General features: G+C 34.7%; 7 protein-coding genes across 9 annotated transcripts; 3 read left to right on the top strand and 4 right to left on the bottom strand.

The window, feature by feature from the left end:
• The first annotated feature begins 1959 nt into the window (after positions 1–1959).
• Positions 1960–30557, top strand: LOC123717364 (homeobox protein DBX1). Its single transcript, XM_045673310.1, has 5 exons — positions 1960–2693; positions 18423–18548; positions 19574–19645; positions 20917–21062; positions 30179–30557. The coding sequence occupies exons 1-5, from the start codon at positions 2012–2014 to the stop codon at positions 30515–30517; spliced, it is 1365 nt and encodes a 454-aa protein (XP_045529266.1). The 5' UTR covers positions 1960–2011; the 3' UTR covers positions 30518–30557.
• Positions 30558–44862: 14305 nt separating this feature from the next.
• On the bottom strand, positions 44863–52137 carry LOC123717133 (D-arabinitol dehydrogenase 1-like). Its single transcript, XM_045672960.1, has 10 exons — positions 52027–52137; positions 50879–51059; positions 50206–50330; positions 49305–49471; positions 48489–48590; positions 46435–46530; positions 45748–45825; positions 45416–45509; positions 45195–45302; positions 44863–45002 (listed from the first exon to the last, which is right to left on the bottom strand). Exons 2-10 carry the CDS (start codon positions 51020–51022, stop codon positions 44891–44893), a joined length of 1026 nt encoding a protein of 341 aa, XP_045528916.1. The 5' UTR covers positions 51023–51059; positions 52027–52137; the 3' UTR covers positions 44863–44890.
• Positions 52138–54269: 2132 nt separating this feature from the next.
• On the top strand, positions 54270–64420 carry LOC123717560 (lachesin). Its single transcript, XM_045673622.1, has 10 exons — positions 54270–54498; positions 55129–55247; positions 56801–56923; positions 57290–57446; positions 57661–57760; positions 58568–58724; positions 59671–59777; positions 61064–61203; positions 61627–61750; positions 62420–64420. The coding sequence occupies exons 1-10, from the start codon at positions 54444–54446 to the stop codon at positions 62439–62441; spliced, it is 1104 nt and encodes a 367-aa protein (XP_045529578.1). The 5' UTR covers positions 54270–54443; the 3' UTR covers positions 62442–64420.
• Positions 64421–64646: 226 nt separating this feature from the next.
• LOC123717557 (esterase FE4-like) lies at positions 64647–69348 on the bottom strand. Its single transcript, XM_045673618.1, has 4 exons — positions 69081–69348; positions 68840–68976; positions 66226–67490; positions 64647–65878 (listed from the first exon to the last, which is right to left on the bottom strand). Exons 1-4 carry the CDS (start codon positions 69145–69147, stop codon positions 65710–65712), a joined length of 1638 nt encoding a protein of 545 aa, XP_045529574.1. The 5' UTR covers positions 69148–69348; the 3' UTR covers positions 64647–65709.
• A 9026-nt stretch (positions 69349–78374) lies between these two features.
• Positions 78375–83383, bottom strand: LOC123717559 (juvenile hormone esterase-like). 3 transcript variants are annotated; one of them, XM_045673620.1, is made up of 4 exons: positions 83043–83383; positions 81966–82102; positions 80438–81717; positions 78375–79558 (listed from the first exon to the last, which is right to left on the bottom strand). In XM_045673620.1, the coding sequence occupies exons 2-4, from the start codon at positions 82095–82097 to the stop codon at positions 79396–79398; spliced, it is 1575 nt and encodes a 524-aa protein (XP_045529576.1). In that variant the 5' UTR covers positions 82098–82102; positions 83043–83383; the 3' UTR covers positions 78375–79395. The 3 variants fall into 3 exon arrangements, with proteins under 3 accessions (XP_045529576.1, XP_045529575.1, XP_045529577.1); XM_045673619.1 differs by lacking the exon at positions 83043–83383 and adding an exon at positions 82934–83036; XM_045673621.1 differs by lacking the exon at positions 83043–83383 and adding an exon at positions 82175–82522.
• Positions 83384–84721: 1338 nt separating this feature from the next.
• Positions 84722–104545, top strand: LOC123717071 (protein PAT1 homolog 1). The gene is made up of 17 exons (XM_045672857.1): positions 84722–84848; positions 85882–85963; positions 86259–86354; positions 87814–87917; positions 89296–89397; positions 90151–90798; positions 91321–91589; positions 92863–93013; positions 94374–94464; positions 95560–95684; positions 96344–96460; positions 96711–96833; positions 97255–97407; positions 99135–99278; positions 99911–100053; positions 101498–101600; positions 101835–104545. Exons 1-17 carry the CDS (start codon positions 84810–84812, stop codon positions 102138–102140), a joined length of 2796 nt encoding a protein of 931 aa, XP_045528813.1. The 5' UTR covers positions 84722–84809; the 3' UTR covers positions 102141–104545.
• Positions 104546–106695: 2150 nt separating this feature from the next.
• LOC123717372 (P protein-like) lies at positions 106696–129267 on the bottom strand. Its single transcript, XM_045673324.1, has 17 exons — positions 129085–129267; positions 123530–123718; positions 121531–121651; positions 120816–120855; positions 120236–120371; positions 118837–118979; positions 118030–118263; positions 116263–116466; positions 115849–115964; positions 114603–114741; positions 113611–113746; positions 112203–112405; positions 110989–111082; positions 110652–110794; positions 109752–109862; positions 107971–108118; positions 106696–106944 (listed from the first exon to the last, which is right to left on the bottom strand). Exons 2-17 carry the CDS (start codon positions 123705–123707, stop codon positions 106766–106768), a joined length of 2325 nt encoding a protein of 774 aa, XP_045529280.1. The 5' UTR covers positions 123708–123718; positions 129085–129267; the 3' UTR covers positions 106696–106765.
• Between the last annotated feature and the right edge of the window lie 2551 nt (positions 129268–131818).

The raw sequence follows: 131818 nt of genomic DNA, 5'->3' as shown, positions 1-131818 counted from the left end.
ATTGGTTACGGACAGTTGCGAAGGGTTAACGTCAAAACACTACTTAAAGGGTGAAATGTATTTTTAATAGGTATAATAAGGTTAGAATTGAGGTTTGTCAAAGAGTAATGGATGTGTACTAAATATAAACAAAATAGATTTAGATTAGGGTTATAATTATCTTGCCTACGCCTACTAAAGGCGTAGTATACAAAGCTACAGGTGTGTCAAAAATCGATGGAACGATGATAGGGAAGAAAAGAAGAGACAAAGTAAAGAATATAGCCTTAAGAAAAATAACTAAAGTAACATATGTTACGAAGTGGAAATGGGCGGGGCACGTGGCAAGAGGATCAGAAAAGTGGAGCAAGAAAGTATTAAACTGGTGGCCAAGGTACAGTAAAGGAAAAAGAGGGAGGCAACTTAGAAGTTGGATAGACTAGATTAAAGAAACATCATCTGGTGGAGGGAGTGGCACAGCGCAGAGAGAAATGGAGGGATTTAGAGGAGGCCTTTGCTAAAAAAGGGCACACTGATACATTAGAAGAGGATTGAAATGTGTTTAAATGTATATGTCCTCTACATTACAAGTTTTTTTTTTAAATTTTTATACGTAAGTACGTTATATTGGGCAAACGGGCAGAAGGCCAACCTGATGTTAAGTGACACGACTGGACACTCAATGTCTGGGCTCGCGAACTGAGGGCTATTTAAGAATTGATACGCGCTTTTTATTAATCAACAAAATATCAGAAGCTAGTGTAACAGTTGTATTCTTGGGCTCTTGGCCATTTATATATATTTTTAAGGTAAGTAGAACCTGAAAAAATGAAATAAACAAAGTATTACACTTATAACATTGACTTCAAATACGATAACAATAAACAAGTCATAAGCTTAAACAATTTTCTCTAGACTACGAACCATTAATCTCCTTCAAATACAGACGTATAAAATTCATACAATTACCCACTTTTTTTTAAGCTATTAAAAACTAATAATAAACTTTAAAACCTCGTGGTAAAAGCTAAAATAAAACACACGATTGGGAGTAGTTACAGCGTTTGGAGGTGAACACTGCCGCCAATAACAATAGGTGGGTGTGGCTAATTTCAAAATTGGAACGCTTTTTCTTCGAAGACTGTTTTTCAGTCAGTCTTAGTTTGGACTCTGTAGGTTGTGGTAATTAATTAATGTAATTATTAAAATCTTGTATAATTAACAGGTACAATTTGTCGGTAATTAAATGTACTTATGTAGGGAGAAGAAAATTATCAGTAGATATAAAAAATATAGTACAGGATACTGAAAGCAATTTTTTTAAACAAGAAATATATATTTTTTAATTATAAGGTCATAGGTACTTTAACTAGATATAATAAATAAAGTACAGGATACTCAAAACATTTTTTTTAAAATAAATATATATTTTTTATTATATGGATGACCTTATAATTTAAAAAAAATATACCTTTGAAGGTAATTTAACTTTAACTATGCTAAGGTAAGCCTATTCATATTCAATTATTTCATGACTAAAAGCGTCACAAGCACAATATAATAATATATAAATGAAAAATCTATCATATTAAAGTTCCTCCCTTAAAAGCTGTAGTCAATAAAAATCATGAGCCTTCCACTAACATCTCTGTCTTTATTTAACTTATGAATACGGCTAAAAATATTAAATCCATTATTACCATCAAACTCTTATTAACAAAGCAATAAAGTCGATATTGCAATATTTTTACGATACCTTAAAATGGCGTTCTTATCTCGTGAACCATTTTATGTGACCCCTATTATCGTTCTTATTTTCTTTTCTCAACCTCAACATTTATAGAGAGAGAAGGGATAGAAAGTTCATGTTACATTGGTTGCATTCACAAAAGCTAAAAAGCCACCCCTACCCGCCCCTTTTACCAACCACTCCCTATCAAGTCAGTTCAAATCCAACCTTCGTAGGGAACGCACGTATCACGTCGCACTTGAATTTCGAACGTATAGACAATGACAGTTAAGTGAGTAGCTCATGTGTATAATGTACCCAACGGAAAATATAAAACATGGACTAAAAATAAATCCGTTTATAAAGGAAAATATGTTGAAAACTATTCAGAATCTGTGCTATAATAACACAAATGTAAACAATTTTAACATGTCATCGCCGTTTTTGGTTGACAATATTTTGCATCAACAAAAATCGGTGATACATAATCAATATTTGAACCAATTGGAGTTCCTACAACGTTCCAATTTCGAAAGATCCAGAGAGAATTCACCAGATATAGAGGAGAGTAAAATGCCTGAACCAGACGACGACAGGAACGAGGAAACCGTAGACAAAGTAGACGACGACGATTCTAAAAGCGATGAAGGTTTTGTCAAGCACGAGGTGTATTACAACGATTATTATCGTAATGAAGATCGCGAGAAAGAGGTTTTGAATATTCCAAATTTGAATCGCCGCTGTCATTGTGGTTCATTCGACTGCCCGCCGTTTTCCTGTAAAAAATCTGGCATCAGGCGTTTAGAAGAGCTAGAAAAAAGGTTCAATTTAAATAATTATCAAGATAACTCCGACGAGGACGTTAGAGAAAAGACTGAGGACATGGTAAAAAGTTGTGATGATTATAATGAACAGAAAAAACCGCTTTTGAAGTTTAGTGTCAGTGCCATACTTGGGGAAGACACGATGAAAACTAATGTCAATGGTAAGTTCTTTCTTCTTTTTCTTGCTCGAAACGTTACCAGCTGGATTGTCTCAAGGTCCACCTAGATGGGATTGATAAACGCTATTCACATACTAACAATTTCATCGACCAAAGAGTACATAAATTGACCGGATTTAAGTTCAAGCCACGAATTAAGTTCGGTGCAGTTGTTGTGTCAATAAGTTCAGATATATATTAAATGAAACACTTTGTTTGAGGCTAGGTAACGAATGGCTTTAATTGTTTAATATATAAGCATGACTAAGATGACATTAGGGGTAGTGGAGTTGCGACGCTGGTTTAACAAAAAACTAACTTGACTTATTGAAGAGTTCGTGAATCTAAGTGACTCTTATGTTATTGGACATTATCGGAAACGTGTGCGATTATTGTTTACATTTTGTTTCATTTTGTTGCTTTTATTATCAACTATAATATACATGTTACTTTTGTAACTAATGTTAGGTTACAACATATGCTAAAAGACAACATTCCAAAAACAAATTTAAAATGTTCACGGTATACGGCGTCGTATAGTTGCAGCCAAGTAAGACAAAATAAATAAATTTAAATACCCTCCAAATCCCTCTAAATTATCGACACTGCAGAGGGTAGTAGGTATGTGTAACCCGCAATGTTCGTGGGTGTTATCACTTAAAGTTGTATTGACAGTCCCAACTTAACATGTGATTTGTTACACTTTTAAAAGCCCTCGTTTTTATAATATATATAAAAACGAGTAATATATATTTATAATCAGAAAACAAAGTATATATCGATTCTTAACCTGCATAGTAAGAATAATTAAAATGGATAAATAGAAAATTAAAACAAATTTTCAAGGTTTAGTCCCTGTGGCAGTGTGTTTGATGCTGGTATTTTCTCGCTGTATTGCGATACGTACTCGTTAAGCGAGGAGAGCTGGTTCACCAGTACTATCTACCACTTTAATCTTGAATACCTTATATATGTATGAGTTCTATAATCGGCCAACAAATTGTTATGTATAGATCAATGATCAGATCTTCCGCGTTCAATAGTTTTTGACTTATGAATCTTATAAGTATGAGATATTCTAATAGAGTTAAGAAAATATTCAGAAACGAGACTTCTAATTCGGACTTCTGTATGTCCAAAATATATCCAAACTTGACACACGGAGTCAGTCACAATTGGACAATTCAATCGTTACCGCAATATCTTTGACAGCTTTCCGACTGGAGTAGAACATACTTGTTAATGTTATGATTATATTAAGCTTTTGTGTTGTTGTCTGATAGAGTAACTTTAAAGACACGTAACGTTATCGGATGTGGTGATATATAATTGCTTCCTGTCATTATTAAATTCGAAAATATTGTATTAAAATATATTTAATGACAATACAATATTCTTCACCTATATAGTATAATAATGTATAATGGATAAATAGGAAACTAAAATAAATTTATAAAGTTTTGGTCCCTGTGTCTGTGTGTTTATTGCTGGTATTAGATATTTTACAAAGTAGTTTTACATATTCTTTATGACGTAAGGATATTGTTGTATCTGTGTATTACCCGGTGATAACAGAAATACAATTTGTAACATGCATAATCCAGAAAACAATGTTGGGTTTTTGTTCTATTGTTAGTCTGAGCACAGATTATAATGCACTACACTAACTTACCTTTCTTGTCATGTTGACAACTGTACACATTATAGTGTGACAGTTGATACTTAAACGAAAAAAAGAAAATAATTTATGACAGCCGGCTTTACTTTAAAAGTTCGATAACAATCTAATAGTTATATATAGCCGTTAATTATTGTAACGAATAATTTCACTAATATGGTTTATTTATTAAGACGTTACAGACATACATAAATACAATTAAAATAATTAAATGAAAAGGAGGGATACAAAAATAGATAAGGTGAGGGCACGAAATTCAAAACTACATAAGAAATATTAAGAAAACACTTTTTTAAACGGATTGAAGCTATGTATTATTATTAGAGGACACCGTGAGTCATTTCTGCAAAAACCCGTCATTTAGTCGATATCAACTCCGGGGAAATAAATACAGATAACACAACTTTCTCTACAGCTGTGATACTTTTGACATTCAACACCTTTTGTCTTAGTCCCCGTGACCACGCACGCTGTAAAGCACGCGAAACGTCGGAAAATTTTAAATTATTTAAATAATTATAAGTTTATAATAATAATACATAGCTTCAATCCGTTTAAAAAAGTGTTTTCTTAATGTGTAAAACCTATGTTAACTAATCCAAAACTATGTACATAAGAAATAGTTATTTAAATATAACTAATGGATCTAAGCAAAGCAATTAAAGCATGTAAACCGTGAAGGTTATCCATGAGTTATGAGTAACATAGACTATTATTTACAAAATATCCAGACGCTTCAGGCCGCTAGTGTAAAATGTGGTCTTTTTCATTTTCCATTATATTTTTAAAATACATTAAAAAAGATTTTATATTCCTAATAACTATTATGAAAACCTATGTAATTGACTAAATTTTTGTGAATTTTGAAAAAAAAGCCATCTAAATGCTAGATGCATGTAATGTTGTAATTATATAGAGTTTTTTAGCAACAACTACATGTTGTCGCTAAAAGATTATTGTTTAATAATGAATCAATCGCTTTGATACACTTATTCTAATCAGACATTATCGTCATTTAATACATATTCGTATATGTAGTCATCCTGAGAATTCTCGACAAGAACAGGTTTATTGCATCGGCTATCTATGGCGCGTCAATGCTTCAATTGGTTTGTGACGTTTTACGTGCAATTTTAATGGTTTGATTGTTATAATGTTATAGTTTATATAGGCCTTAGTATATATGTTAATGATTTAAATATGTTCGACGTCCCGGTGGACAGAAAAACTGTGTACAGTTTGTGTTTCCACCACACCAACTTCCTTTATATTAAGATCATTTATATAATAAATGAAATAAATGAAAATATTACATGACAAAAAAACTACGGCGCACCTTTTGATCTGATATCTGTCGGTACTATTTATTATATGCGTAATAAATATAACTAATGTACAGTATGTACAATTTTCTTAACCTTCATAGTAATAATAAAAAGAATTTAAAATTAATAAAAACAAAATTGAAAGAGTTTCGTATCTTTAGTAGTGTACCTTTAACGCTGGCAACATTTTGTCGCTGTATTGCGATACTTATTCGTTGAGCGAGAAAAGCACCAGCTCTGGAGTCAACTTTTTACTAAGCGCCTGTGCTCTTGAATCCCACGGCCCAAGAGTCTCTACTCCAAAGGGAAATTTAAGTTGGAGGAAAGACTCTTATATTTGCTCCGCTTAGGCTAAACTTTCCAATATGGACCGTCGATTTAAATGGCCATATTTTTTTTGTAGATAGTACTCACTAAAAGAAAGAGTTTTGCAAAGTTTTAGGTTGCGCAAACTTACGGTTTATGAGATACATTCTTTAAACTTTTCATACAAATTGGTAAATAACACGCCATTACAAAATATATTTGACAAATAATTGATGTCAAACGATTGTAGGGTTCCGATTATTTTGAAAATATCGATAATAAACCAGGTATTGACAATAAACTTTCTAATATGGATCATCGATTTGAATGCCCATATTTTTTTTTGAAGAATTTTAATAAATCATTTGGATGCAAACGAAGAACTACTAACTGCGATTAAATATGTATATAATATATAATAAATTAATTTCATTGTTTGTAACTTTCTGTATTATCTAAATCTTACTACAATTAAGTGTTTACTTACTTATTTAATATCCAAACAGTACCCAAAACCGAATCAGAGCACCCAACTATCCACGTGGTATTGTCTGCCCTACCCCTAGAGTGTATATAAAGCGGAAGCGCGCAGGAAGAGCAGCCCTCACCCGCTGTAACAAAGCACAGACATGGACCAGCCTTAGCCGCTACGGCTTGCATACAATGCCTGTCCTTTGGTACGTAAGGGTGGAGGGGCTGCATTTCCCGTAGCGCCGGAGCAGTCCAAAAACCAATTATTATCTATTGTTCGGTTAGGTTAGGTTAGTATATTAATATTTTTTTAATAACTGTTTTTAGCGCGTGAAAATGGTTGGGGGTTATTATTCTAAAACTTTAAAGTTCAAAAATTAGAAAATAATCGGTAGAAAAAGACGATTTTTCATGCTAAAAATAATCGATTTATTAAAAAAAACGATTTTTTATGCAGAATGTCACATCTCTTATAACCAATAAAAAAGTAGAAGATGTACGGTTTGTTTACGAATTTGAATACATTACACAAAATTTTTAATCATTTTTTTTAATACTTAGACGCAACTCTGTCAGCAATAATCACTTGGAAATGTTCCAATCAAGGTAAAGAGTCTATCAGTATCATAGAATTTAGGCCACGGTTTCTAAACCGTTACCATTCTAACCTCAAAACTTTAACCATGAATATCTCCATAACCATGGGGCTCCGCAGGTTGGGGATGGCATAGGATTATAGGGTAGCCCTCAAAAGGTTTTACTTCACCGTACTAGCGAGTAATAGCACATTGTAAGTCCATTGGTACGCAGCCAGGTACGAATCTACGTTGACTAAGCAAATAATCCGCTCCAACAGACTTGATAATTCTACTACATCAACTCGAATCACTTATAAACGTGAATATTAAAATATTTCAAAATTTTCAATTACTATCAGTTCCCAAATCGGTGTTAGAGCGAAGAAGAACTCAAGCGGAAAGAAACTCTTACCCACTCTTTTTAGCCAAGTTCGGGGGCTGTTAGGGGCTGCAACTTCACATTGTTTATTATTGTGAACCATGCTCTACTGGACATACTGAAACAATAATAAAATAAACGCTAAGCATCATCTCGCAGTAGTATCAGTAAAAAGCCAACCCGGCTTAAAGCCTTCCATCGTATTTTAAAAACAATTGCTCCCATAAAATTAAAATCACAATAAAAAGAGGACTATAGGAAGCTATTTGAATTTTTCAAAATTATACCTATACACGTGAAAGTGCAACTAGGATTATTAAATGAAAACTACTTTACAGAAAATTACCTCAAAACAATTAAAACTCACTATCACTATTCAACACGTAGAAAATTAAAAAACGAATTTCTATTACCCAAATACAATAACTTATATGGGAAAAAAACATTAGATTACATTATTAAAATTTAATAAACTCGCTACCAGCTACACTTCTTACTAATATAACAAGAAACAATATTAAATTTAAATTTAAAAAATATTACATAAATTATGCATAACAAATATATACGTAATTTAATACATATTCGTATATCATAACTCATCCTGAGAATTCTCGACAAGAACAGGTTTTTTGCATCGGCTATCTATGGCGCGTCAGTGTTTAGATTTGTTTATGACGTTTTACGTGCAATTTTAAATCGTTTGAATGGTTATAAATTTACAGCTTATATGTCACTGGCCTTAGTATATATATATATATATATATGTTAATGATTTTAATATTTTCCACGTCCTGGTGGATAGAAAAACTGTGTACAGTTTGTGTTTCCATCACATCAACTTCCTTTATATTAAGAACACTTATACAATAAATAAATAAAAATAATAATCTATGACTTCAAGAAAAGAGCGCAACAATTCTAACAAACACAAAGCAGTTGTCAGCCACATGGCAGTATCACTTAACATCAGGTGAATCTCCTGGTCGTTGTAAAAAGAGAAGAAAATGAGTGGTATTAAAGTCAAAATAACTGTGTATCAAAAGATTATTATATCCGCAATTAACACTCCCGCTAAGATGCAGATTCCTAGCAGAACATCTTATAGAACCATTGCTGGACTGTTGGCCGCTGGCCTCCCTATAGGCCTCAGGGTCTCGTGCCTTCCATTCTTACAAATAACAATACTAATAGATTTTTGATTGTTTGTAACTCTATACTGGGTGGTATGAAAACTTTTTTCTCATTTAGAATGAATTTCTGAGTGACAAATGGAGATTGGTAGTTTTTTTTTAATATTCTGTAATTAAATAAAGCCTGTAAGAGACAAGTATCTCATGAATAGAAGTTCTCAGTAGGAACAATTTCTTATTGTGGCCTATACCGCCTTTTTCATAGTTTTTTTTTAATAAAACAAATTATCGAGACCAAATAGACGCTACAGCTATTCCGACATCTTAATTCACTGAAACTTGCAATATGGCGTTGACTTTTTCAATAAAACGCAACATCTGGACGGACACTTAAGGTTGGGGGCGTGAAAGAGACGGCGTTACGATATAGCGATAGGTTAGAGAGAGACGGGTGTATGTGGGGGGTTCGGCGAAATTAATATGTCTTTTCTGTACATTTTCGTTCGCTTTATTATTTTATTATTGATGTTGGGATTTCTCTATTAATATGTTGGGGCTATTACGTCTTAGTGATGCTTATGTAATGTTGCGATTTTTAGAGGGTAGATAAAGAAATTATGAAATAAACCAAACATTTAAAAATTACAACGTTTTAAATGCTTAACAGTGTTATTAGTACATAGGACCTAACCGTGTTATTTATCGTAATTTTGATAATTTTATATACCTACATTAAAAAATAATGCTCGACTATAACTAAATGATGGCACTTGCCACATTTTTTTACCTGATTAAGGCACAGACACTTAGTGTATTACTTTTATACTGAAAAAATACCCTACTTTTTTAGTAAGCGAAGGACCCCTTACTACAAAAAGTTCTGAAGCTTCAATCACCACAAAATACTCCCAGGAATCAATCGAACAGTCGTCAAGATATGCAATGAAAACCACCTGCTAAAACAATCAACCTACCCTCTTTTATTTTACTCCATCGAAAACTTTCCTAAACGATCCGTTATTACCGATAAAATAACGGGTATAACGCTCCAGTAAGGTTCAAATTGGAATTCGAACGTTCCAAATACGAATTCAAGTTCAAAATAACGACTATAACGCCCCCGTAAGGTTGAAATTGGAATTCGAAATTCGAATTCGCCAATATGGCGCCCAATGACATGTTAATATGCGAGTCCGGAGCCGAAATGCATAATAAACTTGAATTTCTGTTATTTTCTTTTCTTATCGATGGGGTGGGGGTTTTTGTTATTCTGACAGTGGCAATTTAAGTAGCATAAGTACGTTACAGTGTGATATAAGTATTTAAATGTTTATATTAGATTATAGGTATTAATTGCATGGGAGCAGTGTTCCTAGTACCAAGGTGGCACTCATCCCTGAGATCCTATGTCCGAACTCTGGCTGTGCAACAATAGACTTTCTATGTGCGCATTTAACACTAATAAAAACTAAAATTTAAAATATTGAGAGGAAACCGGATAATCTAAAAATACGAAAGCGCAGACAGGTGGAGGAGGCGAATCTTGGACATTAGAAAAAACAAATATAAGCGGCCAATACCAAGGGTTGTAGGCCATTGTTTTTTATAAATGAAATAATTTTATTGTTTTATCTGTGTTTCTAAAAATTTCTTTTTTTCAAAGATTTCGCTTGTTATATAAAAAAAAATATACATATATTTCTTTTAATGTAAGATGAAAACGTTCGACCGTTTTGAGGGACACTAATGCACTGAAGCACCGATATAAACACACGTTCGAATTTCGAAACAGTAAACTGTAACACCGTTTAACACAACCGCAGACATGTTCTGAATTTAAACGATCCAATGAGCGTGCGGTCGCGATAAACGGCCGATTTTCGAATTTCGAATCATTTATGAATTTAATATTTGGCGTACGCGTAGCTTAGTGTCTAGTGATTTTAATAACTATGTATTATTAGTAAAACTTTTCGTTAGGAGAAATTAATTTTGGACTACAATTTTGCTTAGTTCCGCGCACCTGATGGCTTAGGCCACGATTTTTTATATATATTAGGAAGCAAACGAGGAGGCTCATCTGATGTTAAGATACCACCGCTCATGCACACTCTCATTGGCAGAAGGCTCGCAAGTGCGTTGCCGGCCTTTTAAGATTTGGTTTCGTACGCTGTTTTCTAGAAGAACCCTCTATATAAATTCTATAGATATATATTCTTTATTACAAATAATCTACAATTTATTAATCTACGTAGTAATTATAAAAATAATTAAAAAAATTACAAATCCTTCTAAATTCGCTTTTAATTAATTTTTAATTATTTTACTTATTACTATGTATGTTAAAAAAATATTAACAAAAAAAACGTCATATTAATGTTTATATACCTAACTATACGTGTTTAATTCTGATTAAACAGATTAACGTTTAACATTAATGTAGTGTTCACACGGCGTGAAACATAATAATGTCACAATGTCGTGAACACAAATGTTTGGTTACGAATATAGGTGGTTAAAATTACGATTTAGGTAACAAAAGTTCCCTCAGCCGGGCTTAGTGTGGTATATCGACTATACAGATCAAGCCCAGGTGCAATTTCAACCAAATTATTGGATTGTAAAACATATCTTGGATATGACAGTTGTAGAGGCAAGGGCGGTAACATAAATGTTACAATTAATTAAAATTACTAGCAGCGGATTATGTATCAGATAGACAATTAACAATGCTTTTTAAACATTGCCCAAAGCGTATTAAGATGGATAAATAGTATTCTTTTATCTTCACAACATCATCACAAGTTCGCCTCCACTGTCTTCGTCAAGCCTTTGCACCTGGGTGATGGTGGGACCCGTAATGGCCTTCATCGGTCCAGCGAGTAGTGGATCGGCCTTGAAGTGTGGGTTCCTCTGCCTATCACGATGAGTTTTTCTAGGCTTTCTAGATCTCTGCGTGTGACATGTCCAAAAAACTCAGGATGCTTCGGTAACAAAGTGTCGAAAGACGATTTTTTACTTGTAACCGTCTTAGTATGAGCACATTTTTTTCTTAGCTGTCCAGAGAATCCTTGAACAACAAAGACACATGCTTGTTCTGTTCGCGAAGAATTCGAAAGAGACTCACCTGAACAAGGTTGGTTTTAAATTGGAAAATTCTGCTGTGACCCTTGGGAATTAATAAGGGACGATAATGTTAACGGGTATTTGTCCACTTAGCATTTTGTTTAAGAAAGTAACTCCGGCTAGAGATCTTCGATTGTACGATGACATCACTTTAAATTTATTATTATATCGTAAATTTATGATGTCATGTACTGGGACCGTAGATTTACAATGTACTGTACTGGGATCGGTTCCTCGATTAAGTGACCCATAACTATAACTTTCAATAATTCCTTTTATAATCCTTCTAACTTATTTTTTGGTTTGTTTTTTATTTTGTAGTTCCTTGTTTTTTTCTCTTGTATATGTGTAAAATTTCAAAGTCATATTTTCTTGTATCGTTGCATACACGATGTTTTAGAACGTGTATGCATATATTATAAATTAATTTAGATCCGCCGCCGGTGTCTACTAATGGAACTCTTTAATCTTGAAAGCCTCAAGTCGTATTGGTTTGATAATACCTCTTCAGTTAAGCGGCGGAAAGCAAAAAGCTTGCCTTCCGAGTTACTGGAGCTGTGGACCCATTCTGAAAACTACTGCGATGTTTTTTACTACATGGACTTTGATGCAGTATTAGCGTACGACAGTGGTGTGATTTTTTCGTTTCATTATATAGCTATATATGTAAGTTAGAATAAACTAATAGTAGCTTTCAATCCCAGCTTTGTGCACCTACATTTTAATAAATACGTAATGGTATCGAAGTCTTTTATAAAACTGTAGTACATCTTGCTCTATTGTCAATAGTTTCCACAGCATACGCGACAGAATATTTGTGTTATTTTTACACACATTGAGGTCTATTAACAAGTTTTTCAAACGTTTCCCTAATTTATTTGAGTTTTCTATAGCCTAAGATAGATTCTTTATAGATGTTATAATTAAACATAATTAATTAATTAAGTTGGGCTTCTTAATTGACACTTGGTTTTACTTACTTCAAATAGTGAAATAATTTTCAAATCCAGTTCCAGTAGTTCTGAAGTCTTCAATGTATACAAACAAACAATCAAATCTTACCTAGTAGTAGATGAACCTAAAGTCGTTAAAAACGCGTCGGGAAATACTGATTCTATTTGGAATAATATTTGTGTATTTTGCTAACGTAACAACCATAATAATAAAGCCTTTTTACATGATCTATCTTGCTGTTAGACCATTATCTAACCCCTTCCAAAGTTCTCTTGCTTGTACGTTGCAATAGTCACAAGTCTCAAATCTCATACGATGTCTAATTAGTGAAATACAGTTTCCTTACCTTAACTAAACCTACCCATGGATATTGTTTTCCCTAATAAACGTGGACGTGAAAATAATTCCCCACAAAGGACCGTTTAAAAGTGAATTTTCCGATCACCGTCCCCTGCGAATCAATTATTTTCACACTTTCCCCGTAAACGCCAACAGTCTATGGTTTAACGGTTCATTAAATACCGGTTTTACTGTCGTTAGTGTTATAAATAATTGTAATAATTGCGATCTTTGATAATTGTGATTTTTTTATGTGACGTACAATTAAGAGCAGTGTTGGCCTAGTGGCTTTAGCGTGCGACTCTCATTAAATAGATCGTAGGTTCGATTCCAGCTGACCACCAATGGACTATCTTTCTGTGTCATTTAATATACGCTCGAACGGCGAAGGAAACCGAACAGACCGAAAACATTGACAGCGTATCAGGCACAGAAGGCTGATCACCTTCTTGTCTATTAGATTGACAAATGAATACAGATACATAAATCTGAAGGATTATTTATTATTAAGAGAATATTTTTACAGTTTAAATTAATAAATTTAATGACAAATACACTCCGTACATGTTACTTTGCATAAGTAAAACAAATATCTAATAACAGACCGTTAATACATAATAATAATTAGATGTATAATCTATTAATATAACAATAAAACGGCAATATTTTTCTATAATCCACAAAAAAACACACGCCATAGAATAATATTTTATTAATTCACATTTAATCTACGATAAAAGCAGGCTATAAACAGCTCACATCCCGCCCACAGATAAAAATAGCTACCAATTCACACCATAGATACTTTTTAATAACAAAGCTAATCCTCACAGCTATCATAACAGCTAATAAAATGTCCGAACAATAAATTTATAGACGGGGGTCGTAAAAAAACTATTATGTTGAGGGATTTTTGCATTGTTTGTTGAATGTTTAATATTTTATTGATCCCATTGTTGCAAAAAGGGATTGCAGTCTTGTTTTCTCAAGTGTCTTTTGCTCTTTTTAATCTGTTATTGCGTTTGTATTATCTATGGTTTTTTTAACGAGTCCATTGTGTCTTCGCGGTTTGATTTGTATTGGGTGGATGTATTTGTGGTTTTTGTGTGTTTTAAGAATGGATAATTTCACACATATAAATTGCTTTTGGAGAAATGTGTGTTATTAAGATTAACGCGGCAATAGAACTGTAAGGTATTAAGTTTATCCAAGTTTATTTGGCCGTCACGAGTTTATGTGTATAGTTTTTCTTTAATTAACTATTTAAACCAGTTTACCCAAGATTTTTACCCTTTCTTAAAAATATCTTAAATATCTTAAATTGAATTGCTCACTTAAGAAACTAAATGATAGGTTTAGGAATAAATTACTTGGAAATTAAAACGTAATGAAAAATAATACATTTTCTAATAGCCCCTATTTATTTATTAACTATCAAATTGCCCCTCTGTGGGCTCCACGTTGAGAAACACTGATTTAACCATCCCAAAATTAGTGTGCTTACAAAACGCAAGATCTATTTTACTCTTTCAAAGTAAACGTTTAAGTTACAGTGACGGAAGTACATTCACACATATAAATGAGTTTTTAGCTGTCCCTTCTAAATGTGCTCAGCCACTGCTCCATCATCACCAATACACCCAATCATACAATTTAATCACACCGGTTTCCTCGCGGTAGATAAGCTTCCTTTTTTTTAAGACCGCGGGGTTTAGTTAGTAATAATCTAGCTGTATCCTAATATGTTTTTTTTAGGGTAAACGGGCAGTAGGATCACCTGAAGTTAAGTGATACAGCCGCCCATGGACACTCTCAATGCCTGTAGGCTCCTGACTGCGTTGGTTGCGTTTAAATAATTAGTACGCAATGTCAATATGATACTCTGGGTTCGACGTCTGATTAATAACTACCTTAATTATCAATGACAAGTTGATCTAGTGGGTTTAGCTTGCGACTCTCATCCCTGAGGTCGTTGGTTCTATCCTGGCTGTGCTTAACGGTACCTTAGACCCAAAAAATCGACGGCTTGTGTCGTGTGTGTGTAATCATTCGTCAATGTATAAGGCTTGACCTACTTGGCAATTAGAATGACACATGATCAAGAAATACAAACAGAAAACTCAGTTTGTAATGCCACTGATTTGTTTATACCTAATATTCCGCTTTCAATATAACATCCATTTTAATATGTATTAACCAATTTTATGGTAAGAATAATAAAAACTTACTGAAGCAAAATTAAGATTTGGAGGGCGGGCGGGGGCGTTGACGTGGAAGTTTTACCCCGAGGCTTGTTGTTTTAATTATTAATACGCTATTAAGGATTTAGGGGTAATCTCTGTAAGAAAAATACTGTTTTCTTTATAGATGTTATAATTAAACATAATTAATTAATTAAGTTGGGCTTCTTAATTGACACTTGGTTTTACTTACTTTAAAGAGGCATACTTAATACCATACAATACTTATAAACTACAATCAGTTGTATCTTACCTACTGTCATATACGGCTACCGAACGTGGATATACAACACAATATATTAACTAATAAAAGCAATGAACGCTTCTTGCGTTGATTGAGAGTAAACTGAAAAGATAAGACGAAAACCAAGCAGAGATGCACAGGTAAAAGAAGACAACTATATGGACCAAGGGCAAGAAGGAGAGGACATAAGAAAAGCCGGATAGAAGATATAGAAACGTTAGGTCGAATGGAGAAAGCTTTTACCCGTGAAAAGCTTCCCATCAATACGTTATTATTAACAAAAAAAAAAGATCAATGGCGCTACAACCTTTTTAGGTCTGGTCCTCCGATTTCTGTATCTGTTTTATGATAATTTATTAATCGAATAGGCAAGTAGGTGATCAGCCTTCTGTGCCTGACACGCCGTAGACTTTTTGGGTCTAAGGCAAGCCGGTTTCCGCACGATGTTTTCCTTCACCGTTCGAGCCAATGCTAAATGCGCACATCGAACCTACAACCTCAGGGTTGAGAGTCGCACGCTGAAGCCATTAGGCGAACACTGCACAATGAGTTATTATTAACACTCGAACATTCGCGTTTATAAACGCGTGAACACATTTTCTCCAAGCGCCGAAGCGATCACATATAGGTTTAAATTAATATGAAGTCAAAAACAAAACACTTTGATTAATGGCATTACAAAGGAGGTACAATATATTAGGGGCGGCGTGGCATTGACAGAAGGGTGGTAAGAAAACGTGGGGTGATGCGGGTGAGGCGGGAGGTAGAAGCGGTAGCGATTTAAATATTAAATATATTGATCTGTGCCGTCAATATCACTTTACTGTTCATCAATTGGATTTCATAAACTCACCATACCATGAATTACAATTTTAACCTTTAATTGACGATGTTTCAATTTCAGATTCAAACATTGAAAAGTATTAATTATGTACGCAGTATAATAAACAGTGCTTCCGTAAAACTATACATGATTTGCAGAAGCCCTGATCAAATCGGCTGTCGACTTTTTAGTTATAAGATTTTCCCATACGAGCGAATGTTAAATACTCATATAGTACTGTCGATTGGTACTTAGCCGGGGATGTAGAAAGGGATGAGAGTTATACGATGAAAAGACTAGGCCTACACAGTTGTACCTACCATCTTTCTTTACCTCTTTTTATAACCTCCCGCGGTGTGACTATCTTGTGGGGGGTTAGTGGGGCTAGCTACTGTGTAGACCCACAAAATCCCTACTACCCAATAATCGGCCGAGGCAAAACACTATAAAACAGACCTATATGTATTGTTATTACTCAAAACAAATTGGGCTTTGTTTATGAATAAGGTAGACGAAAAATTAAATTTTCGACTCCCGTTTAAGTAAACGCTATCAGCTTATGACTTGACAAATGATGATGGAGATTTGAGATTCGCTTGTATTTGTAATGGTTTCGCGATTACGCCGTTTAACGATTAGCGCATTGAGACGTCTTGACTTAATTGGATGGTGGAAAAATGTTTATTGAATTAATAGGCCTATTGTGAATATAATACGTTATTTGAACCAAAATTGCTTCAATTGTACAGGTATTTATTTACACTTCGTAAATACATAAATATACGAAAGAGAGGCTGATGAACGATGGGAGGAAACTTTTTTATCGGCGTTTGAAATTTTACCGTCACATTTTTCGGTTACGCGTCACATTTTTCTGTTACGCGCTATCTTTTTCTTGTCCAAACCACGGTTGAGTCGAAGAGATTCGAAGCCATATAACAACGATAACAATGATAGTTCTATTACAAGTCATGAAATTCTGTTATAATCTACAGTATTAAGGTAAAATGAAATAATTTAATAATAATAAAAAGTTAATAATTAAACTTTATCTAATTTTATTTTAGTTAACCAATTTCTGTAAAGTTGCATATAGTTGATCATTTAAAAAAAAAAGATGGTCATAAAGATGTTTCACTTACGTAAGTATACAATTGATACACGCACAACAATTATGTTACCTACATATTTATATTAATATAATTAAAAATTAATAAAAAGAAAATTAAAATAAATTTAAAAAGTTTGGCCTCTGTGCCCGTGTAGGTACCTAACGCTGGCAGCATTTCCTCCCGTTGTATTGCCTAACTAATATAACTCAGAACTAACTTTATATTTAGCCAGTAAGTTAAACAGAATTAAAGGCTATTTATTTAATTTATTAATACAGAAGTTAAAAAATAATTAACAACAACAACTCTTAACGATACTAGGTACTTGCTTTGGTCTATTTCCCCACGGGATATAGAGGACATCCAGCGTAGATAACCAGGATCTGATCGGTCCTGGACAGCTTTCGTTACACTCCACGTCATTACAGCTTCGTTGCCGATCTGTTTTCTGTTAGCTTGAGGATTCCAGTCAAGGGCATCCTTCGCAATGTAACCCAGACATTTCCATAATTTAATAGACCGGTCAGTTGTCAAACCATGCGTGGGTAACTCAGGTACTAGCCAAAAAAATATGAAAATATGTATCATATTTTTAATGATTTAGACAAGTTTTGTTTACGTTGTCTATCAGTTCTCATAAGGCAAGAACTGTCAGACATCTCTCTCGTCAGTCGTCAAAATCTATTCAATACCTTTCTGCCCCTTCGTCAGCATAAACACAATTTCCCAGAAAGAGGCAAAAACAGCAGCTTTAAGCTGTATTTTATAGATTTTTTATGAATAAAGTACAGTAGGACTTTTTTACGATGAGTACAAGTGTTCTATATAACAGTACAAATTCGAATATTCAAACTTCGAATGAAAGTACACTTATAAAGGGCCGTCAATCGTGAATCATATCGAATAAATAAAACATAGGTTGAAGTACGCACCGCAATCGTGCGGCAATTATGCATCACGTGATAATTATACTATTATTTTGCATGTAAGGACAAGATATTCAAATTATTACATTTTTTTACAGATTACAGACAAACGATGGTGGGAAACCCATGGCCGATAGCAAAACCCATTGCCAGCCGCCCAATTCCAGTACAGCATCAGCACTTGCAGCATCTACTTGCGCACTGTCATCATCCATATTTAGCAGGTAAGAAGCTGCCTAATTTTGTATTATATCACATTATTCATCTGGTATTATCGATAAAAAGGCCCAAAGCCTTCGGCAACTTGATATGGTTTCCTTCACCGATAAATGGATACTTAATTATAATTAAGGCTTAAGGTTGGTGGACTCCTGGCTAATTTAGCCAGCCTAGCTCCTTCCAGAATCACAGAAGTCACCTGGGCACTTCACAGGCTTCGCAGAGCGACCTCACTGTTCCGAGGATATCTGCACGTTGTTTAGCCACAGCCTCGCATTCCAGGACTACGTGGGTGAATGTTTCCTCTGCGCTGAAACAGCCTCTGCACATGGGGCTGTCTGTCGCGCCTAGGACCAGATGTTTATTAAGAAGGCAATGGCCCGTAATTGTCCCTATCATTGTTTTAAGATTAGTTCTATTTAAGCTGCTTCTAGCTTTGTCAATTGCGGGTTCACTGCTGGCAGAGCCATTTTGGACTGTTTGCAGTCGCTGATCTCTGGTGAATCCTGGTTCGCACTAGCGAGAAGGTCAAGGGGACGGAAACTGCACGGAGCCTCTTCACGCAAACTCGTTAAATTATAGTTAATAATATAGTATATTATTTTTTTATACTTTAAAACGGGCTACTCCGACGAAGACGAGTACACGTGATCCAAAAGTTGGTAGATGAATCTCTCTAGCTAGATAGCTCATACCTGAGTACGTGGTCAGGTTCAGGTTTGAGGACGAGGAGTGTTCGACCTAGTCAGTCCGTCTGGTTGGCGAACGGCTTATCAAGATGAGCTGCTCTATTTCACATTTATTTACTGATATAGATGATAAGATATTTTACATAGAAAATTAGTTTTACAGGATTGAAACATCTTTAATACATTTAAAATATTTGGAGTTTTAATTGTAGAATTATTTTCCTTTTCCATGACATTTGTGGAGGTCGGAGCTGGAACGCACTACTTCCAAGTTTGGAGACCCACGTAATGAATGGAAATTAGTTTTTTTTTTTACTATAGCTTAATTTCAATTGTTTCAGTGAGGCCTTCGCAAGCTCATACCCAGGTCTTCCCGCTTCCGGGTGGATTTCCATGGGCACATAGTTCTAGAGGTAATAATGAAAAATATTAAAACAGATATTGTCAACAAAGTTTTCTTAACATTGGCAATATACTAGTAAAAACATCAAAATGTCCAAACTATATTATAAATGTATGAATTCAAAGTTGGTCTTGTAGCTTCAGCGTATAACTCTTACTCCTGAGGTAATAAGTTCAAATCCCGGCTGTGCAATGATCTTTCCATGTGCGCACTTGATACTCGCTCGGAGATAACCTTATCAGGAAATCAGATTTAGACATGGAAAGTGGACGGCGTGTCACGCACAGGAGGACCTTGCGTTTGTATTATATAGAGTATAACGCCGGGTTTTTAAAAAAAAATCTTTGAGACCCTATTGAACGGTTATTAATTAAAGTTCACCACAACAGATATAATGCTAAATATACAATATATGTTACAAAGCTATCTTGTCTAATATGCATGACAATTATGGAATTTGAAATCTTACAAAAATTAATTGTTACACAGAATATTTATTTATTTACTTTGCACACCAGCTCACCCTAATGCGACAAGTGTTTACAATTCTCTACAAAATATACACAAGATAACAATTATTAAAATCAACTATTTGAATTTGTGAATTAGAATGAGTTACATGTTAGTCTTAAGTGTTTAACAGTGGTAAGTAAAAACCAAATAGTACACAAGAACAGATTGTCTTTTCCTTAATAGTGTAAGTAGTGTTATTGGACACTTTATGTTAAATATCCTTTTAAGTAAACTAGGTTAGTATAAAATTAATAGTCTTTTTATAAAAGTTATACTAGATCGCAATGTTAAATTGTGTTTATGCAGAGGCAAATTATCGTAAAAAATGAATTTAGATTAGCTTGACCGTATTGAACGAACAACGATTCCTTGGTGTTGCCTAGAGGGTCTACATCTTCTACATTAATACCTGCAGCCGAGTTTCATCATCAGACGTGGAGGCAGAATACGAAATTCCACCCGTATCACCTAGACTTTTTTGACATAGCTAAGCGGTTTTTTATGCCGCTATGTGGAACCAGCTGCCCACTAAAGATTTCCGAACCAATTCTTAAAAGGCTGGCAACGATCTAGCATTGAGAATGCCCATGGGCGGTAACACTTATCATCAGGTGAGCCTCCTGTAACGGACAGGAGGAGGCCCTCTGTTCTATAAAAAAAACCTATCTCTAGCACCATAAAGCAATTTTATTTGGTGTCAACTATTCAGCCATCGTTCTAATATATAAATCTTTTACTACTGTGTTATCGATATAACGATTTTTTTAGGAAAACCCCGCCGTGGGATGATGCGACGTGCGGTATTTTCTGATCTCCAAAGAAAAGGGCTGGAGAAGAGGTTTCAAGTCCAAAAGTACATATCCAAACCGGACAGGAAGAAATTGGCCGAAAAACTCGGATTGAAGGATAGTCAGGTGAGATTACTTGAAACTACCCTCTATTTTACGCGGGTAGAAGTATAAATTCGTAATGCACTACCTACTTTAGTGCATATAGAAATTTATGTCAGATACACATATTAAATTAAATTACTTCTATTATTATTATGTAGATAAACAGACTAGCCGCTTAATAAGCTGATGCAGTGTTGGCCTAGTGGCTTCAGCGTGCTCATTCCTGAGATCGTAGGTCGATCTGCTCCTATGGACTGTCTCTGTGCGCATTTAACATTCGCTGGAACGGTCAGGAAAAACGTCGTGAGGAAACCGACTTCCCTTAGACACAAGAAGTCGAGAGTGTCGGGCACCTACTTGCCTGTTAGATTGACAAACGTCCATGAAACAGATAAATCTGAGGCCCAGGCGTGAAAAGGTTGTAGCGCCACTGATTTTTAAGATTCATATACCCAATACATTCGTAATAATTGTTGCATTGCTACGATACATCACCTGTATCATTTTAACATAAATAAAATCAAATCAATGATTAACTTTTTAAATCAACCGCAAGAGGCAAAAAGCTCTTTAATCTAACCCAAATGTAGAAATGCAAATATCGAGTTAGCATCAAGTAATTGTTTAGGCCCGGGGCGGACGGCTGCGGATGACAGACCCCTCCCATTACCCTTGGGGTAGCAATTTTTTTGTAACACCCTGTGTTACTCCCCTAAGTTGTGGGGTTACCAGTTATTTTAATAAAATGGGATACAATATTAATGTATTGACTTCATCTGCACAGTAGCTGAAGAAGAATTCTAAGAGTTAGTGTATCCTCTTAGAACGCCTGACTATAATATAAAGAGATTTCTGCATCTGTATCATGATATTTTGACAATCTAATAGGCAAGCAGGTTATTCAACTTCTTGGGTCCAAGGCAAGTCGGTTTCCTTCACCGTTTGAGTGAAGGTTAAGTTCACACATAGAAAGTTCATTGGTGCACAGCCGGGGATTGGACCTACGACCTCATGGATCCTCAAGGAGAGTTTCACGCTTAAGCCACTAGGCCAACACTGCTCTTTTACTCTATCCGGTAGCCTATTCCACGCAAACCCTTCGAATTGGGAGACAGTGCTTTAGGGAATTTATATTGAGTGGTTGAAGACCACTATTAAAAAAAATTATCATACGAATACCTTATCGATTAACTAATTTTGGTTAAAACTTTTTTAAACTAAATAGCTACCTTTGGAGGTAAGATGCTAAGTCTGCCTAAATATGCCTTTTTTATATATAGAAGGCAGAGGGCAAACGAGCAGTAAACTGATCTGATGTTAAGTGATACTGCCGCCTATTAAAACTCTCATTGCCCGAGGGCTCGCGAGTGGGCTCGCTCTTTTTTTAGATTCAGTGATTAATAGATTTATTCCGAACATAAGCTTAAAAAATAAGTTCCAAAAGCTGTCAGAATTATCCATCTTCGCATTATTATATAATATGTATTCCGAACTAAGTTAAGTGACGTTCATTAATGTCCAAATAAAGCCTATTTTCAGTGGTCGTATGGTCACCCTATGTCAGTTTATTTTGACTATTTTTCATATTTAGTTTTTCTTTTATGATTTTCCGTGGAAATACTTATTCTTCCGGAATGCCTTTAACTGGCATAACCTTTGTTGAAATCTCGTTATAAGGAACGGGTTTATTTGAGAGTTATTTCCGCTTCGGGATTATGTTAGAAGATCATTCAACATATCACAAATTGTAAAGACAATAAAAAGGGCGTTGTCAGAAAATTTTATAAAGCGATGTTTTTTATTACGACATTTGCAAGAATATGGTGCAAAAAAGTGGTTGTGGCTTCAGCGTGCTACTCTCATCCCTGGGATGCTAGGTTCGATCCACAGCTGTGCACCAATGGAGTTTCTTTCTATGTGCGCATTCAAAATACGCCTGAAAGGTGAAGGAAAACATCGTTATGCCTTTGACGTTAAAAAGAGTACGTCGTTTAGATTGGCAATCATAAAACAGATACAAAAATCTAAAGCCCAGACCTAAATAGGTTGTAGCGTTGATAAATGTTTTTATAAAAGGCTTAAATACAATGTCCTGACATATCACCGGCTTTAAGCAAATCTTAGAGTTAATCTGTGGCCAGGCAAATCACGTTATTGCAGAAGTTATGAAAAATAGCAGGTGTTTTCATATGATTTTTATAGTTTAAAACATTTTCGTGTTTATATCCAGTCCATAAAAAAATTATGAGTCCAATAATTCTTGCCATTATTCGCGCATTAAAACATTTGAGTAAGGAGGGAAATTAACGGGAGGGGAGATTTAATTGACGGCGATTATACCATAGGGGACAGATAACATATGCCACAGACAATATTGTCTTTGCTCTATTGTCTATTCTTGTGCATATCCTAAAACAATCTTTTTAAAATAGGTTAGAGGAGTTGATTTGTGATAAAAATAATAGAAAATACCAACCGGCCTTACAATAATTTATCAAAGAATCTACCCCTTCAGGGCCTGCAACGTAACCACAAACATAGGCCCATGAACAGCGGTTTTGTGAATGTCCAATGGGCTCATTTGCTCCTATTTAAAAAAAGGATTCTCTTTTTCTTCTTTTGGTACTTTGATTTTAAGTCATATAAAGAAACGTTGCCATCAAAATATCTTTCCTCATTGGCTAATTACCGGCTTATGTCCAAATAATTAATTGGAAAATATAGATTTGTTTTCTCAAATATATATTCTGTGTAAAAACCATTCTGAGGTGATTCGTTCTATAATATCCTTTAAAATAAATATCAATGTTAAAAGCTGCTCTGTTAATAGAATAATACTGAAAATAATATTAAATCCTTTTATAATAGAAAGCAGTTCATTCCAGTCATAAAAACGAACTCCATTTACACAAGAGAAATAAAATATCGTTACATAATAGCCAGACTGAAGCAATTGTGTCGAAATAAAAAGGAAACGGAAAGAAATGGCACGCTGAAATGTACTCTATAGTCTAGACTTAAGAAACCGCGACGGATATAGTATTTACTTAGGTTAGAAAGAGATAAATAATAGCGGTTATTGCGTCTTACAATGGGTTACTATTGGTCGATTTGTATCGGATAAAAGTCGAACGGTGGCTCCGGATTGGTTGAAACGATTTTCTTTTTTTGGCGGGCATTAGAATTTTATATTTATAGCTTACTGCAGTTTGACGTATTCCATATTGAGACGTCTGAATTTTGCATGTTTTGGTTATTATTTTCGCGTGAAATTTTTTACTACCATCGTAGTAATTCGGTCTTCCATACGTTTAGCCAGATGGTCCTAGATACGATTCTTGGGAAACACCGTATATGACACAGAAGCTCGTAACGGTCTTTTTACTTTTCTGATGTTTAATAGATGTATTTGGATGTGGTTGGTATAAATTTATGTTTATTTTGAAAAATAAACATTACGTTTGAATGTTTTTTTTTTTTTACTATTTTGTATAGATTCAATTTATAAAAAGGGTTAATTAATATTCTATGCCAATAATGAAATTCACTCCGACACTATTTGCAAACTATTGAATAATATTAAACAAATGTTAACAATATTTCCTTTGTGACATTTTGCATCTTACAATATTATTACAAAAGAAGGGTTAAATGCCCTCTAAACAATTTGGTTAAGCAAATAAAAATTTGACTATAAACAAACATGGCGCGCTGTCAATCATAAACCGCGCCAACAAAAAGTTCCGAATTCAAAATAAATAAATGCAAATATTTGAAATTGGAACGCCGTGAATGTAAACGGTCCAACGTTTGAATATTCATTCGAAATATGAATATTTCAAATTTTGGAACGCGTCCGAAAATCAGATTCATTGGACGGCATAGACTATGGAGACTCTATAGCTACACAATTTTAGTTTAAATTATGCATTATTTATTCTCTATATATAATTTTACAGCTATAATTAATTAATTAGTTTGTAAAAGTAGGTACTTCTTTTCATATATTTATAAAACGAACAGCAAACTTCATAGCCATTGTGACAGTTAAAACAGCAACTATTTTTTATGTTTAATTTACAAAAAGGTTTTTAAATAAATTTTACTTTAGTTAAGTATAATCTAAACAAAAGTTATCTTTTAACGATCCGTTAATAAAGCATCTTAAGTAGTCCGAGTTGTCTAAGAATCTCCAAAAATCTACGTGAGTTATGTAACCTAACATTAGTTCAATCACCTAAATATTTTTAAGCTAATACATAATTAGGAGCGCAAATGTTAGCAATCATCGCACACTTGAAGCCTAAATGAACCCTTTAGTTTTTCCCATACATTTTTTTTCATATATTGTAATTTCAGAGTCTCGTTTTCGATAATGTCCAATAACATAAATGTCACTTGATTTGAGAACTCTTCAATACGCCAAGTTAGTTTCTATTAGAGTCGCAAAACTACCCTCAACTTTATATTATAACGATTTTTTAACGATTAAAGTTAGTTTACACTTAGCTTTCAAACAAAGTGCTTCACTTAACATATATTTGAACATATCTACAACAACCGGCACCGAACTTACTAAGACAATTAATAATAATGTAACAATTTTACTAACACTACTACTTAGAGTACCTAAACACTCTAGAGTCTAGTAGAGTTAGCAAAACACTCATTTACTACCAATACTGACCGCGATTCCGTTCTCTACGGAATACCGAATTACAGGGAACATCAATCTTGTATATGTCGGGATGATTATCCATGTCGCTACAAGAAGTCATAGACTAAAGACTCCGAAGAGTGAGTGAGCAAAAAGCCTTTTCAAGGCTGTACAGAGCATCGTATTTGTACATTTAAATAGACAAAAGTCTTGTATAGGCTGTACAGAGCATTGTATGAATGAAAAAAAACAATTAAACGTTATACACCTTTAACAGGTAAAGCTTTGTAAAAATTATTACTAACAGAAAACTTAACAAATTTAAAAATCTAAAAATATATCGGCTCTGAGTTGAGCTATCCAACGTCAACATCAATTTGACGCTTTTAATTTAAGAAAATAGCCAAAGATGAATTTATGTTTTTTTTATTCGTAGCGGAAAACTTATATGAAAACGTAATAATTTTTTCTATGAAAAGCTAAGATTTCCCCAATCTGAAATCAAGTTATAATCTGCGTCTAAACCCTCGTCTTGACCGGGCCCCGACAATATGCCGCCAGCAGCTGACGCGCGGCCCTTTCGACTTGCTAGTGCTGTCACTTAATGTATAACTGTTATCGATAAAATCTATTTCTCATTCGTTACATTGCCGTTTTAAAGTATGAATATTGGTGCAACAATGTAAAAATATTTTTAACTTGTCACGAAGCTACTGAAGATTCGCATATTGATAGCAAATCCCTCTGGAACATCCGACATTTATTGAAACATAAGTATTTATTTATGTTTAACCTAACGAAAGACATTTTTTTATTTCCACACACAAATATACAATATTTTAACCTACATAGTAATGAATAATAATAATTTAAATTAATAGTTAAGAATAATTTATAAAAAAAAACCCTGTGGCAGTGTACCTTTAACGCTAGCAGCATTTCCTCGCTGGATTGCGGTACTTATTTGCTGAGCGAGGAAAGCTCCAAGGTCACCGGTACTATGTACCAGACGCCAACTTAAATCTTTAATTAGCGCCTGTGCACTTGAACCCCACGGCCGAAGGGTCTCTACTCCAAAGGGTAGAAACAAAATTAAACTTGGAGGATAGTAAGGAAACTTACTTTAAGAGTTATCATTAAAATAAAATCATATAGTAACTGCCACATTTTAACATCAAGTAGCACACTCTACTTATATATGCCAATGCCGCTACAACCTTTTAGCTCTGAGCCTCAGAGTTCTGTATCTGTTTCATGATCATTTGGGGATCAGCCTTCTATGCTTGACTTTTTGGGTCTACGGCAAGCTGGTGCGGAATTAAATAATTATGTATTTAAATTGTATATTTGTGGATTTATGAGTCTTCTTCAATACAAAGAGTACCCACGTGAGTTGTGTGGTGCGATATTGCGTGCTACTGGATTGTTTTAAGTTTTAATGCAATATTCATAATTGTTTACCCTCTTGACAGCAATAATAAAATATTTCTTTTTTACGGAAATATATACCTACATTGGTGGAATACAGATTACTATAGTAGAGGTCCTTCGGAAGTAGATTTTCTTTTTATCAAAACTTTAACGATAAAGTACTATATTTCAAATTTATTCAATTTTTCATCGACAAATATCTCGTACATCCCTAAACTAACAGGGGTGACACCGAGCGGGAATTAATTACTTTTTGACATATTAACTTTTATTACAATTTATACGGGATAAAGATGGGAGACGAATTGTTGGGATAAATTGCGAACTGATTATCATAATAGGCGTTATGTTATTGATTATCATACTGTCTGTCTCTCTATTCATGTTTATATGCTGATTAGATAGCTATTTTAATTAATATATCAAACAATTTAAACGTCAAATATAAATTTGCGTTCCATAAAGAACGGAAGTTTAAAAATAAGCTAAATCAGGTGCCAAGACTATGGCTAAGGGGCTAAGGCCCGTATTCCAAAAGACATCTCAAGGCAGAATCTTCGCTTGAACAGTCGAATTTGTCAAATTTAAACTGGATGGGGCAGAGGACGTCCACAGTGTGTCTCCATCCGGCTCCCTTTGACTCTGTACGACCCCAGGTTTGCTTGGGATGACCATGCTTTCGATTTCCAATAATCAATCTTACGTAAAGATAAACAACATGCGCAGGAGTCGCTTTCGGTGCTTTGCTTTTAAACCTTAAGCTTACCCACCGTACAAAAAAAGTTAGTAAAGTATTATAATAATATTATAAATATAACTTTAAATCTCTAGTGCGGTGTTGGCCGCTTTCGCGTGAGACTCTCATCCCTGAGATCGTAGGTTCGATATCCGGCTGTGCACCAATGGACTTTCTTTCAATGTGCGCATTTACTTGCGCATCTACATAACTTTCGCTCGAACTGTGAAGGTTAACATGGTGAGGAAAGCGGCTTGTCTTAGACTCAAAAAGTACAGGCACATGTGGCTCGCCTACTTACCTATTAGATTGACAAATGAGGCCCAGATCTTAAAAGGTTGCCGCGCCATTGATTATTTTTATTTAAAAATCTCATTAATTATAACATCGATCATTCCTTACATTCGATTTCGTCTCAATCGAAAAATTCACACAAAGGTGACAATTCAAATTTTGACAAATCATTTTGCGCGCTACGCTAAATCAATCCGTTTCAGCCAATCAGCGGGCGCAATTTGTCATTCCAATTTCAAATTTGTCTTGACATTGACAATACAAATTGCAGACAAAAGTTTTTTAGAATTTTCGTTCTATTGAACCGTGCAATTAAATGCTCCTCTGTATTAGATATTTTTCACAGCTGATTTTTAAAAGGAGTTTTTATATTGAACATTTTACATTTTTAAACCAGTCATAATGAATAATACTATATGTGTGAATATTGTAACTATGGCTTAAAAAAATTGCCATAGCCATATTAGCCAGCCCAGTTTAGGGGTCTCTCTAGGGACATTTGGGTGCATCTAGGTGGAATTAGGAATAATAATAACAAATTTATTTTTTTGCTTAAAATATACACACAAATTAATTATTTATTCATTTACATTAGACTATTCCAATACGATAATGTCGAGAAAAATAATAATTTAAAGCAATACTAAAAATAATTAACCTTTAACGCTGGCAGCATTTCCTCGCTTGTATTGCGATACTTACTGGTTGAGAGGGAAGCACCAGCTCTGGTGTCACCGGTACTATCGACTGAAATCGTTAATAAGCGCCTGGGGACACCACGGCCCAAAGCACATTATAAAGTATATAATATTAAAAACATAACAGTTGAATTCACTCTGCGAACATATAAATATGTCGATAGACACTATACAGACAGCACTCAGTTAACGCAACGTGCCACAGACTTGTCATGGTCCTTGGTATATAAAATTATACAGAAAAAAAGCAAAAAAATATAAAACTAATTTGAAACTTAAACCTCATTAGCAGCGTGATAATTTTGTGTAAATCTATAAATTCTCCAAGTCACTATACTCTGTTTATAATAGAATAAAATTGATCTGTCTAAATGCATTTCTAAACGAAACTTGCACAGAATAGAAAACTTTAGTTTATGCCATTTCAGTTTAAAATAAGAAAAATGTTGCTATGAATTAAGTTTGATTTTTTCCATGGATATGTTCAAATAAAACTCTTTTTTTGAAGCTGGGTAACACGTGTCTTTAAAAGATAACATTAGGAGTAGTGGCGACGCTATTTTAACAAAAAAAAACTTGAGTTATTAAAAAGTTTGTAAATCTAAGAGACACTTAAGTATGTTGTTGGACATTATGGGAAACGAGAATGTTTAACTACAATTTGTGAGTGTGGTAAAAACTAAAGGGCTCATATTTTATTCAGTGTTCGATGATTGTTTACATTTTGTTTACTCTTATATCTAACTTAACTTATATCAGGTTAGGTTAGATCACTTACATTTCGCTTTAATGTTGCTATTTTTCTGTATATTTCTTTCCTAATTGTAAAAAAATTATATAGGTAAAAGATATATTACTTTATTAGCGTGTTTATTATTGATATAAAGTTATGGATTTTTGTTAAGACCTTTTCATCAAACGACAATAATTTCTCATAATGGAACCGCGTTACCACGCCTTTATTTGATTGATGGTGCCAATTCCCAAAAACTGTTATTTCATCAAAAAACTGCGTAAACGACAAATCCCGAGTTGCCCCTTTTATAAATTATTGTTATTTTTTATTATAATGTATTTAATAATGATGAAGCGTTTTGGACCCTTGCGTCATACGCCTCCACAGTGGTGTAGTTTAATGTCATAGTTCTAGGTTTGATTATTGTACAAAAATAAAATACTGACTTATTGAACAAGTACTAAAAGTACCGTATAACTACTATTATAACTGCGAATTAAAAAGATTTCTGTCACTCATAAAAACAATGCAAGTTATGCAATATCAATTTATGTATTAAAACTCTAATAACGTCTTTTTTTATAGGTAAAGATCTGGTTTCAAAATCGCCGAATGAAATGGCGGAATTCAAAAGAGCGCGAGCTACTAGCATCTGGTGGGTCCAGGGAACAAACTCTTCCGAACAAAAACAACCCACACCCAGATTTATCAGACGCCGAGGCTGACAAGCAAAAGCTGTCACCATTACCCGAAGACGAGGAATTAAAAAATAAAATGTACGCGTCGACATCGAACTGTCAAAACGACAGTTACCGCTTCGACGACAAGATGGCGGCTAACATGTTTACGCGGGAAAACTATCAAAATGAACTCGATGATTTTGAGAGTGATAGCGCATCTGACGAGGAGATAAATGTGACATGACCTGTTTTAGTATAATTGTATAAATCTATATTTATAATCCTAGAATAAACCTAGTATTTATAACCGAATTAGTCATATTAATTTAAGATATTTGTTTTAATGCGAAGTTTTCTTCTAAAGACAAGTTTCATTCAAATGTCACGCTATGTATTTGCTGTTTATTAAGAGATTCATTTTTGTATTCTATAGACATAAATTATCAGTCAAACATATTATGTAGACGTATCTCTGCCTCATTGGAAGTGTCATACTTAACTTACAATGTCTAACAGCTGTTATAAATCTCAAAAATTCTACGTAATTATCTAAAGAATACAGAATTAATTTATATAAATATTTTAGTCTATGCTAGAATTGCAAATATAACTAACTTTTGTAAATCGCACCTTTGTAAATATATATAGGTCTACTATGGTAACGGTGTAAATTGTCAGATTTATCATTGTGTTAATATTGATGACATTGTAGAATTAAATAGAAGTACCTTAAATCCTTTTTAGTTACGAAATAATAAAAACTATGGACGAATATTTTATTATTCAGTGACTTTATTAGTGTACACCAAATAACTTCACGGGAATTCATAAATTTTAGTTCATTATTATTTCCATAGATTGTTTGGAAGAAGGAAATTACAGTGACAGTCAATAAACCACAGAACATCGAAACTCCTTTCCATTGTAAAATTAGTATGTAAATGAAATTTTGGTCATGATCTCATTTGTTAATTGTAAAATAAATTAATGTGAAAATAAAACCAATGTAATTAATTTAACAATGTCTTTTCTTTCGCCCTTAATATATTTAATAGATCGAAATATGAACATTTGAAGTGGCTTAATGAATATTATTCTTAAAGGCACTAGACAACAACATAGAGATCTTATTCTAGTCTTTAAAGAAAATTTCTCTTTTAGGCTGGTCTAACGACGATCTAAAGGGAGGATTGTCTGCCAAAAAAAGCGCGTTTTTCCGATTCTAATAGTACCAACCAACCAAACCTTTATGTTCTCGGCTTCAAAATGTTGTATCTGCTTTATGATCATTTGTCTAATAGGCAAGTATGTGATCGCCCTCCTGTGTCACGTCACGCCTTCGACTGTTTCGGTCTAAGGCAAGCCGGTTTCCTCACGATGTTTTCCTTACTACGAGCGAATGTTAAATACGCAAATAGAAACTCCACAGTCAGGGATTAAACCTACGACGCCAATCTATATCTATCATTAGTCTCCAAAGGCTCCTGTTTTGTCAAACTAAGTGTTTTTATTGTTTACCTAACCAAACCGAAGACAGGCAACTACAAAGACAGATATACGAAGTGTGGACGAAAAAAATAAAAATGCTATTAAAAGCTTAAAAGCTAAGATAAGTCCTCAAGGATGAGAGTCGAGGACCGAGGAACGAGTGCAACACTGCTCTTTATTACTGAATCTTATTTCGATTTATTCATTTAGGAAACATCATACATCTCTAAAAGTATAAAACAAAAAAAAAATTACACAGGGGATATATCCATAAAAAGTTTCACTGATAAAAAATAAGATATAAAGCAAAACAAAACAAAACATGACAGCAGAATGTTATTTAAGTAGACAATACAATACAAAATATTTAAGTAACAATACAATACAAAGTTTATAAATCAAGAGAGCCATAATAAAGAAGAAAGATACAAGGTTTATGACTTTAATTCTAAAATGAAGCAGTAGAGGAGTGTGAAAAAAGATCGATATTAGCAGCAGAATCCAAAGTAGAACACATCCTGTGAAGAGGCTCGCGGAACCCAATGTTGGTTCTGGGAGTCGGAAGGTCTGAAGAAGTCTGTGCGAGCGTAGAGATCTTATGAGTTCGAGAAGATTTTAACAAGTTTTTGATTATATTAATCTACGGTATTACGTTTCTTATCTTAGACAATATGCTTTTCTTACTCGTTTAATTGGTTGTTATATATTAATTCAAATGTAAAACCTTTTTTCGATATACATTTAAGGTGTCAACACACCGGGTGGCGGGCGGTGATTCACGAGCGTGTGTGTGACAGGCATAGCACCTTTGTACTTTATGTCGTGTGACCACACCCCAAGCGATTTAGAAAAAATGTTTATGATATTCGTAGCTTATTCATCTAGTTTAATAATTAATGGTTCCAATGTCAAAACGGTTGTTAATAAAAAAAAATCAAATTAATTTTCGTATTATTATATCTATTAAGATAACTAAGATAACTAACTAACTAACTATTAAGTTAGTCTATATTTACTTAATCTATACACAACTTGGAAAAGTCTGTGTATAGATTTAGATCTTCGCTTCTTTAACCTAATTACTTTCTGCAATCTCTAATATTTTTAGGCGTCTGTTGAACGACAGGAGTAGTGATCTAAGGGCTTGAGAACTGAGCTCTCAACCTTGAGATGACGGCTGCAATAATTGAATTTTCTTTTTTTGTACTATGTTGTTGTTCATGAGAAAACCGGCAAGCTTTGTACCAAAAATCGAGTATAATACACATCACAAATAACGCACAAATCTATGGCCAAGACAGAAGGTGTGTAGACGATTTGGCCAGTCCATCAATTGATAAAATATATTTTTTTAATTAATTTTCTTTATATGCAAAGGGGCAGTTTCACCTGACACTCTCAAGGCCGAGGGCTCGCGAGTGCGACGCCGTTAATCATAGCTTGTAAGCTTATTTATTTATTAAAGTTTACCACATCATACATTGTACTAAATCCACTGCATATTTTACAAAATCTTTGATCTAAAATGAAAATACAATTGAAGTAAACATAAGTTTTTCAAAAAGGAAAATAAAAAATCAAAAATACAACCAAAATTAAATAAGCACACAATAAAATTAGCAGATTTTTGGTAAAGTAGAAATAAAAAAAAATCAGCAAAACAGCGCATTAGGTTCGAGATAGGCACCTAACAATGCTGTCTCTAAAACCGATCAGGCCACTACCGAATATATCCAGCTCCGGATAAGCACTATTGAATCCGTTAAAATCGCTAAGGATTCGAGAGGTGCTTGGACTTCTAGGTTGGTTTTTGTAGGAGGAATTTGGAAGATATGATTAAGATCGCTTTTATAATTTGTTTCGTTCACAATTCGTGTTTCTGTCTTAGTACCAGTCTTCGGTTTGATCCGCTAATCAATAATAATACTGAGTTTGACAATACAGGGACCTTTACAGAATTATGATTGATAGAGACGTAGTGGCAGTAATATAGTAATTATTGATCTAGTGGCTTCAGCGTGCGACTCTCATCCCAGAGGTCGTTGGTCCGTTCTTCGGTGGTGTTCTGTCTATGTGCGCTTTTAACATTCGCTCAAACGGTGAACGAAAACACCCTGAAGAAACCGGCTTGACTTAGACCAAAAAAGTCGACGCCGTGAAGATCACGTACTTACCTATTAGATTGACAAATGATAATAAAACTATACATACAAAAAATCTGAGGCCCAGACCTAAGAATTTTATAGCGCCACGGTTTTATTTATAGACGTAGTTATACGTTGACTTATACGTTTTTATCATGAGACAATGAAATAAAATGTCGATGAAATGGTCGGCTAATTGAAAAAAAAAACTTTTCGAGAATTTATTCAAAGTATTGATCATAATCTGCGAAGGAGCATGTAAGTAATGGTTCGCCGCGTGCTGTTGACATAATCTGTGTAACGCGTGGCGCGCACGTGACACTGACATCTGGTGGACATCGATTGACTCTACTGTTTACGACTTGAGGAATCTGTTACCTATGAACTTTTGGAGGGAAAATAAAATACTTTGATAGGTACATAATATATGTACGTGACATAAGTATGTATGTCAAGGATATTTGAATATACTACAGAGATGATTAAAACATGGTTTAAAAGTAACATCAAAAACATTAAATACTACGGCAGACACGGCAAAAGGTATGGGCGGACAAAATTTTACGTTTGTTTCAGTTTTAGACGAATCTACCTAGGTAATCAGCCTTATGACGTGTCTTACTGAGCTAGCATTACACATAGATAATAAATGTATCCATTGATGCTGCTCCGACGGCCTCTGGATAAGAGTTTTAAAAATCCTAGTCGTAGTATATTTGAATTTATGAAAGCAGCTGAAAAGGCTTTGGTGTGGTATATTTAGGCAATAGAATATTATCTGTGTATGGTATTTGTTTATAAACTTAAAGCTTCTCGCTCGCACAGCAGACGTCACGTGCTAGTCACGTGGCCGCTTGGTGGGATTTTCTATGCATTACTGCTTTTATTTTATTGCCGGGTTACACTCTTTACAGCACACCCCCGATCTTTAATCAAATCAAAACACGTCTTTGATCTCCAGTGAGTTTATTTTAACACCACCGGGAACAGATTGCGAAAATAGTGTCTTTATTTTTCAACAAATTTTATGGTTGGATTAAAATGATTTTATTGTTACCAATCCATTTAATTATTAAGTTTTTAATGATATATAAAGATTTGTATGACCTACAGCTAAGTTTTTTTAACGCCATTCAACAAATCTTTATATATAATTAAGTGCTTAATTATTAAATGGATTGGTAACAACAAAATGATTTTATTGAAGTTTGAAACAATTGACATCACTCAAAATATTTCGATTTGAAATACGAATGAGTCTTTCTAGAAGAATCCTATCGCACAATATCAATTGTCAGACATTAATTATAACGGCGTGACAGGACTTACTTTGATGAACAAAGAGTATTTACAAACAATAATTAGGATATCGAAATAAAACTGGCCATAAACAAATCTTTTTTTTTTATGGAAAAAACCCAAATAATTAATCATGTAAACGTTATATTGTATCTATTTATTAGTAACGACACCACAGTGAAATTCAATAGTAAATAATCGAATATGGTGACACTGGATAATAGAATGTTATCATATTATATAGTTTATTAAAACCTAAACATAACAATCAAAGATACATATTTACAATTTTCTTAGCCTACACTAAATAGTAATTTAAAAATAAAAATAATAGAGAGAAAATGAAAACAAATTTAAAAGGTTCGTCCCAAGTAAGGTAAAGAACTAGCTCTGGGGTCACCGGAACTAACTACCAGGCGCCAACTTAAATATCTTATCGTTAGGCCCAAGAGTCCAATCCAAAGGGACGAAAATCGAAGATGAAGGAAAGACTCTTATATTTAAGCCGTTTATTATTCTGGGAGGTTGACACATCTATAGTTATTCTATTCTATATTTGTGACTTAACCTGTAAGCTGTTTTGTCCCTGTGGCAGTGTACCATGGCAGCATCTACTGTATTACGATACTTATTCGTTAAAAAATAATAAACCAATTAATTGCAAAGAACGTATTACATTCAGGTAGATTAATTACATAAGGCCCATTTGTAAGTAAAGTTGGCTCAAAAAGACCTTTAATTAAAATGGCCTAGTGGGATGCATACCGAGAGGACGCCCACCAGAAAGTTGGGAAGATGTAATAAAAGACATAGCGGGAAAGATTGGAAATAGTGAATAGAGACAAATGGAGGAATTTGAAGGAGGACGTGTACTAATATTAAATATTACATAAACTTAATGTAATCCTTATTATAGCACTCGAATACAGGCTGTTTTAATTTTGTTTGCCCCGTATGTCAAAATCGTATCGGCTAATCATAGAGTTAAGACTCCGCTCGCAAGTACAGCCGTAAATAATATAAATTTCTCAGAACATCATGCCAACACATGATTGATTTATATTAAACGTAGTATCAATTGATTCAATTAACAAAATCAATCAGTAACATTAACCGCAGTTAAATATTGTCACATGCACTTAGCAAGATAAATATGTCAATTGTCAAGGGTCTAGTTCTGTATGACCGCATGTTTGTTGTTTATGGTCAATTCACACGCGCAACGTTCACAATTTCATTCGGTTTAAAAGTGTTATTTAGCTCCTCCTAATGATGTTTAGTTTGCAAAAAATAATACCTATAAAACCAATTTAAGACATCGACTAAACCCATTACAATCTAGCCTAACATAAGACTGATAAGTAATTTACTCATAAGGATATCTAACATAAGAAAGTGTGCATAACACTTGTTACAGTCTCTATTAAGGACAAGACACTCTGTTTATGTGTAGTATTAATTTTTTCAGTTACCACGGTTTAGCGCTTAAGACTAACGTACACTAACACTTATTCAAATAGACCTTTTTTCATAGGCTCCAGCAAAGTTTTTGTTTATAGTGGCAATGTCTACATTAAGGGCCCGATGGAAGTCGTTATTGTTAATGTATCAGGGAACATTGACTATCCCCCTGAGGACTTTGTTTTGGGATCGTTGGTTTATTTGCACGTGGCTAATATAACCAGCCCATACCACAATACCATATCTAGGCCTAGTGGCTAGCGTGCATCTCTCATCCCTGAAGTCTGATCCCCAGCTGTACACCTATAGACTTTCTATGTGCGCATTTATCATTCGTTTGAACTGTGAAGGAAAACATCGGCTTGCTTTAGACCCAAAAGTGACGGTGTCAGGCACAGGAGGCTGATCACCTACTTGTCGATTAGATTTTTTTTAAGTACTTAATTGACTCATGTTTTCTGTTTCGTATCTTTTGTTTATGTAATCTGTTTTGTCTTTGTATATTGTCTACGTATTTCCTTTTATAATATTTATATGTGTAAGATTCCTTTATTTAAAAAAAAGGCCGATATTTGCCTTATACGGCGAAATATCTGCCTCATTCCGTGTTTATGGTTATGTGTTTATAGCTTAAATTAGATAAATCCCGGTCAAAAGCAAAACCGAAACAATTAATATGATTGACGTTGCCCCCGGGTTAACCTGGCTCTGACGTCACCGGTTAACTTTTTAATTTTATTATTGGCCATTGGTTAACGGGGTTTTAAAGGGATTTAAAATTGTAACTCTTATTCAATTATTTTAATATAGAGTACAGAGTAACTTAATTTTTGATATTTGTAAATGTTTATTTCTATATATTTTTTAAATAGTAACTTTATAAAGATATCAAATATAATATATTCACTCCATATTATATTTAAAACTTCGCAGTTATAAAAAAAACTTTGTCACCAAAATATTGTATAGCAATTCAGAAAGTAAATTTGTATGTGGCGCCTTAATCCTTCAAGAAATTTGTGAAATATATAAAAAGCCGGCACCGCAACCGCGAAGACTGTTAATGTGAGTTGCAGCCGTATCGGTTAGCTTCCTAATCAATTCAATAGGTGAGTTTTTTATGTACTAGGAGGCAAACGGCCATGTGGCTCCCCTGATGTTAAGCGGACACTGACACTGACAGAAGGCTCGCAAGTGCGTCACCGGCCTTTAAAAAATAGAGTACAATTTTAGTCGGTTCCATTTTTATGTGGCGCCTAATAACTATGAATCCTTTAAGAAATTAGTGCAATTATTAAAAAGCCGGCAAAGCACTCTCGTACAAGGACAATGGAAGGTCATGTCCACGGCTTTATCACTAAATTTGCCCCCTGTTCTATAAAAAAATTGCAATTACGGCAACGCAACCGCTAGCCCTCATTCAGTGTGTGTGTCCATGGCCGTACCACTAAACTGGCAGCTGTTCCATAAAAAAATGGCTTATTCCCATATAAAACATGTTATTCCCGGAAATCGAACCGATGTGAAAATTTCTCCATCTTAAAATACCATTTAGTGGTCAGAGAGTTGCGTTGAAACTTTGTTGATAGTCCTGTATCAAGTTATCACAAATTGCTACAGAAACGTTATACGCTTTTAGAGTGAATACAGGGACGGAGCCGAAAACAGGAGTTCAAAACTTATTTCTGTCTATAAGTTAACTATAAATGAGCCTTTTAAATGAGCATGCATTACGCATAGCCCCCGTGAAGTGCGCTCTAAGCTTCCATCAAGCCCAGCCCGAGATACCTGAGCGTACCAACCGTAGGTCATTTTTTTTAATGTTTGGAAATATTTACAGACACCCCCCCCCCCCTCCAGGTCAATTAAAAGTGACAGATTGAGTGGTGGGGGGGGGGAGAGTGAGGGGGTCGGACCATGAGGTGCAATGCACCCCAATAAAACCCAACAGCCCCATCTGATCGCTATGAACTGGAGGTACCGTGTAGTTTATACTAAACCGTGTCAAGAGCGTCTGCTGCGCTACTGTGAGTGGACCCGTCTGGGCACTACGCTAACTTTACTTCCTGAGCCTTGGAGCGATGCCCTGCGGTGGCCATGGAAACAGATCGCCATAGATGATCGCGAGGGTGGTGGTGATAGCTAGTCTTCTTATTTCGGAGACCACTCCACTCAATTACAGGAAGACACGTCTTATAATCCTGACAAGTAGCAACTGCGAGTGTGTTATCGGCGTAGCAAATAGGCAACCGAAAGAAGTTCCGCCATAACTTGGGAGGTTTTCCGCCCTTTTGCAGCAGTACTAGGCCCAGTCTTCCATGTCTACGGAAAGTGATTACGAAAACGAACTAAGTCCAGAGCTCATCCGTTGATGCTTGCGGGATACGAAATACTTTGCTGCCATTAGGAGGGAGACCTCAAGAAGTTTATAAATATGCCTGTGCTATATTAGTATATTGTTGTTTTTGCAAATTATTTTTGTTAAATACAATCAAACACCTGAAACTTAAGCATCTACTATAAATAAAATCTAATGTGCTTGCGGAAGATAATAAACGGCTTAAAATATAAGAGTCTTTCCTCCAACTTCCATTTTGTTCCCTTTGGAATAGAGACTCTTGGCCGTGGAGTTCAACTGCACAGGCGCTTATGAAAGATTTAAGTTGGTTGATAGATAGTAGCGGTGACCCAGCTGGTGCTTTTCTCGCTCAACGAATAAATATCACAATACAGCGAGAAAATGCCAGGGATATAGGGACCTTTAAAATATGTTTTATTATCTTATTATATATTTTTTATTAATACTATGTATGTTAAGAAATTTTAAAATTGATTATTATGTTTAGATTTTTATGAACTATTTATTCTTCTTCGAGATTTGTTTATGTTTATTTGTTTGTTATATGTCCAACTAATGAAGTATATTGATATTATTAAAAATCTCACACATTTCAAACCTGGATAGACTCCGTCCCTGTACTTGTCATGTTTACATGCACTACAAACAAGTCTGTCTGTACATCGCTATTGATGGGTTTGGGACTACGAACTATGGATATGGTATTTCCTATTACAATATTTATTTCTTCTCTATTAAATGCGCGAAAATGCTGGAAACGCTGGGGCCACTAGGCAAACAGTGCTCTGCTGACTGGAGCATACTCGAGTTAATATCCGATACGAACAGAATCGTATTGTATATCCAAAACTTATACATTCAGTTATAAAAAAAATCAATGGCGCTACAACCTATTTAGGTCTGGGCCTCAGATTTCTGTATCTGTTTCATGACCATTTGTTAATCGAATAGTCAAGTAGGTTATCAGCCTTCTGTGCCTGACACACACCGCCGACTTTTTGGGTCTAAGGCAAGCCGGTTTCCTCACGATGTTTTCCTTCACCGTTGGAGCTGATAATAGAATAGATAGAAAGAAAATCCATTGGTGCACAGCCGGGGATCGAACCTACGACCTCAGGTATGAGAGTCGCACGCTAAATCCACTAGGCCAATAGTTATAAAATACCATGTATTTCGGAATTCATTTAAACAGTACATTTATCATCTCCTACATATGTTCTATACATATTTGCTTTTAAATCTGCTGCAAATATAGCTTAGAAGACGCACATGAAGACTGCTGTTGACCCAAGTACTAGATAATCAGCCTCTTTTTTGCTTCATTGGATGGCGGCATTGACCTCTCTACATCCACAGCGAGCTTGTACTTGACGATGTTGTCAGTCTACCTAATCGGTAGGTCGCGCGGTCTTTTGTTCCGAGTTTTCCATTCAAGGAAGTGTTTGTTGCGCGCTATGTGGCCACCGCCGCTTAGATGTCGTAACAGCCTTTACCTAGTAGCTCACGCCCGTCTTTTCAAATACTAAATATATAATATTTTAGACAATGCAACCGTGACTCCTCTGGCATTGAGTGTCCATGATACCACTTAGCATCATCCTGTTATATAAAAAACTCATTTTCACTTCGTCTTTAATATAAATTTAATTTAATAAAATATAATTTAATATAAAAACCTTATTGGGTAAACCATTTTATTATTCTTACTAAACGTAACGGAACATAAATAATAGAAACGTTTAGTATATAACACGGAAGTGTTGAAGTCAGGGCCGGGTTTAGAGGTCTGAAGGCCTCCGGGCAACAAAGGCGTGGAGGCTCTCTGGCCCCAAATTATTTTCTAAATAAAATGAAGAAAAAAAACAGTCGAGTTTTTCAATCAATAATTCATTGTGAAACCAAGATTCTTTTAGTATTTAACAAACACATAAAATATATCAAAGGAAAAGTTGTTTACAAGTGTTTACTAGTCCGCATTGCCCCGACTGCCCTCCCCTTAATCCTGCCCTGGAAGTCTTCGCATAACAACTTACTTTATTATGAAAGAAAACTAAACCCTACTTGTCTTAAATCAAATAATGAATTTTAGGTCCGAGACCTAGAATCGTACGCTTAAACCCACTCTGTATAATTGAAATTATATATTTTAAAGAATCAATCCAAAACTTTAAAAAAATATAAGCTGGGTTAACTAATCGCAAAACAGGTGTAAGTGCAATTCTTGAATTCCCACAAACTGTAACGAATCTCGTTTAAAAAGCCCTAAACATTCTTCGTTGGATTAAAAAAAGTAATCCGAAGCCCACACGCAATCTAAAAGATACAAAACCCCGTATAAACATGAAACTCACCCCTTCAAAATAAAAGATACGAACGCGTGAACGCACCCAAAAAAAGAACAATAGCATTGACAATTGACAAAATGGCTCCTAATTTGACATTAAAAAACGCGCCAATTCAACACAGATAATTTATTGATGTTTTGATAATGGATGTTATTAATGATGTTTTTAAGTCATACTTTTCAGACCATAAATAATTTTTAAGAATCACGCTACAGTTGGCAGGTTTACAATTTGTTAAATGTAACCGGTCGATGTGTTAATTTGATATTTTTACGCTAGATAAAGTTTTAATTTGTCACTTAATTAGGATTAACGGTTTGAAGACTTTATTGTTGTTCAGAATACCGGTATTTTAGGCGTGAATTTTTACAACGTATTGAAACAAAATCATTAATATTAAATTAATACGACGATGTCTTGATTTTGACAAAGACTCTGATCTAAGGTTACGTTAACAATATATATATATAAACTTTACATAATTACCTTCGAACTTAAATGCATATAAAATTAAAAAGTCATAGTTCAAAGTTCAGAGCTGTCAAAATTGAAAAATAGAAAGAGTTTTCATGGAACGTCAAAGCGTTCGAATTTGGAACGTTGAGTTCAATCAGCGCGGCGCTGTACGCGGCAGCTGCCACTTTGTTGCGTTCAGAATTTTCACTTTTTCTTTTTTTGTAGACTACAGAGCAAAGTTTAAATCGATGCTGTTGTAGGGAAACTAGGGTTGTCATGCTTTTTTATACGAGAGCATAAACATAGTTAGTCAACACGAATAAAGAGGTAATTAGTATTAACATAATACGTAAATGAAATTATTAGGTGAAAGACAAATATTGTAAACTATTTTCTATATAATCAATGTATTAGTTATTAGTTAACTTCTATCTTCTATGTATCACTTAACTTCGAATGAGTCTCTTCTCTGAAAAATAATAAAACTAATACCTAGTAATTTAAAGTAACCTACACACAAAAACAGTTTTTCCACCATAGTTGCCAAAACATAATAATAGTAATAGCCTTTTAATTCAGATTTAAGCACGTTGTTTCAATCTTCTTTTTGGTATCTGCGTGCTCTTGGCAAAGGTCTCCTACAAACCCCGCCATTCCTCTCTGCCATGTACCACCGGCTGTTCCTTAAATTTTGTGTATCCACCTTCTAAGCTGTAGTCTTATTTTTCGTTAGCTGTACCTTGGGTACCAGCTTAGTACTTTTTTGGTCCAGTTTTCTGTTCCTCTTGCCATGTGCCCCGCCCATTTACACTTTAGCTTATTTATTTTTATTGTAACATCTGTAACCTTAGTTGTTTTTCTTAAAGCTGTATTATTTTCTTCCCTATCAAACATCGTTCCATCAACCTTTGAAACACCTGTAGCTAAAACATGGAACATCATATATACCTGGAAGATTATAGAGATATAATAATTAACGCGTCCTCAATGTACCTACAGACTTTGTCCTAGAATAAAGTGAAATATGTAGAATAATATATCCAGCAAGTCATAGTTAAACTATAGCTTTTGTTTTTATAATATATTTAAAGTAAAGAAAACATATATACGATATTACTACAAAAAAGGCCAATACAAATACGATCTCTTTGCTGTCAACAAAAAAGTATTCATCTCAAAAAGGTTTGACTTCTCAATCTATAATTTATGGCCCTTTAATTTCACATCTGTGGAGTCGTAACTTACATTTGTATTCAATAAATGTATTTCACGGACGATTTGGTAATTAATTTTTACAAGGGAAGATGTGATTTTGAATATTTGTATTCATTTTTAACTGTACGACGGAGGGGAATGCTTTAGATTATTATTATATACACGAAATCGATTCAGTTTAATTAGTGTTAAGTTAAGTAAAGTGTTAGTGAATTCAAATTATTGTTACTCTGGGCTCGATGTTAATTTGTAAAATTGTGTTAAATTCTTTATACCTTATAATTTATTTTATTAAGACACCTATAGGCGGGAGCTCCCTAGTACCACTACATCCACTTGACCGTCAGCCTTGAACGAGGAGCAGTTCTAATCATCGAAGACCACTCACTTTCCGAGCGGCTTGATCCCTTGACGTTGAGTAGAAAGGTCTCCCTGTATTTTCTACCGCATCTGCCATGGAAAGTGTTCAGAGGAGCTGTTCGGATTGATCTCCAGCTAAGTTGTCAGTGTTGTTGTAAGTGTTGGATGTCACGCAGAATATGAAATTGCATATCACCTAGCCGTCCGTCGTTTTTCAAATGAGCGTTTCTTAAAGCAATTTTCGCCGCGTACCAACACTATGTGGAACTTGACCGTTAAGCCCGTTAAGGTATTTCCGAACTAATCCGACTTAAGGTCGGCTCGGTTTAAAGGCCGGCAACCAACTCGCGACCCTTCAGGGTTTTTTTTATTAAGTAGTAGGAGGCAAACGGGCAGGAAGCTCTTCAGATGTTAAGTGATACCGCCGCCCATGGACATTCACATTGCCAGAAGTCTCGCAACTACGTTACCAGCCTTGATACACTGTTTTCCTTGACTCTAAAGGCAGCTGAATTGCAAGAGATCTCTGAATGGAATCCGGGACCATCGAGATTTTCTAATATTTCAAAACACACAACATTTAAAATATAGCCAACTTTTAAATACTATTCTAGTATATGAAAAGTTGTCTGTGTCAGTCATACGGGATACTCCGTTCAGAGAGTACCTGCTTAGATTATATATCCGCGTCTAGTAAATAAACAATGAGCTTTCTTAACTTGACAATTGCGTGAATTCTTTCAAAGTTCTTAGGTATATATATATTATATATAAGCGGGATGACAGTGCCTCTGGGTAATTGCAATGGACTGCATGCTTATTAATTTTAAGATTTAATATACTTATAAAAGTTAAAAATATAATAATTAGGACAATTTTGTAACTAACATATTAATAACCATATGGAATGTTTTAATAAATAAATATAAGATTGTAAGAATTGTAAGAAGAAAAAAAAAGAAACATGCCTTATGTTTGAATGTCAGTTAATTATCACTTTTTCCGGAAATCCTTCTGATAAGATAAGACAGTTATCCTTTGTAGCCCTAAATTCACGAAAAGATTGATCTATATATATTGCCATGTATTAAACAGAGATGACAGCAATCGTTATAATTAAATATTCTATTCTTGGTTGAAATGACTTAAGAATAAGACTTAAAATTCTTAAAATTAAATTTTACCTTATTTGAGGACTTTTCAGTTTTAGTTATCTTAAATTTAAAGTGCTACCATCTGTAGTCGAATAGCACAACCATCTGTTGTCAAGAATCTGTAAATAAGTTTCCTCTTAACGATACCTTAAAGTTTTTGATTTCTATATACTTTTATTATTAATTCAATGAATCCGAAACAAATAATACAGTTATGATATGTAGACATTTCTGATGTCAGCGCCATCTAGCGAATTATTCATAAACTAAAATGAATCGCCACGAAACATACCATCGAGAGAAAATACTGTCCAAAAAAAAACGTTTATTATTTTATTAAATCTTAAATATCGCCTTAGAAATGCTTCCGGTTTTTAACGCCTCCAATGCCGATTTGTATTCTGATAGTGCATATGTTTTGACACCAAGATTTTCGTAGTTCAAATACCTGAAAAATCATATGTTTAAAACAAATTACTTTCTTGCATGCACAAATATGAAATTTTTTAAACAAGTTGATTGATTTTTAACAATAGAGAGATGAACTCAAAATTTTCATCTTTAAAAAGTAACTTTTTAACTACTACACTAAAAAGCATGGAATGTAGTGTTTAAATGTGACCAACTTAAAAAACATTACCTGCTGCCCATAGCACTTAACAGTCCAAGTGCTTTAGGGAAACTGAATGGGTTAATTTTAACACCAATAATCGTCAATTCCTTATCGTATACAGCAAAAGGATTGATTCTGAAAAAAAATATCAAAGCATCAAAATCACTAACAAAATATAAACCCTACTAACGCAAACTAAAAAAGACTACAGACTCTACAATTGCGAAAATTTAATGTAAAACACTTACGAGGCCTGGTGTGTAGGAGGGCAACATCCAAACAGAATATATTTGCCGCCATGTCGTAAATAGTTAAATGACACCTCCATCACTTTACCGACACCTAAAATCGTTTTCAAATATATTATAAACCCGTTTTTCTAAATGTATAAGAGAACTTGTCTTGCGTTTATTTATTTTAAATTCATTTTTAATTTATCGCTAAATACAGAGTTAATATTTCTAGTATCATATAGGAAACAGAACTATTCTGTTTACGTTACATTACGGTTTATAAGTGTATTTGGTTACCTATATGAACAAGGTTTCTTTGAGTTTGAGAAAAAGATTTAATTATATACCGGTACAATCAATGATGACGTCATACAGCAGCTTCTCCGAAGCCAGGACATTTGGTGTTATTAATCTGTAGCCAGTCTCTGAAAAAATCACCATAAAGTACAAAATAAATGAAAATGTAGTAATTTCCTCATTCATTCGAAAACCATTTTGATCTTTGAACTGTTTTTTGTAATCTTAATATAAGTGTTAATAATCAAATAAAACATATTCAATAATCCAATCGGTATAATAAAATATTATATATATATTTTTTTTTTAAATCCCAATCAAATACCGACGAGCGTCAGGTACAGAAGGCCGACATAAGGGTTGTAGCGCTACTGGTTACTATTTGCTATTCTACTTATCATTATAAACTGGTTTAAGGCGTTTTATATTTAACCGACTTCAAAAATACAGGAAGAATTTTACCGTACATATATATTTTTTTATGTGTTCTCGGATAACTTCTTCATTTATGAATCCATTTGATAATTCTTTTTTCATTGGAAAGGAGATATCCCAAAAGGAAATCCACAGAAATGGGATTCCATTAAGGGAAACCTTCAAAAATCTGTTCAAAATCATATGAAATGATTCATTCGAAAATCTATTTCTTTTTCCAGCTTACTTTAAGATTCAGTAGTTACTAATTATTTATATACTGTTAAATATATAAAAAGTAAGGAATTCATTAATAAACATACCTAGTTTCTTTACAATCTCGAGTCTAGTTTTGTTCATTTCCGAAACAGTCACATCTTTGTGTCCCTGAAGATGAAGAGTCGTCAACCACAAATTACCTAAAAAAATATTTAAGAATATATCATTTACTTTCTGTCCTTATCCGATTGTGGCGAGAACATAAAGGAAAGATATTAGTTTAATTGTTTGTAATACAAATAATAGTTCAAGTATACTTTTTTAGGTGTCTTCTCCTTGACTATGAAATATAAGTCTTGATTACTGAAGGTTGTGCCTAACCCTAAAAGCCCTAACAGATACGCTGACTTGCCGGCTCCCCCCCCCCCCCATCTTTAGCCTGTCTCAATGCATTAAGTTGGCTGGGTTAGATTAAAATATAAAAAATAAGAGGCTGAAGTGCAAAATTTCAAGCTCCTAAACAAAATTATACAAAAAAATGTGTTATAGACTATACAGAAAATTTATTTGGACAAATCGGAGAAGGTGGCGCCCTCTATTGTCGGGAGGCAAAAGACACTTTTAGTCACTGCGGCGGTGGTGTAAGAAAAATAATTGTTTATTATACAAAATTTTAAAAAGACTCAGTGTAACCATTGACTGGCTGATTTGAAGTTCGTAGTGAGTAAAGTCCAGATTTTGTATCTTAGCACTCGGAATAACTTCTTACCGTGTTTTTAGTCCAAGAATGTAGATGTCGCTATCCTATGTTTCTTTACAAATGCGACTACTACATAATAAGTTGCTATTTGAACGCAAAGGTCAAATAGAGATCAATTAATGTCGTAGGTGACAATAATAACGTAATGCGCAAATAACAAGCGAAGCTTCTGTTATAACGACATCGAAGAGACTACTCATATTTGGTGGTAGAAACTGATAGTCGTAACAGCCGATAACGTTGTTATATATACAAAATGCAATAGAATTCAACCGGGAACCTTTAGTTTGGTCAATATAAATGTTATATTGTTCTATATGTTGTCGTCGTAAAAAGTTTTTACTGTAAATATAAAAATCTGACTTCGTGTTTGTACATATGCCAAATAATAACCAACTAGGGGTCCTAGATAAAATATAACTTTAATACTGCTTAATAACAATAAAGATAATTGAAATGTAAATAAAATAATTTAGATAAAACACTATCGTGTGTCGTAATTTTTATTGTTTATGTTTTTAAAGACGTAATATGTTTATCAAAATTGTGTTATCATATGTCAATAAATAATTTATACGGTCTGTTTGTGTATAAACAGTTTAAGTCGTGAGATTTAATTTTATAAGCGCTAATTAAAGATTTAAGTTGCGGCCTGGGTCACCCCAGAGCTGGCTTTCCTCGCTCATCGAATAAGTATCGCAATACAATTTAAAATCATTTTAATTTTCTATTCATCCATTTTAATTATGATAACAACTATGTAGACATACAACTATGTATTACAATCAACCGTAATGCATGATTTTTTTAAATATCTTTCGATATATCGGGACAACGCAGACATGGTCCTGAAGGAAATGACAGTCGTGAACTCGATTTCTAACAAAACAATTATAATTAAGCTTTGTGAGTACAGAAAGTTTTTCACCTACTTACAGTGCTTATCAGAGTTATCTGAGCGTAGGAAACTATAGAAGGTATGGGACGTGAAAAATACTATTATTAAATAATCTAAAAATATTATTATTATTAACTATCTGCCTTAATACGATGTGTTTACTTAGTTTACTTTTTTAGTAGAAATGTACATATGTAACATTTTGTTTGCTTTAAAACTTTAATACTAAATTAAAAGGCCTTCCCTCAAAGGCAGCCAACGCACCCACTAAAAATGGGTGTTTCTGGGCTGCGATGACTGCTCGTTTTGAGTGTCCCGCAGGTTTTGTTACAGTTTTCAAATTTTCCCCGCATAAAAACCTCAGAGTTCTAGGAATAAATCCAGTCCAGCCGCCATCGATTTTAACGCACAGCAACATATTTTGCATTCATTTTTATTTATATCACTTTAACCGAGGTGAAAATACATGCCTAATATATTTTTAATACATATTTACTTACCAATAATACCGGCTCCGACTACAAGTATCTTGGTACCTATTGGAATTGGTGCAGCTCGGTCAAAGCCGTGTGAAACACACGAGTATGGCTCGCACAGACCCGCTGAAAACGTCAGTAATAGTATCCTTCAATCTGTCTTCATGATATCAACGATTCGACAGCAGTTAAAATGATATTCGTATAAAATCCAATAGATTTTTGACGTACCGGAGTCGGATCTTATTTATTTATTTATATAAGCTTGCCTTGAGCCTAGGCACGCTGGTACATTGGTCCATGAAGAAAAAAAATGACTCTTATAAGCAAACACTGAGAGTAGTGTTGTCATAGTGGTCAGCGTGACTGTCAACCGGTGGTAGTTTAGATTCCCGGCTCGAACGATGAAGGAAAACATTGTGTGGAAACCGGCTTACTTTAAACATAAACAGTCGAAAGCGTGTGACAGCCACAGGAGGCTGATCACCTATTAGATTGACAAGTAATCATCAAACAGGTACAAAAATCTGAGGACAAGACCTAAAAGGTTGTAGAGCCACTGATTTAGTGTGACTATGTCAGGAAACGTTTATTTCCACTTACCGTAGTGATTTTTCATGCTTAGTCTCATTTCTGAATGTTACCCTAAGACCCAGGCAATAAATGTAAGCTGGCCATAAGTTTAGATATAATGACGTCAAAGGCAAGTGTACATAATTCTTAAAATCTAAAAAAGCTTGAATAAAATATGTTAAAACAATTTTAATTCAAAAAATGTTCGAATGAATTTTATTTCTTTTAACTATTTTTCGTTTTGTATTCGTAATACTTTATACTAACCCTGCTCTGTAGTTATTCCATCAGGTAACAAATATACCTGGTCCTGTGGACATCTGACATACTGGGCCCAGCCTCCATCCTTCCAAATGCCAATGGTGCTGTTAATTCCAGCAGTTAAACAGTACTGGTAGTTACCGTCGCGGCAGAAGTTGCAGAGGTTGCAGGCGCTGTAGGGTATTGCGATTGCTTTTTATCTATTTAACACCGTTAATCGCATGAAAAGGTGTCAATGTATAAGAATTTTAGTTGACGTTACACAATCTAGATGGTTCGTCACGAGCCATGATAATATTAATATAAATATATAATAATAATTGATGTCCAAAGACAGCGGTATATTCATTAATTAATTATAAAAAACGCACGATTAGCCATATAAAAATAGGCATGCTAAATGTCATATTAATTATCATGATGTCATTGTTGTCAATTAAGTTATTTATAATTGTTGTCAAAACTTTTGACTTAAATACTCTACGTATAAAAGCGCCTTTGCCTTTTAAAAAAATAATCACGTTTTATTTGAAAGCATTACAAGGCAGTGATCTATAACTTCTGAGTAGGTGATGAATCAGTTTGATAGCCATTTCATAACGTGTTTTAAATACATCGTGGTGCATACAGGCATGTTGGACCCTCGGAATATACGGGTAAGTTTCTTTAAATGAATTATGTTGAATAAATGGACTTTAGGATTCATTTTTATTTATTAGTTTATATATATTTTAATTCATTATAAGTGAATTGAATTCAATTTAACAATAGTGTGTCTGTTAATAACTGGCTAGTATTAATTATGTCAACACGGATTCGATTCGACACGTTCGATTCCCAGAAAGATAAGCATGAAATTGGTTGATTTTAAATAAATCATGTGTGAGACAGAAGTCCTGAAACTCACCGATTTGGATCTACAACGACCTTCTGTCCAACCTTGAAGATCGATTTCTTTCCCACTTCATGGACAACACCACTAAACTCGTGGCCTAAGGGCAGAGGTCGTTCCTTAGATGCCGGAAATTCCCCCTAAAATATTTTTTTCATTACAGCCTTTCGTGTAAAAAATATTTCCCGTAAATATTTTTATGACCAACACTTGTATAAATTTCAAATCCAGCTCCTCAGAGCTGGTACTGCCTCGCTCAACAACAATATCGTAGCGAAGAAATGCGACCAGGTTTATGTACACTGCCACAAGGACCAGACTTTTTCTGTTTTAATTATTATGTTTGGTAAGTGTTTATTAGGTCAGGATTGATTAATGCTCCTGGCACACGGGCCTAAGCCAAGTGAAGACAGTTTGTTATGGTTTAAATTGAAATTTGCGGGTTATTCGTGCTGTAAATTTAAATGGTTTCGACCTGGGGGCCTCAGGGGCCTTACTGCCGTGACTGCCTTAAGATGTGTGTACAGGACAACGTCTGGCCGTCCGCTAGTTTTGTATACAGTGTTTAGGGTTAGAGTGCTTTAATCAGATTACTTCTTAGCTGTTAAACAATTTTGTGTCTTCCACGAAGTGTCAGCTGTTTCATTTCTGAATCAAAACTGAAGGTAATATCATACATGAAACCTACCTGTATAATATGAAGATCGGTACCACAGACTCCAGAATATTCGACTTTGACAATGACATCATCATCATTTGTTATCTCTGGCATTGGATAGTTCTCGACATATTTAAGAGTGAGGGATTTCCCGTCGAATACTACAGCCTTCATTTTGTATCTTCAAAGATTATTATTTTTCTAATGATTTCTGTAATATAATCATGTTTGTACAAAAGTAAAAAGTTAAGATAAAACAACGAAAAAAAATATCGAAAAAAAGTTATAATTTAAAACAAATTTCTCTCTATTGTGGGGTCCCCTCTTTTGTGTAGGCCCCGGGGCTATTGCCCCGGTTGCCCTCCCCTGAATTCGGCCCTGTTTATTAAAAAACACATGGGGAGAAGAAACATTAGTAAATTAGCGAATATTACAAGGCAAAAAGGGAGTTTATTACGCTTTTACAACTATACTGACTGACAATAATTATTTACTTATTGCTGACACTTATGAACGCCAACAGAAAGATGTTAAATTTATTCTAAATTTACATTTACTACCAGTTCGCAAGTCAACGGCGTAGAAGTACTGGCATGAAACTCTCCGCGAATCTTTTTAACGGCATATTTAACTATTTTTGCCAGAAGAAAGATTTATACTGCGTCCATATTGCATAAAAACTTGTGTAAACACACACATCGAAATATCTTATATTGAAGGACCATGGATATAGCGAATAGCTAGCTAGAATTGCGTATGTCGTAGCGTAGTCCTCAAAATTTGTCAAAGTTTATGTTTATTAGGACTTTTTTGTAGTTATTATTATATCAAATAAATATTACCACAAAGACGCAAATACAACTTAGTATATATTGATAATTATCTGCGTGATGGACCAATGTTTCGGGTTTAAGCTAAGAGGTTTAAATTATGAAGATCAGGGCGTACCAAAGACGGTTTGAGGATATTTTTTAGGAAGCAGCAAGACCGACTTCATTTAACGGTACCTAGCAATTTAGTTTTTACTTTAATATATTAAGTTGTTGTTTGCTTAATTTGTAATTTCAGTTTTTTTTTAATCTACGAATATACCAACTTGGTTGTTTCGTTTCGTTTGTTTTCTTTTATAATATGTATAACTGTAATATTACTTATAAATAAATATTTTATGAACTTACAGAAACCGTCCGATTCTTAACACAGTTCTCTTCAATCTAATTATTGTTGAGCGTTGATAACTTGTTACATAATTACTATTGTGACTATATTTGTTGACAAACGACGATTTTTCATATTAACCAAACGTTTTTATTGAATGTTATATTGACGATATTTTAGGTATGGCGCTTATGTCATTAAAGCGCGCATCTTAAAACGTAGCCGTTTCAATTAAATCTAATAAATACTATAATATTAGTGATTTAATTGTAACGCGAGATACTTGTTTGATTTATTTGTCTCAGATAAAGCGGATCTTAGAAGAGAATATCCATATCCGAATCTTTTTAGCTCACACTTCATTAACAGACTGCGCTGGGTTGGTGACTGTGGGGTCTAAGTAAGCTGGTCATTGGCTTAATGCTTATCTGTCGCCAAACACTGGTAGCCTTGGACATCATGGCTTCCACTTCCAAAAGAGTACAGGTCGATTTTCTCGCCACGCGGCGCTAACGACCGCTCTCTTGCCTCCGTCAATGTTCCAGCTATTTTGACGCCAACAGGCGACTAGACAATGGCAAGCGGCCGGATGGGATGTCATGGATCCCTTGGAAGATTGGATGTGCTTTGATATGGGATGCTACTTGTCTGGACCCGTAAGCCCCGTCTTACCTTCCTTGGACAAGCAAAATAGTTCGGGCGTAGAGCAGGCGGAAAATAATAAACGGCTCTAATATAAGAGTCTTCCGAACTTCGATATTATTTCTTTTGAATGAGTGCCTCTTGTACCGTGGGCTTCTAGATTTTAGTTGGCGCCTGGTAAATAGTACTGGTGAAACCAGAGCTAGTGCTTTCCTCGCTCAACGTTCCTTGCAATACCGCGAGGAAATACTGCCAGCGTTAAAGGTACACTGCCACACGGACCAAATTTTTTACAAATTTGTTTAAATTTTCTTTTGATTCATTTTTAATTATTACTATGTAGTTTAGGAAATACTGTATATTATGAATAAAGTTATTGTCCACAAAGATTGGTCATGATTCATATTTTTAGACAACTATGATGTTCGTCTTAAAAAAGAGAAAAATTCTGGACGCAACTGGGTTTTGTCTATGCTGTACGACGTACGCAAGATTACGGATGACGGCAGCATATATAAGTGGTGAGTAACGAGTCTATTAACATGATCTTTAAAATGATTTGGTCAAGGTACTTGTAAAGCTTCAGAAATGTATGGAATATAGTCGGGAACGTCGCTTGGGTAGGCGAGGGCTACCCACTAGAGAATCGGAGAAACCTTTTTTAAATAAATAATTTATGTAAACTTATTTTTGATAGCTTAATGTATCTTAATGTTTAAACGTTTCATAGCCAGGTCTCTTCGCTCATGCAATAGAATGTGTAGTTCTTGTATGTTTATTCTCTCACTTTTTCTAAGTTGATATGTTCTCCTGCTTTTTGGCGCCAATCGTTGGTAATTGTTTTGTTTTTTACGTATGAACTAAATTGTTTTCGTGCCAATATTGTTTTTATTTTTTTATTTGTGTATAAAAGTATATTATACTTTAAGTAAAACAACCAATAAATTCTATAAATATACTTATTTTTTACATATCTTGTCTTTGTGTTTCATTTTATAATTTATCCAACACACTTTCTGTACCTTTTTCTGACCCCATCCCACCTTGACATTTCGCTTGTCGATGCCCTTGATTAGGTCAGGTATTATACTTACGCAAAAATTTAATACATATGAGTATACATATACACAATTGTATTTATATAGTAAACAAGTCTTTAATAAAAACATAGCATTGTCACCCATTAGTATTATTGACCAAACGTAAATGGTTTGTTTTTGTAACCCGTATTTATCTTATCATAATTATATTACAGGATCAACTCGTGGATTTTACTTAATTGTTGAGTGAAAGTTGCTTTAAAACTTTATCGTTTTATTATTTTAAAGTAGGTTTACGTCTTACGTATTGCAAGCGTTAGAATTTAACATTTAGATAGGGAAAAAGACTTTGAGTTTGTCTTTCTTGGCCTAGTGGCTCACTATCAACCCTGAGGTTCCCACTTTGAGAATACATTTATGATAAGAAAAATAAGAAGTTGCGACCGATTGCATGACCCAAAAATCAACGATGTGTCAGAAGAAAGAAAACAGATTAAAAAATCTAAGGCCAAGACCAAGAAATGTAGCGCCACTGGTTGTTTTTGAAAAAAAAAATTAACGCATGCGCATATTTAACAAATTGGTTTTATAACTTTTAGATGATATCTGACACCTAGGTATCAAGTTCGACATTGACATTGCTGTCGAATTATTCTGTCGTGACAGTGACAGTTCACACATTATTCGAAAGGTTTTTTGAATTTTGAACATTCGAAAATCGAATATTGACGAGGAGTGAAGCGTTGTTTTTAAAAATGGCGTGGTCTTTTTTGAAATATTTTGCCGTTGTTTTCTATTTGATATCGATTGGTAAGTTGTCTGAACAAATTACCGCATATATTGTTTATGTGCATTTGTTTAAAAGTTCGACGCATCAGAAGAGTATCTTTCATTGCACCTTTTGTTTTGTTACCTGACACACCCAGTTTTTAGAAAAAGAACACTATATAAGATACACATCCCCAAAAAGATTTTTAATGTTTAAGATCAGAATAAATTAAATCATATTATATATCCAAAAGTTTTTGTTATTTTATAATTTCTTTAAAAATCCTATTTATCGGCGTCCTGGCGTAAACAAACAATGAATATTATCACAATGTATATAATTTACTGAAAGTCTAAACTTCATTTCCACTAGGATATTAAAAATATTCCGAAGGCCTTGACTGTACGCCCAAAAGATCTTTTCAAACAAACACAAAACCTGTTTATTCTATGACTGTTTGATATTATACCTGTATTTTGATATTATTTGAAACCCTATTAATTATTATCAAATATCTCTTTAATTATAATTTAACTGCCTTAAGCTTTGGTGAATTTAAATACGAATAATAATTGAATAAATTAATTCCAACTGAAACCAACCAACCACTTAATTTGGTTGCTAGGTTCTGGATTGGGACTTTGCTTAAGTAAATTATAATATAATTTTAGCTAATGCACAGCGTACTCCAACAATATCACATATCACTCAAGAACAGATCAGAGATATTGGTGGACAGGTAGACCTGGACTGCTCAGTCCATTACGGTCAAGATTATCCTGTACTGTGGGTAAGTAAGTTCTTTTATTGTATGCATGCAGAGGTTATACTTTTGGCAAATTTAATCTTGAAGGAATTTATAAAAAATATTGTAGCTGCCCAATGGGTAAGTTTGCTAAAGAAGCGTACTGTTATAATATGTAAATTTTATGTGGTGTATAGTGAGGAGGTAAAATGTCCAGTTTCATTAAAAGGCAAAAAAAGTGGTGTCATAACAACAAGTTGAATTAGCATGGTTTGTTCTTGTTATTTACACTTTATTTTAGCTTTGTTGGTGTATGGAAAGCAAAATAAATAGAGAATATTCTTGATATGCTTTATATCTGATGCCTAATACAGTAAATGTATTCACTATCACTTATATTACTGTTTTAATAATAAAAGCAGAGTACAAACAATGTAATATCATTTGATACTTGTGGTTTGAAACTATACAATTACTCTTATTGTGATATTTATTCTTTTGAGAAGTTCAATGTAAGATGATGATGGAAAGAAAAAACAAAAATTTGCAAATTAATGAAGCTAGCATGTTATTAGTAATATTGTAGCTACAGCAAATATGGAAAAAAACTAGTCTTGTGATATAAATTTAATATCAATCTATTTTCAGCCCTGACACTGCCGTTTTATCGGAGAAAGTGATAAGTGTCAGGTCAGGTCACAAGAGCTATCTGTAATATTTTTATATGGAATAACTAAACAAAAAAAGAAAGTAGACTTTCATTATATTAAACATCCTCTATCTATATATAAATATGAATCCCTATTTCCCTTGGTCAGAGCATCACGCGTGAACGGCTGGACTTATTTCGCTAATTCTTTTTTGTTGTTGTTTTTGTTATTGTCAGGAGGTTCTTATGAATGAAAATTGCGCGGAACATTTAAGAATACTTTTGTTGTGATAGCAAATTTTCTTTTCATTTCATTCTTCAAACTTTTTTGGTGTAACCTTATGTCGTTTGACATAACATTGACAGAAGGCGTGCTGCAAATGTCGTCAAAGAGGATGTAAGAAAAATTAATATCGCTTAAAACATTATGCTTCGATTGGAGTCATTATATTGATAAATTACATATAAGATAATTACAGTCGCTAATTGTTTGTGGCATTAATATTGAAAATCCATGTTTTTCACATAGCTGCCGCCGTTTTATGTCGCCATGTCATGGAATACCAACAAAACTATCTACATACGCCAGATAAACAAACAAAGAATGTTGTATATAATAAAGCATTTTTAGTTAATTATACCAATATGAAATCGATATTCATAGTTAAGACAGGACAACGTCTGTCAGGTCCGCTAGTACTGTATAAAAAATTATTTTTAAAGTTGTAATGGTTAATCATTACAACTATGCTCTATTGTCTCTAATATCAGGCTATACAAGTGAAATTAGTTTCCTATAGATAAATCTACCAAATATACAAGATTTTAGAGGACAAAGCCTGTACATAATATTATTTTTTTAATAAATGAACTGTTAATTAGTTAAGAATGACAAAAAAATCAAGTATGTGAGCATATCTTTAAATTAATATATTGTATATTTTTCCAGGTTAAATATGACCGTCTGAAAACAACAGAGTCATTACCCCTGTCTACCAGCTCTGGTCTTATTATCCGTGACTCCCGGTTCTCATTGCGTTATGATGATGCCTCGGCTACGTATACCCTTTCTGTAAGTTATTGCATTATACAATACCCATCAAATTTTTGTATGAATTATTCTTCATGGTTCATATTTTAATTTGTGTCAAGTAACAATCTCGTCTTGAGTGATGTCAAATATGTCAAACTTTATAATAAAAAGGTTTCACAGCTCTTGAAAGTAAATTGAGGTTTTGTTAACGTTTTAGAATACCTATAAGTCCATTGACAGTTTTCATAGAAAAGTCTTTATTACTCATTCCCATTCAAGATTTGAGCCATAGACCTCAAAATCTACAGAACATGTACAGACGCTAGGTCTAGTGATACTACAGCATAAGTAATAAACCTATTAACATAATATGTATTCAATGTTAAGAAATATATAAAATTTTAGATTAAAGATATCCAAGAGACGGACGCTGGATGGTACCAGTGTCAAGTAATAATCACAGTGAGCAGCATAATATCAGCTGAAGTGGAGCTGCAAGTGAGAAGGCCACCGATCATCTCTGACAACTCTACTAGATCTATTGTCACTAGTGAAGGAGAGAGTGAGTTTGTTTAATTTTGAAGCCAGCCAGCAGCATTTTGCTATCAGAGCACATATAATAAATTTAAATAATAATTAAAGTTACCTTACATTATCATTTGAAGATAATTCCCAAATGGCGAGAGCCAATATACTGAGATACATTTTTTTCAACAACCGCAAATAATTTGGTCCTTCCGATAAATTTTTGGTTTAACATAGATATACATAATTAGGTACACAAATGGAATGCTACTCTGATGGTTTCCCGCCCCCGAAGATCTCTTGGCGTCGGGAGAACAACGCCATCCTGCCTACTGGAGGCTCCATCTATCGGTGAGTTCTAACTTCATAATGTAGAGAGATTCTCGAACTTTCTAGAGAATTAAAAGTGTTTTCAGTATCGTAAAACCGTTCCTAGGATTCTCTATAATACAGTAAACTCCCTTATAAAACGGTTCTCGTATTACGCGATTTCAGTCCCTCGTATCATTTAATATTTCTGTACTGTGACATTTAGATTTTTACGTACTTATTCCGTTCACAACATAGTTTTTCTTAATATTCGATTTAATTACCCTTTAACGAGAAAAGTTAAATTTGTATATAACGCGTATGTGAGGTCTTTAAAGCGTGTTATGCTAGAATACTCATACAATGCATTTTCTATAGAACTAACGTGTTATAAAAGGGATTTCTGTAGAAAGAAGTCTTTAAATACATAAAAAGTCAACGCGTCAAATTATGCTTGGAATAAGACCCAAATGCTTTTGGAATTGGTCGTCGCCGAATCATAGCTATGGCGCAGGCGCAATAGACGATGCGACAGCCAATCATGTCACAGCAGTTTTCGAACAAAGGATTTTTGCTTCGAATAGATGATTCTAACATACAAATTGGACGGTTTTAGATGGACATACTGCTATCTTTTGACACAGGTCTGGAGTGTTTAAGCAAGCCCTACTTAACTATTATCTATATTTCTTTGTGAATTAAAAAGGACTATATAATCATATGTATGAGTATTCTAATACAATTGTTTTATAAAAATTCGAATCATAATAGTCAGCAAACTTACAAAGTCGTTACTTTTTATTTCTAGGTTAGAAAGCTGAAAATAAATGTGTTGTTGTGTTTTTTCAGTGGCAACATTCTGAAAATCCCAAAGGTACACAAGGAAGACCGTGGAACGTACTACTGTGTGGCTGAAAACGGTGTGGGCAAAGGGGCTAGGAGGAATATTAACTTGGAGGTGGAGTTCGCCCCAGTTGTAACCGTCCCGAGGCCCAGATTGGGACAGGTAAACTTATACTTCTTATTTGTGTATGAACAATAGTGGAAGGAAATATTGGAATGTTTGAACAAGTACTTATTTGAGACTAAATATACTTTACCTTACTACATATCTTAGCATGACTTTGAGTCGCCAACACAGACATGGCGTACAACTCTCAGCTACAATCTGAAATACATGCGCATACACACACATTCACGCATACTTAAGGTCTTATAAGACTTGTGTTTGAATAGTTGTAACACTAAAACTGCTTTTTCTGAAAAAACTGTTTCAAATATGTACCAGTGGCTTGTCTTCCCACAACTCAGGGACTCATTAATGTGGGGACTAGCGATAGATGAATTTTGTCACAACCTATATGTAATGTAATAAAGATTTTATTTATTTATAATATTAGTATGTTCAACATAATAATTCTGCTCCATACAATTTAATGTCTGAGGTAGTTATCTGTCAGTGACATTAAGCATATAATAAAACCAGTTTTAACACCCGATTCTTATGAAAATAAACGGTTATAAAAACATTTTGTAGTGAAACTTCTTTATGAGGGTAATTTTTTTACGGATGAAACGTCACGAAGATGTGCAGCGTTTTTGTCGAAGAAAAGAGAGAGAGAGCGGTTGAGATCGAATGAGAAAGGGAGATCGAGAAAAATACAAGCTATTTGGTTTTGTTTAGTAGTTACATATTAGAACTTTAGATGTGACAATTTTGTCGCATAACGTCTTGTGCAGTAAACGCATTTATTTATTTATTTGTATTATCATTAGCATGTATAACAGTGTGTAATTATATATATTGGGGCTTTTACCTTAGTAATAATTAATTTATAAAGAAGTTTCATTTCCGACATGTGTACTTTGTACACACGCACTTTTTTAAGGCACTAGGCCGACAGTAATTTAAAAAAAACGATTCTCTTATATTTTATAAATGATGTTTTCAGGCTTTACAATACGACATGGACTTAGAGTGTCACGTTGAGGCCTACCCTCCTCCGGCTATCACTTGGCTCAAGGATGAAGTGCTTCTGTCTAACAACCAGCATTACAGGTATGTATTGATGTTTTATATTGCATTTGCACTTTTTGTTTTCTCTTTAGTTTTTTAGGGCTTTTTTAATCTCTACAATTTAATAAGAAATGAACAATTTCATTATTACATTAGAAAATCATGTACGTATATTGTTTGATTTAATAATAGAGAATTTTGGTTTTAATCTATATTAAACACTCTCATACAACATTATAAAATGTTAATTGCTATGTAACAAATGAATGCAATGTAACAGTCGTACAAGTAGTATTTGGTTTTCGATGTAGTGGCTCCTTTCTAACTATTTTGTGTAATTAACCATTTTGTGTATGCATTTTCCTGCCTCACAATTATAATTATTTTATAAATATCCTATAAACGAATTATTCTTATTATTTATGAGGTTAAAGGTTACTTAACCTTTAAGGGTATAAATATGAATTTAATATATTTTTACGAGTTCTTAGCAAATGTATAGAATAGAAAAAAGAATATTAGGTCCATACATATGAAAAAGGTTTTTTCATACTGACCACTTTGTCCTCAAATTTCCTCTTTGGTTGGGAATTTCATATTCAATTTGTACAGATTCACTCGTGAATTTGTTTGAACCATAATTCATTTCATTTTTATTTTTTGCCCCGTACTCCACGGCCCTAGTATTGTCTGGTTAAAATAGCTCTTACATATTGAAAGAAAACAATTTTTTACCGGATTAAAGCTATTTGTATTATTATAAACTTATAATTATTTTAAAATTTTCCGACGTTTCGCGTGCTTTACAGCGTCCGTGGTCACGGTGATGAGGGTCAAAAGTATCACAGCTGTAGAGAAAGTTGTGTTATCTGTAATTATTTCCCCGGAGTTGATACCAACTCCGGCAACTCCGCACGCGAAACGTCGGATAATTTAAAATTATTATAAGTTTATAATAATACAAATAGCTTTGATCCAGTTTAAAAAAATCAAAATATGTTTATACAGTTTACATATAACCATTTATTCGAAATTTGGATATCTTCTTGCAAGGTAAAAAAATCATGTTCTGTTGGGGCAGTCGAAACCGCATTAAAATATTTTTTCCCGTCCGAATGTTTTTTTTTTTTGGTATATGGATCAATAAACTACCAATGAGCAATAGAACATTTTTGACTATTAAATATAATCTATTTAAAAAAAATCTACTTTACATTCTTCTCACGAAACTCCAATTTCATATGTACCTAATATAGTATATATATACGAAGTTAAAAAGTTTTTTTCTTAAGTAAACATTGTTTAAAGGTTTCCTTCATTCCTTTCAGAATATCTCACTTCGCGACAGCAGACGAATTCACAGACACGACGCTTAGAGTAATAACTATAGAGAAGCGGCAATATGGGATGTTCACTTGCAAAGCACAGAACAAGTTGGGAAGGGACGAGGGCAGAGTCGAGTTGTTCGGTTAGTACCCTGACATTTGACAGTTGCTACGATTGCCAAACTGTCAATGATTCATTTTCATATTGACATATGTTTTGATGTTCGTCTTCACGTTCGTTTTTTTTTTATTTTTTTTTATTACGGTTGGAATGTCATTAGTGCTAGATTTTTATGCAATTTATAAACGGTTTGGAAGATAACCAACATTTTTAGCTGTACTGCTAATTGTAGCTTACAATTATTAACTTCTATAGACAGGTAAAATGCGCTTTATGTAGAAAGCTTTGCAATTACGATTGGAAATAGAACCTGTTGATAATGCATTGTTAAAATTGGTTTTATTTAATTTTTAGATGATTTGGCATATTTGTTCTAAGATTTTTATTATTAATATTTTTATAAGTAAGAAAGCAATGCATGGCATGAACTTATGTTTGTATGTAGAAACAATTATCCCGGTGTGTCCGCCGGCGTGTGGCCAAGCGCGCTACGGGGCTGCAACGTCGCTCGCGCCCTCCATTGAAACGGTCGCTGTTATGTTCACGGCCTATGTTTTATACGCCTTCCGGTAAGTTGCATGAGTCATTCATTATTACCCTTATTCATAAAAGTCCCTATTGATTATTGCTTGATACTTATATTTTTTGTTTTTCAAGAAAAATTCCCAAAAAAATCATAATTTGGCTCCACCTCAGTTTTGAATGATTGTCTTTGCTGTTTAACTTTTGTTGAATTTTTGGGGCATGTTTTGTTATGTAGACCAGAATACTTCCATTTAAGCAAAATTGCGTTATTTTTTACAAGAATTATATATCTAAAAAAAAACTCGCACATCTGCATCTGTTTCAAGAATTTTACTTCTTGACCATAATATTTAGGTATCTATCTGACACATCTCAATTTTCATTCTAAGGGTTTCAAGACTTACGTTAAGAGTGACTGACATTCAGACAGTCATAAAAGACAGACAGACAATGATGACTAACTAAACACACAAAATAATAATAATAAAACTTTCATTCATTTAGAAACGAGATAGCGCAATGTGTTTAGGATTTTGACACACTAGAGTCACGCTTAGTGCTTAACCTCGTGAGAGATCCCCTTAAGACCTATCAGTTTTCTCGCATAATTTCACTAGTTAAAAATAATAATTGTGTAGATGATAAAATCAGCCTTGCACATACATAGGGTTGAAAATAGCTCAGTAATAAATTATATATTATTTCGTTTCCAGAGTCGCCAATACCAGACATTAATCACGCCGGATTACGACTGGACCCGGAGATCTACGGAAACGGAGTGACCCACAAACTACACATATCGTTGACAATTACACCGCTTATTTACGTTTATAGATTTTACAATCAATAAAACAGTGTTGCTAGATGAAAAACTAGAAATGCTGATTTTGAAAATCGAAATACAGAAATTGCAAAAAACAGACAAATATAATTTTTAAAATAAGAATACTGTATATGTTGCTAAGAAAAAGTGTTGACAGAACGTTCGGTTTACAAATATTAATACACATACACAACATATTGTCTATGTTCAAGTGTTGCCAGTAAATTGCAACATCTGTATTTTAATTTAATTTTTAATAGAAGCAACAATATGCCTTACGATTCAACGACTTTTGAAAGGCAATAGGACTAAGAGTAGTTTTTGAAAATTTTAATATTCCTGTGAAAATCAAATCAATTTTCTACACAAACATAGTTTAAGGTTTTTAAACCAGCAATAATTTTTGGCAAAAATCAATTTTTAAATTAAATGTACAAACAAGCTCAAATCTTATAAAATTCGTACAAATTTTGAGAATCTCAATTTTATATACAAAATTATTTACATTTTTTTAATGAACTAAATTTTCGTAGTAAGTAACTTAGTATGTAATTTTATATTTTTGTAAATTTAACATGTATTTTAACTTTGCATTTTTGACAACGCCTGACGTAAATTCCAATTGAATTCTAAATATTCGATTTTTTATTATAAAATCGAGACGAATAATATTAAATTTTATATTAGACTTTACTGTTAGTGCAAAAACTCTGTGGACTCCGCGTTAAGTATGAGTTCCGTATGTCTCGACAATGGATTTCAACATTAATGTCTAGAAATGGTACCAAAACCGATGTAGTTATATAAAACTAAATCTAGCCACTGGCTGACTGCGCTTTTGACGCCAGATCAAGCGTAAATATATTTACGCTTAAAACAATTAGCGCTTACTGCCTCATCAAGCTTTTCTGAAAGCGAATCAAAACTCGGATTGAAGACCAAATCTAGTGCTTTTAAGATTCTACAGCGAATTTCGGGAATTTTTATAATTAATAAAATATAACATTTTCTGTGTAAGTAAATCCTCTGGGCGTCACCTCTAAGCCATTTCTAGTGTTCTATAATCTCAATAGGAAAAACCTAATATTCTCCTTGTTCTAGAACCCACCAAATAGTACCAAAACATACAGAAGTTACCATACAAAAAAGAGGCATTCCTTAAAGCATTTATTAACTTTTTTACAAGTCATTCCAAATTATTTTATTAGACTGGTTTATTCCATCCATTTGTTTTACTTAATATTTTAAAATTAATTTAGATATATTTTTCAAAATTGGTTGAATAAAAAAATACTGTAATATACTCTGTAAGACTTACTGATTCCAACTATTTACACATTCAAATTCTATTGGTTAACCGTGGTACGAAAATATTAAAATCGGAATCCTTATTGAACTTACAGAGTAAGCTTGCTGATATGGATCTTTTTTAGACTTAAGTGGACTTTAACGTTCTTGCATTTTTCTTAATTATTTTGTAAATTATGTAATGTATTTTTTTTGTCTTTACGCTTACGTTCATATAAAATACCATGTTACGGGATTAATAATATTTTTTGTTCGCTTAGGACACTTGACCCTGCTCGAAACAATATTAATAATCCCGTACAAATACTATGTATAAAGCTTTATATGACAAGCCTAATATAATTGTTAGAATGGGTATGGCTAGTCGGCAAAAGATGCGCAGGAGTTTTAGAGATTTTTATCTGATAAAATACATGCGCGAACTTTCACCCAAAATCTAGCCGGAGATGAAGACATTTTGTAAGCTTACAATAATTAACAATAGGTTCTAAATCGCGTAATTCCCCTTTTAACAGTGATTTATAACTGTGACATGATTTACCGTATGAAATGTTTGCAAGTGTGAAGTTTTAATAAAGACTTTTTCAAATACGGCTTATTATTTAATCCTGTTTATGGAGGACGGTTGGTGTATTGTTCCTCAATCCAGACTAATCACTTATTGCCCGAAGACCACAGTGACGAAGGTCGAGATCTATAGATCCTTGGTCGGAATAACTGATACCGCGTTTATGCTATAACATCATCGCAGTGATATGTTAGCATTGATTGGAAATGTAAAAACAAAGCAACCACCAACCACAATTTGTTTTTATTTAATCAAAAGACAACGGTTTCCTATCTATAACAGCCAGATGTAAAAACATTTATAAAAAAATTACGTTAATAAAATGAGAAAAAAGTATATAATTATAACGGTTATGATATCCGCTCCGTAGACGGTATATCATATATGTCAAAACAATATAGCATTTTGTCTATACTTGACCTCGTATTTAGGGCTAAGGGGGCCGTTCAAGTTACGTAAGCAGATTTACTGCGATTTAAATGCAAAGTAACCACCAAATCAAAAAAAACTCCCCCCTATAGTGCTTACGTAATACTTGAACGACCACAAGGCTAAATATGAGTCTCGTATGTCAAAACAATATAGAATTTTGTCTAGAACTATCATTGAATTTAGGGCTAATGCTAAAAACATCCTCGTATGTCAAAAATATTATGACAAGGATATGTTTACATAAGTTAGCTGTCCCGTCGCCGTTAAACTTGACAGCCTTGTTCAAAATATTATGTCTGTGACTCAACAAAATTTGAGTATAAAAATATATTGTTACTATTATACTAACCTATTCTATTTGACATTGACACCAAAAAGGCGAGAGAACAATACATGAATTAAAACAGTTTTAAATGTACGCTAATGAATAATTAATTACAGCTGAATAAATAATGGCCAACTTTGTACTTGGATTTTCGATTTTTTTTAAATTAAAGAAATGGCGGGTAAAGTAATATAGTAGCAAAGCAGAGGCAAATGGAATAATTTGGAGGCCTTCAATCCGTCGGAGGTCGTGTACTAATATAATAACATAAACTCAATGTAATTTTTAATCAATTAATTTCGATATAAACTATTTAATTTAATTTAATACGCATGTTTTCTCTTCTCACAGTGGTTGCCTGGAAGAGATCGCTGGAAAGCCTGGATCGATAAGGCCAGTTTATATTGTAATGCAACGAAGTCTTAATAAATAAATGAATGTTTTATGCGTAATTTCAGAGATTTAAATCCGACACTCAAATATCTTTTATTATTCCTTAATTGAATATGTGTAAACTAAAAATTATTGTTAGTACAAGATTGTCTTGTTAATGTTGTCGTATCTTCGGCTTTTGTTTAAGTATATTAATTAGTTTTGTATACCTCTCATATTCGGGTAATGAGACACAGCTTATTCTGTCTTCAATATTTAAACATATTCTTTCATGTCTCTTATAATATGGCCACGATATTTTCTGCCCTCTCCACGTTGGTTTTCTGAAAAGAAAAAAAATACATGAAAACAAGAAGGAATGAATATTCGTGCCTATAGATTTTATATATTTAATTATGTAATTAAAATAAATTTGTATTTAACAAGAATATGTACAGCAACTGACGCTGCTTTATGAACAAAAATATTGTTTAAACAATGAACTTGACAGTTTTTGCTGCATATTCAAGACTGTTATTAAATCCAACATAATTATTAAACGCTCAATGAATCACAATAAAAGGGTAAATACCTTCTTCCTTCGACCTTCACCTTCATTCGGTGTTTTTAAACTTTATAGGACAGATGTAGACCCGTTTCTTCTAGTATTTAGTGATTAATAAAGACTTACCCAGTTTTGGCGAAGTTACACAACGCCTCAGTCAACATATCAACAAGTTTCATATCTTGTTCATTAAAAGTGTTTCTTCTCTTCTCTGTGTAAAATAGAAATTGTAATATATCGCTATGTGTAGCGCCTTTTATACCAAAAACTTTCATGAAACGCGAGTTATCGTATCCAAATCTGCAAAAATAGAAATCGTCGTTTCTAGAAAATAATTCTGCTGCGTAGATTATGTCTCTGGTAACATACAAATCTGAAACTAGATCTAAATATTGGACTAGTGTTGAAGGACCGATTTCTTTATCTTGAAAGTACAATTCTTTTAGTTGTTTCTCCATATCCATTAATTGCTCAGCATCCTTATCTTCTAATGCAGGAGTCGGTACGAATTTCAATATATCTTTGTTAAATTTAAATTGTCCGGATGGAGGAGTTATAAAGTATGCTGATTCATGGGTAGCCATAGTCATAAGTGCTGGAACTTTAGTATAATTATTAGTTCTTAAAGCCTGTAGAGGATACTCATCCAAAAATGGTTCTACATTATCGTATTTCTTTTCAACTGCTGCCTGTAAAAAGCTGTGTTTATCATATTTATTTACACGAGAAACTGATTTCATTAAAGCCTTAGACAAATCTTCAGGAGAAGAGTTCCGGAACAAATTATCCATTTCTTCAGAGCTATTTATGTTATTTCCTAAATTTGAAGCAATATCTTTTGCTTTTTCCAGAGGATTATCGCCAATCATTTTGTCAGATACAGTTGTTGATAAACCAATTATTCTTTTAAATATACCTTGAGTCATCTTTGAAATCAATAATAATGTAGTTATAGCTGCGCCTACACTTTCACCCATTCCTGTTATATTGTTTGAATCCCCATTAAAATGTTCTATGTTTTGTTTTACCCATCTTAGGGCTATTGCGACATCTTTACAACCGGCATTACCAGGCACTTCTGGTGTTTCAAGGTTAAGAAAACCAAAAATATTGAGACGATAGTTAATTGTGACTAGAATGACGTCATGCCGTATTAAGTAATCTGGACGATATATGTGTCCGCATCCCCTGTATAAATTACCGCCAAATACAAAAAATAGTACGGGAAGATTTTGTTTTTGTTCATCAGGCAATGTTGGGGTGTATACATTTAGAAATAAGCAGTCTTCTGAACCTTCTATAGATTTGTTACAGGGATTTATTTGCACGGGTTTATTTCCAGGTTTCGTCGCGTCAAGTACTCCAGGCCAGTTATCAAATTTACGAGGATCCTGTAAATAAGTTTTGATATTAATTCACTTATTTTAAAACAGGGAACACTGTACGATCTGTCGTGGTCCCATGATTTGAAGAAAAGGGTCACAAGAAGATTGTTAATATTACTACAGAATAAGCATGAATAGCGTTGTCAAAAATTATGCGAAGGTATATGTACAGAGTGATAAAAGTAAAAGCAGGAATTAGAAAGGGAACGTGGAGCTTCAATCAGCTCATTTCTTTTCTTTATAGATTTTAAAAAGGCTTACGAGGCAAGGAACTAATTACGGTCAGCGTTGTCTATGTACGGGGTGAGTGGCCAGTTGATTGAAGCATTGGAATAAATACATAAATACTGATTCTACGGCATGCGTCAGAACTAACGAAGTCTGCACGGGTTGGTTTCCTATCGATAAAGGATAATGTTGCCGTGGCTATTCAACCTATTAATTGGCTCTTGGCTGAAAGGTATGAAAGATAATGAACGGAGATTAAAAATGGGCCAGCTGTGGTAGCTGCGCCTAGTGATACTTGTTGTGACACGTGTCTTTGGTGTCGGTATTGTAGAAACTGTTAGTTTCGTAGTTATAAAAACGCTTTGAACGGCAAAAGGATAAAAGTGAATATAGGAAAAACAAAATCTGAGGTATTTGAAATAGGAGTAAATATAAACATTTTGATAGATGGAAAAAGGGGGGAACAAGTGTACTTAGGCTGAAACGTGTAGCGATAATATAGAAAATCAAGCCAAGAAATCTCAAACGAGGCCCGACTGGCCGTATATGGGGGAGTGAATGTTGAGTGTGGTAGAAAAAGAATGAAAGTACAATAGCATGTGTGTTACACTGCGTTATAGGATACGTAATGTTGAAAGACGTAAACAGTGTGGGTTACAAGAGGACGCGATGAAGGAAACGAAAGAAATGCTTATGTGGTTTGGCCATTTACAACGGATGAATGAGGAAGGGATAACAAGACAACCGTTAATAGTAAAGTCGGATTGAGTAGGAGAAGCTAGAGAAGGGAAAAGCCAAAAGTACCCATAACCTACGAGAATCGCATATGTCATGAAGGTGGATGAAGCGAGAGAGGTATGTCTGGACCGTAGCAAGTGGACGTGGTCTCTGCCTACCCGAGATAAAGGTCTGATAATATAAATTAAACAATATTATTATTAATTTTAATTATACACTGCGTTTTTACTTAACGCGGACAAAAAAACTTGGGATGAGACTTAATTTTAAATTCGGAAAAGTCGTATATTTTATTGTTAAGACGACGAACGACGAAGTGAATTTTCATTACTGATAATGTATTAAATAACACACTCCGTTTAGTGGCCCCAAAAGGATGGACTACTTACTCTGAACCTGAGGGGCCCCAAAGGTGGCTTAGCGTAGGGTATACCTTCGAAGCTGTAGTACTGTTTACCACACGGAGTACTGCACACTTTACCTCTCATCTTACCCTGGTGTACTGTCACATGGCAGACGGACTTATCTAAGAAAAAGGAAATCGTATATATAATACTGAATATCACCTAGAAGTAATAACGTAATAACCACATTAGCCAAAACAATATCTTTAATATAAACTATACTCACTGTGATAAAATTTCATGGGGTTAACAATCATTTTCCTCATTAAACACTTAAGCATATCTCGATACATCTTATGTAACCGAAGTTAGTCGAGTGAAACTTATCAAATATATAATATAACGAACATTATACATATCTGTTTGAGGTAGTATGTCCAAAAATATTTACTTTACCGCAGACTTAATTTTATATTTTAAAGTGATACAAATGTGTCGAAAATCAGCTGTGTTATCTAAAGTAAAGAGAGTCGAATTATTGACTGGCCTGAACACCCCAGTGGCTGATTGGTTTTGTACTGCCCACGAAAACTATGATGACATCAGAGCGGCATATTGTAGATGTCGCTACAAACGGTGGAGTTGTATCGATTTAAAAAGTATTTATGTTAAATTATCTCGAACCAAAAAGATAACTTCGCACAGGTTCGCTAAAATCGAAACTTGGTGCTAAGTATTACTCCCGTATGTCAGAATGGATATAGGATTTTGACAAACGAAAGTTTTTAAACTCTCTAAACACTTAATAAGGTGTCTTTTAATATTGTATTATTTTTGCTCACCACTAACACAACCCAAAGCAAAGCATTACAGTAAAGCAATGGTTTAGCTATGTGTCAAATGATGGACGCCATAGCACAATTAACAAATTTTCAGGTGCATGAAACAGTAATTAATCCTATTATTATATAGATTAACTCTAGTATAGATATACTCATAAAACAGTAGGTATGTTCTGGAAAGTTCTAGAAATCGGGGAGTTTTTTTTTGTGTCCAGAAAATAAGTAAGTTTAATAACATTTAGATATTTCAACATATAATAGATAAAATCTATAGTAACAGGTAGTATATCTCTTCATAACAGTGTCAACATACCTACTTTACTAAGAGAAACAGTTAACCATGATACGGTATTGGCTGCTAATCACGCATATGTTTCATCTATACTTAGATATGGAATTATACTTTGGGGAAATTCAGTCGAAGTTAATTGGGTATTTAAGGCTCAAAAGAAATGTATTAGAGCTATTTGTGGAGCGAACTGTCTTGATTTTATTAATCAAGTATGTCTGAACTTATTTAATCAATGTCTGAACTTATTTAAGATCAAAATTCCTGTATTTATATTTTAGAAATGGCCTTATTCGTGCATAGAAACATACATGTTTTTAAGCCGAATGTAGAAGTCGAAGTAAGAAGTAGACTTAGAGAGAAATTGGCTGTGCCTTAAATCAATCTGGAACTGTTTAGGGAAAACATATGTTGTATGGCTATTAAGGTTTACAATAACTTACCAAAATAATTAAAAGATCTTCCGACTAGAGTTTTTAAACATCGACTTGGTGCATTACTTTTGAAAAAGAAATATTATTCAATAAATTATTATTTGCGTGAGACACTGTAGCTGAAATAAATTTAATAAAATTTGATATCATATGTACGATACAAATAATATAAGAATTGACCAATTCATATGACTAATAATGTAAAACTACATTAAAGACAAATTTGCGTGCCATTGTGTGAGGCGGAATATGCGAAATTACTATTGTACCACCTTTTTGTACCATATTCTAGCAATAAATTATTATTATTTAAAAAAAACGAAAACAGTACTGAGTAAAGAGGATGTTGAAATTGTTTGCTAAATAACTATTTTATAACAAGTCTAAGAATCTTAATATTAACGCTCTTCGGTAATCGTGGTAGTAAATAAAACAGCAGTTTTCGTTGGAGAATATTTATTTACCTGAAAAGTGATTCTTATCGGGGAAGTTTCTGAACATAGTTTGGATTAAAATGTTGGCAAAACATGACGTAGTATTTTAATTGCAAAACCATAACTATACACTTATTATGTTGGCTGAAACGTCTTTATGCAACCGTATTCTCCAGATTTGGCTCACAGCGAAATATTGTATGTATCGTTTAATCTAATAAAATTTTGAATATATTTTAGGCTTATAACGTTCTAGTTCGAAGTCATATTGTAGCGTTATATAGAATCCATTCGCAACGCAAAAGAATTTAAAGATTTTTATTCGACACCTTGCATTCATTGTGTGAATGGCTCAACTCCAGCCAAGTGAAGTTCTTACACAATTTGAGAAATCGGCAAATACAGAACAGTATTTAAAAGTAAAAACTAAAATCAGTAAGTAGTTGGAAGTGTAATATAATATGTTCTACCTTTAGCGGATGGATGGTGTAAATTAAATGCCCAGATACTTAATAAATTAATATAATTCCAAAAAGGATGTGAATTGTACAATGATCGTGTGATAGTAGACAGATTTGTATGAAGAATCTTCAAGCGCCTGAGGTGGGTGACAGCAATGTTACCGCGATGGTGTTTTGGCGTAATATTTGCGCAGGCGTTAAGTCTGAATAAATATTTTTTGTAAAATTGCATATGCTTACCGTAATTGTCATGTAGTTAGTCATGTATACTGTAAAAAATATATGTGATATGATATGTACTTAATAAATAATTGTATTTCATAAAAAAAATAATAATATAAAGACTCTCATGATTCAAGACTGAGAAGCATCCTGACTCCAATACCAACATCCTAGTGGGAGTGCCATGCTGTTGCTTTCGGGCTTCAGCCAAACGGGCATGCACGACCGGGGCAGTACCACTATCTCACAGAAAACCGGCGTGAAGTGATGCAGTAGGTTCATCTTATTGTACTCGCGTTTCGTGCGGTGAGTGAGACTCCCGGAGCCCATCAATTCCCCCCCCCCCCCCCCAGAATATGAAGATGCAGTTTAAACAGAGATTACCCCAGGGGGGTACCACACGTTTCCACTGTGGAGAATCCCCCTCTGAGCTTCCATCATCGGAACAATCAGTATTCGGTGGTGGATGCACAGGCTGCCCTTCGTATTCTGGGGTGGGCAAAAACTGCGCTAAAAACTATAGGTTTCGATCTCGGGGCAAACGGAAGAATTTACCGAAGGCATCCCCTTCCACGCTCTCAGTGGACTTTACCAATGTTAGGGGGCTCAACTCTAATCTTAACGCGGTTCACTTTCACCTCGAAACTGCGAAGCCGGCTTTATTCTTCCTTACTGAGACTCAGATATCCTCCCCGGCTGATACTTCCTACCTCTCCTACCCGGGGTACAAATTGGAACATTCATTTGTGCCGCGGGCGGGAGTTTGCGTGTACGTCAGAGAGGATATCTGTTCTCGTCGCCTCGGGTCGCTTGAAGGAAGGGACCTATCTAGCCTCTGGCTGCGCGTAGACTGCGATGACCATCCGCGATTCTACGCATGCCTGTATAGGTCCCATAGCGGAAATACCGAAACTGACCGACTCATTGAGCACATCCAAATGGCTACAGATTCCCTGCTCGAAGGGATTCCTACCGCTGAAATCGTGATACTTGGCGATTTTAACGCTCACCATGCCGATTGGCTCGGCTCGGAAACCACCGATCACGCGGGAAGATCCTTTCACGACTTTGCTTTAGCTTACGACCTGTCACAAATGGTCCCTGCGATTACGCGAATACCAGATGTGGATGGTCATAAACCCTCTTTGTTGGACCTTCTGCTGACCTCACATCCGGAGACCTATCAAGTCTCTGTTGACCCGTCATTGGGTTCATCGGATCATTGTGTGGTCCGGAGTACTGTGTCTACTACGCGCCCTCCTCGGCCCCGTTTTTCGGGTTGTCGCCGTATTTGGCACTATCGGTCAGCAGATTGGGATGGGATGCGGTCTTTCTTTGCGTCCTACCCTTGGGGGCCTATGTGCTTTTCGTCGGAAGCTCCAGATTTCGTTGCTGCCTCTGTCGCCGAAGTGGTTCTGCAGGGCATGGAACTCTTTATTCCATTTTCTGCGGTGCCGATCGGTGGCAAGTCACAGCCCTGGTTTAAGCGTTCTTGCAAGGCAGCATCGCGTCGAAAGCGAGAATGCTTTAATGCATGGGCGGAAGCGGCGATATCTCGTGATGCCAATACCAGCGAACATAAAAAAGCATATAACTCAGCCTCCAGGTCCTTCAAACGGGAAATCGCTAAGGCAAAGTCAGAGCACATCGCCAGATTTGGCGAGAGATTGGCCCAACTCCCTTCGGGGACTCGAGCCTTCTGGTCTCTCGCCAAAGCTGTACAAGGGAATTTTTGTCAGCCATCCATTCCACCGCTGCACAGGGAGGATGACTCGCTCGCCCACACTGCGAAGGAGAAGGCCGACCTCTTGGGCTGTCTCTTCGCGTCCAACTCGACTTTGGATGACCGAGGGGGATCACCACCGACGATTTCGCGGTGTGATTATTCAATGCCGGAAATCACATTCCGGCAACGTGCTGTTCGCAAGGCACTATCTTTCTCAGACATTCATAAGTCGAGCGGGCCGGATGGTATCCCTCCAATTGTGCTGCGTACTTGTGCTCCTGAGTTGGCTCCGGTCCTGACGCGCCTATTCCGGTACCTGTACTCGCTCGGCACTGTCCCGAAGTGCTGGAAGACCGCTTCGATACATCCGATCCCTAAAAAAGGCGATCGCTCTGATCCGTCCAACTATCGTCCAATAGCTATAACCTCCTTGTTCTCCAAAATAATGGAATCCATTATTAATGGCCAGCTCTTGAGGTATCTAGAGGGCCACCAGCTAATTAGCGATTATCAGTACGGCTTTCGTCGTGGTCGTTCGGCTGGTGACCTTCTAGTACACCTTACACATAGATGGGCAGAGGCAATTGAGTCCAAGGGGGAGGCGCTAGCGGTTAGTTTGGACATAGCGAAAGCCTTCGATCGGGTGTGGCACAGAGCACTGCTCTCGAAGCTTCCAGCCTACGGGCTTCCCGAGAAATTATGCGACTGGATCTCCAGCTTTCTGGCCGATCGGAGCATCAAGGTCGTCGTCGACGGAGCATGTTCCGACCTTAAACCCGTGAATGCTGGGGTCCCACAAGGCTGTGTTCTATCCCCGACCCTGTTTCTTCTGCATATCAATGACATGTTGCAACTTAGCAACATTCATTGCTATGCGGACGACAGCACTGGGGATACTCTTTACACTGGCCGGGCAGTTATTTCTCGGGCAGTTGTCGATGAGTACCGGAACAAACTTGTGTCTGAAGTCGAAACTCTACTACGTGGAGTCTCGGACTGGAGTAGACTAAACCTAGTCCAATTTAACCCCAAGAAGACACAAGTTTGCGCGTTTTCCGCGAAAAAAATACCCTTTGTCGCTACTCCTCTTTTCGAAAACACTCTTCTTGAAGCCACAGCCAGCATCGGAATACTTGGCGTTGACATATCGAACGACGTTCAGTTTCGCGGTCATTTGGAGGGAAAGGCTAAATTAGCCTCCAAAAAGCTTGGTGTGCTCAGCAAGGCGAGACGGTACTTCACTCCGGGCCACCGCTTGCAACTCTATAAAGCACAAATACGGCCCCACATGGAATACTGTTCTCACCTCTGGGCGGGGGCTCCCCAGTACCAGCTCCTTCCACTTGACCGTATCCAACGAAGAGCGGTTCGAATCGTCAATGACCAATCCCTCTCCGAGCGGCTCGATCCTTTGGCGTTGCGTAGAGATGTGGGGTCACTCTGCATCTTCTACGGCATTTACCATGGAGAGTGTTCAGAGGAGTTATTCGGATTAATACCTGCAGCTGAGTTTCATCATCGGACGTCGAGGCAGAATATAAAATTCCACCCGTATCACCTCGACGTCCGCCGTTCCACGACTGAGCTTTTTCAAGGCAATTTTTGCCGCGCACCACCGCTATGTGGAACCAGCTGCCCACTGAAGTATTTCCGAACCAATTCGACTTAGGGTCCTTCAAGAAAAGAGCGTACAAATTCTTAAAAGGCCGGCAACGCACTCGCGAGCCCTCTGGCATTGAGAGTGTCCATGGGCGGCGGTATCACTTAACATCAGGTGAGCCTCCTGCTCGTTTGCCCCCTATTTTATAAAAAAAAAAAAAAAACCAACATGAGCATATCGACGCGGTGTGCGAGGATCACGCGGATCGTGGTCGCGACCACTTTTGTGGTTCGCTGCCAAGTCGCACCCGCTGCAAGCAAGCCAAGGGGCGAGCAGAAATTTTATTCAGCCATCCCATTTATTGTCCATTGCGACCTCCAGCAGATTGTATTAACTGAATCCTCCAGCCACAAAAAAATGCAACGGTCTGAAGACCAGATTATTATTTGCTTAACAAGAATCAGAGCATAACCAAATCCAAAAGCTATCGAGTGGACTACAGCTAGGACATCACAAACAAAGCCTACTAAGGCATCCCTTAGTAAGTAGCGAATCAAGCCTACACTAGCCACTATGGCGGACACAAAGATAGAGAACTTTGAACTTCCAAAGATCCGCAGGAATTTCTTGATACCCAATATCACCCACCCCAGGGTTCTAATATTCAAAAGGCCCTTAGCCTCCAAATAAATTAAATATAAAGCCACATCGCTAAGCTATTATTTAACATAGCTAAAAACCTCTCAACAAGGTTATCGAAGTCGCGACCTACATCGTTCAAATTCAAATCAACGCAATCACTCACGCTACAGATATAAACAAGCAACTTGCTGCATTTTACAAACCTGAAGAAAGCATGACAGGCGCCGACGATTTAGATATTAAAGCCAAAGAATTCCTTGTCGTAAAGTGAGCGGATACATCGGTCCTAACGAAAAAATATAGCAATTGCTACCAACCACACGATTGCAATTACACTTTAGTACGAATTTACGAACATATGGCGATAGAATAATGGATCATTCACGGCCTACGAAGAGGTTTAAACTAAACTGAACCTCAATACAATACACACACAAGCAATTAATTAAGAAATCCTAACATTCTTTGATCACTGTCAATGAAAACACCGGCATGTGTTGTCTTATGTTAACATAATTTAACTCACTGTATCCAGACGACACACCGACCGACTACACCGATATACTCTGACAAATACAAGCCCACTAAACTCCCATTTGAATGATGGAGATCGAATATATAAGCAGTCAAGTAGCCCATGGACCCTTCTGCATGTTGTAAAAAACAAAAATGAACGCCTTGACTATACCCGGTTGATATCACATCCAAGATTTTGCTTATCAGCTACCCGAAAAAATACTACTCCATAGCAGACTTAAAATGGCCAACTATTGAATCTCAAACAAAAAGCAAACGCCGCGACCAAAGTACATCATTTGGACTATTTGAATTCAAATGCATGGTATTTAGCGTACGCCATTCTGGACATAGAATTAAGACATTAAGTACCTCGATAACATAGAACTTGCTTACATTGAAGACCTCTTAATATATTTAAACTCAAAAGAAATACATTAACTAAAGTGCTTGAACACCCCGACAAGTAAGGCGTATCAATAAATATAGAAAAATGTATATGAAGTTACATCCCAAGGCATCAAACTTACTCAAGATAGTACAGAGGCTATTACAAATTACCCGAAACGATAGTGCAACAATACCTATATATACCTAACACAATGTACACTTATGAACATCAAAAAAAAAAGATATAAACATTAAATGCTTCTAATTTTACATTTACTGCCACTAACTAGCGAACTAAAGTGTCTAGAGAACTGGAATACGCAGGGTCAAAGCGGATGAGAGAGGCATAGGCCTCATTTGCAAAATTAGATAAAAAAAGATGCGCATTTTTAAAGGGTGAAATTTGATAAGTATGGTTGTATCAGCAATTAAATGTAGTAGTATCGGATGCATCCTTCCAAAAAACATTGACTTTCGCCTCAGGCTAAATTTATGTAAAGAACTAAATACTCACTATATATATATATATATATATAACTGTATAACTTGGAATAACTTTAGTTCATTTTAAAGTCAAAATCAAAAATAATTTATTCATATAGATAACACAATGTACACATATGAACGTCAAGAAAATAAATATACATTAAATGCTTCTAATTTTATATTTAATGCCATTTCTCAAATCAAGGGGGTAGAATGGAAGAGAAGAACAAACATCTAATTTTACATTTACTGCCAGTCCTCAAATCAAGGGGGTAGAACGGAAGAGAAGAACTGGCAATAAACTCTCCGCCACTCTTTTCAATCGCCAATTTCTTTTTTATGAACGATAAACTTTTATCGTAACTGTCTTCCTAAGCAACCGGAAAACCAGCACTTGTTAAGTAAATATCTACACATTAGCAAGAAAAAATATAAATCACTGAAAACTGAGTTAGAAGTCGCCACTTATTCTTGCTGCATTCAACACGATTTATGCCATCCTGGAATACGAACTACAAGGAAGATTATGACAAGAACATATTTTTGGCCCTCAATAAACAAATATAGAGATACGTTTCTACATCGTTTTGTCATACCTGATGCTGCCTCGAATCTTACTGTAAATATACCGCCTACAAAGCGCATTTTCTAAATTATAGATAAAAATTAGGGGTAAAGATAACACAAATTTACATCGCTTGACAAAGATAGGAGGGATCGAGTCTGGTCCAGCTTCTTTATTAGTATCAAGTCCTTGATTTTTTTAGATATGTCATCTTTACTAAAAGGTAATTCATCACAAGTATATACAGATGAAGATTGATATAAAAAAAAGGTTAGGAATATCAAATGATGACTGCTGTAACATTCTCCATTTTCATATAATTAGGAATACCTACTTGACACTATATTTATCTTAAAGCGTGTGATATTTTGTAACAACGGCATACTCTTTGTGGTCTCGACAATTCTTTATAATTATAGTATTCTATACTACTGGTACGGCTAGGCCTCAGTATGGGCGAACAATTAAATAAAAAACGTAAAAATTCCAAACACCTCATCCTATATAAATATAATTCCATAAAACTTCAATATGTAACAATAACAATGCATATATTTCAAACCCGTGTAAAACCTCAAAGAATACAAATTAATAAAAAATGTATAGTCATATTACTAACGCATATAATTATCACTAAAGATATATGATAAGAAACAAAGGCATCGCCATGCGTTTTTTTCGTAATTAATTTATCGACGTTTTTAATTAGTTATTAACGCTTCGTTACATTACAATAGAAAAAATTGAACATAATTAAATCAAAAGGAGGGCAACTGGCGGCCTTATCGCTTTCGAGCGATCTCTTCCAGGCAACCACTGTGAGTAAAGAGAAAAAAAGTATTAAATTACATAAGATAGGCAAGAAGTGCAAAAATACATGTTATACACAGTTATTAAGACAAAACTAAACAGGAAACAAAAAAAAACAAACTAAACTAAAAAGATGATACATTAAATATAAAAAGTAAGATTTTTTTTTATATAATTATATATCTTATTAGTTACTATGTTAATATGTTTTTTACTGTAAAGTCAGACCATATTGACGGGTTTCCCATTCTCTGTATCAACATCTATTAGACCCTGCCCTCTCTTGACAAACGGGTGGCGAAACCCTTGGAAGGAATATATAATAACGGAATTCATTTCGTGTACTGTCTTAAAACGAAAGAAACTAATGGCGTGTTACGTTTGTTTGTTCCACCATTCAAGTAGCTCGTTTTGTTTGACCAATGACAGTCGAGCAACGCCATTCGATATTTCAAAAAGTGAATCAATTAAGACTAGGCTAAGTTACAAATTATTAAGATTATAAAGCCACAGATAGTCATGTCAAATTCACCAGCTTGACTTTGACATTTGACATATCATTTCAGGTGTTAAAACTAAACAATCACAATACTTTTAAGTTCTTGCAAGTAGAAACAAACGTTTATAATACTCTAAGTGTTCCAATAGAAAAAAAAAATGTGCGTTATAAATGCAGTAAAACCATTAATATAAAACTTAAAAATTGATCATTTCGTTACATTTTACTTACGATTATTAGACATACCCCTGATAGTTAAGTCACAGTAGCACTTTATTAAGTCGACAAGTCCTAAGCCGCTAGATAAGAAAGTATTTTCTAAGGTGCTGGCAAGCATTTACATATATCATTGGCTCGCATTTTATATTAATAGGAATGAAAGTTCTGAGCAGTACGATAGTTTTTTTTTTAATGAATTAAGGTCGTACGTTGCGTTTTTAAGCTACAGGGGAGTAAATCTCTAACAAAAGATAACGAAGAAAATCAGCAAATGATATGGTATACCTGTTTTATAATTTTAAAGGGGTGTCAATTGACAACGCAGCGCTACCATGGTGGCAGAGGTGGTTATTAATATGCCTTAAAAAATTCTGCTACACAAATCATACAAACATTTTGCTCGCCAGCTCCCTAGTTAAGTTACATCATGCTAATTTAAGGAAGAAAATACTGCGTCTAACATTAATTATAATTTAGACCTTTGGCATACTAGATCTATCCAAACCTTATTCCTACTGAACTCTGGTAACGGTATGCATTGAATATTATTTTCAGCTATATTAAGGCATAATTTTTGGCTCTTCTTATATGGTAACCACTCGGTGTTTTGATGTTTCCACGATGGTTTTCTGCAAAACAGAATATAGGTAAACAGAAAGTAGGTTATAAAACAGATCAAAAGAATCAGGTTCAACATTGAAGCGAATACGAAATGATGCCTAAAATATTCATATGTTATTACCAAAACTTAGAAGTTGACTCTGCAATAAGGTATATAAATAATGAATAAAACAACTATATGTATATAGCACCTGTATCTTAGCGACGTTGACGACGTCAAGAGAGCAAACTATCTTGCCGAAGCTTGAAGAAGTCTAAAGTTCGTTATATTAGCGCGTTTAACCAATTCAAAATGGCATTAAAGATACATGTCAGAATAAGCCTAGTAGATTAATGCTGATGGCGATATGTATCTCGTTCGTATATATCACGTAAAATAATAATTTTTTTATGATGAGAAATAAAGTTCTTTAAACATTAAATTCGTAATAAAACTAGATTTGCACGTTTTATTTTATATGGGCATAGTCATCGCTGTACCCTCATGTAAATTGTACTTTTACACAAGGTCAAAGAATGATAACATTTTAAGGTTGGCACGATAATTCTTTTACAGTAATTTTATTGCTGATTAATGATATCTATTTCGTAATATTTGTCATTGTATTGATCACGGTTTAATAACAGTTGCAACAAATACATTAGGGTAGAAGTGAATTTTTATAATATCATATCTAGTTGTCTCAAAATCTAACCGTTTCAAGCACGCGATTTTCTGCATTTTTAGTGCCTACCCTCAGTCTCAGAAGTCAGAACAAGTGAATAAAAATCGAATTTGCAGCGCCATTACGGCTTGATTGTGTTATTCCATAATACATAACACTTAAAAATATATACAAACAGTCAATTACTAGTAAATACTTTTTTTATGTAAGAATTATACATACCCAGTCTTCGCGAAATTACACCACGTCTCACACAACATATCTATAATCGCTCTATCACTATCGTTACATGATTTCGCTTTTTTCTCCTTATAAAAAACATATTGTATTAGATCACCATGTGTTGTACCTTCAACACCGAGCTTTTTCATGATCCGCGTATTCATACTTCCCAGATAGTCGAATCTGCATATATAAAAACTGCATTTTGATGATAAAATTTCAGCTGTATAAACGAAGTCGCGAGCGAAGTACGCGTCGGACATAAATTTCAGATATTCCGGAAGCGTCGAAGGACCAATTTCTTTGTTTTGAAAATACAATTTTTTCAATACCCTCTCTATATTGTACGCTTGTTTCGATTCACGGTCGACAAATGCGTAGTTTGGTATAAATTTTCGTAAATTATTGACGAAAATAATATTACCAGAATCGTCACGGTTCAAAAATAATGCAGCTTCATGGGACGCCATACTAAAGATGCAGGGTATATTTTTAGATCGATTATTTCTTATCGACTGAAGAGGATATTCGTCAAAATACCGTTTGGTATTCTCGAATTGTTTTTCCACTACGGGTAGAAGGTACGCATGTATGGTAGTAATATCTCTACCTAATTCCTGTGACATATATGCCCGGATCAAGTCCTCTGCAGAAGCATTTATAAGTAAATCATATAGTTCCGCTGTATTTCTTACTTTGTGACTCAAACTTGTGCCAATTGCTTTAGCCCTTTCGACTGGGTCATCATCTACCATAAACAAATCAGATAGAGCTGTACCAGATTGCGCAATTATCTTTGAAATACCATCAATCATTTTTGAGCTTAGGAAGGACATTGCAATAGCCGCTCCAGCACTTTCTCCAAATGCTACAATATTATTTATATCACCGTTAAAATGTTCTATGTTACTTTGTACCCATTTTAATGCCATAGAAGTATCTTTAAGTGCTGCATTTCCCGGAACTTCTGGTGTGTGAAGGCAAAGAAACCCAAAAATAGATAGCCTATAATTAATTGTAACTAAGATAATGTTTTGTCGTATCAAATAATCTGGTCGGTGATAATCACCATAGCCCATTAAAAACCTGCCACCATGTATAAAGAACAGAACTGGGAGCTTTTGTATTTTTTCACATGGCAAACATGGAGTGTAGATGTTTAGATATAAGCAGTCTTCTGATCCTTCAATTGAGCCATCAATTAGGTTCACTTGTACACATTTGTTTCCTGGTTTTGTTGCATCAAGAACTCCATACCAATCTTCACTCTTTTCTGGAGCCTAAAAATAATAGTTGCAACATGAAATATTATTTACATAAAAAACAACTGAGGTAATTTATAAACAAGGTCGGTAATTATTGATACATAAGCAAAGAAACAGTAATAGCAACAATGTTTATTGTACACACAACATTTTCAATTAAATTATATTTTACAAAATTCGAAGAAGGTGGAAAACATCTTAATTAGTATTTTTAATAAATTATTTCTTATAACGTGTAACTCTAAAGTTACCTTGTAACTCACCTTGAATCTAAGTGGTCCAAGAGGTGGTTTTGCGTAGGGAATGCCTTCAAAGCTGTAATACTTTTTACCACAGGGAGTATTGCAAACTTTACCTTTCAACGACCCTTCAGCAACTGTAACTTGACAATGCATTTCAGCTGAAAAAAAGGATTTGAGATTACCTATTTAAGACCACATTGAACTTGCAAATGAGAAATTAGTTTATTTACCAAGAAACTTCCTTTAATATTAACACATGGCAAAGATGTGTGATTTAAATCACCAGCACTATCATAAAATATTTAAAGTTCAATATTATAATTATATATTTAATTAAGACAGTAATTTGTAAAAAAACTGCCTTCTGCAATGGCTGTATAGGAAAGCATTAAAGTAGTTGCGTGTTTTTGTGTATATCAATTATTCTATTTTGGCCAACATAAAAAAATTTAAAGCTAGAGCCGCTGCTTCACTCTGTGAATGTATAAATGATCTATGGATGATTTTAATTTTGTAATATAATGTATTATACTAGTAACTTTTAACCATTGTAGTCACTATAATAGTAATATCTAGTAGAAAAAATAGATACTGATATACAACTACAAAATTATGGAATAGGTTATTTCAATTAATTTAAATATTACAAAGAAAATATGCTTACTCTTAACAATAAGTTTAAGGATATAACTATTAATGGACTATATGAGGAAATATATTACGACTTTTGACCTTGTGACTAAACATAAAATAATTATTGAAATTTAACTTACTCTACTCAATAAATAATATATCTGAATTCGTTAGAAATACGCCTTTCGATTATTTTTAAATTGTTATACAATTAATACAGCTATAAAACTATAATTTATTTTCATTAAATACGTACTGTTTGTTTTTATTAACCATATTACTAAAGTTAAAACTCTATTATAAATTCTTAATAATACATTATAACAAACTTTATTTAATATAAAATCGATACATACCAAATTACCTTAAACTTAATGTATAGGGATATGTAGTTTTACTTATTACTATTCATTCTTAACTATTAGGTTAAACGATTAACATTTTACTAGGGAAAATAGTACTAACATATTTAAATTGTGCGCTGCCAAGTGTCAACTACTCGCTTTCGACTGTCGCATCCTAATCGACAGTCTGTGGTGATTTTCCATTGTAAAACACAACGATTTAAATGTGTTTTAATATCTATTAATTTATGTTTAATTATTATTGTTATTACTATTTAGGTAGGTTAGGTATGGTCAATACAACATATTTGTGTAATAAGCTTCTGCAACACTAATATGGATTTAACCTCTGCAGCAGCACCCCACAGTAGAATACCGTACGACATAACGCTTCGAAAGTAGCAATGATACACAATTTTAGCCATGTCCTTATCAGGAAGCTGTCAGCAGTCGGATTTTCTTTATTACACATGCTGCAGAGCCCAGTCTATTCAAAAGAGTCTCTATGTGTAGGCCCCACTGTAGTTTAGTATCTATTGTTATGCCTATTAATATATAAAATCGGTTAAATTAATTAGTTTTAAGTTTGTATTTGTATAGATAATATAGATGACCCAAAGTTTCTATATTAGGTAGGTAAGTCTCGCCATTTTACGTGCAAGTTTTCACTATTATACATAATTGACAAATGGCACCAATCCTAAACAAATTCATACACACACATTGCAAAATAAGTTATAATTTACTTTTTCGTGACGATACAATATATTACCGTGCGACTAAACAATGCAATTCAGTTTAAAAATATTTCGGTACTTTCTGATTTCACATTCATAGATAACATTTATATTTATTTACCAATATAGTAATATATGTTCCTAAATTTATATTATACACTGTTTGTTCTGCGTTGAGTGCTTATAATATGACTATAAGGAAAGTTCCAAGTTCAACCGTGCATGACATACGCTAGTGTAGTCTTGCACATTGTGCCCCCTCCCATATCCACCGGCTACAGGTGTTTCAGTCGCGATTCTCATGAATGTGCTCCCTTCTACGTGAGAAACGTCGATCACCACCACGACCTAGGCTCCCTATCATAGCCCAATGAATGAAGTTGGCGTTCACACGCTACTTCGACAAGGCTAAACATCATCCCAATCCGCTGGTGCGTCAAAGCATCAATTATTGCACCTTCCCGCCAAAAAAGGTCCGTCGGAGACCAAGACACACATTAACGGATCCGGATGATCCAATTACCGTAGCTATTGACAAAATAAAAGCTGCCCGCGCGGCCAATAATAATAAAAAAATATATGCCTTCACTTAGGAAGGCGAGGACCTTTACTGCGTACTTCGCAGTGAGCTTCCGTCCTGCCCTTCAGGCGATTGGCCACTCCGCGACGTCCCAAGCCTAGTTTCGAGTCTCACAGTAGATGCCCGGGATGCACTAGCCACGGGATAAAACGCAAATTCAGGCCGAGCTGAGCTGTAAAGGCCAAAAGCAAAGAGAAAGATTCCTTACTTATAAAAAAAAAAGTTCGGCGTTCAGAAACTACACTTACCGAACTGAACTGAACTGAACTTCGGTAGGTCAAACCATTATAAACAGCTGGAAATTAAGAGAAATACTTCACTACCTCATGCTTATTTCATTAATCCGTAAACTGGCATTTAATTTTATATGTGAAAAGTCATTCTTACATATCAAATAATTATTATTATCAAAGCGGCAGCGTCCATTAAATTTTATTCATGATTCAAGTATTATCTATTTTATATGCCGTTTCCGGACGTAACATCGACATGGCGCCATAGCTGTTGCGAGTTGCGACACAATAGCGTGACAAGTCATGTCATTCTTGCCCATGATACATGAAAAAATCCAATGGCAGATTCTTTTTTCGGGTTCGATAATTCGTTATCGGTAAGTTATTATACTTTTACGTGTATTAAGACGTTTAATTTGATATATAACATCCAGTATATCGTAGATAAAGTTTAGGTGCCAGCGTGCCAGTAACACTTACTTTGCAACAATTTGTTTTTTTATATCCCCTTTCCTATGTATCTATTTGTTTTTCCTATTAACATCTGATAAATAGTATTGTGAACTATGTGAAGTGTACATGGCATCCCAAAATTGTTATAAAAATTGACTAAGAAAGTGTTGAAATCAGTTGTCTATATGGTATGTAGCACTTATGTATTCGTTGTTTTCCGATACAAATGCTTGTTTTGATCGCTATATCATCAGTGTTATTTATAAAACAAGGTTTCTGAGTAATTGTTTAATGTTTCCTGTTTCAAAACTTAGTCTTTTTCTATAACCTGGATACTTAGTACTTATAGCATTGCAATAATGTCAGGGATTTCTGGTCTTTGCATAATGAGTAATTTTTAACTTAAGTTATGGAGCACATATATGCTCGAAAAACTTGTGTATAAGAATAAATGGTTAAATGATATTTTATCCCCTTTTATACAAGATTAATATTTTATTTATTTCTATTGAAAATGAAATAGATCCAGATCATTATTACAAGACTGTTTATGATTACTTTGGGTTTTCAATATAAAACCACCCTGATTCTTTAAATATATTTGATTTAGAGTTTGTCAAACTAATTGAAGTCGAGGCTTCATAATACTTAGCACTAAATAGGGAATACTGAGTATGAAATCTTGACTCTGAATTTCATCCTTTCAAAAGCATAATCAATGCTAAATGTGAAAAGAATTTAAAAATTATTATATTTATTCTTCTTGTAAGGATAAGGGTGATATTGAAACAGGGAGTTTTTTATATAATCTAATTCTAGTAGAATTCCTAGAATTATGTATTGCATGGATAAGGCATTAGAAATAAATATTTATAGATTTATTAGTAAAGACCACACAGAACCAATATTTAACACACAATAGAACTATTAAAGTATTCTCATATAAAACTTTTCTAGAACTTAAATGACGATGACTGCGGTGCTGAACCTTCAGAGGAGGAGTATGATGCTCTTAACAATGAGACCTTTGGACATGATGGTAAATAGTATATTAAAATATTATTTGTTATTTAACAATTGGTGATAATATTTCTCTCATTTTCCTCACAGTATTTTATTCCTTCGTTAGTTATCTTAATATAAAATAAATAACCATGGATTTGTAAGTAAAGTACTATAATGTGGCGGCTATAGTGTGAGATTTTTCATGAGACATTTCAGTTAATATTCATACGGGGATTCATTGTGTTGAGTCAAATCATTTGACACTAATCATTCAGCTGGTTTGTAAAGTTTTTTTTAATTGGGTGATTTATTAAGAAATTAATTTTCAGATGATCTCGATTGGGAGGTGGAACATGAGCAACACGCAAACCAGGTTGAGAGCAGTAGGCGTCAAAATGCTATGGACGAGGCTGATTCAAGACTCGGTAAGATATGATTGGTTATTGCTTTGTGGACTCTGTTTCACTTAGACCCTCAATAGGTGCATAGTCTTGGCTGACTAAGCCAGCCTTACTCCTTCCAAAAGTACTGACGCCTCGCAGGTTTCAGGCAGCAACCTGTTACGAGGATTTCTGCACGTTGTTTATCCACAGCCTCGCATGCCAGGACTACGTGGGTAACTGATTCGTCTGCGCTGAAATACCTCTGTACATGGAGCTGTCTGTCGCGCCTTATTAAGCAGACAATGGCCTGTAATTGTTACTATCAACCTTTTAAAATTAGTTCTGTGTAGGTTTAAAAGTCGCTTTGTCAATTGCGAGTTAGCAAGAGGCATGAGAATCGCTGTCTCCGTGCTGTAGTGATTTTTACCATAGATTCAGTACCATAAGCCAGATGGCAGCAAGTGCTACCACCTGCTGTATGTGTAAGTCTAGGGGTACAACTTGCAGGGCTAACTCCATTGCTGCAGTTGGCGTTGTTTTCATGCAGCCGTTTGGAGTTCTGTTCTCAGCCACCAAACCAGGGCCTCATAAGCTAGCATTGGCCTGATTACGGCAGTGCAATGCCATAAAGTTATCATAGGCGATAAACCCCGTTTAACTCCTGCGCATCTTTTTGCATTGATAAAAGGCGATCGTAGCTTTGTTTAGTTTATTTTCTAGGTATTTGTTCCAAAAAATGTTTTACTGTCTAAAATACACCTAAGAACTTGATTTATTCCGTGAGTTTTAGTTAAGTGTTGAAGAGAGAATGTAGTCTGTACGGTGCAAAGACTATTTGGTTAGTCAATAAGACTAGTTATATTTTTGATGGGTTAACAGATAGCTTGTGCTCATTAACCATCTTTCAATCAGTCTGAAAGCCCTTCTCATGCGATCACATAAGGTGCTTTCAAAGTTCCCCGATACTAGGATAGATATGTCCTCTGCATAGCCTACTGTGTAGAAAATGCTAGTGTTGAGTTTGGTAATGAGCTCGTTAACTACTAGATTCCACAATAGCGGCGAAAGGACACCACCTTGTGGCCAACCTCTGATGACGATACCTTGTCTAGTGGTATTCACAGTGAACAGTATAGCTCGTTGTTTTAAGACATTGTTGGTCTGGTTATGCTTGTGAAATTTGGCAAAAGCGCCTTCAATGTCAATAAATGAACCAAGAGTTGACTGCTTTAATATCAGAGAGTTGCCAATGCAAGATACAACATTGTGAATAAGATATAATGATTTTATATAATGTTCTTTATGTTATTATTTAAACAAAACTAATGCTTCGGATTAACATTTGTTTTGGAAAAAGAAATTCCCACCTGCATTTATTGGCCTTTCTGATCAAGGCAAGTTCTCTAACAGCCTCTGAGGCAAAATAACCTGAATGTCATAGGTTCATATTATTTATAATAGTACTTTGGTATTCTAAAAATATTACTTTTTTTCTTTACAGAAGCATCATTATCTCAGCTAGTGCTGGATGATAGTGATGTTCAGCCAAGAACATCTCTTGGCTCCAGTGTGTGGAGACATGACTTCTTTCCTACACCACCTGTGGTAAGTAAACTTATGTCAGATATTTTTTTAATGAAATAGATTGGTTGCAACAAATGTTAATAAAATAAAATAAATAAATATTTATCAAATTTAAATCTATAAAACATATAACAAAAACGTAGGCGTAACTCAATCAAATTTAACACGTCTGATATCATTGGAGTAACATTTGTATAGAGACAATGGTTGACCCGAAAATGTAACTAAAATAGGAAGAATTTACTTACTGACATACTATATACATTAAAATAATAAAATAAACCGCAAGTATAACAGTAGATATAACTTGTAAAAATATTACTAATATGAAACATCACAAAGTATTGTCAAATTTACAATGACACATACCCAAAAACACTTTTAATTTTGGTGCAAAATACATTATTTCGTTATAAGCAAGAACTATATATATAAAAAAAATGTTCTGAGTACTTAAAAATCTATGGATGCATTGATATGACTTTAATAAATAAAAAAATTCTGAATGTTATTTAATTTGGTATTAAAGTGTCTAGAGAACTGGAATACGCAGGGTCAAAGCGGATGAGAGAGGCATAGGCCTCGTTTGCAAAATTAGATAAAAAAAAGATGCGCATTTTTAAAGGGTGAAATTTGATAAGTATGGTTGTATCAGCAATTAAATGTAGTAGTATCGGATGCATCCTTCCAAAAAACATTGACTTTCGCCTCAGGCTCATTTTATGTAAAGAACTAAATACTCATTTTCAACTTATATATATATATATATATAACTGTAAAACTTGGAATAACTTTAGTTCATTTTAAAGTCAAAATCAAAATTAATTTATTCATATAGATAACACAATGTACACATATGAACGTCAAGAAAATAAATATACATTAAATGCTTCTAATTTTACATTTACTGCCAGTTCTCAAATCAAGGGCGTAGAACGGAAGAGAAGAACTGGCAATCAACTCTCCGCCACACTTTTTAATCGCTAAGTTTTTCTGTTTTGCACAACTTTTGTAAGCAGCTGCAACAATTACACCTGTTCCACATGATAAATAATTATAAAAAAACATTAATAATATAATAATTATAGAATTAATTAAAAACAAAGATTTGTCTCACATTTTCAAAGATCCTCTATCAGCAGGAGTGAAATAGGAGCACGCACTTATATTCTCGTGGGAATAACACGCAAATACATAGTCGAAATAACTAACATCATACACATACAGGAATTCAAGTTCGACCAGTCACCACAAGTAGCACCCGTTCACGAGTATGACGCATGGCCAGCCATCGGCCCCTCGCCATATTTTAGGGAGACAGACAACCCGACGAGTGGAATGAATTTACTAATAACTTTAGTTTATTCAAGAGGTTTAAAGCAATATATAATTCTTTCAGGCTGCGGCTCCACCTCTTAAGAATGTTTGTACAGTGGAGGAACTGGAAAGGCAATTGCGACAAAACCAGCCGCCTCAAAATTACAACCAAAATTACTTTCAGGTGAGTCACCAAATCTGTCTTGTATGGATTTATTTCATTAAAATATTTGTAACTATTATGCCAAACAATGAAAAAAGTCAAATTGGGCCCACAACAATTTACATTTATTTATTAATTATTACAGAAATACATACATTATCCTTATATAGTATTTTATTTAATTACTTACAAAAACGAAGTACTATATAAAAAATTATATATTCAAGGATGCATTACTATGCCCTATAAAAATTTGGGAAATGTTAAAACATTTTCTTTTACTATAGTAACTTAATTTCAGTAAGTGTATAATATAGTATTTTCATGAAATCAGGGATATAAACAATTCATTGTCAAATCTCTATAAATATAAAATTTTCGTGTCATAATGTTCGTTCCCATACTACTCCGAAACGGCTTGACCGATTCTTATCATTTTTTTATGCATATTCAGTAAGTCTGAGAATCGGCTACTATCTATCTTTTAAACCCCTAAGTTATAAAAGGATGGCCACCCCAAAATTTTTTATGATACAAAAATACGTACAACCCTTAATTGTCACTCCTCTACGATCAGCCCTTATTTTTTATTATAGTATAAGTTATTTTTATTCAACTAAAATAGTGTTGTCTATAAATAATATACATGGCAGAACGACGTTTGCCGGGTCAGCTAGTAAAGATATAAAGAAACATAAGTTATTTTGGGCATTACTTGAATGATTCTGTACATCATATGGATTCACAATTAATTTATTTATTCTCTAATTCCAGCCAAGGTTTCCACCGGTTATTTTACAAAGACCACCAGGTCTACAAGCGCCGGTTTCGTTACCTTTCGCGCCTCAACAACCAATTGGTCATAATCTGAACCAAATGAACAAAGCTATGGGTCAAAATCTACCGAACAACCAGCTGATGAACCATTTACCACAAAATATGAATATGGGGCAGAGCAAATTGAACCAATTTCTGCAAAACAATCAATTTCAAAATGTGGGACACGGTCTCATTAACCAAATGCCACAAAATATGAACCAGATGGGCCAAAACGTCAATCAAATGGGTGGGAATGCCAACCAAATGGGCCAAATGCATTTGAACCAATTTCAGAATTTAAATCAAAATCAGATGCCTCAAAGTTTTAATCAAATGGGACAAATGAATCACATAGGACAAAATCAAAATTTGAATCAAATACAAAATGTACCTATGAGTCAAAATTCTAATCAAAATATGAATCAGATGGGGCCGAACTCCCATCAAATGGGTCAAAATGCCAATCACATGATGCCGAATGGGAATTTTGGTGGAAATTTTCACAATATGGGAAACCCTAGAATGATGGGACCTCCACCCGGCATGGGCATGCCGAGGCAGAATTTTAACTCGAATGCTAATACATTCAATCAGAATTTTCGGGTGAGTTATTTTTAACTATGTAAAGAATATGCTATGACGAGTGCTCTATGTGATTGTTATAAAAAAATCAATGGCGCTACAACCTTTTTAGGTCTGGGCCTCAGATTTCTGTATCTGTTCCATGATCTAATAGGCAAGTAGGTGATCAGCCTTCTGTGCCTGACGCACGCTGTCGGCTGTTTTTTTGGGTCTATGGCAAGGTTTCCTCACGATGTTTTCCTTCACCGTTCGAGCGAATGTTAAATGCGCATCGCCGGGGATCGAACCTACGACCTATTCTCCATTCTATAAAAGTCTATTTATTATTAGATGAGGTACTAGAGTAACAAGTTGAAGATTTGTCATGAAGTTGACATATGGTCAGTGATAATAAATACATTTTCATATAGGCAAGCTACTAAAACTTTCATCAAATCGGAATCGACTTGGCAGATGTAAAAGAAAACCGAATTACTTAAGTCATAAAGATTAAATTCCAGATTTCATAACGCTGTTTTAACTTTGATTTTACTAATTTTACAGGCCCCACCACCAAAACCCGAACAGATAAAAGCTAAACAAAACCAAACCCAATCACCGAAGAAGCGACCGGAACCAAAAATTAAAAGTCAAGTTTACAATAATTCCCAAAAGCTGACATCGCAGAATTTGGTTGAAATGATTCAAAATACACATCCGATGTTGATGTATAACAGTTTTCACAATGCGAGCCATCATCCAATGCTGGGAAGGAATTTTAACAATATAATCCACCCGATGTTGGGGCAGCGGAATGGTGGATATAACCTTAGGTAAGCTAAATTGGTCTGCGGACGTCCTATTTATTTATTAGTCCTAAATTATATACAACAAACAGCTTATACACAATTTAAGTATATGTTCAGATATATGTTAATCGAGCAGTTTGTTTGAAGCTGGTGAACATTGCTGTTAACAACCTGTTTATTTTTAGGTATAACTTAAATTTTGTAGTTGGAAAGCACATTAGAAAGTTACAGATCAAAATAGACAGTTTAGTTTCTGTTTTAAAATGACTAAGGAAAATAGTTAACCATGATACGGTATTGGCTGCTAATCATGCATATGTTTCATCTATACTTAGATATGGAATTATAGTTTGGGGAAATTCAGTCGAAGTTAATTGGGTATTTAAGGCTCAAATTAAATGTATTGTCATAGTATTGTCTTTTGTTAACATAACTTTTACACATTTAAAGAAAACACTTTTTTACCGGATTGAAACTATGTATTATTATAAACTTATATTTATTTTACATAATTTAAAAAAATCTCTACGTTTCGCGTGCTTTATAGCGTGCATGGTCACGGTGACTGAAGACAAAAGGTGTTGAATGTCAAAAAGTATCACAGCTGTAGAGAAATTTAAAATTATGTAAAACAATTATAAGTTTATAATAATACATAGCTTCAATCCGGTAAAAAAGTTTCTTTAATACAAACATATTTTATTATTAAGGCTCTATTGCTGACACCTAGTATAATATATATAAACATTTGTTTTAGTGATGTAACCTAACTTAATATAATATATTGGATGAGCCAGTTTTGGTGATCAATGTGTCATGTCCCTCTACCGGCTGCTCCCATTATTTTCTATTGTTAGCTGTTCATGTCCAAGTTGTGTCTCCTATTCTTTTTATATCCTCTCCCTATCTCTTCCTCTTTTCTTTTTTTCATCTCGTGCTTGCCATTCCATTGGCCTTTTTTTCCCAGTACGTCCCAACTTTTTTTTTTCAAAAATATACTTTTATATATTTAATGTTGAAGCCAATTAAACAGTCAAAGTTAACGACGCTATTTTGGTGGACGATTTGTTACCTTTTCCATTATATGTACTATATGTTTCAAGTTCTTGTTTCACTAGTGCTAAAACCATTACGATTATATATAATAATTACCCCATATGTATCATGGCCCAAACATTGCATAATCTTTAAACATTTACTCTTAAAGACAAGATGTTATACAGATGTACAAGTAGGCGGTCAATGGCTAATGCAGTATCTGGGTTTCTCTTCTCTTATGGATTTATATTAATTTCAGTCAAGACTCCACCAGCGAAGACGGTAGTACGTCAAGCGACGTCGACGAATACGCGGGCTTGATGACGCAACGCGAGAAACAATGGCTCATTAATATACAGATGTTGCAACTGAATACGGGAACACCCTATATACACGACTTTTATTATACGGTATGTTTATTTTTATATAGATGAAAATTAACTTGGAGGTTTGGTTGTTGTTAGTAATAGAGTTGGCTTAATTGCTCTCTAAGTAAGTTCGATGCTCGGCTGTGTACCAATGAACTTTCTATGTGCACATGTGTGAGGAAACCGGCTTGCCTAAGGTTTGGTCAGACAGCGGGTGAGGCGGGACGGCGTGCATGTCACACTGGGGACGTGATGATCCTGCAAGCGTCGCACTCGGTGTGATTTTTCGAGTATTTTGAGACAAAGTTTTTGAGCTCCCTTCCTATTCATTCCAAAATCGCTGGTTTCTAGCTCGAATTTTTGTATTAGGAAGTAATAATAATACAAAAAATATGTGGCCTCAATTTTCGATTAGTTTTTCATCTATCTCCATGTACAATTTTGTAGTCGGATACAAAGCTGGCGGCCCGCTGTCTGTTTGACAACTAAAACGAATATCCATAGAACACAACGTGTAGCGCCTTACTTTTCTTGTATTATCATTGGGCGCGATGGCGACGCGACGGCTTTTTCTTTGTATGAGGTGAAAATGCGCATGCGCAGGCCCGCGTCAAGGATGTCGAGCTTGACGTGGGGCCTGTGGGGCTGGGTCTACAATCAAATCCGTCTGCTAATAAGAGTTACCCATTAAAAACACCTCAGCCCTTCACACGCCCTTAAGATGGGCCCTCGGGTTTCGCCAGGTATTCTACCCAAGAATAAGGATTTTGAAACGGCCTAAAACGTATTGCTACATTCTAAACCTACACAGTGTCCTTTTCTATAGTTCGATTCCCACCGCATACTATAGAAATTCGACTGTGCGCTCCATATACGGTTTAAGCATTTGCCCGGTACCGTACAACCCTACCAAAGGCTGAGAACAAATTTAAATTAAATTAAAAATTGCACTCGAACCGGGAATCGAACCCAGTACCCCACAGCAGTCACATACAAAGACCGCTAGGCTATGAGGCCCTTACGCGACGGCTCTGTGTGACATGTCCTATATTAGTTAGTACATTACAATTGCTCACGTCGCTTTGCCGTCCCGCCCCATCCGCTGTTTGACCAAACCATTAGACCCAAAATCGACGGTGTGAGTTAGGTACAGAAGGTTGATCACCTACATGCCTATTAAAAATTATCACGGAACAGATACAGAAATCTGAGGCCCAGACCTCAAAAAGGTTGTAGCGCCATTATTATTAATGTCAGCAGTGACTTAGTGTTGTTTAAGAAAGTGGTATTTGACCCGTTTGCGTTGCGTAGAGATGTGGGTTACCACATTTACCACAGAGAGGGTTTAGTTGATACCTGTAGCTGAGTTTTATCATTGAGAGTTTTTTTTTTTAATTTGTAGGTGTTCTTAGAGAGACAAGCAAACAAAGAGAAAGCCGGTATCAAGGAAGCGCACAAGGCAAACCAACAGAACCATCCCTTCTATAGTGGAGGTATTGAAATATTTTCCTTAAGACTCATTTCTTATATATTTTTTATTTAGTTATTTAAGTTCATCACATCATATGTTATTTATGTAAAGTATATTACAAGCTATCTTTCCTAAAATATATGACAACTTAATAAATATTAATTAGTAAATGTTATATGGCAGAATATAAATAAATAAATGGCTGACTTTGGGTCTATTCTGATCTTGACTTGGTTAATTCACAAATAGTGTACGATTCTGGATGGCTCGAAGGACCAAAATGTACGGTTCCTGGGTCAACGGGATGCTTCAAATAATAGAGATTTATTGATTTACTCTATATTTACCATTCGCGTGTTACAATAGACTATGAGCGAAGTAATGACGTGCTAATTGCTATGTACAGAATGAATACAATTTAACAGTCAAAGAGTGCCTGCGTCTGGCTCTGCTCTCGGGGTGTAACTCCCATGATTTAGTTAATCGCTATGAAACGAATGTAGAAGAGAGTGCCTGCGTCTGGCTCTGCTCTCGGGGTGTAACTCCCATGATTTAGTTAATCGCTATGAAACGAATGTAGAAGAGAGTGCCTGCGTCTGGCTCTGCTCTCGGGGTGTAACTCCCATGATTTAGTTAATCGCTATGAAACGAATGTAGAAGAGAGTGCCTGCGTCTGGCTCTGCTCTCGGGGTGTAACTCCCATGATTTAGTTAATCAGTAATTTTTCGTCTAATGTTTATATATATAATTTTGTTTAAATCTAATTCTGGCTATGACCTTCTTAGTATTATGGTTGCTTCCAAGCACATTTAGATATATAATAACAATATATATATATATATATATATATATATATATATTTGTTATTACGATAATGTAAGTGTAAAACAATTCTGTTGCCTCCAATTACTGAAGATCGGCAATCCATCTTCCAAATCTCTGGTCCATTGCCAATCTAAAACAATTGTTACACTAACTCCAGCTCGGATGTTCTGTAGTCAAGATATTTTGTGTTTACCCGCATTTTTTCCCAACATTATGGACTACATAAGTCGAGAGTGCTGGTTACGGAGTATGCCTTGATGAGGAGGATAATAATACTTATATTTATGTGTAGGTAAACAAGAAGACACACATAGACACAGAGAGAGACACAACTCGCACAGACACAACTCGACAAGTGAAGACCAGACAAGGACATATGTGCCGCTGCAGTTTGAGAACTCATTGGGGAAATTACAGGTATTTTATATATGTGACTCACATCAAAAAGAGACTAGGTACGAGGTCTTACGTTCTAATCACAGGGAAAAAACATACTTATATTAATTTTTATTTATTAATAGTTTGTTGCAAGTATACAGAAAGATAGTAAAATTTAAAAGAAAGGTATTGTTGGTATCGCTTTCGAGCTATATCTTCCAGGCAACTGCTGTCAGAACAAAAAATTAGTAAACCGCGTAGTTTTTATTGTAAAATCTAAATTAACAAAATATTAATGTCGACGACTTCATTACTACTAAACTACGTTTTTCGGCAACGGTAATGAAGGAGCACACTGTTAAGAAAAAACGATTCCCTGTCAACAATTTTACCCAGATTTTTAACGTTTAATACGTATCCTTTGCGTGGCTACGTACACATACAGGTTAATCTGATAACGCATTTTTTGTAGCTGATTAAAATGTTTGAAGTATTTTTGGTTTTTTGTGCTGCGTACTGTAAAAAAACTTGGAAGTGAAGAAACTTAATATTAAAAATAGGAACACTTTTGGTTCCATACAGATTTTTCGAGTTTTTTCTATTTCAAATGTTTGTTTATAATGAAAATATTATCCCCATGTCCTATACAATAATATAAATAACATTATTAAATTTCCTTTATATCTTGTATTTTTCAGTGCGGCAGTGTAACAGCCCCCCGTAAGATCATCGACGTGGAGGTAGTGGGTTCAGAACCAGCTGGATCACGATTGTCACGAGCACCCAGTGTTGCTAGCTCCACTCATCCATCTGAGGTAGTGTTGCCAACAAGTATATTTGCTTCCTAGGAATTGTGTTTTAATAATGATAATTTATTTTAACAGACAAGCATTAGTTCATTATTATTGTTATACTGGTATCACTTAACATCAGGCGTTGACAGTTTTCTATATTAAAAAATAAAATTGTCCTAAATATTATGTTGTACTAATATAATATGGTACCTTTGGTACCTTCCCGTTATCAGAATCTCAATTTTTTTAATATTTCAAAACTGTCTTGCAGATACCTCGTGAGATGAAAAGAACGAAACAACTTCTATTGGACATCGAAGCTCTTTACCTTATTTTGTTGAGGCTGGAGGAACTCAATGATCCGTTGGCGATATCGAATGCCCTCATATTGAAGGTTAGTTAAAAAATACAGCGATACCGTTATAACGCGGTATGGCCTGACCGCGTTATAGAATAATCGTTTTTTTTAACAATTCAAAAACTAGGGCACGAATTTATTAGTAATGTAGTAATAGGTAGATATGTATAACGACACAATTGAAACTAATTATGGATTTAATAAATCATAAATTTCACACTACACAAATATAATGAGAAATCGCCATGTAATCGGACGGTAATCGTGTTATACGAAAAAGCGTTATAGAAGGTTTACCGTATATAGACTTTTCTTCAGCAGACAAACGGGTAAAAATCTAATCATCCTGGCGCGATATGAGTTAACCAAAAATGTTTGTGGTCCTTCGAGCCAGATTATTGGAGATTAATAATTTCTTATATTCAATACTAGACTATGTTTTACATTAAATCTTCAGGAAAGAGAAGAGAAGCAGAAGCAACTAGAAGCAGCGCAGAAAGAGGCCGAAGTGCAGGAGGATGAATCGAATGTATTCTTAAAGAATATAGAGTCGGTGCAACGAAGGCCTAAACAGGACAGTCCTAAGAGTGACTGTGTGGATAAGAGACAGGTATAATAATAATTATAACTAAATCAATTTGTAGCAACTTAGCTAAGTCTAACTTTCGAAAGTTTTGTCCCGTTTTGAGCACGTCAAATACGTCGTACCTCTTGCAGTCAAAATGTTTTGACAGCTCTTGAGACAAAAGTTTAGTGTGATTAACGTTCTAGATTTGTTAGTCTCGACTCTTAAGATGAGATTTAGAAACGAGATTGGCTTGAACTAAAACTACCGTTGGTCAAAACCCCTATACGTTTTAGACGTACGGGATTACGTACGTCAGTTGCCCAATACCCTAAATCACACCGGTAGTGTTATTTTATACACTAAATAATATTTATAACAAAACGTGATTTCTAAAAAACACAAAGATGCTAATATTAATAGGAGAGGGGAGTTGTTATTTCGTTACATTAATATAATACATATATATATGTCGCAGATTCAACGCGATTAATAATTGCAAAATTGGTGTTAGTACCGTCGTCCGACATTATAACACAGTCAGTGCGCACGTCCGGCGCAGGCGACGTTCGAAACTCAAGTGACTCAAGAATTCACTTAATGCCACGAAACAGTCGCGCCACTGACATTTGGTAGATCACACAGACTAGGTATTGTCAATTGTCAACGTTGACAGTCTACCTTACCTTACCTTACCTTACCACACCGCATTCTACGACTAACTTCAGAGTGGCGGGAATTTTAAAATATTCATTCTCCGACATAATATATGTCCATACAAATTTGTATGACTTTGACTGATCAATTATGTCCATAAACAATACAAAAAGTTTGATTGTGTACAATGTGGCTTGTTGAAAGGTTGGCCAAGAGCAGTGTTGGTCTAGTGGCTTCAGCGTGCGACTTTGATCTAGAGATCTAAGTCAAAGTCAAAAATCATTTATTCATATAGGTAACACAATGTACACATATGAACATCAATAAAAAAGAAATACTCTAAGGTCGTAGGTTCGATTCCCGGTTGTGCATGTGCGCATTTAACATTCGCTCGAACGGTGAAGGAGAACATCGTGAGGAAACCGGCTTGCCTTAGACTCAAAAAGTCTAAGGCGTGTATTAATCACCTACATGCCTATTAAAGCGACAATTGATCATGAAACAGATACAGAATCTGAGGCCCAGACCTAAAAAGGTTGTGGCGCCACTGATTTATATATTTATTACTTCTTATTTGTATGTTTTATATTATTATTTAAGGTTTACTTTTTATTCATGAATATTCTGACCCTGGCTTTATAAGCTGTTTTATTATTGATATAAATGTATGTTTCTAACTGATATTTGTATTTCTTATCTGTAAATGGAAATCTAGTATTGTCTTTTGTTAAAATAGCTTTTACACATTAAGAAAAACACTTTTTGAACGGATTAAAGCTATGTATTATTAGTAAAACTTTATTTTTATTTTTTCTGACGTTTCGCGTGCTTTTCAGCGTGCGTGTTCACGGAAAGCACGCGAAACGTCGGAAAAAAATTAAAATTTAGAATTATGTAAATAATTATAAGTTTTAATAATAATAATTATTAATCCGTTCAAAAACTGTTTTTCTAAATGTTAATCTGTCCAAAAGTTTGTATGTATTAGGAACGTACAAAAACAAATCCTTCATATTAACTATAATTTCTATAGGTATGAATTTTTATTATGAAAATTAAAAAAATACCCATTTCTATGGATTCCATTTAATTTTTTTTTTCTTCAAATTTTATAGGTAGTGAATCTGGCGATGAATCAGAAGCCAGTCCCCGTAAAGAATCTGTTGGATGAGGACAGGGATGAATTACTCAGCAAGATGTTCACCGGGCTACTGTACGGAGACAGGTTGTCTCAGATGTTGACTGTGAGAAAGGGACGGGTGAGTCTTTGATCAGAACTTGCTGCTAGATGAGGTCTTTTTTTCATTATACCTGTATTATATTTAAAAAATTATGTGTAAAGACTTTCTATTTATAGTCTTGCTTTATTAAAAACGAAGGTAGTTAATACTTTTTAATATGAATTTATTCTAAAAGTCAACAGTGTTAGTCTAGTGCTTGAGTTTGCGACTAAGGTCGTAGGTTCGTATCCCTGTGAACATTGGACGTTTCTCTGTGTGTCTATGTGTCGGACGCAGAAGGATAATAAACATAAAAAAAAATCGAAAATTATAATTCCTTAAGAAAACACGTTTTAACCGGATTGAAGCTATGTATTATTTTACATGATTTTAAATTTTTCCGATGTTTCGCGTGCTTTACAGCGTGCCTGGTCACGGTGACTGAAGACAAAAGGTGTTGAATGTCATAAGTATCACAGCTGCAGAGAAAGTTGTGTTATCTGTATTTATTTCCCCGGAGTTGGTATCGACTAAAAGATGCCGGGTATTTGCAGAAATGACTCACTGTCTCCTATTTTCGAGGATTGTTTCTCTTGGAGTTTTAATTTGCATATTATTGGATCCCAGGTGTTTGATAATTTCAGACCGTTTCTCAATAATTCCTTTCTCAGGTTCTTGTTACGCGTTTTATCACCCGAGTCCCGGCGACACATTCTCGACTTCGCTTCTTCTGGTGCCGTATTTTACGCGCTCTGCCCTCCACGAGATGCAGGTTCGACTCCCGGGTGGCTGATTTGGCGGATCATTATCGCAAGTGAGTATTTTAATATTGCATTTGTTCAAGATTTTAGTACAGTTTAATAATGAGAAATCCGACATTTATAATCTGAGCATTTTATTTGAATATATAAATCTTCTGTACGTGTGTTTGTAATTAAACTCCCAAATAGATGGACTGATTTTGATGACTTTTGTGTGTTAAAGTGGATTCGAGAATGTTTTAGATTTTTTAAGCTGTGGACGTCCGGAAGTTTTATTATTGATTAATTTAATTTGAAACCCAGATTAAGACAAGCTATTCGTAATATGAAACCCAGATTAAGACAAGCTATTCGTAATATGAAACCCGGATTAAGACAAGCTATTCGTAATATGAAACCCAGATTAAGACAAGCTATTCGTAATATGAAACCCAGATTAAGACAAGCTATTCGTAATATGAAACCCAGATTAAGACAAGCTATTAGTAATATGAAGCCCAGATTAAGACAAGCTATTCGTAATATGAAACCCAGATTAAGACAAGCTATTAGTAATATGAAACCCAGATTAAGACAAGCTTTTCGTAATATGAAACCCAGATTTCTGTAAGACCCTATCATGTCTTATCAATGGGGTACGCAAACACCAATGATATTCAGCCGTAGCATTTGTTACAACAATAACTAAACTGGCTGGTGGCGATCGTGTGACAGAAGTGAAAAAGATTAAACATCTGACATAAAAAGTATTTATTTAACATATGTGACGTATTACTGTTATTGGAAATCATGCGCGACGCCATGTTGGAAAATGAAAATGTTTGGAAAGTTTCCGCGTTAGTACCAGGAAATCAAACTTAATTCAAATGAGCAGGATAGCCAAGTGATGGAACGTCATCGATTCAAGTCGATTTATTTTTGATCAAATGGCTATATATGTATATAATAATAATAAAAAAAATAAAGTGCGTGCGTACAAAGTACACATGTCAATAGTGGAAACTTTGTAAATTAATTATTACTAAGGTAAAAGCCCCAATACATGATCATGTACCAGTATATGATCACTCCCTGTATTTGTATATCTATATTGACAATTAAACACACTGTTTACGTGCTAATGATAATATAAATATAAAAAAATCAGAGTTTACTGCACAAGACGTTATGCGACAAGGTCATCTAAAGTTCTAATATGTACCTACTAAACGAATACATCAACCAATAGCGTGTATTTTTCTCGATCTCTGTTTCTCACTCTCTCTCAATCGGTCTCAATCGCTCTCTCCCCTTCCCACTCTCTCTCAATCGGTCTCAATCGCTCTCTCCCCTTCCCACTCTCTCTCAATCGGTCTCAATCGCTCTCTCCCTTTCCCACTCTCTCTCAATCGGTCTCAATCGCTCTCTCCCTTTCCTTCGACAAAAACGCTGCACACTTTCGTAACGTTTCCGTTTTACCACCGTGTCTAAAGAAATTTCACTTCAATATTATTTCAGGTACATACAAAACAGCTCAGCATGGATTGCAGTGTTGGAGTGTTGCGGGATTATAGCTGAAACTCTGGATCCCGCAAGGACCCCGTATGCCCTTACTAATCCTGTAAGTTTGACGTACTAATATCGGTTTAATGGTATACATAAGGGTTCAAACCCCCGAATGAAAATATGGGGGGATTGTAAAATAAATTTGAATTTACTAAAGGTGTTGGAATCAATTCTTTTTCTGAAATATTCTGAATTGCTTAACTCAAAGAAAATAATAATACAATGTTTAATATTTATAACGTATTCTATAATATATTTCGATTAATAAACAATAAGGAATTCTTTACAGTTAACTCTGAGCTGCGTTTGCGCATTGGCCGAAAAGGCAATGATCCTCTCGAACACGCCAGAAGCGACATCCAGCGAACGACAGTGGTTCAAATTTCTCAAAACTGTCGCGAGAGCGCTCAAAAATACAACTTTGAATGTGGCAAAACCGGTTTCGCCACTGTCAGAGGCAAAACTACTGCATCATATCAAGCAGCTGGAATCTAGAAGTACCATAGAGATACTCCAAAGAGGTAAAAGGGCGTCCGATTTCGCGGATTTGACGAAAAATGACGTTTCCGAGCTTTTAATAAGGTTCTTGTGCTAGGCGTAGGCGTATATAATGGCGGTATTTTCGTACTATTTGCATTTTGAATGTTTGAGGTTCAAATTTCGATGAAGTGTGGAAGAAATTGGAAAAAATTAATTGTAAAATGCTTGACAAAATCGTATTGTCTCACTCTAACACTTATATTTGCTATAGTTGTGAGTGGGATAGCATTATACCGTGCATACTAAATCCACCACGCTATGTCCACGATTCGGTACCCAAAAGGCTGTGTTAACACGTATGGAGACTACTTTCGAATAACAATCGTACATTTTATACGTAAATAGCTGACAAAATCTCCTATAGAAACTTTATAAAACATATGTATTATAAACCGCGGCACAAAAATGTGTAATGGAACACGCAAAGGTAAAAAATACCCCAAATCGTGTCAATTGTCAATAATGACAGATGTCATTCTGGAGAATGACAAATTCCCGTGTCAATGTCTAAGCGAATTGATCCATCAAAATCCCACTGCTCGATTTGAAGGGATTAGTTTTTTTTTTAAATTTTATCTAATTATGTCAAATGTCAACAGGGTGTTCAAAGTAACATTAATTTCATAAAGAAGAGTTTCAGGTTCAAAGTTAATTATTTTTGGCAGTCCCTTTCTGTGATCATATTAACGCTTTGATGGAAAGAGACAAGACTATTTCAGATCTGTCTATATATGTATAAAAACAGTGTACACAGTTTATACTAAACTTTTCTGTCTCTTTTCATTACATCTTATTTGATAGAGACGGAAGAGTGCTCACAATTGGGATTAGTTTTTTTATATTATTTTGATCGTGGTGGATTAAATGGATTCTGAACTAAGATTAGTGGAATTGGGCAAGCTTTTAGCACAAATATTGGATTTAAATTATTTTTATTGCTTGTAAATTACGCGAAATTGTAAATATGCTCGGTTCCACAGTTGCCCGACGTCTCTCTCGTTTATTAGGGTTTAGAGAGGGAGCGATATATTGTCGTTCTCATATTAGTTTGGAAGAATGACAGGTGTGGTCACACTGGATTTTATTGTTGAAAATAAACGGGTTTAAATATTTTTGGCCAAACTTTATTCAGTGTGGTCACACCGAAACGCTTTTTTAATAATGGCAATTTTAGTTTTAACGGTGTTGATAGTTTATCATGAGAAATTGCATCCGCAAATCACAAAACGTCTTATAATGGAACATCACTGGGGCCTATCACTGACAACATCGAATAGTGATGCGGCGATAAATCCGTCGATTTTATCGATAGATTTATAATTTATTTTAATCCATTTATTTATGTAAATATTAAGAAAATAAATTTTACCCATAGATTTAGTTAGCTTATGTTACGAAGTAAACAAATATAAAAATTCGCTTTTGTATTAGTTTAATAAATCCATTGAATTTTTGAAACATGGAACAATAATATGTTTACGGTCCATAAAAAATTCATGGAAACAAAAAAATTAAATAAAACGGTGGATTGACCTTTTCGCTTTTCTAGACTGTGATCGATAGCTTTTTTTACAGAATCGATATTTCTTAGATTTTAATTTGTTATATAAGCGCATGGTATAATATTAAATGGTCTGACGCTCTCTATTTAACTAAAATTTGATGTCAAACAAATTATAAAAAATCACGCAATTACCATATCTTATGATGACTGTGTCAATGTCATATGACATTACACGTCAGAGTCACTGCCTTAATCATTCTAAATATGTGTGGTTAATAGAATATTTTATACAAATTATATATTTATAGAAATGAGATATAAAGATTTATATGAAGTTAAATTACATTTTTTTATTAAACTATATATAAACGACTACGGATAGTAGAAATAACGTAGTGTTTTTAATATAGAACTCGCGTAGACGTTACATACATTGTTATATATTCAAACTCCGAAAAATTGCACTAAACTAATTTATTAATTAGAGTAAAAACAGTTTTATAGTCGGCGTCATACCTTATGTTATTGTAACGTGTAGGAAAAGTCAGTCCATCTCAAAATCACATTAATATATTTGTTTCGACTAATGTGACTTTGTTTCTAGGTTTAGATATAGTAAAATGTATATGGTATGATGCAGCATATTATATCTCGATACACGTTTTGAAATTACGATTTTGTTAGGATTTACTAAACGGAATTCGCTGTATTAGGAAATGGGAAAAATTCTAAATTTAAATTACGGATAAAAAAACGAATGGTTGTCCGTAATTTAAATGTAGGAACTCGGCGTTAACTGCCAATTGTTGTAAGTTATTTTGGCTTGTTTGTTATTTTTTTAACGACTTTTGTTTCGTGTACGAGAGATCCGATTATATAGTTTTTTTTTACTAAATATTAGTAGTTTTTAGTTTATTTTTTATCGGTAAAAATAAAATGGAGAATTTGTTTATGTATATTGTGTTTTATTGTCCTTAAATATAAAACTAATACGAAAGGTTTAATGTAACGCAATAAGTTTAAGTGAGGGTAGGCAGACGTCTACCCTGGTGAGCAAGGTCCGGGGAGTACGGAGGATGTCTTAGACATTCCAATTGAAGCTCTTCTAATTTGGTAGCCGTCTGTTGTGCAGTGTGTGGTCTAGCGTTGTCGTGAAGTAGCAGTGGCGTGGAGTGATTGACCAGCCTAGGTTGTTTAGCCGCTAGTTTTTCCATCATGGTTTGCAATTGCTGACAATAGACATCAGCCGTAATAGTCTGGCCAGATTTGAGAAAACTGCAATGAACAATACCGGCACTAGTCCACCAGACGCTTACAAGTAACTTTTTTGGGGTTAATTTTCGCTTGGGGCCGGATTTGGCTGGCTGGCCAGGATCCAACCATTGCGCTAAGCGCTTCCGATTATCGTAAAGAATCCATTTTTCATCACAGGTAATGATTCGGTTTAAAATGCCTTCATTATTGTGCCGGTTTAGTAATGTAACGCAGCAGTCGACGCGCGTTTGCCGGTTTGCTTCAGTCAATTCGTGAGGTACCCACCTTTCAGGCTTTTTAATCTTCCCAATTTGCTTCAAGTGAATTAAAACAGTTATATCACTAAGACCGCAGCCTGCAGCTAACTCGGACGTGGTTTGCGATGGATCCGCTTCCACAATAGCCTTCAATACTTCATTATCAACTTGAGTCTCAGGCCGTCCACGGGGCTTGTTCTTCAGGTCGAAATTTCCAGAACGACAACGTTGGAACCAAAAACGAACTGTGTTTTCTTTTGCAACATGACCGCCATACACATCATTCACCCTTCGAGTCGTTTCCGCAGCACTAGTGCCACGGCGGAACTCGTACTCGTAAATAATGCGATATTTTAAGTTTTCCATTTTGTAAAATGAGTGACGCAAACAGAAAAAAACAAATGAATGACGGTCATCGAAGCACAAATACATGAGTAAATAGCTGTACAAATTTGAATTTAAAATTCCTAACCAAAGAGGAGGTATTTGAGGTCAAAGTGGCGTACGACAAAACGCCAATTTCATATGTAAGGACCTAATATCTCCAAACACCTACAATTATTAAGAATTATAATTAGGTTTCACATAACAGACAATAGTCACTAAACATGAAAACTTATATGCTAAAGATACAATTTATCACGTCGTGGGTCATTGACGAGGTTCAAGGATGAATCAACGAAGTAGAACTGAGGTGGACTTTTATTTACGTAGATAACTGGGATCACTCAAGAGAAGGTCTTTTAGTCTTTAAATATTGCAAGGCTGTCTGCACTTTTTATACTTATTTTGTAGATAATAAAAGCAAAAAGATTTACGAAAGGTACTTGAGAGTCGTTAATTAATTGTTTATGGTAATCACTTAATATTGTTTTTGGTATAGGCAACGAATTGAGACGTAGGAGTGAAACGCCTAAGGATTTCGTGCACCGATTCCAAGTGGGGTCAGCCGCCAGTTCAGTTCGTAGTTAAGATACACTGGGGAACATCCGTCTTGCTCTCTTTTCTTCGCAATGCGTAAGAGAGACAGCTACTGTAGCGCGACTTACACGCCCTAAAGCGGCAATTTGTCAGTATTTGTTTATCAAACTTGAAATAGTACAGAGCCTCGTACGTTTGCAATACACCACGCAAGTGTAGATTGCAAAGCTTTCTAAGGAAACGTTTTTGAAGTGTGGTTTAAGATCGCGAACAAACAAAGCCACCAAAGTCGCGGATTTTGTCTACGCGGCTAATAGGAGATCCTATTCTATAGTCGCAGAGTAATTTATTTGGTGAGGCACTTAAAGGTCATCACTCCACATTTGTCATTGTCAAACTGGAGTTTATTTAATTCACTCCAATGCAGAATTTTATCCAAACGAAGTTGCATACACAAACAGTCATTGCTAGTTTTAGCTACTTTAAAAACTACGTACGTACTTTAAATTACGCTTCGAAGGTAGTTAATCATTATCAAAAGTTGCAACGGTCCCAGGTTTGAACCCTGGCTACATTGTTCCTACTGTTAATTTTTTTAGGATCCATATAAATGAAACTTCAATGTTTATAGTAATTATTATTTATTATAAATATATTATTATTTATTATTGGAAGTCATAGTACAATTATTAATCTACTATAAACAACTTTAAGTATGGTTTTTAACACATTTTGCCAATCTAATCAATGCCATTCAAAGACACAGTGACAAATCAGAAGGTACACAGAGCAAACAAGGAGATGGCCGATCATAATAGGAAAGCCTACTTTGAAGAATTTCGTAAATGTAAATTTATATCCGTGCTGTTCAGCCACCCCTGCGCACACCACGTTTGCGCTTGCGCCGATTAATGTCCCGTTGCCTGAAATAATAAACTTAAAGTATTTTCCGTGAACGCACTCGTGATCCCGCGAGCTTTGCGAGTGTCCATGAGTGGCGGTATCACCTAACATCAGGTAAGTCTCCTGCCCGTTTGTCTTCTAATCTATATAAAAAAGTATCATTAAATAATTTTTAGTTTAAGTTATATTTAATAAAAAGATGTAATATTCGGCCTGGAAATTATTTAGATACATCAAAGCCAAATACAGTGTACTCAAAACAACAAAAATATGGTGGATTTGCGAACCGCGGCTCCATCTCAAAACAGCTCCAATTTTTTTTATGGTTCTATACTTAGCATACACATAACATTTATTACTAACAAAACACAAACACAATAACAATAATCAAAGATAAAAAAGAGCTAAGATTTTATTAAAAGAACAAGGCACGCTTTCAGTATGTGATGCGTGTGTGCTGTGGTTGTAATTGGCCCAGGCTCAGCATTATGCTGAGGAGCAGAGTTGTTCCACAGCGCTCGTCATTCCGCCAGAGGCCACAGCAGCTAGTTTGCGCCTCAGTCGCAAAAAACAAATAAGAATCTAATACTCCGTAGAAACAAATAATAATAACAGTAGTAAAAGTTAGCAGTGTAAGTAATGAAGTCTTGTGTAAATAAAATAACATTAAAAAATTAAAAAAAAGGATTTAAGTTGAGAAGTAGATAAATAAATATTTTTGGGCGGATTAAAAATTATATTTAGTGAGATTTTTGTATATTACACGTTATATTACACGAATGTAGTAAATGATATAGTCTCAGTTCCCAGTAAATTATATTAGGTTAGGCCTCACAGCCATAAGACCGCTAGTCCTATTAAGTTCCTGCTACGTAAGAGGTATCGACTTCGATTACTGATCGAAGCGTAAGTGTATAAATTTAAAAGACCTAACCGAAAGAACACAAAAAAAACCGCCGCGAACTCGATGTGACAAATTTACCAAACAAATTTTTTCTTACATAGCACAAAATAAAATTTCTAAGTAAAATATTTGTATGTTATACCTCCCAAACATGCGCCATACAATAAAGCCCATATGAGTGGTGACATCGGCAGATTCAACTTGGGATTGGTACCAATAGATACCACAACTCGCACCATCATTGTTGTAAGTGGTATATTGTCAACGAAGGCCGATAAAGTTCCGGATACCTGTAGGTTAATATTAACTAAAGAATTCACAGAATCAAGATTATTTGATTTGAATTATAGTTACACTGTAAATGATATAAATTTAATAACATTTGATATGATATATACGACAAATAATATAAGAATTGTCCAATTCATATGAGTAATAATGTAAAACTCCTTTAAAGACAAATTTGCGCGCCATATGTATAGCTACTATTGTAGAACCTTTTTGTACCGTATTCTTGCAATAAATTATTATTATTCGCAAGGACGCATTTAAGGAATGCAATCCGGCAGTGCTCCAGTGCCTAGGCCCAAGGGTGCCTGATATCGATAATAGACGACTTCGACCACTGTTACTGTTCGTACCTTCAGCGAAAACTAACCTCTGGAAAGGTGAACTCATGACACAATGTATGGAAATTAACGAACTGCCTAGATTCACAGTCGTTTTTAATTGTCCGTTGTGTGAACTGACAAAACGTCGCTTCATGTCAGTTAGTGCTAGTTCCTATACTATAAGAAAGTCTTGTAAATATTCTGTGTGTTGTGTTTGTATTGTTTTGTAAGCGATGTGTATGTCGGTACCACGTTATAAATGGAAATGGACAACAAATACAGAAGCTTTGGATCGGATTCCTCACATCGGACCAGTCAATTCCCAATAGTAATAGCTCTAGAATATAGATAATCGTGCATATCATATTGGGCCGATTCAATTCTCATATTTAGTTAAGTCTTAATTATTGTACTAGTAATTAATTTAAATACATTTTTTTTGGGATTCACCGCTGGCCCTCACTTAATTTGTATGTAAATGTTACATTGGAGTAATCTGTCATGGTAGCTTATTTTGTTGAAAATAATTTTTTTTTGGGAAAACACTAATTTAACTCAAATGTAAAGTGAATTTGATCGTGGCTTAATTGGCTTCAGTGTGAGTCTCTCATACACGAGATTACAAGAATGGATTTATCCACATTTAACAACCGTACGTTGAAGGAAAAATATCGTGAGGGAACCGTGTCGACAACCAAACAAAAAGTCGAGGGTGTGTGTCAGTCACAAAAGACTACTTGCCTATTAGAAAAACAGATACAGCTGTCTGTGGTCATGACCTATAAGGGTTTTAGCTACTCTCTATGTTGTTTATATGCTGAGAGAGAAAAGAAGTTGCAAGAAATATTCTCTTACAAATGCAGGCAAAGTAGCTGCGCCAGTTGAAGATTTATCTTAATAGTTTGCTAGAAATATCGAATCTAGGAATTTAACACAGGTTATAGTTTGGCGTACAGACTTATTAAAATATATGGAGTAACAATGTGTGGTGCATTCAAACGACGGTGTGAACACTTATCGAGTGCCACTTTTTATCTTCACAAATAAAATATGTCTATATAAATAAAAAATAATCTCAAAATATGTTGCTATTCGGAAAATACGAAGGACCAGTTGGAGTTTTTTAAATATTTATTCCTTAAATTCTGGAAGGTTTTTCATTTAGCACTTAGATCCGGGAAGCGAGCAGACTATGGGATACTATAGCAAAATATTGCATATGTTGGTACGTAGCTATTAAAAAGGTAGGCTAAGTAAAATCATAACAAGGCGAAACGAAGTTCGCGGGGTCAGTTTTATATATAAATCATACCCATATAGTCAACATGAGAGCGACGGCCAATCTTGAAGATTCGTCCACTTTTAATATAACTTGTTCCATCAGACCTCCGATGTATAGGATTAAGCCAAGTTTTGATAACGCCTGAAAAATCAGATCACTATCATAATGATCTATGAACTTAAATTTATTAAAGAGTTTTATTATTTATTAGAGATAGACTAGCGTACTAATAACAAAATCTATAATAATAATATGCCTACGCCTATGGTTAAATGCCTCCTCCAGCAACTTTTTAGATGATCTATCTTGGCCAATAGTCTGCCAGTCTTTTCCTACTCTATCAAGTCGGAAAGACGCAGGGGATCCTGAAGGGTCTTTAAGAAGTTTATATTTATTTTTGTTTCTTTTTATTGCTAATGATCAAAAAAGAGAACTTTACTGATATTAATTGGCCATTAATCTCAGATCAAGCTATAAACATAGGTTCAGATTATTTTAATTTAGAATGTAATTCTAAATGAATAAAATAATTTGGCTTAAATATTTATTTATTTTATTTATTGATATCAATGGGCAAAAATATCTAGATTTTTCGGGCTGTAGCTGATTGTACAGTCTAGCCATTCTGTTTAGTGGAGCGTAGAACCCCAAATCGAGCGCTTACTGGAGATAAAATCCGCTTTTTCAAACCTCTAGGAACAGAAATGCTCAAATTAAACAAGATTTGAGGTGAGTCCAGCATATCGTAGCACAGTTTATAAAAAAACATAGCATCCAACAGATGCCTTAGAGAATTTATTTTATTATTTGAACTACAATTAAATGAGAATAGTCCTTTGGCACGCACTACCACAGAGTAAAAATCCACAGACTACTAACACAGCTATGGGAATTATTACTATAAAAAAATTGCACTTCCGCTTAACTTACCTCCATAAGCACGAATAGAGCAGCAAAGAAAAGTAGAGTAGACCATTCAACTCGGTGTAATATGGGTTCAATGTCCATCCGATCAGCTAATAATAAAAGCAAGATAGCGCCCAGAAGAGCTGTCATAGCGAGTGATACCCTGTCTAAAAATATTTTTTATCAAATGTTTTACAATTTCTTAAAAGCACTGGTAAATTTTTAACCTTCTGGCAATTAGAGCTTCGTCAAGTATTCGTATATACAAACTACAGCAGTTTTCTAATGTAACATATTCTTTTGTATAATAAAGAGAAAAAAATCTTTAATTCCAGGTTAGTGAGAATTTTAAAATACTTACTTAGGTCTGGTATTGAGTGCAAAAAGAATACTGTCACAACAAAAATAATTGCCACTGCTGATTTTATTAGAAGACCTTTGTCGCGGATTTTGTACTGAAAAAAGTAATTAAATCTTCTAATATATAAGATTAAATTTAACCCCCTAAATTTATTTTTTTTAAAGATTTTTTTATTATTATTATTTATTTATGATACAACATACAAAAATATTTCCCTCAAGTTTCAGCCCCTCTCCGATCAACTCCTATTTAATATTTGTTAATAAAAACTTATTACTTGAAATCTAAGGTTTATAGTGAAAAATTCACAGAAAACTCTAAAAAGTTTACATTCCGGAAAACTGAACAGTCAACAGTATAGTGGGGTTGCTACCCCTGCTATGCTTAGCAAAATGTTCTATGTTTGTATGTACTAAAAAGGTAGGCTAAGTAAAACGAATGGAGAAACGAAGTTCACGGGGGCAGCTAGTATTATATGTAATTATGTCTAGTTATGGAGTAATTTAAAATTAAAAAAAAAACTAAGCTTTACAAATCTTTTGACAAATCACAAAAGACATTTTCCAAGATGGGATAATAGTCTTTAAACATGGAACTCAACACACGTCCAAATGTGCCTACGGGATTTGAACTCAGGATGCCACTAGGATAATATAACTTTTATTTTGTATAATTTATTATCATGTTAAATTATGTTCGGTTAACGTTTATTAGCGTTAAACCAGACACAAGGCGGCGAGCGTGAAATAACGAATTTGAATACAATTGTCGTAAATTTCTTTTGTCTTAAGGCTAACACAAAAAGTAATGTAGCAGCTTGCTATGACTAATGCTTTGACTGTAAATGACGCTTAATGAATTCTACATTTCTAACCTCATTAGACTACAATCTAAAAATACGACTAAAGGACTGGCTTATGAACACACCCGACGCAGTGTTAGAGCTGAAATCTAGTTACACACTTTATTCATTCGATCACTGACTCACTCACTCACACATTTGCACCCACACACACAAAGGGTTCCCAAATCTTACACATTGTAATGCATATGTACTTATAAAACACATTTTTATATTTATACACCTATTTTAGTTATTTTCCAATAAGTATACCTCTGTACCACACAGAGGATGTCCATAATGAAGAAACTTATCGAATATAAAAATACATTCTTTCGTTCGTTCAAACGTTCGTTCAAATTCGTTCAAATACCTTTCCTTTTAACTCGACCAAAATGCTTTTAAAGGTATCTTTGGGGCAGGCTCGTTTATTCCTCTCTTTAACCATGGTCTTTAACTGTTTGTTTAGTTTGACTATCTTTCTCTCTAATCCATCTCTGACTACAGTGACGCCATTACTCAAATGCGGTAGGGAATCTGCCGCCCGACGCCATATAGATATTTGATGGTGTAATTCTGAAAGATTAGAAGTTTTAGTAAATAATGATACTAAAATATACATGTGTGGATCGTGAATTTGTGGGGCTCAGGGCGGACGGGGAAGTCCCCCGTAATAGATACAAAGACCAAAAATAAGCTACGGGGAATTCCTTGTTCCGTTCGAAAGACGCGCATGAGTTAATTGATCTCAGAGATTTCAACTTTATGTTGGTTTTATTTTAAATTGTAGATTTTTTTGTAATTCTAAATATCGCCTATTGTTTTCAATGGGAACCTTTATATCCATGGGCCCTGTGCTGTAACCCAAAAAGCCCTTAAGTAGGTTCGCCCCCGATAATATAAGTGAAAAAATCATGGCTCCGCAACGACAGAGAGCCGACGAGGATTGAGAAAGAGTTGCTGCATCTGGTATAGGACACGATTCACGACACGGTCAACCTCCCAGTAATGTAGAGGCGCCAAAAGGAGAAGATGGTATAAGTAAGTACAAGGTAAATTTAAAAAATCGGAAAAGGAGGTACCTAGGTACTTTCCAGGATAAGCTAAGGGGCAACTTGCCGATTAATTGGCGGAGTTTTTGGCTAGTTCATTGAAACAGTTCTTATGAGAAATGCAGTAAATTTAGAGACATATGCAAATGTTACCAACATGAATAAATATTATCTGATTTTGTTTTCCTTCCTTACACCGAATATATTCATTTATTCGCAATCAAGCAAAATTGCAGGTAAAGGTGAGCGGTAAATCGGCTAGCCGGCAACCAGCACACTTCCGATAAGGATTATATACCAATTTGGCTACAATGAAGAAGAAAAGAACATATCAAATATGCGTTTCGTTTAGAGATAGCGTCGTCTGGATTTTCTGATATAAAATACCAATATTTGCCGGTTACAGTGGACTCTCTGAAAATTTGTGTATTGATCCGGTTTAAAAAATACCCAAAACATTTAATAAAGTCAAGTAGTCAAGGTATTTTGAAGTTGAAGGAATCTTGCTCGCCAAGAACGCTATATATATTCTATAGTTTGAAGTGTTCATCATATACATACCTGTTAATTGCTTTTTAATATTTTTGATAACGAAAGACTGATTTCAAAAAGAGGTTACGGACGCACATAAAAATTTGCGAATACTTGTATGTACTTGTTAATGCTATATATATAATTCTACTGTACGTGTGTATCAGTTCAGTTTTTATAGAATGTGTGAATAAATACCTTGAATTTCCCTAGGCACTGTAAGGCGGAGCTTGTTAACATCTCTATACATATATTTTATCTGAAGTGTGGTCTGCAGGACTATAAACACTACACCGACTGACATGTGTGCTGTGAAGTTAGTGAAGTTAATACCCTGCAAAATGGAATAGAAAGTGTTCGTACTTATGTAGTCATTTAAAATGCTCAACTGTCAAGCATCTGCCTTACTCTTTTTTCTTACTTGATTGTTAATAAAACTTTAAACCCATTAGTTTGTTTAAGCTGTCACGGAATATGCTTGAATTAATACGCATATATGTATTGAGTATAGTATTGCCTTTGTTAAAATAGCTTTATTAATGTATTGAGTATATATGTAGCGCTTAATGTAGTATATAAGCACACGCTACATACACACCATCACACAACACAGCCCAATTACGTATGACTTTAAATGTATTTAATTATTTTTTTCTTTCGTAAATGTTGAAACGTTTTCGTATATTTGTAGTCCATCTTTAGCTATAAATATATTGTTTTTTGTTGTATATAATTTATTAATGTAGGTTTATGGAGGAAATTAATAAAATTTTCTAAACCTATACGTGTCATATACCTAAAGGTAACGTTGAAATTATCCTCGTATTCAAGGCTTTAATGAGATCTGCCGTACCCTGTAATGTGTAACATATCTGTTACCTCAATGAGCAGTGTTGGTCGAGTGGCTTTAGCGTGCGACTCTCGTACCTGAGGGCGAAGGTTCGATCCCCGGCTATACGCAAATTCTTTTTTTCTATGTTCGCATTTAACATTCGCTTGAACGTTAAAGTAAAACATCGCGAGGAAACTGGCTTAGACCCAAAAAGTCTACAGCGTATGTCAGGCACAGGAGACTGATCACCTACTTGGCTATATATCTAAGGCCGAGACCTGAAAATATTGTAGCGCCACAGTTTTATTTTTTACGCAACTTAAACCTGAAATTACATCAGCTAAAACGAAATACTTACAGCATCAATGACAGCTTTATTAGAAGCGACAATGACATTGGGTGGATCCCCTACCGGGGTGGCTGTACCACCAATATTACTGTATATCGCCATGAACATTAATATTGGTACTGGATCCAGGTCCATTACTTCGCATAATCTGAAAATAATACTTTCAAAGTAAGTTCTACGTGAAATAGGTACTTGTGATTCAGTAAGATTAAGTATTATAAGATACACGAGTTTGTTCTGTGGAGGGAAGGATGGACAGTTCCTCCAGACTAGAAAATGTCCTATTTTTTGTCCCATTTCTGTTAGAGGTATACCAGGAAAGCATGTCCCGTGGGATATGTTTCATAGCAGTGTGTATTATTTTATTCGTGCCCCATGTATGGTAAGCTTCAGTGTGGTGTGAAGGACAACCTCGTGAGGTCACTGGCATGCCTTAGATCTAATGTTCGAGAAGACAGAAGGCTGATCACTTACCTGCCTATTAGATAAAGAACGAAACAGATACCAATCTGAGGCCAAGACCAAGGTTCTAGCGCCGCTGCTTTGAGTAGAAGAAAATGCCTAAAGTCCTCCATAGAACTTTATTATTATTTTTTAATTGAATCTTTATTTCTCACAAAAACTTAGTACATAAACAATTACAGTTATTTGTTAAAATAAATAATTGTCTTTCCTTTATTGAGGTAAATGTTTGTGTGAGACTTATGCCTGCTAAATACAGGCTGTTAGTTATTTTGACTATGTATTTGGGTGTTGTAACGAGAATGTAAGTGCGTGCTCATATTTCACCATGCCTCCTGCTGATAGAAGATCTTTGACAATGTTTGTTTTTAATTTATGGTATTATTATTGATCACTTAAGATGTAATGTGGAACATGGTGCAATGGTTTCAGCTCATTACAAACGTTGTGTAAAACAAAAAAAACTTGGCGATTAAAAAGAGTGGCAGAGAGTTTATTGACATTTCTTCTCTTCCGTTCTACGCCCTTGAGAACTGGCAGTGAATGTAAAATTAAAAGCATTTAATGTATTTTCCTTTTTTTGGCGCTCATAAGTGTACATTGTGTTACCTATATGAATAAATGATTTTTGACTTTGACAGGTAAGAGTACCTGTTACATGTCACCAAGCCTCCACTTCGGAAGAAGGTCTTAAAAAGTAGAGAAAATTTAGAAACAATAAACAATTATTATTACCAAGTAGTAAATTGTAATTAATATATCTTAGTAGTTTAATAATTCAAGAATTATTTACCTTATAGTAACAGGTGACATTAGTAGCACTGTAGTAACATTGTCCAAAAAAGTAGACAAGACAGCTGTTATTATGCATAGAAGGAAAACCAATGGCCACAGTTTTCCTTTCGTCACCTTAAATAAGAAATATTCTTAGTTCAGAGGGTAGCCAAAAGTTTTATTTGCGTTAATTTGTTCAAGATTAGTGTAATCTGGGACTAAAATTAAATTAACAGTCAAAAGGCTAGCCATGTAACTGTCATACATCCAAGTTATCAACAAAGCTATTTGATCAACTGGCAACTGGTTGAAATATTAAGCTAGTTGGCTGCGACATTTACACTAAGAACACTTCTAGGACAGACAAAATGTGATAAATTAAAGTTTTTAAATCGGTAACACATACGTAAACGAAAAACAATTTGATACATACCTCAAAAGTAAACACAGCCAAGAAATCAAAAATGCCAGTCTCCGCCATGATAGCCACTAATATCATCATGCTAAAGAGAAGAAGCAGTGTCTCCACGTCCAGCCATGAGATCAGCTCGGGCAGACTCGGTCTTTCTCCAACTAGGGCTAAAGCAGCCAGTGATGTTGTCGATACTAATAACGCTGCCATGGTTCTATTAATAATCTAAAATCATTATAAACTTCAAGACGAATAATAAAATTAATTAAATAGTGGCGCTACAACCTTTTTAGGTCTGGCCTTTTCTGTAACTGTCATGATCACTATGTGAATCTAATAGGTAGGTGATCGTTTTCCAGTGCTCTACACACGCCGTCGACTTTTGGGTCTAGGGCAAGTCGGTTTCCTCACGATGTTTTCCTTCACCATTTGAGTGTTTGTTAAATCCGCACATATAAACAAAGTCCGTTGGTGCACAACCGGGCATTGAACCTACGACCTCAGGGATGAGAGTCGCTGAAGCCACTAGGCCAACACAGCTCTATAACAAATATCACACATACTCTAAATTTAAGCACTACCACCATAGTAAGTTACCGGTTGCCAATAGGGAAATCCAATATTCAACAAATTATACAATAAAAACCTTGTCTGGATTATTTATTTATACTTTGTTACCATAATATACATAATTATACAAATAAAAAACAAAAAGTAAGTAGGTTACATAAGTTATTAGGCAACAGGCGGCCTTATCGCTAACAAGGTATTTCTTCCAGGCAACCCTGGCAATTATATAGGTTTAAAGAAGTTTCTTATCATTAGAAACATAAATTAAAACACATTATCACACCACCGTCGTACGCAGTTATTGCATTAGAGTCCATGTACTAATCGTCCAAAAACATAGAAACGAGAGTTATGTAACCTAACATTAGTTAAGTTACATATATATATAAGTTAATAATTAGTATCATCACACACTTGAATATATATCAGCCCTTTAGTTTAGCACACTCATAAATTGTAGTTTAACATTCTCGTTTGCAAAAATATCCAATAACATAAGTGTTACTTAGATTTACGAACTCTTCAATAAGTCAGTTTTATGTTAATCCAGCATCGCAACCCCTAATGTTATCTTAGTTATAAGCTCTGTTTTAAACAATTAAAGCAAGTTGTTGCCCAGCTTCAAAGTGTTTTATTTGAACATATAGTCAAGACCGAAATAGGTTAATTTTTGCGACCGCATTCGGTTCTGATTTTAGGTAGATATGACAAGTTTTATGTCTGCTACGTGTGGAATTAAAGTGTTATTTATACAGCTGTTTAATATACATATATAATCCTGACAAGGCTGGCGGGATGTAGTGAATAGATATTGACAATGCGATACGAACAAAATAGGATCTATGTTTATAAAGTGTAGGTGGAGTCCTTAACCGCGTTACAGAGATTTTATATGCGCGGAACAATTTCTTAAAGATCCAAAACGTCGTCAGGAATCAGCAGGGTTAAAGATGAAATTCAAAGTCGATACTTAGCGCTAAGTATGACCGTGTGTCAATTTCAATACGTTTTTCACATACATAGTCTCGATTTGTACCCCAAAATACAAAACAGTATCAGGCACTGCTGAAGGTCTAACAAATGTCTCAAAATAATTAAAGGAAACCTATTCAAATTGGCTAGAAAACATCAAGAAGAAGAATAATTCCAGTCTAGTATGAGCAGTATCCTAAGAAGCTAGACAATAAATGGTGTAATAGACATCTAAATATTACTTACCTCAAAAATAATTAGTACATACAGTACAAAAAGCAGAAAAATGGCGTAAATAACGCCGGTGCTGCCATCTAGTGGATTCAAATCAAAACTCAGTTTAAAAGGAGTTACGCTTGATGCCATTGTTTTTAATTTCAAAATATAGCTTGTTTTATTAAGATGGAATATATGACATCGCAGTTCTCCTGTATTATAATTTAAATTATTTGAAAGTGCAATGTACCAGGGCTGTGAAATCTGAAAAAAACGTCACATTTTTCTGTTATGCGCCATCTTTTTCTTGTCAACGGTCGATTCGGAGTGATTCGAAGCCATTAAACAAAAAAATATAATAACGATAACAATGATAGTAATAATTATATTATAGTTAATGAAATTCTGTAATATTTTTTTATATAGAACAGGGCAAACGGACACGAGGCTCACCTGATGTTAAGTGATACCACCGCCCTTAGACACTCTCAATGGCAGAGGGCTCGCGAGTGCGTTGCCAGCCTTTAAACCGGCCTAATAATCTTAGCAGTAATAAAGTAAAATGAAATAATTGTATTATTTGTATTCATGTCTATGGTAATAAAAGCCTTTTGTTAAACTTTATCTAATATAACTTTATTTAACCAATTTCTGTAAAGTTGCATCATTTTTCGAAGAATAAGGTCATAAAGAAGTTTCATTTCTTACTTACACTAGTACACTACACATTTTTTAAATTTAATATTGCAATATTTAAACAATTTGCATTATAACGTATTTCTGCCATATTCTTGCAAATAATTTTTATAAATACGATTCTCAAAAACCGATGTTTACCTCATCACCTTCAAGCCAAACCACCATTTTATCAGCAGATGCATATTCACTGGAGTTTAGATTTCGTTCATCGCGAGCCGATAGAAATGGTCCATTTATCTTAATTGATATCGCGTTCGCATTTAATGTGTTTAGTGTATAATCTGTAAACGAAAATAATAGTCTCCAAAGGTTAGTTCAAAAAATGTTTAGGATTTGGAACGCTTGACATAAAATCTAAATCGTTGCGTAGAGGTGTGGGGTCTCTCTGCATCTTACCGCATTTAGGGAGCGTTCAATTACTACGTGAAGCAATTTTTGGAGATACTTGATACAGAATACCTTCCGCATCAGCAACAACTGAGCGTTTCTTAGCAGTTTTTGACGCGCACAACCACTATGTGGAAGCTGCCCACTGAAGTATATACAAAACAATTCGATTTATGCTACTTCAAGAAAAGATAGCACCAGTCCTTAATGCCGGCAACGCATATGCAAACCACCTGGCAATGTGAGTGTACATGAGCGGTATCACTTTTTTACTGCCTGTACACTGTTACATAAAATCAGCGTAAATACAAATTTCATACAGAACAACATCTTACTCAGAAGTGCAAAGTATTTAGTTTTACGAATATAGGTTTAAATATGTTAATTTCCATTAACAAAAGATATTTGAAAGAATATTTAGCGATACCCACAATCTACTAAATAAATATATAAATTTTAATAATATGCTATAACGTCAGATCCTGTATCGTGCATCGTGCTGGTCATGTATCCTCCTGTTAGATTGAGGAAGAGCAGTACTTTCGTTCCTCTACTATATCAATTAAAGACTGTCACATCTAGACACTGTCCATGGTGTTGTGTTTATCTAATATAAATGAATTTTATTTATTGAAGAAGAAAATAGGCTAACATTACAGATTACTCTGTAATTCTCATACAAATTCAGTTTCCGACTTTCTACATACACTTCTGTTACGGCATCTTATCTAAACCCCTATTCTAAGCCTTTTCCATGCAAAGTAGCATACAAATAATGCGGTAACTATGCACATATACATCACATACAAAACAACACATACATAGAAAAAATAACACAATATTAAACAGTAATAAATTACAATATCAACAAATAGAATAACTATTTCTTACAGTTCAGAACTGACTTAAAGGAGACCTTTTGTCAGTTGACTCGTCGGACAATTAAAAACGTCAATCTATGCAGTTAGTTAATTATTTCCATACATCCTTTTCGAGAGGTTAGTTTTCCCTGAAATTACGCATACTAACAGCGGTCCAAGCCGCCTTCACCCTGAGACTTAGGCACTGGAACATTGCCTGATTGTTTTCGTTTCCACGTAACAACTTTATCATTTGTTACGTGTTACTACTATCGTTATGAATTACTTACTATTGATATTTCCGGGTATAACAGCGCTGGTTTTAAATATTTCGACTTTTTCATTATACGTCAAGAATACTCCAGTAAAAAATACCCAAAAGCCGAGAAGGAATGACATCTTTATATAGTAGCGGGTTTTTTTTGACTGAAAATGATGTAAATTTTATCAAAATTGTCCACTTTTGTAGTAACTCATTGCTTGTGAATACAGGAATAAATTTTCTGCTTATCGGGTTTCAATTTTTTTACATAAACTCGTAATTTTTTATGGTTAACAAACTGTGTCGGTGAAAACACAAGATTAAATAAAACTATGTGATATATAACTATAAAACTAATGGCGCTATAACCTTTTAGGTATATGCCTCCGATTACTGTATTTGTAAATGATAAATTTAAGCAAGCCGGTGATCAGTCTTTTGTGTACGCCGTTGAAGTTTTGTGTCTAAGACAAGCCGGTTTCCTCACAATGTTTCTCATCATCGTAGTGTTCAAATTTTACTTATCATTTTAAAGTAAAGTACTCACAAATATACTTTGGACACATGAATAACAAATCGAATTGATGCATACACATAGTTTTTATTACCTGTTCGTGTTTTTTCCTGTCCTGTGGTGAACTGTGCACTCTGAAATGTGGATTATACAGTCATATCACACAGTTAGAAAAAAATGATACATCTTAGCGGATTTTCCATTGCTCCTTAAAATAAGTATATAGTATATCTATAAAGTATGTTATAGAAAGGATACACATGTGTGAAAATGACATGAGAACTTAAGAGTGCGCCAATCAGATCCATGCAAACAACTCCGGAGGAGACTTTTCGTATTGAAGAAGCCGCATGGGTCCAGCATCCGCGAATGTACACTGTTAATACATAATTATGTAGGAATAAAGAAAATAATAATTGCACAGCAATATTTGTATAACGATTCGGATAAAGGTCTCCAAGGAGTTGCTGATAATCACATTCTCAAGTCTACCGTGTCAATTTTCATCACAGTATTGTTGTAAAATTGTTACCCATTTAATATAAATGTTTACTAAACCAATGAAAAAGTTAATTGTGTCAAACTAATAAGAAGCTTTTAAAAATAGATAATGTTGGTTATGAATAGTTAAAAGCCTTAATTATACGAGCCAAGTCTCTGCGGTTAAACTGCATTCATTCGTTACATAGCAATTAACATTTTATGATTTAGCTTTTAAACCTTTGTACGCGATTGGTTAACATAGATTAAAAATAAAATCCTGTGTTATTTAAAGCACCTCAAGCCCAGGAACCGGACATTAATCTTACTCAGAATTTTCGTGATCTTGAATGAGAAATTCATCGCGTTCATTGTTGGGAATTAGTATGGGGTCATTGTTAATTGTGAATTTAGCTTTTTTGTCTCCGTTCTCAACATTATTGATATCACCTGAAATTATATTTATAAATAAAAACCTGCTATTATATAGTTATTAATTTATTGCTTGGTACGTTTAATAATTTATTTTATTGACAATATACGCCCAGTTGCCAGCATAATAATAAGTTTCTTTGACAACTTTATTTTAGATAGACAACTAGGTGGTTAGGCCCGCATCCTCATTGTGTTAGACTTGGCCTAGTGAATACAGCGTGCGACTCTCATCGCCGAGGTAGTAGGTTCGATCTCCGGCTGTGCACCAATGGAGTTTCATTTTATGTGCGCATTTAACATTGGCTCGAACGGTGAAGGAAAACATCGGGCTACACGATTGTGAGGAAGTTGCATGGATCTGATTGGCGCACTCTTAAGTTCTCATGTCATTTTCACACATGTGTAGACACAGGAGGCTGATCACCTACTTGTCTATTAGATTGACAAATGATCATGAAACTGATACAAAAATTTGAGGCCTAGAACTAATAGAACTAGACCTAAAGAGGTAGTAGCGGCACTGATTTAATTGTTTTTTATCCTCATTGTGTGATGAGGATGAGTTTGACGCAAAAGTGTTAAGCAGAAAGAATGCAAAATCCATAGCAATGGTTCGAACATACGACCCCTGAGTGGAGAATCGCGCGCTTAAAGACAAAACTGCTCAATTAATACACATAACTTTGGGTTAATAAATAACTTCGTCCGAATCCTTTATTAGGAATTAGTGTTTTCCATATAAGGAATCCCGGATTTTGATAATTGTTACACAAACATGAATATTTAACGTGCTTATTAATATTCGTGCAAAATACGAAAACCTAATATGTGTGTGTCAATGTCAACATTAAATATTCATTTTTAACAAATAAATCAAAAGACGGTTACAGGTAAAAATCGTCTTTTGACACGTCGATACCAAAACATTGTTTTTTTTGTAACACGCAGAGATCCAAGAAACTTATTGTGATTGGTAAAGTGGAGGGCACCAGACCTAGAGGCTGATACCTTACTTGCTGGACCGATCAAGTAACCTTGCAGGTCTTACCATCACCCAAGCACAGAGGCTCGCTAAAGACATGGAAGGGAAGTTGTGCGGGGCCCCTAACACGACCTACAGAAATAAAGAGAACGAATGAAGAAGTTGGTTCAAAGTGAAAGCCCCAATGGGAAGTCCCTTCGGACGTCAAGGCAGAATACGAAATTCCACCCGTATCCCCTCGACGTCGTTCCACGTCAGAGCGTTTTTCAAGGCAATTTTTACCGCGCACCACCGCTATGTTGGACCAGCTGCCCACTGAAGTAATTCCGAACTAATTGGACTTACGGATCTTCAAGAAAAGAGCGTACTAATTCTTAAAAGGCCGGCAACGCACTCGCGAGCCCTCTGGCTTTGAGAGTGTCCATGGGCGGCGGTATCACTTAACATCAGGTGAGCCTCCTGCTCGTTTGTCTCCTGTTCTATATAAAAGGGTAAATCGGTGAAGCTTGCGAATCGCCCAGGAAACTTCTTTACTTATACCAAATATGCGTCTAAATGCGGAGACAGAGCCCATACTTCTACTACTAATGTAAGTACCACTGCTACTCACATTGGTATCAGAAGACACCATAAATAGATATGGAACCAAAATTTAATAAGAGGGGGTCAGTAAGTGTCTTTTGGTTCATTAGTACTGTATGCAAATACACCAATTATAAATTAAATTGCGTTAAACTTTCTGTACATTTTTTAAGCAAGTAACATCAACCTACTGTATCTGACACCCTGCTGATACAGTAGATTGATGACAAGACATTGACAAGGTTGAGACAAGCTGGACTTCGAACCTAAGACCGTATGAGAGTCAAGACAAAATTTTTGAAGTAGTTAAAGATGTATTGTCAACTCACCCAATTCCTCATACTTCTGCCGTATCTGCTCAAGCGATGGGTCCTTTTTAATCTCGTCTGGTAAATCATTCCATAGCTGTAATGTGTCAGCGGTGAGTTCTCCGCATGGTACTTGGGAATATGTACGCTTGTGGATCTCCCTCTCGGTGGTTTTGTGACACAAAAGCTTATTCATCATATGGCGTAAAGCTGGAAGCAAATAACACGCGCTATTCTGTTTGCTTATACAGATGTCTTAAAAGAAAGTTCATATTTAGTTGAGCCATTAAAAAAATAGACGTGTATAAAAATCCCTTATATTCAGTATTGATTTTGGGAATTTATTTCTTAAAAATAATACCGTCAAAATGTAGACGTTTGCGGCACTCATTAATTCGAACAATAAAATTACGTCTTAAGTAATTTCGGCAGCTGGACTCGGTGATGGCTGCCAATTCGTGACGGATATTTTCTTTCAATTGCCCCAGAAAAGTCGGCTTATTGGGGTAAACTTTAGATTTAAAATAACCCTTTAAGAAAATATCCATTGGGGTTAAATCAGGACTGCGTACTGGCCAATTTATGTCACCTCTACTGGAGATCAATTTTCCCGAGAAAATATCACGAACTCGTGGCTGACACTCTTACTGGAATCTTGGGCTTTTATTGCACCAATTGAATCTTGTAGGGGTTATATTTTGATAAATTACATTTTTATTTCTGACACACAAATAAACAGTATTAACAATATTCTCGACCTACGTAGCAATAATGATAATTAAAAATAGCTAAATAGAAAACTTTAAGAAAATTAAAAAGTTTTGACCCTCGTGTTAACTTAAATATATAATTAGCGCCTGTGCACTTAAATCCCACGGCCTCAGAGTCTTTACTCTAAACGGACAAAAATTTATAATATTAATAATTGAATTGCAAGAATATGGTACAAAAATGTTATAGTGGTGCAATTGAATTCGTATATTCTGCCACACATAATTGCGTGCATTTGTATTAAAATGAATTTTAGATTATGAGTCATATCAATTAGTAAATTCTTATATTATGAGTGGTGATAAAATATCACATTATTTAAATAACATCAATAATCAATAACCTTAAAATAAAATAACTAAAGTATATTATTAATAGGAGTTTTCCCTTTGAATAGCTAGACTAATTCTATGTCCGAGGTGCCAGCTCTTCGGTCTCCTGTGATGTTGATTAACCTTTTTGCTATATCCACAAAAAGCCTTATAGCGTTAGGACCCCACGGACCAAGGGTCGCGACACCGAATGGGACAAAATCATATTCAAAGCATCATTGCAGGCTTTAGCTTTTCCAGCCGCATCCCAAGCCGCACCAGCTCTGTTGTTGGTTCCATGTAGATGGGAAGGGGTCAGTGTATCTGAACAGGTTGCAACCCATACCAGCACGAGGCCTATCTTCCATGGAATCGAACTCATACCCTCCGGTCTCTTGACATCGTCTCTTTCAATTCGTTTTTTGGTCTTATAGAGAGTTGTCGTTAAATGGAGAGAAGAAAAACATACGTTTTTCTTCGTTCATTTAACGATAGTAGTTCATCTATACAGATAATCCATTACTCCTACTTATTAGTCATGGTCAATAACAGTCTTCTCGTGCAAGCAATGCCAATGTGTAAACAAAAGAACGAATTTCTTAGAAAACTCATACGAGTTTGCTCGACTGTCGGCACGGTAGGTCGGTCTTAAAAGTACGTTATACAATTATTGTCCATATTAAGAGTGGGTAATGCTATGAAGAGTGTATCATTGTATGAAAGACAAGACGCTTTAGGAAGTTCGTTTCGACAGGGAGATTGTATTTGTTTTCTTTTGAGACAGAACTCATTTTTTTAAACCATATATAAACGAAAATGATATATGTACAATGTGTGACACTTGTTGTATAATATTGATAGTAAATAAGTAAAGTATTGTTGCCAAGTGCATCGTGCCAACAATAAATAATCGTGTTAGTAATACGATGCTAATATAGTCAAGGTAAAGGTAACATAGCAAAACTAAAGGTTTTAATACATTTAATGCGAATCAGATTCTATAATGTCGTTGTAGCCTTCCCTTGGTCATTAAAAGTGGAGTTCGACGCAAAGATCGGCGTTATCCTTTGCGGTATGGGCCAGCGAGTGACCCTGTACAGTGCTGGAATGGAAGCCTGGGAGAAATTCCCTTGGACAGCTTGGACAAGAGACCAGAAGGCTCGAGTCCCCGAAGGGAGGTGGGCCAATTTCTCGCCAAATCTAGCAATGTGCTCTGACTTTGCCTTAGCGATTTCCCGTATGAAGGACCTGGAGGCTGAGTTGTATGTATTTTTACGTTCGTCGATGACGTTGACGTTGACGAGACTCACAGGATGTTGCCACTTCTGCCCAGGCTTTAAAGCATTTTCACTTACGACGCAAGGCTTTGCAAGAATGCCTGAGGTTCCACCAACCAGGTTCCCACCGACCGGCACCGCAGGTGCCTTCGGCAAATGTGGTCCCTTCGACAGTGTACCTTTAATAATGTCAGCATTTCCTTGCTATACGATACTTATTCGTCAAGCCCCAGCTCTGGTGTCACCAGTACTGTCTACCAGGCGTCAACATAAATCTTTCATTATCGCATGTGTACTAGTGTCTCCACTTGAAAGGGTTCAAAATTGAGAATATAAATAAAAAAATGAAACTTAACCGTATCTATAATTGAAAGGTGATGTTCAAACACTCTCGGACGGTCACGTACAGGTCATGCGCATGTGGTGGTCTGAAGAACGTTATTATTTTTCTTTATGAACCCTTTCACGAAGGCTGTCTCGATAGGCGTAGGGTGTATACGATTCCCCTATTTCGTAAATAAATGATATTGTAATCACATAATGAGCTCTGTACACCGCTGATTCGGACAGGGTGGTTTCCTCATGATGTTTTCCTATGTGAAATTTAAAAACTCTTGTAAGCACGACCTTGGGATGAAAATCGCTAACGAAATACGCAGAAGAAGTTTAATTTTATTTCAATTTATCTTTTTATAACCGAAATAAAGATATATTTTATCTTTTATCTGCTCTATATCCATCTCATTCGTGTGTTGAAAGAAACCACAGCCCTGACGTGTAAATGCGCGATGTGCTCACTAATTTTTGGCCACGCGATTTAGTGAGTGCATCGTCCATTTCACAAAGTACCCAAGCGGGAAATCCGGGGTCCATGCGTTCAAATGAAGGGATGGTTATTCACCCCTACAAGTACTGGACCTAATTTTCCATATCAAAAGCGAATGGCCCGGTCTGTGAAGGATACTTGCTGTGTATCTTACAAACTAAAAATGGGCGTGGAAGGGCGGACGCAACTGCCGCATTGCAAGTCGGGAAGCGGATATGTCTCTGCTGTTACCGCATCCCGCCTAAATCGATTGTTGGGGATTTAGTGGGTATGCACGATCGCTAGTCCTACACGCGCCCTAGCCGCGGTAGGGTTTGTGCAATGCATTTTCCCATTTAAAAAAGAAAAGATAAATTTTAATGGGTGCTTATTACTAGGTTTTTTTTAAGTTTCTTTAATTGTTTCACACTATTGTGTTTATTCTTGTAAACGTCGAATTTTAAAGTGGGCAGTACGATCCGTGGTCCAAGTCAACTTGCCAAGGAAGCCCTGGACTGGATTCCTTAAGGACAAAGGAAACGTGGCCGCCAAAAACGAACAAGGCAACAAAGCATCTTCGCAGAGGTGAACGAAGCTGGAACGACGTGGAGTGAAATTAAGAGGGGCCCAGGACCAATCAGTATGGTTTTCTATGATGTATGCCCCACCTCGGGGACATAAGTTTTTAAATCAAGTAAGTCATTGTGTTTATCCATGTATGTGTAACAATCAAAATTCATCAGTTACTTATGTCTGTATTTTTATTGTTGATTTAGGATTGTCACCTAGGATTGTGTTTTTTGTAAACAAATAAATCTTTTAATCTTTTACACAATTCGAAAGAGGTGAAAGCCTTTGGTTTAATGAGTACAATTAGAATTATAATAAATGGGTTATTAGGGTTTTTATAAATGAATATATCACAGCTTAATGACTTATGGTTTATTATTATGGGGTCATGCTGCTGAAGTCGAAACTATTTTCATCCTGCAGAAGAGAGATATGTGCAATTTATGATTTAAAATTTAGGAAATCTCTGAGAGATAAATTCAAGGAAATTAATATACCTTGTCCTCGCAATATATTTATGAAAATAAGTTATAGTAACATACGGATAATGTTAATACTCGCAACAAACGCAGGCTGCAATTTCCGCTAGACTATCTAAAGTTAGTAATTTGTAAAAAGGATACTTTTTTTTAATAAAATCACAGAGGATCTTTTATCTCTGCCTTTTTATAAATTTAAGGAATGTATTAAAGAAAAGCTGTGTAAAAAGGCTTACTATAAAATTAACGATTATCTAGTTAATAAAAGGGCCTGGGACTAGACTAGACAGGCCACTTCTAATTAATTTGCGATATTTGTTTTGTTAATAAGTGTTGTTTGATGATTTGCTATTTTAAAAGAGTCCCGACAGTTTTTACGTCAGCTTTTTTTCTCGGCCTACACCCTCTGTCTTCTTTGCCGTTACGTAGTAATGTCTACCTATTAAAATTGATTGATTAATGACGTGGAATAATTGGTACCTGTATCTTAGATTCCGTAATAAACATATATATATATATATATATATATATATATATATATATATATATATATTTCATAAATTCATATGTACTGCGAGGTGTCTTTATGATACCGATTGCGTCACTGGCTTAGTATATATCTAAAGAATTTACATTGATAACCGGAAAACAATCCTTTTGGTTGAAATAAAATGTTTAAAAACCCATTCATATAACATGTATATGTGGGCCGGCCGAGGATTTTAAAGTTTCCCTGGACAACAGTCAAAAGTTACTTAGTACGACTAAAACGAAAATGCTACACTTAAAATTAAGATAGGATGATTTAGCTGCAATAAGAAATAATACAATACCTAAGTATTTATCTTCATTAAAATTTTTAAATCTGAAATCCGGTTCAAATTTGTTTGAGATGACGATAGATATTGTCAATAAGTATGGCAGGAAAAAGCTGGTCATTTTGCGTATGAACAAGAACTAATTTAATTTTCTATTTATTAATTATTATTAACTCAAACTCAAAATAACTTTATTCATTTAAATAATTAACTTTATCGATAAATTTACGTTTAACGAGAGTTTTGAATTTCTCAGTGATAATTCTCTTGTATCGGAGTTTTTTTTATATAATAACGAACGAAAAGCAACATAAATATAAGGAATATAAATTATTATTACTATGTAGGTTAAAAACATTGTAAATACTTGTATATTTCTGCTATAAATAATTCTATTTAATATTATTATTAATAAACGTATTTATTTATGAAGGAGATGCTGTGACTTATAAAACTAGTTAGTGAAAAATTATTCAAGCATAAAAATTAGACATAAAATATTAATTTAACAAATAAGCAATAATTTTAAATATTTAGTCACAGACCTTAATGTAAAAACGTATCTATAAATAACACGAATGTCCAAACACACTTCTTGATCCACCTAATATTCCAAATAAATCCCTTGGACTTATAAAATACAATAATGAAATATATGAATACCGAAAACTACTAAAAACAAATTTATTTGTAATTATTTGCAAATAAATCGTGCGCGCGAATGAACACCATTGCATTACGATAAAAACTGAACTGACAACAAATTGCAAAAATCTGCGAGAAATGTCAAATAATCATGATATTTCATTTGACGGCTGACGCTGTCAACGAACGCCATTTTGAAATAGATTAAACATATGCATCATTAAAAAGTTAAATTATTATCTACTAGATGGCGCCACTCAGTGTTAACTAATTAATTTAAATGATATGCAGTCGACTCTCGATAATTTAAAACTCAAGGGAGTTTTTTAATTACCAGTGATAAATGTCACAATAACAAGCGTTATTTAACCACGAGGAGACTTAAGTGAATAAGAGTTTGATTAAAATTCGTGATTTATTATTTCGATATGTAATAACAATTAAATACAATAATACTATTATTTACAGTTTTTCATATAAAAAAGTCCGTAATCTTTACATGAGTGAGCGACTTCAGTCTACCATTGTTATAATGTTATTTAGCATTAACACGAATTATCGTTTGAAAGAAGACTAGGGAGCGAACTTAGCCTTAGCTTAACTATTCTAATTTATGTATACAATTGACAGGGCACAAATTATAGAGAGTAGGGAAGCCCGGACTTCAAATTATCGCATAATGGCGAGCAGATATTATTTCTTCAACATGAAATTACCATGGGGAGCAATAAACATTGATTTTATTCAATTTAACGAGTATTTAAAAACGGGAAAAAATATTATTGAGAGATTCCAATTAACGAGTGTCAAATTATCGAGTCCACTGAAGCTCTTAATTGGTCTAAGACTCCGATAAGCCTCCTCCTAACATGCAAATTTCTTTATCGTAGAAACAAGAAAGATTGAGCATCAATTAATTATAAAAAAAAAAACACCCATGAGAATTAGAGGCTCAAACTCAAAATAATTTTGTTCATATAGGTAACCTAGTACACTTATGAACGTCAACAGTAAAGATGTTAAATTCTAAATTTACATTTATTACCTTCCAGTGCGCAAGTCAAGGGCGTAGAGCGGGCGAAAAGTACTGGCAAGAAACTCTCCGCCACTCTTTTTAATCGCCAAGTTTTGAGTCATACAAATTGTTTGAACTGGAGCAAATCAATCCCAAGGATTAGGATCATTTAAGTATTCGTCATTAATGAAAAGTTTTCTTGATTAATTTACGTTTAACTAGAGTTTTGAATTTATTCAGAGAGGTTTGGATTTTGTTGTAAAAAATAATACAATTTCCATATAAGAAGTGGTTTATCTTCTATAGCCTGGTTGGCTAGACATACACATAGGGCTGTAGATTACATTTTCAAACTGCTTTAACTTAAAAAGCAGTGGCTGCATCGTGCGACTCTCATCCCTGAGGTCGAGCCTGGTCAAGCACCATTGGCTTTTCTTTCTATATGCGCATAACCATTTGCACGAACGGTGAAGGAAAATATCTATTAGATTGACAAATGACCATAAAACAGATATATTCTTTTAACTAAAAATATTCAAATATATATTTTATTGGAAGTAAATTAAAAAAACTATGTATCTAAAGAAAATACTTATTGCTCAAATGATTACAACAAAGTAACGCTTTCCAACTTATAAACTAAGATTATATAGGTATCATACAAAACACATTTTCTCTAGAAATAATTTAACATCACTTAAGTATAAAAATAAATAGTCGCACAGCTTGCAAACATTTTATTAATATATTATATTTTCATTTATTTTACGTTTTATATATCGCTTGCTCTGGGGAACAAAGTCGTAAAGCACTACTACGACGGTTTAATTGTTTTTTTTTTACTTTAATAATAAGAGTATATTTTTTAGAATTATTTGCAAAGGATTCTACGGAAATTATTTTGAACGCAATGTTAGTAATACAAGGAGTTATTAGTACCTAAATTAACTTTCCTGAACTTGATAACAACAACCGTACAGTTTTAGTTTAGATTGTAATATACGAAATAATAATAAGTTCGAAAGTTTAAAATCAAATAAGGAAGTGGTAATGGTATATCTCTGTTTTTCCAATGTCGTAATATTCCCGCGAACAGAGCGGTAATAGATAATTACTTTCTAGACATTCGTCAAAATTACGGTCGTAATGAGCGGTTACTGTGTCGTCCGTAATTATGTTTAAACAGTGAAACAAACGCGCTTTTGCTCTTCAGTTGAATTAGATACATTACTGTAATTACATTTAGTTACTTTTAACTATTTACACTAAATACATAACAGCAATGTTTGAATCGTGAAATAGGAAACAAAAGCTTTCATTTGCTATATATTTGTTTATGTAATGTACTTTTTAACCTGGTAATAATAGCTAAAGTGGATTTTGCTTTTACGACTTTGTTTCCCGGGGTAAGTGATATATTTCCAATTAAGGAGTGACCCAAAGATCTTAATGCATAAAAACTATAATCATAAACCTAATTTGAAGTCCTAGGTACTTAATTACGTATTAAATCAAAAGTTTTATAACAAAGACAGTTTTCCATTTGGCATGATTCATAGGCCAGACATAAATAATGTGTCCTATCTTCAGTCAATTCCAATACAATTTTGACATACAAA

This window comes from Pieris brassicae, chromosome 12, assembly GCF_905147105.1.
Source record: "Pieris brassicae chromosome 12, ilPieBrab1.1, whole genome shotgun sequence".
NCBI classification, from domain to species: domain Eukaryota; kingdom Metazoa; phylum Arthropoda; class Insecta; order Lepidoptera; family Pieridae; genus Pieris; species Pieris brassicae.
This window is presented reverse-complemented; position numbering and strand designations above follow the sequence as displayed.

Excerpts from the sequence above, each read along its gene's own strand:
- LOC123717071 (XM_045672857.1), top strand. The coding sequence starts at position 84,810 with ATGGCAGATTCTTTTTTCGGGTTCGATAATTCGTTATCG. Across the intron at positions 87,918-89,295 it reads TCTTTCCTACACCACCTGTG|GCTGCGGCTCCACCTCTTAA; the intron begins GTAAGTAAACTT and ends TAATTCTTTCAG. Across the intron at positions 101,601-101,834 it reads CGTATGCCCTTACTAATCCT|TTAACTCTGAGCTGCGTTTG; the intron begins GTAAGTTTGACG and ends AATTCTTTACAG.
- LOC123717559 (XM_045673620.1), bottom strand. The coding sequence starts at position 82,097 with ATGCATTGTCAAGTTACAGTTGCTGAAGGGTCGTTGAAAGGTAAAGTT. Across the intron at positions 81,718-81,965 it reads TTGGACCACTTAGATTCAAG|GCTCCAGAAAAGAGTGAAGA; the intron begins GTGAGTTACAAG and ends TATTATTTTTAG. Across the intron at positions 79,559-80,437 it reads TGTAATTTCGCGAAGACTGG|AAAACCATCGTGGAAACATC; the intron begins GTATGTATAATT and ends TCTGTTTTGCAG.
- LOC123717560 (XM_045673622.1), top strand. The coding sequence starts at position 54,444 with ATGGCGTGGTCTTTTTTGAAATATTTTGCCGTTGTTTTCTATTTGATA. Across the intron at positions 55,248-56,800 it reads AAGATTATCCTGTACTGTGG|GTTAAATATGACCGTCTGAA; the intron begins GTAAGTAAGTTC and ends ATATTTTTCCAG. Across the intron at positions 57,761-58,567 it reads ACTGGAGGCTCCATCTATCG|TGGCAACATTCTGAAAATCC; the intron begins GTGAGTTCTAAC and ends GTGTTTTTTCAG.
- LOC123717364 (XM_045673310.1), top strand. The coding sequence starts at position 2,012 with ATGTGTATAATGTACCCAACGGAAAATATAAAACATGGACTAAAAATA. Across the intron at positions 2,694-18,422 it reads GATGAAAACTAATGTCAATG|ATTACAGACAAACGATGGTG; the intron begins GTAAGTTCTTTC and ends ATTTTTTTACAG. Across the intron at positions 18,549-19,573 it reads TCATCATCCATATTTAGCAG|TGAGGCCTTCGCAAGCTCAT; the intron begins GTAAGAAGCTGC and ends CAATTGTTTCAG.
- LOC123717133 (XM_045672960.1), bottom strand. The coding sequence starts at position 51,022 with ATGAAGGCTGTAGTATTCGACGGGAAATCCCTCACTCTTAAATATGTC. Across the intron at positions 48,591-49,304 it reads TGGAATAACTACAGAGCAGG|CGGGTCTGTGCGAGCCATAC; the intron begins GTTAGTATAAAG and ends TGACGTTTTCAG. Across the intron at positions 46,531-48,488 it reads AGTCGGAGCCGGTATTATTG|GTAATTTGTGGTTGACGACT; the intron begins GTAAGTAAATAT and ends ATATTTTTTTAG.
- LOC123717557 (XM_045673618.1), bottom strand. The coding sequence starts at position 69,147 with ATGTATCGAGATATGCTTAAGTGTTTAATGAGGAAAATGATTGTTAAC. Across the intron at positions 68,977-69,080 it reads CCCCATGAAATTTTATCACA|ATAAGTCCGTCTGCCATGTG; the intron begins GTGAGTATAGTT and ends CCTTTTTCTTAG. Across the intron at positions 65,879-66,225 it reads TGTAACTTCGCCAAAACTGG|AAAACCAACGTGGAGAGGGC; the intron begins GTAAGTCTTTAT and ends TTTTCTTTTCAG.
- LOC123717372 (XM_045673324.1), bottom strand. The coding sequence starts at position 123,707 with ATGATGAATAAGCTTTTGTGTCACAAAACCACCGAGAGGGAGATCCAC. Across the intron at positions 115,965-116,262 it reads TGGCTGTGTTTACTTTTGAG|GTGACGAAAGGAAAACTGTG; the intron begins GTATGTATCAAA and ends TTCTTATTTAAG. Across the intron at positions 108,119-109,751 it reads CTCTCATGTTGACTATATGG|GTATCCGGAACTTTATCGGC; the intron begins GTATGATTTATA and ends ATTAACCTACAG.